This window comes from Gymnogyps californianus, unplaced genomic scaffold (genome assembly GCF_018139145.2).
Source record: "Gymnogyps californianus isolate 813 unplaced genomic scaffold, ASM1813914v2 HiC_scaffold_61, whole genome shotgun sequence".
NCBI lineage: Eukaryota > Metazoa > Chordata > Aves > Accipitriformes > Cathartidae > Gymnogyps > Gymnogyps californianus.
In genome coordinates this window covers 181,667-325,845 of record NW_026114454.1, presented here as the reverse complement: position 1 = coordinate 325,845, position 144,179 = coordinate 181,667, and the positions used below count along the sequence as shown (strand labels likewise).

The 144,179-nt window shown below is 40.6% G+C and overlaps 1 protein-coding gene across 1 annotated transcript; it reads right to left on the bottom strand.

Annotated features, from left to right (window-relative positions):
• Nucleotides 1–24,100: 24,100 nt before the first annotated feature.
• LOC127029014 (potassium/sodium hyperpolarization-activated cyclic nucleotide-gated channel 1-like) lies at nucleotides 24,101–143,204 on the bottom strand. The gene is made up of 7 exons (XM_050914684.1): nucleotides 143,169–143,204; nucleotides 142,462–142,623; nucleotides 91,761–91,979; nucleotides 71,243–71,389; nucleotides 44,555–44,795; nucleotides 26,785–26,949; nucleotides 24,101–24,894 (listed from the first exon to the last, which is right to left on the bottom strand). Exons 1-7 carry the CDS (start codon nucleotides 143,202–143,204, stop codon nucleotides 24,101–24,103), a joined length of 1,764 nt encoding a protein of 587 aa, XP_050770641.1.
• Nucleotides 143,205–144,179: the final 975 nt, after the last annotated feature.

The following is a 144,179-nucleotide window of genomic DNA, read 5'->3' as shown; positions in this document are numbered from 1 at the left end:
CTGTTTTTGGCTGGAACAGAGTTAAATTTCTTCATAGTAGACAGAGAGGACATTTACAAAATACAAACTGTCTAGAAAGAACTGTGGGATGAAGGTTAGATGGAGGGTTTGTTTGGGGTTTTTTTGGGGTTTTTTTAATCATCACATACGTGATGCTCTACAATGTTCTTTCAATAGGATGAGTTAAGGGTAAAATCTTCTAACTAGTAAAGGGATCCAGCAGGAAACAGATCTGATGGGTAAGGAAGATCCCTTTCAACTCCTTCTTAGTATGTGAAAAGATGCAAGTATCTCATCAGCCCTCTTCCCCCTCAAATTTCTGGGGCTGCATAATGCATATCTTTTCTGTGAATTTAAAAAACAAACAAACAAACAAACAAAAAACTAATTCAAGACAGCTGAATATATATCCCTGAAAAGAATCCTGATTAATTTTAAGCTAATTAGCTAATAAAATATTTTCTCAACATAAAGAAATGTCTTATAGAAGCCACAGTGCATGCTTTTGGCACCACTGTAAGCTCCCTAAAGCAGCAGTTACATGTGTTGTGAAAAAGGAGTGAATCTAATACGAATAAAAGAAAATTTGTACCACTTCCTGGAGTTTTCTTGGGTGAGGCAAACTGGAAATTATATCAGAAGATATGTGTTTTAGTCATACAGAGATCTTAATCAACTTCATTCTTCTGTTACTATTTTACAGAGAAAAACATTTACTAAGAACTGAAAAGAAATTGAAGTATCTCATTTCAACTCAGCTCTTTTCAGTTTTAGAAAACCCAAATCTAAATACTGTCTGTCATATCACTAAAGCCAGTGCCCATACTTGCTCCTGTAATGAGACTTTAATGATGTTACAAAAAACTTTGAAGATATGATCCATCTACAATTCACAGAGAGGGTAATTAAGAGAAAGGAAAGCAATCTTTTCTGAGCTAATCACACCCAAATTCTCAGTTTCCATTACACTAACAGGTCTTCATTGATGCCACCTTTTCAACAATGAACTATTCCGTTACCGATATGAACTGTGCCTGATATGTAATTAATTCACTGCTTGACTTCTATTTCACCTAGAATGAACACAACCACTATCACAAACACCGTAAGTTTGTTTTATATCACAATTTTCCTGTCTTCACAAAGCTCTATACAATTCTTACAACAAAGATTTCCAGGCCAGAGAAAAATAAAGTTTGACTCTTTTTTGGAAACACACTATACACATTGATGCCTGTAAATGTGGAATTTTCCACTTACTAGAATTGTTGTGGCTGGACCAAATTGGATTTTTACTGTTTTGGGGAAGTCAGGAAGGCTCTAAGATAAGAGGCTCCTAAAGAATGTCACTAGGACAGTTCGACCTTAGAGAAAACAGTTGCGCGGAACCATAAAGATAAAGAAATTTTAAAACAAGCACCTCAACCAGAACAGACTACCCTTGAAGGACATGATATACATGATCTCATAACTGAGTATGCGCAAAAACAGAGGTCAGCCAGCGGACACAGTGAGGAAGAGTATATCCTTCATCCAGAGACCCCTGACGACCACCCGGAGACATAAACAGACATGCCCAAGAGACATTTGCATATGATAATGAGTTCCCAGAAATCTGGTGAATATGTATTTAGAGCTTGTATATAAGCTATGCAATTAACCTGACCGGACACACACAATAGGAGGAGATATCCCCTGTGTGTCCAGCGCTGCAATAAAGAATACCTACTTAATAGTCCCTAGACTATTGAGTCTTTGATTTCAGCCTTTCACGGCAACATTTCTGGCGACCCAGGTAGGACCTGCTCTGCTCGGCTGCAGGACCCGCTGAGAACAGGACTCCCTAGGGTACCCCCGGGATTTCCCGGAGGGACTCCTCGCCTCAATCAGATCACTGCGGGAGCAGACAAGGACCATCTAACATCTAAAAGAGTAAAGGTATTCTTTAAATCTTTTGGTTTTCTGTTTTGGAATTTGGGACCGGTCATTTGGAAGGTTCTCATAAGTCGTAGGAGACGTCTTACGCTGAGCGCCGTATACCAGGCTACTAGTGCCTGAGGGTATACATTTGGTATTTTGGTACGTTGGTACAGGCACCGGTTAAGCTTTGTACTTTTGCAATAACGTACTTTCGGTATTGGTACACTTATGTAACCCGCATAAGTTTTGTACTTTTGGCAATACGGATTTATTGGTACTGAACTCGGATATTGGCTTGTTGATATTGAATTTGAACATACCCGTCAGGCATTGTAAAAATGGCAATTGAGTATGAATGAGCTGAGTTAACTCTGATGTGACTGGTGAGTGAATGAGTGATTGAGGTACGGTACGGTTGCAAAGTGAGTGTGAAAAACCTGGAGAACTGTGTATTTCACCATGAAAATGAATGTGAATTTTTTCTTGTGAATTGTTTTATTTGTGATCAGAATTTGTGGGTAAAATTTGGATGGGATATTAATTGTGACATTTGTGGAACGTGGTCGGAGTGGGACGAAAAGGAGCAACAGGCTGAGGTTATTAAAATAATCTGTGGGGGAATAACGGAAGTACAGAATCAGTAAGGGAAAATGAGGAGGTGCTGCTCAGCGTGTAGTATTGGACAGAGGTGTTTAAAAGTGAAAGACCCCGGAAGTAAGAAACTTAGAGAAATTGCTTGAGGAGGCATGGAGAGTTTTTAGGAATTGGGAGGATGTGGATAGGGAAAAATTGACAAAAGTAATGGCAACAGCTACGGTGGTAGCTCTGGAACAGAGAGGAATGATACATAAAAGAGGATTTAGAGGATGAGGAAGAGGACTGGGGAATGTAGTGAGAAAAAAATCAATGTGTGTATTGTCGAGAGGAAGGACTTTGGAAGAACGAATGTCCAAAACTTAAAGGAACCTCGCAAACCTTGACAGCTGAAGCAGGGGCTAATTGACGAGGACCTGGGGAATCTACCCTAGCAGATCCACTGGTTAAGATAAGGCTAGGGAGACAGGAGAGAGAAGTAGAATTCTTAGTAGACACGGGAGCCTCTTTCTCTGTTTTGAATCAAGAATTGATACCTGTGAGTAAAGACTTTGTGACTGTAGTGGGAGCTACTGGCCAACAGGAAAAGGCATTCTTTCTAAAACCCCTCAATTTTAAATTAGGAAAACAGGTTGGTATACATCGGTTTTTATACTTACCAAATTCCCCAAAACCACTGTTGGGTAGAGACCTATTGGAACGATTGGAAGCAGAAATAGTTTTTAAACAAGGAATCATGGAATTAAAGGTGAAAGAAAACCAATTGATTGAAATTCTAAGTTTAGCCCTAATGGACCCTGAATGGTCAGCCACATCTACACCAGAAAGGGAAGAGATTACTAATCAGGTATATCCAGGAGTATGGGCTACAGGAATCCCAGGAAGAGCAAAGCATGCCATTCCCATAGTAGTAGAACTTAAAGAAGGGGTAAGCTCAGTGCAACAAAGGCAATATCCCTTGAGGTTAGAAGATCGGAAAGGAATAGAAGGACCAATTAATAACTTTTTACAGCATGGACTATTAGTGGAATGTGAATCAGAATATAATACCCCCATATTACCGGTGAGAAAGCCGGACGGAACTTATCGGGTAGTACAGGATTTAAGAGAAGTCAATAAAATTGTTAAGGACCTACACCCTGTGGTAGCCAATCCTTATACTTTACTTAGTAAATTATGAGATAATCAAGTATGGTTTACGGTATTAGATTTGAAAGATGCATTCCTCTGTTTGCCTTTAGCCAAAAAAAAAAAAGTCAAAATTTATTGGCATTTGAATGGGAAAGTCCTACCACTGGTAGGAAAACCCAGCTTACCTGGACAGTGTTACCCCAAGGTTTTAAGAATAGTCCAACAATCTTTGGAAATCAATTAGCACGAGAACTTGAAACATGGGATCCTCCCTCTGGAGATGGAATCCTTTTACAGTATGTGGATGACTTATTAATAGCAACTGAAACAAAACCTGACTGTATACAGTGGACTATCAGCTTGTTGAACTTTTTGGGACTAAATGGGTATCGAGTCTCTCAACAGAAAGCTCAGATGGTGCGGCAACGGGTAACCTACCTTGGATTCGAACTATCTGGAGGACAAAGAGAATTAGGAACAGAGCGAAAAGAGGCCATCTGCAGGACTCCCCTCCCTCAGACGGTAAAAGAACTCAGGACTTTTCTGGGAATGACAGGTTGGTGCCGGTTATGGATTTATAATTACGGAATAATAGTAAAACCTTTGTATGAGCTTTTGAAAAACAACCCCACTCGATTGATTTGGTCCAAAGAAGCTCAAAATGCATTTGAGACACTTAAGAAAGAACTAATGAAGGCCCCGGCCCTGGGTCTACCTGATGTTACTAAACCCTTCTGGCTGTTCTCCCATGAAAGACAAGGTATAGCTCTGGGAGTCCTAGCTCAACGACTAGGACCCTACAAAAGGGCTGTGGCCTATTTTTCTAAACAGCTCGACGAAGTAAGCAAAGGATGGCCAGGATGTCTGCGAGCTGTGGCGGCTGTGGTCTTGAATATTCAGGCAGCCCGAAAATTTACCTTGGGCCAAAAGATCACAGTGCTGGTTTCACACACAGTATCAGCTGTACTGGAACAGAAAGGGAATCACTGGCTTTCCCCGTCCCGATTTTCTGCAATACCAGGCTATTCTGATTGAACCAAATGAGGTTAATATTGAAGTAACTAATGTTATGAACCCAGCTTCTTTTCTCAGTGGGGAGACTTCTGAACCGTTGACACATGATTGCTTAGAAACCATAGAGACTGTGTACTCCAGCAGACCAGATTTGAAAGAAGAACCCCTGGAAGATGCACAGGACTCCTGGTTCACGGATGGAAGCAGCTTCATCTGACAAGGTATTCGAAAGGCCGGATATGTGGTGACAACAGTAAACAAAGTAATTGAATCTCAATCACTACCTGCTGGAACATCAGCTCAAAAGGCCGAAATTATTGCCCTGACTAGGGCCCTGGAGTTAGCAAAAGGGAAAAAAGATAAATATATGGACGGATTCCAAATATGCCTTTGGAGTTGTCCACGCTCATGGAGCAATTTGGAAGGAATGAGGACTATTAACTGCACAAGGGAGACAGATTAAGTATGCTGAGGAAATCCTTCGCCTATTAGAAGCAGTCTGACTACCAGCCAAAGTTGCCATCATGCACTGCCGAGGACACCTGAAGGGTAACACTGACCAGGAAAAAGGTAATAGGTTGGCCGACTATGAGGCTAAACAGGCAGCGGAGAGAATGCAAAAGATTTTAACCTTAATTCCAGATAATAGAAGTAGGAACCTAGATGACCAAGAAAATATTGAATATTCTAAGGCTGATAAAGAACTGATAGAGAAAATAGGAGGGCAGGTTCCCTCCAGAGGATGGGCCCACTCGAGTGATGGCAGAATTATAATTCCTGCCAAACAAATATGGGGAGTAGTTAAAGAAGAACACAATAGGACACAATGGGGAGCGGACTCCCTGTATAAATTTTAAATCAGAAGTTAATAGGGAAAAATTTGTATACTACAGTCCAGCAGGTGACCCAGCAATGTGAAATATGTTTAAAAAAAAATAACCCCAATACAGGTAACCAGGTACAATTAGGAAGTATTGGGAAAGGAAGTGTACCGGGAGACCATTGGCAAATTGATTTCTCTGAACTTCCAAGAAAAGGAGGGTACAGGTATTTATTGGTATTTACAGACACCTTTTCAGGATGGCCAGAATCGTTTTCTTGTAGAACTAACAAAGCAAGAGAGGTAACTAAGGTATTATTAAATGAAATAATACCTCGATTTGGGGTACCAACAATTATTTCATCAGACAGGGGTACACATTTTTGTGCAGAAGTAGCGCAACAGGTCAGCAAACTATTAGGAATCGATTGGCAATTACATACACCCTGCAGACCACAAGCCAGTGGGCAAGTAGAAAAAACGAACCACATGGTAAAACAACAGATAGCGAAAATATGTCAAGAAGCAATAATACTTGGCCTGAGTTTTGGAAAAGACCAGATGGGGGATACTGTGACTACGACAATTCAAGTTATGAGACTGGATTGAGATTTGACCTACAAATACTAGATAATAACACCCAGATTCTGGTTAGCAATAACAGTTGCCTGTGGAAGGCAAGATCCAACACTTGTTCGTGCCGCCCCCCCACTATACACACAAAAATTGTACCTGCAGGGATGGGTGGAATGATTATTGAATCAATAAAACCACGGTGGAAGTAGGGACCTGGGATTTGATAGGGATAAATGTGACATATATTGATTTTTGTAATAGAACCCAATTAGAAATCTATAGCTCCTCGAACTGGGATTATTTTAGGAATGTATCAACTGGCTGGGTAAACCACGGATCATTTTATGGAGCTAACCTCACGGCCACTGACGGGCCCTGCAAACTACCCGATGGGTATTGGTGGCTATGTGGCGACAGTGTTAGCAGAAAACGACTCCCTGCAGGATGGAAGGGAATGTGTACCATAGGTCATCTAGTTAGTCAGGACCAAATATATAACCAGTCCCAAATACCTAGAGGCATACTGAGAACATCATGGAAACGGGCTAAACGAGAAGATAACCCACTTGTAATTAGAGGAACAAAATTTCATAGCTTTGTCAGATGGTTCTTACCGTGGCTGGGAGTAAGTGAGCTAGAAAAAGCCATAGTAAATATTTCTGCAGTTTTAGAGAAGATGGAAAATCTAACAATAGATATTATTAAAAATTTACAGACAGAAGTGTCATCCCTTAATAAAGTCATGTTACAGAATCGAATGGCATTAGATCTATTGACCGCCAAAGAAGGAGGGGTATGTATGATCATTAATACCAGTTGCTGTGCATATATCAATAAAGATAATCAGATAGAAGCAGATTTGAATACACTCTGGGAGAAAACACAAGTATTCCATGAAATATCTTTGGATGATACTTCTTTGGGGTTTCGAGATTTATGGGATAAATTAACCTCTTGGCTTCCTAATTTAGGATGGTTGAAACAATTATTTGTTGGATTGATTGCTGTAGTGGGTTGATCCTGGCTGGATGCCAGGTGCCCACCAAAGCCGCTCTATCACTCCCCCTCCACAACTGGACGGGGGGAGAAAATAAAACAAAAGGCTCATAGGTCGAGATAAGGGCAGTTTAATAAAGCAGAAGCAAAGGTCACGCGCGAAAGCAAAGGAAAACAAAAGATTTTATTCTCTACTTCCCATCAGCAGGCGATGTTCGGCCACTTCCCAGGAAGCAGGGCTTCAGTACGCGTAGTGGTTGCTCCGGAAGACAAATGTAAACAAACAAATGCCCCCCACTTCCTCCTCCTCCCCCTAGCTTTTATACTGAGCAGACGTCATATGGTATGGAATACCCCTTTGGTCAGTTTGGGTCAGCTGTCCTGGATCTGTCCCCTCCCAAGATCTTGCCCACCCCCAGCCTACTGGTGAGGGGGGTCAATGTTGGAGAGACAGCCTTGATGCTGTGGGAGCACTGCTCAGCAGTAGCCAAAACCCTGGTGTGTTATCAACACTGTTCTAGCTACCAATACAGAGCACAGCACTACGAGGGCTGCTGTGGGGAAAATTAACTCCATCTCAGCTAGACCCAATACAATTGCTCTGATGGTTTTAGGAATACAATTGCTCTGATGGTTTTAGGAATATTTGTTTGTATATCTCTCAAATGTTTTCTTTGGTGTTGCTGGAATTCAGCTGAGACGTACAGTGATTGGAAAAGAAACAAGGTTAGACATCAAGTGGAAACAGGAAAATTTTTCACTCGGACCCTTGAAAAGGATGCGCTATTATAAATTTAGTAAACATGAAATAATTAAGGATACCTTCTCTAGGTCTGAAGAAATTTGAGAGTAATACATGACAATTCAATACTATAACTAACTAATTATTGTAACCTGTTGCATGATACAATATATACCACTTTACAGGCATTTTACCGTGGTTTTGCATGTAAGTGTAATGATCATTAAGACATAACAACAAGATATTGTAGTGAGGATTCATAGCTTCCTAGCTACGAATCCTCAAAAGAAAAGGAGGGATTGATGCCTGTAAATGTGGAATTTTCCACTTACTAGAATTGTTGTGGCTGGACCAAATTGGATTTTTACTATTTTGGGGAAGTCAGGAAAGCTCTAAGACAAGAGGCTCCTAAATAATGTCTCTAGGACAGTTCGACCTTAGAGAAAACAGTTGCGTGGAACCATAAAGATAAAGAAATTTTAAAACAAGCACCTCAACCAGAACAGACTACCCTTGAAGGACATGATATACATGATCTCAGAACTGAGTATGTGCAAAAACAGAGGTCAGCCAGCAGACACAGTGAGGAAGAGTATATCCTTCATCCAGAGACCCCTGACGACCACCCGGAGACATAAACAGACATGCCCAAGAGACATTTGCATATGATAATGAGTTCCCAGAAATCTGGTGAATATGTATAATGAGTTCCCGGAAATCTGATGAATATGTATGTAGAGCTTGTATATAAGCTATGCAATTAACCTGACCGGACACACACAATAGGAGGAGATATCCCCTGTGTGTCCAGCGCTGCGATAAAGAATACCTACTTAATAGTCCCTAGACTATTGAGTCTTTGATTTCAGCCTTTCACGGCAACAACATCTTCAGAGCACAGATTAGCTCAGGAAATATTTTCTGCTAGGAAGTTTGTTTAAATGGTTGACTCTGCAAATTCAAATGGAGTCGCTAAAGTTGCATATACCATTTGTTTCCTGAGCTTGCACTACAGGATTCTGTTGACGCAGCTGCAACAGGGATATATGGAGTCCCTAAGCTGCAGGATCCCTCCTGGACAAAAAATTGATCAGCAAAACTCTACTGTTAGCAGAGTTGTTCATTTCATTCATAGGATGAACACTCCACAGACTGTATAGACTGAAACTGTATCTTTCCCACTTAGAGCACTTATCTGGGAAACCACATTTACATTTCACTACAGACATAGACAGCATGCACTCATATTCATGTTAGAAAAAAAGGGGCATTAGTCATACATTTCCTATTGCCTCTTTCAGTTTTAGGAACTGATGGTGATCTCATAGTCTTACCATAGGAAAACCAAAAAGTTTGTGTCCCTCCATCAGTACCAGTGTAATCCATAGGACCTTCCTTCAGCACATTACATATTACAGAAACTAAAGAAGCAAAAGTTGCAAAGTAGGTCACACAGCACAAATTGCACACTCCTGCACATCATGAGTTAATGCAATTGTCTTTTCTTCTTGAACTTGAGTGTAGACTCTGATTGCCTGCACATGGGCCAATAGAGCTATTAAGATGTCTCTATTTCAGCATCAGGGCTCTGGCAATGTATTTAAGAATCAGTAAACCTGATGAATGAACAAAATTGCCAGATTGACCTGACACTTTAATTAATTACAAGGGCTTGCAAATTATCTTTACAGATGTAAGGCTAGCCTTAAATAAAGTAAATCATTCATTAGCTGTTAAGAAAAAGAGAACTGAATAACCGATAGCACAAGTTTACAACAAAATAAAGCAATTAAAGGCAATTAAAGGGGACATTATTACTAACACAATGGAGAAAGAAATTAATGCAAGGATGACAGACCAGGGGAGCATGGACCCCAGTCAGCAACTCAGCACCACGCAGCCGTTTCCCCCTCCCCCTCCCCCTCCCAGTGGGGTGAGGAGGAGGAAAGCAAAGGAAAAAAAAGTAAAACTCGTGGGTTGAGATAAGAACAGTTTAATAACTAAAGTAAAATATAATACTAACAATAGTAATAATGAAATATAATAATAATAGTAATGAAAAGGAATGCAACAAAAAAAAAAAAAGGAAGGGGGGGGAGGAAAAAAAAAACAGTGATGCACAATGCAATTGCTCACCACCCACTGACCAATGCCCAGTTAGTTCCCGAACTGCGATCTGTGCCTCCCGGCCAACTCCCCCTGTTTATATACTGGGCATGATGTTCCATGGTATGGAATACCCCTTTGGCTAGTTCGGGTCAGCTGCCCCGGCTCTGCTCCCTCCCAGCTTCTTGCACACCTGCTTGCTGGCAGAGCATGGGAAACTGAAAAGTCCTTGGCTTAAGATAAGCACTACTTAGCAACAACTAAAACATCAGAGTGTTATCAACATCATTCTCACACTAAATCCAAAACCCAGCACTGTACCAGCTACTAAAAAGAAAGTTAACTCTGTCCCAGCCGAAACCAGGACAAAATCTTAAATAAGAGAGTAGCAGACATATGTTAGTATTTTAATTTTCAGATTATCTTAATTTTTTTATTTCTCATAATAAAGCAAGCTGACCACTGTGGGTTCTATGAAATGAAGAATTCCTACCAGGGGCTAGAGGGTGTAACACAGAGTTTTGCAATTTTGTATGTATGTCCTATAATATATACAGGTTCCACACAGTCCAAGATGTAACTAACTGGGCAAAACCATCATTCTTGGAAAAGTAGTTCCACTCTCAAAAAGTGGCTGTAAAAACTCAACTGTGTAAGGCTCTGCATCTTATGTGTCTCAATGGCTGTAAATCACATTTGTTCAAAACACAAGTTGTTTTTATTTCTTCCAAAAACATGGCCAGAAGGCTTCCCTTGGGATAAGAAACTTCTGCTCTGTTCCTTTTGGCTTGTGCATCATCCTCAGAAAGATGATTCATTTGAATCCATATTTCTGAGTATGATATGTGAGCCAAAAGGAAAGTAGCAGAAGTTTCTTGTAATACTGACTACTTGCAGAAATCTTTAGATATGGCGCAATGACTCAGAGCTGACTCTGAACAGTAGTTCCTTGAATTGTGTGGCATATACCTAAAAATGACTAAAGCCTCCTTTGATGTAGAGAACCTACCACCAAATTTCAGATACATAATAAAATTGCAGCAGTATGAAGTATACCATTGCTTCATGTTAATAACCAATGAATATTTAATCTCCTAATTAAATGAGATACTACCAAGAGCAATCTGCAATTGCATCAGGCAGCGGTTCCTCTCTGGGGTTCTTTTTAGCCAGCTCAGATGTTAACTACCACATTGTCCTGGTTTCGGCTGGGACAGAGTTAACTTTCTTTTTAGTAGCTGGTACAGTGCTGGGTTTTGGATTTAGTGTGAGAATGATGTTGATATAACACTCTGATGTTTTAGTTGTTGCTAAGTAGCGCTTATCTTCAGCCAAGGACTTTTCAGTTTCCCATGCTCTGCCAGCAAGCAGGTGTGCAAGCAGCTGGGAGGGAGCAGAGCCGGGGCAGCTGACCTGAACTAGCCAAAGGGGTATTCCATACCATGGAACGTCATGCCCAGTATATAAACAGGGGGGAGTTGGCCAGGAGGGGTGGATTGCTGCTCGGGCATCAGTCAGCGGGTGGTGAGCAATTGCATTGTGCATCACTGGTTTGTTTTTTTTTCCTTTTTTTCCCCTCTTCTTTTTTTTTGTTATATTCCTTTTCATTACTATTATTATTATTATTATATTTCATTATTATTATTGTTAGTATTATATTTTACTTTAGTTATTAAACTGTTCTTATCTCAACCCACGAGTTCTGCCTTCTTTCCCAGTTCTCCTCCCCATCCCACTGGGAGTGGGGGGCAGGGGGGGACGGGGAGTGAGGGAGTGGCTGTGTGGTGCTTAGTTGCTGACTGGGGTTAAACCACGACACATGCTTCTGGCTGCAAGATCTGAGGACTGGAAGGAAATGTTTCAAACTGCCATGAGTTGATCCTCTGAAATGAGAAAACAATCTCAGTAACTAAAACTACTAGATTATGTACTGCTCAAATTTCAACCAGAAAGCACCTTTTGTCCTAAAAAATGAAACAAAGTTGATAACCAGCTTTTCTGAAGCCTAATTGAAGAACAATGGCTGTAACACAATCCAGGCATGTCTGGAAGAAGCACGCAACCAGCTGAAGACTTGTGTCCTCAAATAGTAGTGTTTACAGGTATTAGCTCTCCTTCTTACCTTTAATTTTTCAGTATTATTGGGCCACAAACAATCGTTGCACACACAAAATCAATTTGATTTGTAGCTGAACAAAATAGTTAATTCCCTTCAATACAGAGTGAACATGCAGGGCCACATTCCGCTTGTGTGCAAACAGTGACAGTGCATACAAAATAAGTATACCCTGGTTTCTGTATTACAGATAAGGATGCTGGGCTGTAATCCACACAGAAGCATAAGAAAGATGCTTATATCAGCTTTAATTTTGCCTGTTGCACTGCTGCCACGAATGAAGACTGTTTCGGCTATATAACCACAAGTTTGCTGACAGTTTTTGTGCTGGTTTATAGCAGGAGACAGAAGGGAGTGCAGCCCAGCCTGCTGGCACCATAGTGTTAAGTGCGAGAGATAGTAAAGATACTTGTCAGTAGAGTGAATGGAAGAGGCTCAGATGCATGCAGAAATAACACTGCCTGAGGAAAGAATTGGCAGTTTTACTTAAGCATTTTCCAGCATGAAGGACACTGTATTACCTGAGACATTTTATTGCCTTTTCCTTTTCTCCACTCCTTTGCATCCTTCTCTTTATCCCTTTCTTTTATCTAGAGGAGCAATTTCATGAAACTTCACTTCTCCTAAAGCTCCTTGTACAAGGGCTGCTCTACAACCTCTGTGCCAGGGTAAGGCTCTGTATTAACAACAAAGAAGTGATGGCTGCAACTTGTGACATAGGCCATTGGATCCAAGCTTGTTCAGACGAAGTGGCTGGTGCTGGGCCGGCAGGAGGGGTGGCACAGATGGTGACATTGCAATCATACAATCATAGAATAATTTTGGTTGGAAGTGACCTCTGAGGCCCATGCATTACAACACCCTGCTCAAAACAGGTCTGATTACGTCAGGTTGCTCAGGGCCACACCCAACTGAGTCTTGAACACCTTCAAGGATGGAGATCCTACAGCCTCACTGAGCTCCTGTTCCAGTGTTTGTCTACCCTATTAGTAAAAAACATTTTTCCTTTATATCTAATTGGAATTTTGTATGTTCCAACTTATGTTCATCACTTCTTGACCTATTGCTGTGCACCAGCAAGAAGAGTCTGACTCCGCCTCATCTGTATCCTCCGATCAGGTATTCATAGACAGCAATAAGGTCTCCCCAAGCCCCCCCGCACTCCGACTTAAGGCTAAACAAACCCAGCTCTCTCAGCCTCTCCTTGTACCATGCTTGCTCCAGCCCCCTGGATATCTTGCTGATCCTTTGCTGGACTCACTCCAGTTGGTCAATGTCTTCCTTGTATTGGGGGCCCCAAAACTGGACACAATACTCCTGATTCAGTACCACAAGTGCTGAATTGAGGGGAAGGATCACTTCCCTCAGCCTGCTGGCTGCTGCCTTGCTAATACAGCCCGGCATGCTGTTTGCCACCTTTACTGCTAGGGCACAACCCTGGCTCATGTTCACCTTGTAGTTCACAGGACCCCCAGGTCCCCCCAGCTTTTCTGCAAAGCTGTTTCCTACACAGCCATCCCCCAGCCTGTAATGTTGAATAGGGTTATTACATGCCATATCCAAGACTTTACACTTACTTTTGTTGACCTTCATAAGGTCAATGTCAGCCCATATCTCCAGTCTGTTGAGGGCTCATTGAAGACACTTGTCCTCCAGCATATTGATCGCTCCCACTCCCCCACCCTCCCCTGTCAATTGGGGCTGTTGGAAAACTTGCACTCTGTCCCACCATCACCATTGTTAATGAAGACATTAAACGGTATCGGCCTGAGTAGTGATCCCAGAGGGACACTGCTAGTTACTGACTGCTAGCTGGACTTTGCATCAGTCCTACAACCCATGCAATGAGCGTATGCACCATTTAAACAGCCTTAAAAGGCAGGTAATCACTGTAAATGGCCTGTGTTTGTCCTGGAGAGGAGAGTGAAAATTCAAGCTGGACTTGGGAAGACTAGAAAAAAGACTAGTGGATAAACTACTAAATGAATAATCCTGTGCAGAACAGATGCACCAAAGCTAAGGGCTGGTACTGCAGTGAGACTGTGGGAGCAGAGCTGAAGAATTTTTATTCATAGTGCCTGGTAGAGTGTGAGATTTCTTCACTCCGGCCCTTAAAGAAAACCCTCTGTTCAGTTCTATTGGGTCAGGGGGTTTTGTTGCATTTAAACACTATTCTCTAGTGCCAACAGGAAATATAAGATAATAATCAAAACTTACCCATACTGATAGAATTTTAATCTTAGCATATGGTGTAATATTAATATATGGTATAAATGAGGGTTCTAGATACTACTTGCTGAAAAAAATCTAAAATAAAATGTCTAAAGTATTATATTTAATATTTTAATATCTGCTAACAGCTTAAGATTAGCAAATACTTTTGGCTAAAACATTTCCCTGCACCTAAAGTTTGGAAGCAATAGTTTTGATTTCCAACATTCTTCTGCTGGCTGAAAAACTGTCTTGTCAGCCACTGAGAATGGTATTGCATCCACTTAGCAATGGCTGGAGATCACAGATGGTTGTAACAAAGTTAACATCCAACGTGTATTCTTTGCATTCAAGGTGTAGAAGGCTGGGCTGCACTGCTGTCTGCATAAAAGCCCATGCAGGAGTTTTAGATATATGTAGATAACTGAATATGTTTCAGGTTTTTTATATTAATTATCTTTTAGTTTAATTTTTTTCTTTATACATTACTGAATAGCTCTCCATCATTTTGCTATATGGGCATAGCTTCAAAGTGCTAGTGCCAATAAACTTTTAACAAATTTACATGATGCTTATTGGGATAAGATGTTCCATCACAAAATGCAATTTGTATGAGTGTTCTTAGATATTAACGGTTAAATGAGTTACACCTCTTTTCCTCCCAATACTCGTTTGTTCTAGAGTGGTAAGCATAGTCACTAGATATTATATTTATTTATCCTAGACTTGCTTTTACTATCTATAATGAATTCCTCTTCCCCCAACTGTAGTGTTAAAACAAAACTTAATGTACATAGATAGAATTCAATCATATTATGGATATTTTCTTCCAGATGGATTTCAAAATAATGCATGCCTCTGTTTACCCCTAATGTTTGCAGGACATACTATGAAGCAAAGAAGTAACCTTTTCTGATTATAGTCTCTGGCTGCCAAAGACAGGTTTATCATAGTTTTGTGAGGTACTGTAATGATTTGTTGCCTTTCACCACCAGTACAGTGATGTTCTGGCTTCACTCCCAGAAGCAAAAAAAGAAATGGGAGATAAGCTGGCCACAGCAAATAAGAAAGATAGGGAATGTGTGGGAGGGTAAGATTTGGTCTAAGTTAGAACAAATCTTTGGAAGAAACATCTTTGGAAATCTTACATGCTGGTTATGCTGTGTCGCAGCCTCCACCAAGTCCTGATCAGCAGCATTTTTTGTGGTTTCCATCTAAGGTATTTGGACCCACTCAGTCAGCTCACTTCGGCCTACCATGAAGTTTAATTAACTCTGTTGACAAGGTTTGTACATATTTTCCAAGTTCATAAAAGTAATTGTTAGACACAGAGTGCAATGCTATTATAACATGACAAAAAATTTACTACAGCATTTTTCAATATACAACAAGTGCTAAAAGGGTGCATGAGATCAGGGACAAAAAGTTCCCAGAATACCCACCAGTTCTGTGATTTTCCAGACATTCTCTCTTACACCCTTCTAGCAGGCCCAGCTCTGATATCAACAGAAGCAACCAGCAACGTGGGTCTATCTGCTTTCAGTTCTCAAAAGAAATGAAATAAATTACCTAAAAGAAGTCATGTATTTGTGATGGAAACACAAGAGAGATTGATTTCTTCTGCTTCTCCTGCTTTATTGCTACCCTCATGACAAAGCTGCTTGGCAGCCTTAAATAGGACATGACATGTCATCTTTCCTCCTCTATCTCTTTCATGTCCTTCAGGGAATCTCAACGCAAGTGCCTTATTTCAAGGAAATAAATTTTTTCTGCCTCTGGCACTTCTCTCTGCCTTTCTTCTACTCATTGTTATTGTCGCTTTTGCTCTTTTCACTGCTCTTTGGCAATGACATCAGTATGTCCCATTACTATTGAGAAGTCCCCCCCAAACATCTGAGAAAAAAAGAAAAAACCCCAGAGAACAATCATTCCACATAGCACAATGTATTTTATCACCTATCACAGCTGAAATTATGAAAAAGCTGTTCTAGAAGACAGAAGAATTTCTGTATGTTCCAGATATCCAGTATCTCTGTCTTGCACAGGACTGTTAGGGACAGGATAAGAGAGCAAGAAGTGAGCCAGAAGAGTGCAGCAATAAACAATACGTGACCTCATTGACAACCATGGACCTGAAATAGCCAGCGTAACTGGGACCATGACATATGGTGCTCTGTGCTCAGTGCTATCTTCTGTAAAACACTGCCTACACTATAGAAGTTCATCCCAGATACATCAGGTTTTGCCAGCTATTAACAATGCCAACTCTCCTTTTCTTAGCAAGCTGTCCAAAAAATGGCAAAAGACAAATTAAAAACATCTTCTCTTTCACAGAACACTTGACCATCATAGACCTGAGCAAGAAAATAAAGGCTATAAAGTATTCATCTTCTCAAACTCCAAATCTGAGAGATGTCTTATGTGAGACATTTTCATTCAGATTAATTCAGCTCTCATAGAAACCAGAAACACAATTGTAATGCTTGCTTATAGAGGATCAAAACCTAAGGGATTCATAAAGTCACAGATCCTTTTTTTTGTATTTGGATTTGTTATTCTGGGAGATTTAAATGTATACAAATAAAACAGGAGATTAAAAGCCCAAAGACACAGTTTCTCACTTTCTGGCTCAGAGGTTATCTTTGATCTAACCCACACAGTAAATTACAGAGTGTTTAGGGGCACATACCATCTTCAGTCATGTATACAGTGGTGACAAATGAATTTTTTTCCACTGTCTAAAAGCTTGCTTTCTGATGTTATGTGCCAGATGACATAAGATTATCATATGCTCTAGAAAGGAAGTTTACTTCTCTATGTGTTAATCATTAGTTCAGTCAAGAGTTTGACTAAGAGTTCTGAACTGTGTCCACATCTTTTTGTCTTGCAAAGCAGACACGAACAAAAGCAAAAGCCTTGAGCTGTCCCATCTAAAATCTGATTTGTCTGATGGATCTGATGAACAACTTCTTGCTACTGGAGAAAAGAAAGGAGATGTCCAAATCATTCTCTTGGATTTTTCCACAGCATTCACCATTTCTGCCCAGGGCACCATTATCTGTGAGATAATACCAAAGGTCCAAGTGAATCATTAAAATTACTTGAGCCCTTCCTGGAAGAAGACATTAGCATTATACTAGTTGGTAAAATGTGCACAATACACTTCCTTTCTAGGGTTTAAAAAAATATTTCTTAATCTTTTTTGAATATCAACATACAGGTATTAGCTAACTGAAATACAGTTGAGATACAGCACTGCCTCCAAATATCGGTACACGTTTCTGTTGCCAAAATGACTTAGCACAGATTGAAGACAAATTATAGGCAGAAAGGGTATCAACTGGCTGATTAAAAAAAAGCAAAATTTGCAATTACCATATAATCTACTTTCATAAAGGATTCAGATGTGAATTGATCAGTCCAGGTCATATTTAGGAATACTTACAGTTCTTTGTAAGACCACCTCTAATATTGTTGTCCATCTTCTCTCCTTACCTAGAAGATTGTCTGTTGCAGTGGATGGTGACCTGGCATCAGTTATTGCTCACACCGCCTCTTGGCTGGAATAAAGGAACCAATATAATTGGATGTAAATCCTCCAGCACGTAGAAAAAGCTAATTAATATAAAACTCTGCAGGCATCTCCTCAACAATGCAGACTACACCTGTGGTGTAACAAGCACAGCAAACCCATTGTTTATGTTGACTTTGCAGAGAAATAAAAAATCCAATTCAAACAGAGCCTGGTCCAGAACCGCAAAATGCCTAACTGTCTACAACGAAGACTAAAATCTGCAGTTACTGCCCTCTGATACACAGGAGCTTTTCTTACTTCAAAACCAGGTCTCTCTGTTTAAAACCCCTACACTGCAGCGACAAAACAGGACACAGATTGCACACATTTTGCTCCCTAAAGAAAAGCTGAAAGTAAATCCATGAGCAATGGTCATGCTCAGTGTACCACCCAGAGAACGTAACAGATTTTGTTATGTCAAGTTGTCCTGGTTTCGGCTGGGATAGAGTTAATTTTCTTCCTAGTAGCTGGTGTAGTACTGTGTTTTGGATTTAGGATGAGAATAATGTTGATAACACACTGATGTTTTAGTTGTTACTGAACAGTGCTTACACTAAGTCAAGGACTTTTCAGCTTCTCATGCTGCCCTCCCAGCGAGAAGGCTGGAGGGGCACAAGAAGTTGGGAGGGGACACCGCCAGGACAGCTGACCCAAACTGGCCAAAGGGATATTCCATACCATATGACATCATGCCCAGTATATAAACTGGGGGGAAAGCTGGCTGGGGGCCACTGCTCGGGAACTGGCTGGGCATCGGTTGGTGAGTGGTGAGCAATTGCATTGTGCATCACTTGTTTTGTATATTCTAATTCTTTTAGTATTATTATCATTATTATTATCACCATTATTATTATTTTCTTCCTTTTCTGTCCTATTAAACTGTCTTTATCTCAACCCACGAGTTTTACTTTTTTTCTGATTCTCTCCCCCATCCCACTGGGTGGGGGGAGTGAGCAAGCGGCTGTGTGGTGGCTTAGTTGCTGGCTGGGGTTAAACCACGACACAAGTGCAATATGGATCCTATAAAGAGTAGAGTAGTCATTAAATAGAAGACAGATAAGATGCTTTGCTAATGCTATAGGAACTATTGCCTGTGTCTATGTAAACTTTTCAGTAACTGTGGAGTCCAGAAGTAGCTGACATTGAAGATGCATTTTCAGATTGGACCCTGGGTTTGCTGAGACCCATGGTTCAGTATCAGAATCCCTGCAGGTGTCTGCAGACTTTCCAGAGAAATGGGTCAAGTACCTGCTTCCCTTTCATGCACAGGCTAATTTGGACTGGTTGTAGACTTGGCATTTGGCATCTTCCCTTCTCTTTTGGTCTGCGGTTCTACTCGATCCAAATTTGCCACTGACCTTTCAGCAAGAACTAACTCAGCGCTGCAGATTGTCTTCAAAGCAGAGTGTAGGGGGAACCATACTACAAATCTGACATGTAAAACTGGAGAATAGTAAGAAATATGGTATCTTCTGCAAGCAGGTGAAATAACATCACATATCTGGAACAGTTTCAAGGATGGGGCAAAATTTAGTTTCAGTTCAAATGTGTGCTTGAGTCTTTCAATTCATAGGCCAAGGATCACCTTAGCCATGGTGTACATCTTAAATCATCTAATGTAGTTGGTAAATGTGGTTTTCATTCTCACAACATATATCTTTTTTAACTGGGTGCACATACACATAGCAGTATTTTAAAATATATATGGAAGGTACACAAGTAGATTTAAAATCAATTAATTTAGCTGGATACTCTGCTTGTCTACTATCACTGTGTTTCTCTTTCTAAATGTTCCCATATCTTGACCTGAAAAATTCAGTGCTGCCATAAGTTCTTAAGATATTGCATGTTAAGATATTGCATGTGTTCACAGAGGTGAAGGAAATGTAATCATGGACTAGAAATTATGCCATCTGGCTGTATGACCCATCACACCAATCAAGTAGGTGATTCAAATTGCTAAGTATGCAAAGGAGCACTGGGTACTGATTGTTGGTAAAAATGTATAGAATCAAGATTCACAACATGTATTTCTCAGAGGATATGGTCTAGGGCAATTTTAATGCTCTTTCTTACTCTTCTCTGCTCAAAAAAAAAAGATGGGTGGGGAAAGGCCAAATCTGCTAAACAAATAAATTGTGCACACCCAATTCTTATAATGTGTCCTAGAATGTACCAGATAATGCTTGTAGCTCAGACCCATGATTTCTAAACAAACACTTTCTGTTCCTATCTTGTAACATTTTTTGTGTGAACAGAGGACTTTGGAACAGCAGAAATTATTAATGTCACTGTGTATTCTCAGAGCAGTTGAATTGCAGGTTTGTTTAAAAATCCAACATCTTATTTTTAAAACAAAACATTTTTCTTCACTGGACAATGTCACCTATAAAGTAGAAAAGAACTCACATGGATAGACGTACTAAAGTCAGCGTGAGAACTCACATGAGTAAATTTTGAAAATAGAAATATTAAGCTTAAATCTTAATGACATGCATAAAGACATGAAAGTTTGCTGCTTAAAATAAAATTTACTTTGGTTCCAGTTCTGCTGCTGCTTTTTAAATTAAAATTAAGGTAACATAGAAATTAAGCTGAGGTAGAAATAGATATTAGAAACAGACAGACTTTTAAAAATATATACATTGGTCTGTAGGTACATATAGATATCATATATAGTGATGTGAAATATCACTTAAAAACAACCCTTTGTTTCTTTTGGTTCTGTAGACAAATATGTATGAAATAATAAGACTGGACCAAAACAGCAAAGTATACCCTGTGCAATGGTCAAAAGTAGACAGGAGGATGGAATTTTGCTGCTAGACAAGAAGTTTCTAGTACAATGCTGGTCCTTTTGGAAATCATTTCATTGACTACAATTGGACTGGAGTTATATCTTAGTAATGCAAAATAAAAAATTAATTAAATGCCACTTAAAAGAAATCACAATACACTTTAGGATGCAATTTGAAAATACAACTACTCATGCTTGCTTAAAATCACAGTTTATCAATCTAGGATTATATATCCTACTGAAGTTAACGCAAAAAAATCTACTATTGGTTTGAATGGACTACGCTTTTTCATTTACAGTGACCTAAAATGTAATTAATGAACACTACTTCCACACCAATGTTCCCTTGAAATCTAAACTATTATACACAAGTTCAGAGGTACATCATCTGGGATTGGCACACATAGTAAGATAAAGTGAACATGATAGAATATAGTTTTCTTAAGTTACACTAACAACTACTTGGGATTCTCCCCCAGGATATTTAAAATTTTATATATAAGTAAACTTCAGTTTGAAATGTTTGTACTCAAGAAATATTACAGGTTAGTGGTAATGGCTTAAATGAGAGTTTTGTGGGGAAAATGAATTCCTCTAATCTACAGAGGAACTATTGCTTAGGAATTGCTTGAGTAAATCAGGTATCCTCGAATTTCTAAGCCCTCTTTTTCCTACTGTGCACATAATTACTCAGGCTTTTTTTTCCCCACCTACCCATACTTAGTGCATATCATTTCTGGGGCTCAGAACAAAGAAAAGCAAACAGTTCTTCTTTCATGGTAAAGCAAAACTTGCTCACTTATAAAGATATTGGAACCAAAAAATATTCATGGTTTTATTGTTTATATATTTTCTTCAATTTATTAATAATATTTTATATATATTTATTTATGGCTTTGAGCAAAGAGAAAAGAAAAAAATCTAACTCATCCCTGGTCATACAGTTATTATAAGAATCAGATCTATAGTCTTCTCAGCAGCAGTAAGATCCAACCTTTTTCATTAATACATTTCATCCTGTACAGATGTGAGATTTCATACTTATGGGCTTACTTATGTACAGAGAAAACAGGTCACTTCTGAAACTAGCAATGGACCTTTATATTACAGGAATGTGAGTAATTTGTTTCTTAATCTAAGTATATATACATTCATACATACATATATACACGTATATAATTTTATATCCTGTACGATTTTTTTGAATTAACATAAAAATCCTAGATATTGTCCACTCTATTACAAAGTCATTAAAAATTATTATGGTTTCACTGAAAGACCATGTGAATTAATATTTCTTCATAGTGCTTAAAATAAAATAAAAATATATATAAAAATATTTCGCTACTAACCCCATTTCTCCTAGCAAATGTAAACCTTAAACAGTTTGAAAGATCAGTATATGATCTTAATTAACTGACAGAATTTGTTAGTATTAAAATAATATAAGGGGTATTGTACTGATAAATAAATGGTCTTGCAGTGTATCCATAATGTTCCAAAAACTTTTAAACAATCGCTTCTTCGTATACTACTCTGGGCCACTTGGATTAATGGCAGCAGCATGTTAATGGGTTGATTGCATTGATTTTTACTGGTGAGTGGGAGTCAGCAAAAACTGGAAGTTTTTTTTAAATTTTATTTCATGTACCACTTTAGTAAAAGGTGTAACAGGCAGCATGAGTTCAAGCTCTGTTAGCTTTAGAATATTTACTTGGCTCTCAAGTACATCTGGATTCACTGCATTACGTAGTTTGTGATGTTATTTAATTTTTCCATGCATTGTTAAACTCAGCATTAATGGGAAAAGAAGAACTCCTTTGCATTCACTTCCTTCACATGAGTCAGCTGGGTTTTAAGGAACAGAATATATGCTTGTATCATATCCATAATGCCGATTTTTCAATGAGTTAAATTATGACACATTTAGTTTCAATCTCTATTTAATGTGACAAATCAGGCACAAATGATTACGAAATAACTTTTTTTGTGGATAACATAATGTGAAAGTTTGAGCAAACAAAACAAAATGTTCACAGAACAGTATGCTTTAACCCTGCTTTCTGTCACCATTTCCTTTCTGTTTTGAAGACATAAAAAATAATAAACCTCGTACCTATGGGCTATGCTTGGCACTACATGCCTTAGGATATACTAGCCATTTAATTACAATATACACAGAGCAAATCGTGCATTTCCAGACAGACTTGATGCTATATTATATTTATTTTTTTTTAAATTAACACCACAGTCAACTACAAAATTACAGTGAAGACACAGAAAGCACCTGAAAGCTTAAATCAAGCTGTGGTTTACAAATAATCCTTTAAATGAAAAACCTCACTTCTAGACTTAAACCAGAGATTCAAAGTCAGCATTATAGGAATTTTAAGGTAGACACAATTAATGAATGGTTATTATTTTCTAAGATACCGTAAAGCCTTTTCCTAAAATGGCTGACCGAACCTATTTTTATCGTCTTTTTTTTTTTTCAAAGCATGCATGGAATATTTTCAGATGCTATTGAGGGCAAGGAGAAGAAAAGTGATGGTATTGGTGAAGTACAAGTGGTTTGCAGGATCAAACGTACAATTTTGCATAAAACATTGCATGTAAAAGTAACATTGTAGGTTTTAAGCCATTGCATTGCAATTCAACAGTTGTGTTGCACTTAGCTTTAACAAATTTTAAAACTGTAAATTCTGAAGTGAAGAGCTGAACCTAAATTCCTAAACAAAGACCGTGCAATGGTACACCACACAGCAGCTATTTTTGTTTGGGTCTAAAAAGTTATTTATAATGGCAATATTTATAGTCTTTGTAAAAGTCTTTAGCAATGTGAAGATTGAAGTCCACTCATTTTTCTGAAATGACAGAATGGTTGACATGTCGTGAGGTTACAATCTATCCAGAGGAGTGCTAGTGCCAGCCTTTTGACTGCAGGTGTTTGCAATTTATTTGTTTTCCAATCTAATTCTGAATGGAAAGTGCTAAAATATGAAATGCAATGGGAAATAACAACTGAATTCTTCACGAGAAATTAACAAAGTGTATGTAATAAATGAAATAATGAAGGGTTCAGAATATCACTCAGTCAGTGCTGTTTTAGTTACATTGATTTTTATTTTTTTAATATACTTGTTTGAAGTTTGTTATTGTGTTGACAATTTTCCCATGAAAATAGCAAAACTCATAAACAGAGAAATCTGTCAGACCGATTTTAAAGTCGACACGTTAAAAATAAATAATATTACAGCTGAATTTAGACTTCTTTAACAGTTGCAAGAAAGGAAGACATGAATTCAAACAAGCTTTTTTAATTCCTTTTTTTATATATATATATTTTTAATATATATATAATTTTTACATTCGTTATGTAGGGCAAAGCTGTCTAAAGTATTTTTCTCATAGTAGACTGCTGGGGTACATTAGGAAATAGGCTAAAACAGTTCTGGGGATGGTTCTCAGTTCGTTACAAGTCTGTTGCTCACAGTTACCAGGGATCATAAGTTTGATGCGAACCGCAGTTTGTCTCCCTCAGGCTCTGTACTTAAGACTGTGGAAGAATCCCTTTGCAGAGGGGCTGCGGGCGGCGTGGCCCCCCAGTTCGGGGGGATGGCTCCTGAGGACATCTGTCGGAAGAGTGAGACACGCTGGGGGACGGTGGCCCGGCTGGCCGGGGGCATGCTGGGGCCAGGGGTGGGCTGCGGGAGGGAGGCGAGGGACTCCCCCACGGTGGGGTGAGGCCTGGCGATCAGGGAGGACATCTCGTGAGGCAGGGAAGGCTGAGAGGCAGAGAGGGGCCGCACCTCCCGGGTCAGGTTGGTGTTGTAGAGGGCCTGGGTGCTCTTGTGGACCTCGTTCTTCTGCACGGCACCAGGCAGCTGCTGCATGAGGGAGAGCTGCGAGGTGGTCGGCGAGACATACCGGACAGTTCGGCCAGCCAGAGCGCTCTGTACGGGTGGGCTGCAGATGGCGGTGGTGTAGGAGCAGGGCGAGAGGATGATGGCTTGCTGGGGCGTCTGCATGCTGGGCGAGGTGGAGTGCAGGTTTCCGTGAGAAAGGCTGCTCACGGTGTAAACAGGAGGAAACTGCATCCTGACACGCGACGATGAGGTGGCGGTGGAGGTGCTGGAGTTCAGCGTGGGCATCTGCTGCAAGCTCACTGGGGCGATGGCCTGCACCATCTCTCTGTCGTGCTTCACGATCTGCTTCAAGATCTCATTCTCCTGGTTGTTGAAAACCCTGATGTTGAGGTCCTTCTGGAACTTCTGCAGGAGGATCGAGTTCTTCTTCCCTTTACAGAGAGGCAGAAGAGTTAGCAAGCCTGACGTGCAGGGGCAGATCCCCACTCTGACTTTGCATTTCAACCCCCATCACTGAGGGCTATATCGGCATTGTAAAAGCCTGAGCAAACACCAGGCTGAGCACTGGCCACAGCTCGGCAGTGAGCCCACTGTGATAGGCTGAGGCGCACTGATCCCCCCAGGAGCCAGGGACCAAAGAGCTCGTCCCTTGTGGCAGAGCAGTGCTGAGCCTCTCCAGGCACCACTGCAGCAACTCACGCTGGCACGCAGCTCCTGACAGCTGGCCTCCACGCACGCCCAGTTCCCCCTCTTTCTGCACCAGCATGGCAGGTTTTCATAACACCATTGTGCTCAAAGACACCTGAACTTTCTGTGCCTCTTCACTTGTAGTGCATTGCTATTACTACAATTATTCTGAAAATGTAACCATGGCAATTTACTGAAAAACAGGGTGGAAAAAGCCACCAGGCACTGCATGTATAATGTCTTTCTCATTGCAAAATGGTCCTAATTTCCACTAAACTGTTACATAAGCTATAAATATATCTGCCATTTAGCACATTCCCTGGAACTAATTATTAGACATTAGTAACCAGTGACCACTAGCTTGCAAGAAATCATCTTTTTAAATATTTGTGAATTAATATGAACTCATGGCTAATGTGACACCTGCTTACACAATAAAGACTGCTATACACTGTGTCCTGATGTTTGCTTGATGGCTCTCAGTGTCTGCAAGATTATGTGTCATCAGATGCACAGGAACACAATTGCACTCAATTGTTTCTTTTTTTCAATAAAACAGTTCATATTTTATCTTTTGTCCTGTGTAGATTTCATATTGTAAACACAGCACTTCAGACGGGATTACTACTCCAAGAGCAGACTGGACTTTACTACTAATATTATTTAAGCACATATTACTTTGAGATTGACTACATTTCCAGAGAGTCTTGAGAGACAAATGATAAGAGTTTGAAAAATCTTGAAAACATAAATTAATGCACTGAGTGTTCAAAATCTGCAAAATACTAAAACAGGTCTATTAAATATTTGAAACCTGTATACATGTATTTAATTTCTTTACTCTTGCTATATTAAAGAAAACAAGTTTTCTTCCAAATCAGGATAAACAATTTTTTATGCATAGCTGCATTTTAAAACCAGTGTCAATAATGATGATCAGAGTGCACTTCTCCCAACCAAAGACCATATATTTTATCTAGTATATCCTATTAGAGAGGTCCAGAATGTCTGGACTGACAACAGCAGACTTCACACACCCTGTTTTGATAATCTACCATATCATTCTGCCTTTCACTTGGATATCGTTGGCCTGCTTTTCTGATTGCAAGCAGATCTCAGTAATGCCAGCGTGCAGCCATCAATGCTAGCAGTGCCCATGTTGTGAGGAAAACGAGAGCCCTGCTGCAAAGGATTAATTCACTTCAACAGACATGGGTTTTGTGAGTGCTGAGAGACTTCAGCTCTTCCCAGCATTATAGATGTCATCTGTAAACTATTTATGTAGGAAAATGTCATCCACTGCTCATGAAACTGCAATAAACCCTATGAGTGCTGAGGGCAGCAAAAGAAATATACGGGATTAATAAATAATACTAATGATAATTAAAGTATACAAAATAATCCTCAGAGGACTATGAGAGCTTTCTAAAATTCAAAGGTTTTTATTATTTAAAAGTGAGCTTGCAGAATTTCTTGTCTGGACACATTTTATTCATAGATCAACAGAACATTTACTGCAGCATAACAGAAATGAAACTTAAGAAGGATTTAATCTGGGCATTTTATCCTTCAACTCAAGGAAAAGAAAAGGTAGAAAGGTTTTAAGAATTCCAAATATGGAAAAAAAATAATACCTATCCTGTCAAGTCTATCAATTGCCACTGTTTCAAAGGCCCTTCTCATCATGGGGTACTCTTCCAGAACCTCGTTGAAGTTGTCCACCGAGAGGGAATAAAGGCGACAGTACGTGTCTGCTCGTACACTGGCAGTTCGACGGCCCTTGGTTAAAAGGCAAATCTCTGGGGAGAGAAAAATTCAACACACACAGGAAACAAAGAAGTTAGTGAACCATGTGAAACTTAAAAACTAGGAAGTGACTTAGTGCTAACAGTACTCAGCAGCAACTTTTCTTTTGCTGTTTACGCAAGGTTGCAGGGGCAATTCTGAAGGTGTTTGATTCTATTTTTGCTACTCTGAAAAAATAACTAATCTCCTTTAAGATCCCTGTTTATAGGTTTTCTCAGTCTAGACTCTGATTTTATCAGGCCTTTTAAAAAATAAAATCTTTAAGTTGTAAGAAATGATCCATCTGCTGTCAAACACAGCTTGCTGACTCAATTAGCCCAAGTGATTCTATTGATTTTTTTGGAAATATTCAGCTGACATAATCGTTCACCAGATTTACTAAACTAATTTAATACATGATATAATGATATATGAATATAAGAACTGCTCCAAGAAAAAATGCTTCAAGCATGAAAATGCCTTCTGTTTCCTTGGGTTCTATGTCCTAAGTATTTTGGGAGAGTAAACTTATGATTTTAGACTTTTTTTCCTCATTGGGCTAAACAACAGAACCCTTTTAACCTCTGCTTACTCCATTTGATTAGTCTAGTAGACTTTCTCTGCAAGTGCCTCCAACAGGAATTCATCATTCTGCAACAGAGGAGACCAAAGCCATATGCAGAGTCCCAATAAACAGCCCCAATCTTGCAACTGCTGATTCCTGAACCCGCAGGAAGAGGGTTACTAGATAAAGGCCAAAGTCAATGCCCGAGGCCTATAATGTGCTGGTTTTGGCTGGGGTAGAGTTAATTTTCTTCATAGTAGCTAGTATGGGGCTTTGTTTTGGATCTGTGCTGGAAACAGTGTTGATAACACAGGGATGTTTTAGTTATTGCTGAGCAGTGCTTACACAGAGTCAAGGCCTTTTCTGCTTCTCCCTTTTCTGCGAGTAGGCTGGGGGTGCACAAGAAGTTGGGAGGGGACACAGCCGGGACAGCTGACCCCAACTGACCAAAGGGATATTCCATACCATATGACATCATGCTCAGCAATAAAAAGCTGGGGGAAGAAGGAAGGGGGGGATGTTCAGAGTGATAGCGTTTATCTTCCCAAGTAACCGTTACGCGTGATGGAGTCCTGCTTTCCTGGAGATGGCTGAACACCTGCCTGCCGATGGGAGGTGGTGAATGAATTCCTTGTTTTGCTTTGCTTGTGTGCATGGCTTTTGCTTTACTTATTAAACTGTCTTTATCTCAACCCACAAGTTTTTTCACTTTTACTCTTCTGATTCTCTCCCCCATCCCACTGTGGGGGGAGTGAGCGAGCGGCTGTGTGGTGCTTAGTTGCTGGCTGGGGTTAAACAACGACAAAAACATATGGGGTAGAATAAGAGAGGCACATAAATCCATCTTAGGGATGTTTCCCAATAGAAGTCTTCAATATTCAGACATGTTATATAAGTCCTCATATGTTTGTAAAGCTGTCAAACTCACAATATTGCTGATATGTCACTTTTTAAATGCATATATGATAATTCTTTTCCGCACCTTCACCCCTCTTTTCAACGAAGATTTACATTAGAAAAGTTTAAGTGAGGCTTAGTATTACTTAAAATAAAAGAATATTTAACACAGTATTACATAGAGTCAGTTAGAATTATTTTTCATTATATATTCCAGTTAGCTAGAAGTGAAGCTCTTTGCAGGAGACTTCAAAATTAAAAACAATTTGGAAGCTTCTTTCAAATTGTCTATCCATTCTTACCTATCTATCCATATTCCCTAAAAAGGAAAAATAAAATATGGGTTTTTTTAGATCACAACTCGTGTTTTATTAAACATTCAAGTTAATTTATATTAAAATACAAAAAATTAAAAAGTCAGTTGCAAAAAGAAGTGTTTGAGTTGATCCCATTTTCAAGTTTGGGAATAAGAACACACTTAGAAATAGAAACAATTCTTGGGCTCAGGCAGAGTGGGAGATCGTTTCCCTACCCAGTTCTAGCAGTTAAGAGCAGTGAGTTCATATTTGTTCATATTTAAATACTAGCAGTGGGCTAGGAAACTGTCTCCTACCCTGCTTGTATGTTTATCACAAACTATCATTCTCAACGAAGTGTGGAAATACAAATATTCTTCATTAACAAAAATAAAAAATTCTGAAGGCTTTACTACAGATGTATAATGTGCTAGCATAGTTCTTTCTTGTATGTCTTTAACAAAACACATTTTTTTATTAATCTAGAATGTAAAGATGGTTTTCAGTCTCATACTTCTTGTTGAAGAATTTCCACATGCCACCTAACCCTGAAGGCTTAGGGGCTAAGATTCTTAAATAATAGTGGATAAACCTGTGGTGGGTTGATCCTGGCTAGATGCCAGGTGCCCACCAAAGCCGCTCTATCACTCCCCTCCTCAAATGGACAGGGGAGAGAAAATATTACGAAAGGCTCATGGGTCGAGATAAGGACAGGGAGATCACTCAGCAATTACCATCACGGGCAAAACAGACTCGACTTGGGGAAATTAACTTAATTTATTGCCAATCAAATCAGAGCAGGATAATGAGAAATAAAACCAAATCTTAAAACACCTTCCCCCCACCCCTCCCTTCTTCCCAGGCTTAACTTTACTCCTGATTTTCTCTACCTCCTCCCTCCCGAGCAGCACAGGGGGACAGGGAATGGGGGTTGTGGTCAGTTCATCACACGTTGTTTCTGCTGCTCCTTCCTCCTCAGGGGGAGGACTTCTCACACTCTTCCCCTGCTCCAGTGTGGGGTCCCTCCCATGGGAGACAGTCCTCCATGAACTTCTCCAACATGAGTCCTTCCCACAGGCTACAGTTCTTCACAAACTGCTCCAGTGTGGGTCCCTTCCACAGGGTGCAGTCCTTCAGGAACAGACTGCTCCAGCATGGGTCCCCCGTGGGGTCACAAGTCCTGCCAGCAAACCTGCTCCAGCATGGGCTCCTCTCTCTCCATGGGTCCACAGGTCCTGCCAGGAGCCTGCTCCAGCACAGGCTTCCCACGGGGTCACAGCCTCCTTTGGGTGCATCCACCTGCTCTGGTGTGGGGTCCTCCACGAGCTGCAGGTGGATATCTGCTCCACTGTTAACCTCCATGGGCTGCAGGGGGACAGCCTGCCTCACCACGGTCTTCACCAGGGGCTGCAGGGGAATCTCTGCTCCAGCGCCTGGAGCACCTCCTCCCCCTCCTTCTTCCCTGACCTTGGTGTCTGCAGAGTTGTTCCTCTCACATATTCTCATTCCCCTCTCCCCGCTGCTGTTGTTGCACCGGAGGTTTTTTCCCCCCTTCTTAAATATGTTATCACAGAGGCGCTGCCACCGTCGCTGATTGGCTCAGCTTTGGCCAGCAGCAGGTCCATCTTGGAGCCGGCTGGCATTAACTTTATCGGACATAGGGGAAGCTTCTAGCAGCTTCTCACAGAAGCCACCCCTGTAGCCCTTCCGCTAACAAAACCTTGCCACGCAAACCCAATACAAAATCAAAAAGTACATTAACATAGGATCAGTGCTAGTATTGAATGTATTTAAACCCCAACAGCTTTGGGGAGAATTTACAGAAACTAATGGCTATTGTAAGAGTCTTGACCTAATGTCCCTCACAAAACCTGATGCCCATGAAATAATGACAGTTTACTGTAAATAGCCAGCCAGGTCAAACAGAAGTCAATCCTTTCCTCTTCTATCCCCTAGCTCAGCCTGACCCCTTCTCCTCTGATTGAACCCACTGCATTTTGGTTACAAGAGTGAGAAGGACATTTTGCCCAAAGGGAGCAGTTAAATGCAGCAAATGACTGCTCCATTTCCTAAGTAAGTTTTACGATATGTGGTTGAATTTATAGATAACTTAACTAGCTGGAAAATCTGTGTGACTAATGATCACCTCTTGATTTTCAATTTTCTCCACTTAAAATTGCTGCAAACAATACTAAAGACATAAGGAGGTGTCTTCTGCTGTAGTCAACAAATAAATATACTTGAGTCTAAAAACATCACATGCCCAAAACAAACGTTGACTATGGATCCCAAGCATTCTGAAGAGTGTAAAAAATAATGGAGAAAGTACTGTTTTCATCATTATTAATCTAGAACATTGTATTTTAGATTACTTCAATAAGAAGGATAGGAAGAAACCATAAGAAACAATGCTAGATTTCATCGCAGAACAATGGGACCATGGAATTCATGGACATTACTGCAATAAATATCATTACTTTTTCCCCTTCTTTCCTCTTCCATTATTCTTGTCAAGTAAGGAGAATTGAAAGAATCACTGTAAACTATACATCATATTCTGCAAACCCTGTCAGCCCACAACTTATGGTTGAAGAGCATCTTTTTGGAAGGCTCTTAATAACCATGATAGTCTTCTAGTTAGATACGACAATAAAGGATGGGTCAGAAAATATATGAGAAATGTCCCAGAGCCTAGAAACTGATCAGGGAGTGCCACCGTGGAGCCTGACTGCTCAGGAAGCAGGGAAAGCTTCATGTTCTCAGCTCCAGTTGAATGGTCTCATTCAAAAGATGAACTACATCCTTCTGACAGAAAAAGTACCATGTGATGAACACCCATAAAATGCATTTCCAGCAATGTTTCTTGACTGATTAGAGTTGTATTATAGTCACTGATACATCATCTATATTGCTTTGTTATATGTATCAATAGTATCATTTGTACTCTGGCCACAAGACTAATGTGCTTGTTAATTATATGTGTTCTGCATTTAAGTTCATTTCATCTATTAGCTATTTGTTTGGAACAAACTCTCAAGCATAATAAGACATAATAGATGAAATCTCATTTACTTGGACCAGAGAGCAAGAACAGAGAATGCCAAAATGTGTTCCCATCAAACACTTGTGTTCCTTTAAATAAATCAAAGTAATTTTTTTTTTACAAATAAATAAACAATAGATTTCATGAAGAGAACAAAGTAATGAAAATATCCACGATATATTTAAAATGAGTCTTAGTGGCATCAAGTACACCAGGTGCCCTCAACAATTATGCTCTCCTTGACGTTCAATTGATTTAAATGGACTATGAAAAACAATCAATAGCACAGGAGTGTGCAGTGAAACACAAAGGGCACAGACTATTTTCAAACAGCTTGGACAAACAAGGTTCTTTATTAGCATAAAAAGAAAGCAGTGGCAGCATATTACTCACTAATATTCCCATCTGCGGTTGGCATGGTGCACTGTCTTCATGCTGACACTTTCAAAGTGTCAAATGCTTTATCTTTCCTTTCCAAACATAAGAATGTCTTCAGTTCCAATTAATAATTATGTATTAGGCTACAGTGAACCTGTAATTCAACTCTTAATGCAAGTTTTACTTTAATTATTTAATCCCTTTGGACAACTGTTCCCTAGAACATTCTGAAACAAATGTCAATCACTGCACTAATGAAAAATGACTATTTGAAAGCACTAAACAATGCTAAAAACCTTAATTTGTTCTTACAGTCCATATTTAATACAAATGCAATTAATTTATCTGTGAAAATCACAAGTTCTGCTAGCATAAGATCTTTCCCACAGAACAATGCAGCTCTCAAAAGAACATTGAAAAGGGCTCAAATACCCTGTACTTTTTGCTGTCAAGACATTGAACTAAAACCCACAATAATAAAAGTTTGAAGCTAAGCCTGTTCTGAAGGTTATAATTATAATAATCAAAACTGATCAACAATATATCAGTTGCACACATACATGGCAGCATTTCAGTAGGAGCATCAGGTTCAGTTTTTGGAACACCTTGAATTTCTAAAGAAGCTTGCCCATATCTGTATCTTGTAAAACAGGAGACATGTAGATCGTATTTTATTATTGCATTAGTGTGACAAAACACTCTGGATAGGAAATTCTACATACCTGAAAGACAGCACTAAGGAAGACTGATTTTGGGAAAGCCTGAATGAGTGAAGGTGAATGACACAACCCATAGGATGACTCTGAAAGAACTAGGATTAGTAGGCCTTTTGTAAGGGCCACAGTTTTGGTACCAACTGAGATCAGGTTCATAGTTCTTGTGGACTATATTGATATGCCACTGTAGGTGCTAATTTTCCCCCTCCCCTGTTGCTATGTGATTCCTAAACATTTTTTTCCTCAAGAAAATAACTGGGGATGTGGGAGCAGTTCACCTCTAGCACCATTTGTGCATTGCTTTCTTAGTCTTTGCTGGATTGGTACATGGACTGGCTACCCTAGCAATAATTTCCTGTTTCCAATTTATATAGACCTATGAAAAACCTTTTTTCCTCTGGGAAGCAGTACAGCTTAGCTGACAGTGTGGCACCTATCCATTAACTGTCAGTTCATTTTCCATATAAATTATACTCCAGATGTAATTACTCAACTTTCTATGTCACATTAACATTTGACTAGAGATTGAGAAACTTCAAAAATCAAAATAACAATATAAAATTGCCTTGAAGACAAAATGTGTCCACAAACAGATAAGCTGTGCTGATAAAGGAAACAGTTATGAGTCAAATAGCTGGTTTATTAAAAGATATCAAACTGGTCCTGTCTCCATGGAACATATTTCTTAGCTTAGGATGGTATATAGTAATATGTAGAAAATTAATACAATGAATTATTATCGTATGCACAGCTTTGTTTTGCAAGAACACAAAGACCAGAATGAAAGCAAAAGTTCACTTTACTAGGTGCGGGAATTAATTATTTGTAGTAATGAATAAGTTAGTTTTAACTAGTATTTTAGCCATATAGCGCTCTCCATATTAAAATCAAGTAAAAATAACTAGCAATTTCTATGCATTTGTGAACTACAGCAGTTTATTAAGTGCTCTGTCCCCTTCCAAAGCTATAACAGGTTTCCTATCATCTGTCATATTCAACATTACAGGATCTAATGAAGTGTCCTTCCAGCTGAGGATAGCTGACTTTTGCTTTAGTTCCTCAGCAGGAAACTTATTTCATCATGTAGCAGGCGTATACATTGCTGTGCAAGTGGGCAAGCAGCTATTCAGATCATCTGGTTACTTTCAGCAGCAGAAGAAAGATGGAAAATCAAAGCAATTCAAAGGCTTGGGTCAGTTGGTCTAACATATTTGGGAATGTTTTATGAGAACGGGACAGCAGATTAGAATATTGTTTATTTTATAGAGAGCAATGAGTTACTAAACTATTATAGACAGAACGTAGATGTATGACAGCTCTTTGCATCCCCCCATACTTTCGTGCCTTTTTATAGCAAGTCCTGTAAGTCTTCAGAGCACGTTTCCCAAAACTACCAGGTTTAGGTAATTCTCCCTAACTCTTCATAACAGCAACTCTTTGGCACAGTGCTAAGATCAATAGTTCTTGATTTCCTTCAAGCTACTGAAGTTGTCCACTGACCAGAAACTAGCTAACAGGCGCCACCTTGGTGTGCCAGTCACAGGAAGGGACAGTAACCTTCAACCTGGGGCACTCTGCTCCCAGCTTTACAACAGGTAATGTGAGTGATATTTTTTCTTTAGCAAAGGACTATATAAACTTCAAGCAATTAAAAAAAAATCAATAAGCTTCTTGAGAAATGGAGAATCCTTCAGAAATTGAGTGATTTCCCAGTTCTGTGTTGACGTAACCATCTCTAATACAGAAAACGGAGAGAAGCTGTTTCATATGATAAAAATGTGATTGCTTTAACATATACTTTTGTATGTCTGTCTCCTTTTTCTTTATTAAACTCTGGAAAGCATCAAATACATCTATCTTTATTTTTTCTAAGTTTTTAACATATTCTTTTTATCTTTCAATATATTATCATTAGTGCACAAAATGGAAAACCCAGGGATATGCTGCTTTTTGTTATAAACACTAAAATGACTAACACCAAGTCTTATGATTAGTCAGAATGTAACTTACACAAATTAAATGAGTTTCAGTAATTTATTTTCTCCACAATAATAATTAAATGCTATGCCAGATAGCTATGTGGATTTTGTTTTGCAAAACAGTATTTACATTCACAATAGTCAAGACTTTGGAGGAAAAAAAAAAGCAATTCATATCCCCCAAATCCATATCTATGGAGTGGATGGAAATGAAAAGGCTCAGGTAACACTTAGCTCTGAATTCAGTCTTATATTTACAAAACTTTAAAATATAGTCACTGCTCAACAAGAACATTACCGCAGCAAAGGAGTGAATTTAAGGAGGAAGGAAAATGGAGACAATTACTGCCTTTTACAGCCAGGTTTGTAATCTGGACTGTCCAAAAGAAAGGTATGCAAAACCTACATCTTTTCCCACCTTATTTATACTAAATATGGAACTGCAGACAAGACAGTTTGAGTTTGTCAGAGTGAGCAATAGCAGACAGTGCCTGCATGACCTCTTCATTTAAAACCTGCCAACAACAATTGTCTGTAAAGTTGCTTTCAGATATCCGGGCTCATCAACTGGAGAGAGGGTTCATGAAGGAGGCCTGGATACACTGCTGAGTAGTTACTATTTTGAAGAGGGACTGAAAATGGCCAATTACAATTAAGGGTCCAAAACAACTTCCTTAAAGCCTCAGTTTCAGTTTCCTGTCACTTTTTGAACTCTTTACCTAAACCTAATTTAAATTTAACTATTTGTGATAGTTGTTGTCCTTATATAGTCATCCTATTTAAAAAAAAAAAAAAAAAAAGAAACCAGGTCAGTTTCTTTCATATTTTTATTGCCTGTTTCCAGTCATTTGATATTTCTGGCTCTGAAGACCCTGACACATGAGTTCTCAGCATGTTCATTGTTTATTTTTTTAAAATTTCATTTAATTTAACAGGGCAAATAAAAGAAATAGAAAATGTGCCCTAACCAGCAAGATTGAAATTGTCAACTTTTTAAACAGATAAAGATTAGAAAAAGGTGAATTACGTCCCTATTAACATAGCAATTAAAAATGCAAAAGTTTATCTCATTCAGTAAGCTAGAGACTCATGCTTACTGACTTGTGTCATTGCAAGTTAGGAACACGATTCTTGTTTGCAAATACCTGTCCCTCCTTGCCAGCACCCTTACTGGCTGAGATAATTTCTCCATCATGAAGATATGTCATATATCTGAAGATAGGAAGAGAATGAAATGGGGACTATTTTCTCTTGTTAACTCAAATTCTCCTGAGAAAGCTGACAGAAGAGAACAGATAGAAGAGAAGCTTAGAATCATTATATAAAATAGAAATGCAAGTCCTTATTTTATCTTCAATGCTGTTTATAACAGAGCATCCATATATTTTTGTTCTACTTTAATGAAGTGTCTTTCTACCAAGAGAGACTAAGATAGTCTATTTATTATCTTTTAAAAACTCATAATTTGGATGATATTAATTTAATTTTCATATTAAAAAATTAAGCTTAGATTCTAAGACAATGTGCCTAAGTACAGATTCAGCTTTTATACTGGCTGAGTCAAAGTCCAAAAGTGACTTTTTTCCATTCATTTATGCCTACTTTTGTTCAGATGGATGCCTGTTCCCTTTTGAAAAAAGCCACTTAGTTCCTTATGTGTTATGCTCTTGTCATCTTGAGTTTGGCAAACAATAACAGTTACAAATTAGACTATTCAACTTGAATTTAAGTAAGTGGACTGTAAAAATATTGCACTTCATTTTTTCCATTAATTTATTAAACAAATGATCTCTCTGATCAGAACTGTCACTTCTGAATTAAATATTTAGATTAAATATTTAATCTAAACTCAAATATTTAGTTTAAATTCTACTGTGTAAAAGTGAAGGTAATTGCAAAATCAGCTTCTGGTTTATCTGTGTTGGTCACTTCAAATTTCCAAGCTACACTGATGTGACATTTTGCTTGTGTCTAGTATAGACACTCTTAGGTATAAAGATTAAATTAAAAATTATTTATATTATTCATTAATTCACAGAATTAGAATTATAATTTGGTTTGATGACTATGTTCTTTAGATACCAGGAATTATTATTAGCATTATTATTATTAACATTGTTAAATATACATTTTAGTTTTTGCTAATTAATAAAACTCCTAAAACCAAATCCACTTCTACCTTTTAGCATCACAGAGTAAGTTATTTTCTAACTTCTTTAAAAGTCTCTTAGACTTTTAAAAAGAATAAATAGCAAGAAGTTCTTCTGACTGCATAGTATTTTCTATATAAAATATGGTGTCAAAAGAACAACATAATGCAGAACAAGGAATTATGCTATACCATGAGGAAATTGTATCCTCAAAATGGCAGACTAGTCTGTGCCAAAAAGACATTTCATTTTTAGGACCTCTTGCAGACAATACTTTTAGAAAAATGGTTTATACTGTTCACCTGAAAAGTATTTTATAAATGAGTTGGTAAGGAGACCTGGAGATCCTGCTCCCTTAAAGCGTTTAATTGTGTACTTGCCATTAAGAATGTGAATAATCACACCTCAGGGAGGCTACTTATAATTAATTATGTATTTCAGTGTGGTGCTGGATTGGAGTATGAATACTGAGAGACTTAATTCACCGCTACCTTGAATAAGAAGTAGCCATATGCAGTGTTTTTGCAAAATGTAAAACTGTATCATATCATATTGTCCAGGTATAAATCACAAGGTGTAAAGCAGTGAGCAGACAGGCATTTTAACAGCATTTCCTCTATTTATAATCAATATTATACTGCAAATCCTTAAAAGTAGACCATCAAAAGGAAGTACCTAGAGTGTACCCAGAAAAAAAAAAGTGGCAAAATATAATCTAAAGTGACTCAACATTTCCCATGGTATTATTTTCCAATGCACTGGTCTAAAATATACTGACAGTTGCTGTTCAGAAATGGGGAAAAGCTCCATCAATAATAGGTAGGTCAAAGTAGTTCTGTCTAACTGGCCTTCTACAAGCTGAAGCAAATGCAAGATACAATTTATTAGAATTTTAAGTGTGTAAGGATAACTGTTAAAACAGTATTAAATAATTTAGGCAAAATAAAATATTTTAAAATCTAAAGTATTCCATGAACTACATGTTATAAAAAATAAAGGGAGGAAAAGGCCTTTCCAGAAGGGAAGGAGAACTTGCAGAGCCAGAGCTCATTATGATGACTAAAGGAGCCCTAAGAGCCACACGTGGAACCAATTGAGTAAGAGGAAGGAAATTGCTGGAAAGGAGTTCTTTTACTAAAACCAACTTCTCTTTAGTTTATTACACTCCTGCGTGTTTGTTGTTGTTATTAATCATGAGACATTTTGAATCACCAACATATATAATATTATTATGGAGTGATTCTGATATCATTTACTCCAGCAAAAATCAGAATTGCCTTGTATCAGTGGTATTACACCAGTTTATACCAATGTATATTGGTATAATGTAAATTAGATTAGTATTAGGTTCATTTGATATATTATTATTTCTGCTCTGTAAAGCCTCAGTAAATGATGAACTATGCTTCTCTATAAGCAAAAGACTCATATTCTTTTGCTTCATCTGTAAAGACTTCAAAATCTCTGCTTTTTACCAATTTTATGTGTCTAGTGAGGAAGAAATATGCAATCTGTTCAGTAATTCCTCCTATCACAAAATGTCTTTGAGTAATTTCTAATACAATCATCTGGTACTCAGAGGAAAAGGTTCAGTAGGACTGAAACCTGGCAATTTCCTCCTTACCATTTACTACTGGAATTATAGCATAAATGAGTTTGAAATACTGAGGTATTAAAGAAGAGAAACACAAGTATGTACTTAGACAGACAAAAAAAATGGGGAGGTCTCATTCTCCACTGCTGCGTACTTAACAAAGACTTTACATTTTCAGTATTGTAAACTGCAAATACTCAAAACCATGGACCAGATGACCAAAAAAAAAAAAAATTAGCCATCACAACATCCTCAAAATACAATTGCTTACGTTTTTCACCTGCCTCCCTGTATTGGGTTTGCGTGGCAAGGTTTTGGTAGCGGGGGGGCTACAGGGGTGGCTTCTGTGAGAAGCTGCTCGAAGCTTCCCCTATGTCCGATAAAGTTAATGTCAGCGGGTTCCAAGACGGACCCGCCGCTGGCCAAGGCCGAGCCCATCAGCAACAGTGGTAGCGCCTCTGTGGTAACATATTTAAGAAAGGGAAAAGAAGTTACAGGGGAGTTGCAGTTGCAGCCAGAGAGAGCGGAGTGAGAAGATGTGAGAGCAACAACTCCGCAGACACCAAGGTCAGTGAAGAAGGAGGGGGAGGAGGTGCTCCAGGCACCGGAGCAGAGATTCCCCTGCAGCCCCTGGTGAAGACCATGGTGAGGCAGGCTGTCCCCCTGCAGCCCATGGACATCCATGGTGGAGCAGATATCCACCTGCAGCCCGTGGAGGACCCCACGCCGGAGCAGGACTTGTGACCCCGCGGGGGACCCATGCTGGAGAAGTCTGTTCCTGAAGGACTGCACCCCATGGAAGGGACCCATGCTGGAGCAGTTCGTGAAGAACTGTAGCCTGTGGGAAGGACTCACGTTGGAGAAGTTTGTGGAGGACTGTCTCCTGTGGGAGGGACCCCACGCTGGAGCAGGGGAAGAGTGTGAGTCCTCCTCCCCCTGAGGAGGAAGGAGCAGCAGAAACAACATGTGATGAACTGACCCAAACCCCCATTCCCTGTCCCCCTGCGCCGCTCAGGGTGGGAGGAGGTAGAGAAAATCAGGAGTAAAGTTAAGCCCAGGAAGAAGGGAGGGGTGGGGGGAAGGTGTTTTAAGATCTGGTTTTATTTCTCATTATCCTGCTCTAATTTGACTAGTAATAAATTAAACTAATTTTTCCCCAAGTCGAGTCTGTTTTGCCTGTGACGGTAATTGGTGAGTGATCTCCCTGTCCTTATCTCGACCCATGAGCCTTTCATTTTATTTTTTCTCCCCTGTCCAGCTGAGGAGGGGGAGTGATAGAGCGGCTTTGGTGGGCACCTGGCATCTAGCCAGGGTCACTCCCGATTCTTCCTCTCTGTCCCAGGAAGGCTGAATTCAAGTGTGTTCATATCAAGCTTACAATTCAACTTAGCTGCACACATGCAGTCAGGTTTCCCTACTTGCTGTTCAAAAGGGTTAGGTGTAAGCACCTTCCTGCTCCCTTTCCAGCTTCTGAAGGTTGCTTTAGGCTTGTTCACACATTCTCTTGCCACTTGCATTTTCTTCCCTTTCCCATTAATCTCATGCCCACAACGTTCCCCTGCACTCACAGTTCCTCTGTCTCATATTTCTTTGCACCACTCACAACCTGACTCCTACCCACACAGTCCTCTCTCTGTTGACCTCCATCTAGCTCTCCACACTCTTCTGACCTCCCCTATGGTTTTGTCCTATGTGTTAACATAGTCTACCTTCTCCTGACCATCCACTCACTCCTGACATTCTTCATTCACATTTTACTCTCCCTGCCCATCCTACAGACACAGCTAGAAGGAGAAGGTTATAATTTTCATTGAGGGCACCCTTGTTTCCCCTTGTATGAAAACTGTGTCAGTCTCAGTGGGAGAAGTTCCATTTTCTTTTATTTGTAAAGAGAAAAGACATATTTACTGTTTTGCTGAAAGTAGCAGCAATCCCATTCCTAATAATGGGGAAGTGGAAGATATTTTAGAAAACAGGATAAAAAGTGAAGGAAGGCATAAAAAATCCATAGATGTTTAGGAAAAATGAGTATTGTGGTATTTCCTCAAAAATAACAAGATATGGTCCTGAAGAATCCTATGAAAGCAGCTATAGAGTATTAAAATCCTGGAATTCTCCACTGGTAACTGTGGCTTACATCATTTCACTGATGTAGAAATGAATATATAACTGAGCAATATAGTGAAAATTAGCATCATGTACTATTCATTGCCTAATTCCTTTCCCTTCTATAAAAACTCACACAAGCACATCATGTAAGGACAGGGGTTCTAAGTTAAGGTAATAAAAAGTTACTGTTTTCTTTAAATGTCAGTAAAAAGAAAAGGAAAATGGATTGTCCTGAATCTTTATGAAACAATCCTTCCACTGATCCATGTCTGTTCAAGAAATAATTTATGTCACTCTTTAAAACATTTCCTCTGTGGTCATTACTGAAAGGTTTGAAAGAACATAGTCAACCTCAAATCACACTTTTTTTTCTGAACATATTTATATATCTATTTTGTTATTCCAATAATTGGGGGACATCATTGGTTTTTGGTACGTTGACTGCAGATCTGAGGGAGTGTAGGCTGGTCAGTATTTCTCACTTGCTCCCTTACATGTTTTGTGTATTCTGTCGAAGAGGAAGTGGGGGTGAGGGTAGGGAGGTACATGGCCTAGGGAAAAGGATAATACCAGAAATTACTTTCAAATTCATACTAGTACTTGGAGTAGATATGTAGGATGATAATATCCTTCAATTAGGATATTGAAGGACAAAAAACTTGTTGGGATCAAAATTAGCATCCTACATGCTGCTGGGCTAAGTAATGCTCCTGCACACAAAGTTCAAGAAAATTAGATTTATGAACACACATGAAGGTTAAGAGATAAGATGCTCTTCCCACAGGAATACCAACGAACAAACCACAGTGTCTCTGTGGCTACTGTCTTGTACTTACTCCTTCCCTCCAGAAAGGAGAAACCAGTGAGCACAGATGAGGAAAGAGGCAGACAGTAATCAAGCCCAGATCTATGGAGGGCTCTCTAGAGTTACCACTCTGCACCTCCCTCAAAAATCAATGTAAAGCAGAGGTGAAATGTAGCCTGATTAATCAATTCCATTGATGGTTATTCAAGCACATTATTTTTGAGAATTTCTAAGCAATTGTAAGGTTTATCTAGTTTCATGTGTGACTTATAACACCCAGATCCATAGGGAAGCCTGTTTTTTAATTAAGAACAAAGATCAGGCAAGAGAATGTAAATGTTCAGCAGCATCTCAGTCTTCAAACCTCCAGCTATTTCCTCTCTTTATTACTGCAACTTTCGTTTTTTCAGGCTCTCACTCTCCCAACAGTCTCCATTCAAGCCTCTCCCAAATACTGGTGACACTGCTTTGGCTCTTGTTAAATCATGGCTTTCACATTAACCTCCAGTTCTCCAACAATTACAGGGTGTCAGAAGTTTTCTATTAATACATTGTTGTCAATACTCAAACATTTTAAATATTGTAAGTTTGATAAACGTTTTCCAAATCCAAGGTGGGATGTCAGTGAAACCCTCCATGAGTTCTCAAGGCAAGCCTGCATCTCCAGGGACGACTCCTGAATCTCCCCAGAGCCAGGGCCCCTGGGAAACACAAACTCTGGGACATACCTGACATCCAACAGTTAGTACCTCTGAGCTGGGACTGTGAACTTCCAATTCATAAGACATTTGAAAATTGAAAAAAGATCTGTTTAGGTATGGCACATCCCTCCCACCTGTGTGTCCTTCCCTTGCTTGTGAGAGCACAAGTGTTGATATTGATTTATTGAGTCACAACTGGGAGCTATACAGTTGAAGTTGAAGTTATAAGCTGCAGCTTCTTAAACAGTATCTCAGCCTCAGATTTTGCATGTCTCCATTAGGCAAAAAAAGGGGGTTATTGGTCTTAGGATTTGAACACAGGCATATTCTTCCAGCTTGTTATTATTCCACTGTGCAGCATTTCTTGTGTCTGCTTTGGCCAGGAAGCTTTACTCAGATTCTGATACACGTTTCAGGGAAAGAACATCTTCTCCAGAGATAAGAGAATATTAGAAATTTTTTTTCTGCTTTGACAAACCAAACCTTTTCAATTCACAGTTATCTGATGTGCAGCTTGTTTCCTCTCTTTTCAGCTGCAGTCAAATAGGTATTTCTTCTCCAGGGTCTGAAACACACTTCTGGGAATTCACAATGCTATATGGTATTCTGTTAAAACAGATCTGAATCACAACACTTTGGATCTCAGGGCACTTCCTTTCTCAGGTTCTTTCTCCCTGTGTCCTCTCCTCTCCTCTCCTCGTTACATCAAGCAGCAGCTATCATCTCCCATTTGCCCCAGCAGCTGTTAGGGTTTGGATGGATTTGCCCCCGTTTTTGCCCCCCTTGTCTCATCCCAACTGCAGTTTGGATGAACAAAACTGCTTTGGTATGCAGTGTAATAAGTTCTTGTGATGTCTGGATATTGGAAATAGCTTATTTTTTGTCTGCATTCCTGCTAAGAAGGGCAGTGGATGAACAGGATGAGCTAAGTAGTTGTTTGCATTGCAACAGGCTAACAGTTATGTAAAATACTTTCATGTGCAATCTCCTCTGATCCTCTGCTGGTTCAGAGGAGTATTATGGCCAGATTCAGCACACAGGCTCTTGCAAACTCATTTTCATAAACTAGGGCACTGCTAAGCATAGAGAAGACCAAGACCAAGGTTGCTCTGTTTCTTCATCCTCAGCATTTACCTTTTCTTTCTCCTTAATCTCCTGTCTTCAGCATCTACAGTTTAAGCCCATGGGATAAGCACAAGACCTCTTTACTGAAGTGCTTCTACAAATACTGGTACAAATCACCTTGCAGAGGCTACTGCAGAGTGACAAGGCCTGCTGGCCAGATCGGTAGGAGTTGCTTTAGCGTATTATTCTAAAACGGGATTAGTTAAGTAACTCTATAGCCCAATTCAAACACTGAGCCCAATTCAGTTTTCTAAGCTTCCCACTTCTGTATACCAGCTAAATGCCACTGATTAGGCTTTCAATTGAACATTTTCTGAAAGGCTTTTGACTCAGTTCTGGAATAATTAATGAGATTCAACAGAAAATTAATACAATAACCAACTAACTGTAACCATCATGGGCAGCAGTGGTACACGCAAATGTTCAATCAGCTTCTGGAAACCAGCCTTGCTGCTACTCACAGAAGCAGACACCTATTCTATTGCACAAAGATAATTTACAGTCACAAGGAACATTTTCATACCAGTCAACTATTATATGTAAAAAAAATATTATTTTAATCCAAATATAAAAATTCAGATGCCTTCATCTAAATAAAAACCTATTTTTCATTAGGATTACCAGATGAATTTAATTTGGATTAAAATTAATGTCTGTTTTTTATTAATATACATCTGTTAGAGAGCTATCTAGTCAAATAGGGAGTCCAGTTTCTCATAGTATATACTGGAAGGATAAACATTGCTGTGTGCTAAAATTCAGTAAAAAAAGCACTAATAACAGCCTGAAATATTCTTGAAGAATACCAAAATATCCCATATAAATAATGGTCTTTTATCCACTGTCTAATTTTGTAATTCTTACAGTGATTTTTACCTTTTAGAAGTACTTTACATTTATGACTCAAAATTTGTATCCCTTTTAAAGATGAATCCTGCTTATTTTACCTTTAAATAGCTATAAAATTACTATGCAAATTATTATATTTTTATTGAAATACTGTCTGTTAAATAACAGTGCTCAATTCAAAATAACTTGAAAATTCAGGAAGATCATTCTGTATCTTCAATAGCTATCCTTGCAACAGTAAGCAGACTCTGAATGTCTTATTCAGAAATATTTTGTGCACTCTTCACTGCAATTGGAATTGTCTAGGCAAAAGACAGTAGACTTATTCTGATGTCTCTATATGTCTGATATCTGAACATGTTTTATTCTAGTGCATTCACTCCAATGTTATAATTAATTTTTTCCTACTCACCCCCAAAGTAAGAGCCATCTGTCAGCTTCAGCTCCTTGTTGGATTTGGTGATGACGCCAGCAACACCGTGCTGAATGAAATACATCTTTTTACCCACAGCCCCTTCTCGGATAATATAATCACCAGGTTGGAACACCTCAAATCGCAGTTTGCTTAGCATGGCAGTCACAAAATTTGGGTCTGCATTAGCAAAAAGAGGCATTGTAGCAACCAGCTTCCGACAATTGAAGTTGACAATCTCCTAAATGGGAAGGAAACACAATGATAATAATGGTCAGCAAATACATACATTATGATGGGCATTGAGAAAAGACTTTCTGCTTTCTTCACAAATAAGTTCTTTATGCTCTTATTGGACTTTTCTGTGTTTCTTTCTGTGCCTAATTTTTTAATCTTTTCATTACATTTTCATCTGTTTCTACTTAAGTGATTGAAACAAGAGTGCAATACTGATTTGTATTACTGAGGTCAAAGGTTGTCTTCTTCAGGTGATTTTCACATTATTTATTATTTCCCTTGGCTTTTAAGGGAAAAAAGATGACAGAAAGATAAAAATTAAATAGGAATTACACTGGCTGACAACAAGATTAGCTGCTGCAATAAGTGTATTAAGTGATAAAAGTTATGCAAGCAGAAAGTTTATCCCTGTGTTTTCAAATATTACACCAGTAACATCTTTCTGATTGGAACAACTGCAGTGGTAATATAAATGCACATTATAGTTAGCTGCAGGGCTAGCTGAAATCAACAGGAAAATTTCCTTCCCAGAATTTAATTCATCTTATAAACACTGAGGCATACATTCCTGCCCTTCAAAGAAATGCATATACAGTAGACCCTTATATGCAGAAAGTACTATTTTCCTAAGACTGCTACAGGCCTTAAGGGCGTCTCCCATCAAGAATATTTATATTTACAGAGCCAACTATGAGCACATCTACATGAAAGTATTAGTACCAAAAAACTATAAATATCCTACTTGCTTTAAATAAAAAAAATGAACAATTCCTGAAAGAATTTCAAATTGTTTCAAGCTAATTCTTGCAGACCTTACTTTGTCTTAGGAAAATGAACATGGTCAGTTGTCATACAGATTTAACAGTGTATTGAAGAACTGGGACTAATCAGTATTAGACATGAAGAGGGGCTCAGGCAGGCAACATCTACTGAGTTAGTAACCCAAACATGACAGGAAGAGCATATATGATCATCTGTGTATAAATGCACAGAGAAGAAATAAAAAAAAATACAACCAGCAGTCACCTAACTGCTTTGGAAAGCTAAATATTATTTCAGTGTCAGAGGAGCATCCCTAGCATTTCTTACACCAAGACAACCCTTCATGATTGATGTAAAGGAGACATCCCACCTACCAGTGCTCTCACCTCCTTGACTGAGGCCCCTTGCACTCCTGCTGGATGTTGCTCTTTCAACCTTCCATGCATCTGCTGTCTCATACTTACATATCTTGTATATCCCATGCAGCTTGCTCTCTGGACAGCAAGTTCAGATATGCTTGTCCACAGTTCAGACAAATTCCTTCCTTCTCCTCCCACCCCCACCATCTGATATCCTGCTTGCAGACATGATGGGAAAGTTTAGCTAATTCCACAGTATAAGCATCAAAACCATAAAGGGCTCTTCAAACCAGTCCCCTTGCATCTGGGAAGGAGGTGGGAATCTCCCTTTGAAGGGAAGCCATTAGCTACTGAGGCAATTAAGAGGCATGGGCATGATCTAAGAGTGAAGAAACAACCGCCTTTCCCAGAGAAATTACATCCTTTCAAAATAAATCCAGTGGAACTTGGAAAAATAATGTGAAGCAAAATGTCTCACCAGGCACCTGGGAAGCAGTAAGCTGTTATCTCCAGCAATGTCTTATTTTCTATTAAAAAAAAAACCAACCCAAAACAAAACAAAAACCAGGGCAAAATTACTTCCTTGTGCTACTCCTAGGATAGACTTATGATATCTTCTGACAATCCCACAAGAAAGTGTCATTATATAATGGCAAGGTGGAAACAGAAGTGTCTGTAAGCAGAAATGAACATTGACTCTTAACAAAGAGCATTACAGTGATTCTCTTTAACCTTGGTCTCAATAGCATCACATCTCTATACTTAGATAAGTATAATATCTTTTTTCCTCTGGAATGAACCAAGGAGATACAAAAAATATATAATTTCATATAATTATAATTTAATGCAGATTTAATTTCAGAATTATTGGGTTAAAGATAGAGTGAATGAAGAGTAAGATGCTACATCTTTGAAGTCAATCACTAAACTCCAATTGAATTCAGTGGGGATATGATTCCACCAAGAACATTTTATCTGAGAATTATTTATAAGCAATGGAGATAGAACAACACTCCCCTTCCATCACTTTTCACTGTACTGCCTCACTCTCCCTCACCCTCTCTGATTGCCATATTTCCCCTTCTTATGAGCATTTTAGCATGCCTGAAACACTGCACCATGTATGGACTCCATGGCTAAGCATAAATGGGCTGGATTAAGACAGGAGGAGACCAATCTGAGATCAAGAGCAGACTTCTTCATGATTGCATGAAACTTGAAATGTACAGGAATACATGGCAGGAATGGAAACCAGAAAAGATGGGAGGAAAAGAGCACAGAGATTTGTAATGACTGGGAGACTCCTACTTATAGAAAGGAGGAGTGATCTGGCTATGACTCCCACCCAGTGCAGGCAAAGACATGGGTGCTACTGGTGCAATACTATGGGACAATACTATCTCCTCACATGACATCAGAATCAGAGCTTAAAAACTCCCCACAAACTAGTCTTGCTTGTAAAAACACATGGAAAATTTGATGCAAGACGTGGTGCTGTTTGCCTGAATCCAAAAATTATCTCAAGCAACAGCATTGCAAAGTGTGAACTACCAGATAAGTGTCATTGGCATTCAAGATCAACGAATCTTGCTGTCCTGGTTTCGGCTGGGACAGAGTTAACTTTCTTTTTAGTAGCTGGTACAGTGCTGGGTTTTGGATTTAGTGTGAGAATGATGTTGATAACGCTCCGATGTTTTAGCTGTTGCTAAGTAGCGCTTATCTTAAGCCAAGGACTTTTCAGTTTCCCATGCTCTGCCAGCAAGCAGGTGTGCAAGAAGCTGGGAGGGAGCATAGCCGGGGCAGCTGACCTGAACTAGCCAAAGGGGTATTCCATACCATGGAACATCACGCCCAGTATATAAACAGGGGGGAGCTGCCTGGAAGGCACGGATCGCGGTTCGGGAACTAACTGAGCATTGGTCAGCGGGTGGTGAGCAATTGCATTGTGCATCACTGGTTTTTTTTTTTCTTCCCCCCCCTTCCTTTTTTTGTTGCATTCCTTTTCATTACTATTATTATTATATTTCATTATTACTATTTTTAGTATTATATTTTACTTTAGTTATTAAACTGTTCTTATCTCAACCCACGAGTTTTACTTTTTTTTCCCTTTGCTTTCCTCCTCCTCACCCCACTGGGAGGGGGAGGGGGAAACGGCTGCATGGTGCTGAGTTGCTGACTGGGGTTAAACCACGACACCTGCTGAGTCATTAAGTCAAGAGGAGTAATCCCAGGCTACCCTGGTACATTCTGTATGAGAGAATAAATATTAAAAAAGAGATTCCAGCTGACTGTCTTGCTAAAGGATGAGGAAAAGCCTGTTTTCCTTCTCATCTAAATAGGTAACAAGGAACTTAATTTCTCAGTAAAGCTTCAGCCACCGCTTCCCTTCCAAAGGAAAGTTATTCTCTGCTCCCACTGCTTGCAGTATGGTGGCATCACGCGAGGAGTCCCAGACTACATTCTCAGCTCCGTATGAGACTGCGTTACTGCAGTCTCGGCTGATGCTGGAAAGCTGGCAACAACTATTACTTGTCTTGCCTTGCTCAGGGACTTTTCAGCAGACTTGCTGCTTGTTTTCTGTTTCTGAAAGTGAATAACTCTGTCTTGCATGTCCAGAAGGCAGAGAAAGGAAATTACTAAAGAAAGCAAAAATTGACTGGAAATTATATAGACGCTGGTGGGGAAGCAAAGAAAAGGCTGGGAGAGTGAAAAGTTCAACTCCAGTCATGATCAGGAAGAAAGAGAAAAATAGACCTAGGTGGAGTATTAAGAAAGAGAATAGGAGGAAAACAAAAAGAAGAAACACAAAGGAACTAGAAGAAAGGGAAAAAAGGAGGCAGGAAGGCTGACTTTCAAAAACAGATCGAGAAACTGAAATTCCTGAAAAAGTGAGAGCACAGGAGCACAGAACCTGGAGAAAAAGTGTCTGGAGTGAAAGCTGAGAAGTGGGGCAAATGAAGCAAACAAAAAGGAAATTGGAAAAAAAAGACAAGTGATCAATAACATATCTTAATAGCTTCATAGGCGAGCATGATATAGACAGAGGGGAGAATTCAGGCCTGCATGACTCCTCTGCACAGAGCCAGCCCAGCCCAACTGGAAAGGAATTCATCTTGTCTTGGGAAAGCCAACAAATCACACCCTTGTTGCAGGATTTTCACCCTTGGAACCTCATGTCCTCTTATGGGTCCATCTTCTGCCCGCCTTTCTCTCTCAATATATAATCTATATCTGGATATACCCATGTATACACACACCTTACCTACTCAGCCTGAGTTACCTAATGAAGGTACCAACATAGCTACAAAACCATCCTGCTGTGGTGTGGTGACCCTGGCTGGATGCCAGGTGCCCACCAAAGCCGCTCTATCACTCCCCCTCCTCAAATGGACAGGGGAGAGAAAATATAATGAAAGGCTTCTGGGTCGAGATAAGGACAGGGAGATCACTCAGCAATTACCGTCACAGGCAAAACAGACTCGACTTGGGGAAATTAGCTTAATTTATTGCCAATTAACACCAGAGTAGGATAATGAGAAATAAAACCAAATCTTAAAACACCTTCCCCCCACCCCTCCCTTCTTCCTGGGCTCAACTTCACTCCCGATTTCTCTACCTCCTCCCCCCGAGTGGCACAGGGGGACAGGGAATGGGGGTTGTGGTCAGTTCATTACATGTTGTCTCTGCCACTCCTTCCTCCTCACACTCTTCCCCTGCTCCAGTGTGGGGTCCCTCCCACAGGAGACAGTCCTCCATGAACTTCTCCAACATGAGTCCTTCCCATGGGCTGCAGTTCTTCATGAACTGCTCCAGCATGGGTCCTTCCCACGGGCTGCAGTTCTTCATGAACTGCTCCAGCATGGGTCCCATCCACGGGGTGCAGTCCTTCAGGAACAGACTGCTCCAGCATGGGTCCCCCGTGGGGTCACAGGTCCTGCCAGGAGTCTGCTCCAGCACAGGCTTCCCACGGGGTCACAGCCTCCTTTGGGCACATACACCTGCTCCGGCATGGGGTCCTCCATGGGCTGCAGGTGGATATCTGCTCCACCATTAACCTCCATGGGCTGCAGGGGGACAGCCTGCTTCACCATGGTCTTCACCATGGTCTTCACCACAGTCTGCAGGGGAATCTCTGGTTGGGTGCCTGGAGCACCTCCTCCCCCTCCTTCTTCACTGACCTTGGTGTCTGCAGAGTTGTTTCTCTCACATCTTCTCACTCCTCTCTTCCAGCTGCTGTTCTGCAGCAGTTTTTTCCCGTTCTTAAATATCACAGAGGCGCTACCACCATCACTGATTGGCTCAGCTTTGGCCAGCGGTGGGTCCGTCTTGGAGCCAGTGCCAGCTGGCTCCATCAGACATAGGGGAAGCTTCTGGCATCTTCTCACAGAAGCCACCCCTATAGCCCCTCCGCTCCCAATACCTTGCCACGTAAACCCAATACATGTGGTAATTTCAGCTGTTATATCCTAGTAATGCATTCATTTTGTTGATTAGTTTTCTGTGAAAGTTTATGCTAAAGTACAAATTTTCCTTATTTAAGACGTTAGAAGGTGGAAAATTACTGAGGGAGAAAGAAATGTGCTTTGTTTTTCTTTAAAGTGTTCTTTTATTTAAATATGAGATCATTCAGAGGAATAAAATACATTTCCCTGAGTCTTAATCACAGGCAGTGCTGCAATTTCAGATTCTTGTGTATTAATTTAAATATCATCTTGAGGAGAAAGAAACAGTAAAGATTATGAATGTATTTCATGTTGTTTTATGTAACTCAGAAAGTACTAGGAGAAATAGTTCTGTATTTTAAAACAAAGGTAACAAAAGAACAAACTGACAAATTAAAAGTTGACGTTCACTCATATTTTCGAGTTAATTCTTTGGAGCCAGACTGGAACCAGATTATGCTGCCTAATATAATATCTTAATTAGAAGAAATAATAATGATTTTGTGTCACCTCTACACCAAGAAAATACCAAGTGAAGCCTTAGGAAAGGATTAGGAGTGTATTATATAGCTGAAGTACTTAAAGGGCATGAGTGATTCTGACCTACATGGAGCAATTGTTGATCTAGTTCAAGTGTTGGTCTCTGTTACACAAGAACTAAGTCAGAGGTGCAATGGTCTACTTTATGTAAGAGATTGGTTAGGTAATTACACTGGCTCCTGCTCCTTTATATTGTACCGGTTTTATCACTCATCTTGGCCTTCCTGGCTATTTTTTCAAACTGATATTAAATCATCAGGTATTATAATTTTGCATGGGTTCAGTATTTCTGGATGACTGCTCCGATGCATCTCAAGATGTCACATTTACAGAGGCAGCTGCAAGTATTTAGACTGACTGGAAAAAGCTGTTGCTAGAAAAAAGCAGACAAAGTTCTTGAAAGATCTGTTTGCTTTTTCCCGTTAATCCAATTGAGCTAATAAAAGGTACTACTTCCATCTACAAATTGTGTCCTTCTTATGTGTAGGCCACCAAAGTCTGTTTATGGCTACATCAAAGAATTGCTTAGTTTCATTAGGTCACTTCTACATACTATTGTAAAAATCTAGTGCATAACTTTAACAATGCAATTTTTTTTTCTGAGTGTCCCTCCTTTACACTCTGCTTTCAAAGGATGAGAAACTAAATCAGTCTTAATTTCCTAGCTATTGAAAGGAAGAAATCACCTTATTAAGTGTCCTGGTTTCAGCTGGGATAGAGTTAATTTTCTTCCTAGTAGCTGGTATAGCGCTGTGTTTTGGATTTAGTAGGAAAATAATGTTGATAACACACTGATGGTTTCAGTTGTTGCTAAGTAGTGTTTATACTAAGTCAAGGATTTTTCAGCTTCTCATGCTCAGCCAGCAAGAAGGCTGGAGGGGCACAAGAAGCTGGGAGGGGACACAGCCAGGACAGCTGACCCAAACTGGCCAAAGAGCTATTCCATACCATATGACATCATGCCCAGTATATAAACTGGGGGGAGTTGGCTAGGAGGGGCAGATTGCTGCTTGGGAACTAACTGGGCATCAGTCGGCGAGTTGTGAGCAATTGCATTGTGCATCACTTGTTTTGTATAGTCTAATTCTTTTAGTATTATTATTGTCATATTATTATTATTATCATTATCATTATTTTTCCTTCCTTTCTGCTCTATTAAACTGTCTTTATCTCAACCCACGAGTTTTGGGGTTTTTTTTTCGATTCTCTCCCCCATCCCACTGGGTGGGGGGAGTGAGTGAGTGGCTGCATGGTGCTTAGTTGCCGGCTGGGGTTAAACCACAACATTAAGAAAGCTATTTTTTCTCTTAGAAATAACTCACAAAAGGAAAATTACTGAGCAGGTGATTAAGAGAGAACTACAGGAAAAAGCATGGTATTTAGGGATTTGGGGTTATATGAGCAGGTTAAATATATTTAAGCTGGGTTTTAAGGAGTCATATTCTGTATGTGTTCATGATATTCTGTAATTTTTTAACCCATTGGTCAATTATAGTTAACTTTGGCAGAAAGGAGGCATCTCACAGATATTGAGTTCTCCCAGGTTTTATGACAGCAGGCAATCTGGAGGACTAGGATTAGTACTCCACTGAGGGAATGACTACATCATTAGCTCACAACTTGTTTAGTATCAGAAAATCTACATGCGGCAATGGGATGCAATATTCTTTATTTCTGGTGCACCTGAAATTGTTCAAATTGCTTCGACACATTGTGTTTAATCATCTATACAGAGTGTATCACTTACTTAAAAATAAATTTTGCTCAGAGGCTTTCATATAAGTAATAATGACTATGTACATTTTTCTCTTTGAATGGGATTTCCATGATTTTTCCATTTTTCAATTACATATTGATCGCTTTTAACACAGAGACCCTGCTTAAATTTTACTTACAAATAGGGTAACTCTTGGATACCATCATTTATGTCTAGAGCTACACTGGGAAACACAATTCTCTTTTCATCAGAACTTTGATATTTTGCCATTCTGTTAACATAGCTGGATATTGCGGGTGTGTGGGCTTTAGAAAACCTAGCTCTCTGGCCCTTGTGGCTATATATTATAAAGCTCAAGAATGCTGAGGTAACCTACATGTTTGACTTACAGACAAAGCACAAAACCTGAAAAAACTTTGATCTCTAGGGCAAAGACAGTCCACATGATCTTAGTTGCCTTGAAAACCAATGGATAGCCTGTGGATTTACACTTTCAAAGCCCTCAGGTCCCCAAGACCTCCAGTGTAATTGCATAGAGGTTGCCCAGATGCAGAAAATTTTCCAGCCAGCTGTGAGATGAGACAGGCAAAAGGAGGTAGGCAAAAGGAAGGGGGGAATAAATATGCTTTCCAGCCAAATGTTGAATGAAATCCCCTGCTTGGATTCTGCCAGAACTGAGTGGAAGCAGGTTCTTTTTTTTTTTTTTCTGTCTTGTTCTGTTCACCTCATTTTAAGACAAGTCAATCTTAAAGAGTGCATATGCTAGCTAATATTGCTGCCTCCTAAGAGAAAGTAATCTTTTTTATGCATTTGCAAGCAGAAGGGATATAGATTTGACTAATTATGTTTTCTTGGCTTCGTTGATTAAATGTTGGCCTTCTGCATACTTTTCTATCATTCCCTAGTTGGTTAGAATTTTCTATTCAACTCCTTATATGCATTTTTTAGGCTTAAGAATTATTATTGCATTAAATTCAAATGCAGACAGGATAATCCTTTTAAGAATATATGGTTCAACCAAACCTCCAATAAAGTCAGTCTGATGAAGGATATCCATCTTTTCCCAGCTTGTTAATTGATTTAATTGAGCTTAATGGAGAGCAGTTCTGTGCCTCTCATGCTTCTCTTCTCTGGATCTTCCATTATATTTAGAAGATTAAACAAGAGCAAAAGAAAGAAGGAAAGAAAGAAAACAGACACTATCTATTCACCCTTTCATTCACCCAACTGTCCATCCATGCCTAAACTGGGCTATTTTTTTAAGGGAATTTAGCTTTAATCTTCTTTAATGTTCTGAAATGTTCTACGCCTCTTAATTTTGGTTTCCAGCTGGGAAAGGGATGAGAAGCATCAAAATGAGAACAGAGATACAGGCAATGTTTTAAGGCAGTCTGTAATTGTGAGATAGCCAGTCTAACCTGAAAAGCCTGAGAAGTCCTGATAACTCAGATAAGTACTTAAAGTTTGGGCCAGTTGACCAACCTCTATTTCTTGTAGGTTTTCCCTTCTGAACTGTACTGCTGAAGAAATTTCCTGAATGCTCTTAGGAAAAATGCACTCACAGTTTATTACAGAAGGTAATATGGAATTAGTGCTGTACAATACAGCAGTTGCTATAGAGACTGTTCCCTTTTATTAACTGAATAAATAAACTGCAATTTGCAAATGTATTTAACAATCACTATTTCAGTTTTCTGTCCCTGAGTAACCAAATATCTTTATTCCCATTTGTGTGTGTGTGTGTTATACTCACTAATACTAGCGTATTATAGAGGGTAGATTTAGATTAGATATTAGGAAGAAATTCTTTACTGTGAGGGTGGTGAGGCACTGGAACAGGTTGCCCAGAGAGATTGTGGATGCCCCCTCCCTGGAAGTGTTCAAGGCCAGGTTGGATGGGGCTTTGAGCAACCTGATCTAGTGGAAGGTATCCCTGCCCATGGCAGGGGGGTTGGAACTAGATGATCTTTAAGGTCCCCTCCAACCCAAACCATTCTATGATTCTACGATTCTACAATTCTACGATTCTATGATTCTATTTACTAAATACTATCTTGGGCAGGTGGCACTTAAGACTGAAGTCTTGGTTTAGTAAGGCATTTTAAATATTGAAGTTGACCCATTATGCCAATGAGACTACAGATTTAAACACATGTATTGTCAAATTGTGGCAGAAAGGTGAATCCTAAGAGATGTGAAGTTTACAAAATCCTATTGGTATCTATATCAGAAACTTGTGTTAGTACATGGAAGAGTGGCATAAATTAGTCATCATGTTTGTTGTACAAATGAATGAAGCACAACTCATGTTTTTCTAAAACAGTGATTAAGGAACAGGAGAAAGTTGGTTTTGCTAATAATTACAAAACTTTGTCTAGTCTGCTTGCTCACAGGTTAATATCTACTGTAGCATTGCTTTTCCACTGTCTTTGGAGCTTCCAGTCACCTCCTCTATCTGGTAATCTGATGATTCTGGAAACTATATTCATCCTTGTGCATTTGTACTGAAACTCCAGTGATACCACTTGCTAACACCAATTAATCTGTGGTTGACCTTGTATGTGATCTGTGTGGCAGCTACTATTTTTTTCTACTATATCCTTAAAAAAAACCCCAAACCTCAAATGCTACTTATAGCTCTTCTGAATGAAGAGTACTTCTTATATTCACCAAAGTCAGTGAGATTTCACTTGATTGCCAGAAAAAAATGGTTTTGTTTTAGAATAGTACAGGAAAGAGTGCTGGTGTTCTCAGGACAGTGCTTGATTCACCTGATTGCAATGAAGAGTAGTTGTGTATGAGAGAAAGCAAGCCACAAAGAAAAAGAGGAAGAGAGTGGAGTTTCACAAAGGCAGCTTGAGTTACTGTGACTTATTAGGTAAAATATATCAATTTGGGTGCTTTGTTGTGTAAAATATGTCAGTCAGAATGCAGAACAGCATGTGATGCCTGAACAATACAGTTTGTCTCACTGAAAAAAGGGAAGGCTATAACTTGTGGATGAAGGCAGGGAGGAAAAATCTGTGTTTGAAGCTAGCAGGGGACTGACTGGGGGCTAAAACAAAGTACTGAAGCAAAGAACTAGGTGGCAGGAAAAAATCAACATGCTTTAGGAGAAATAGAAAGCTATGGCTTGGATATAAATTTTTGTGTTGACTTATTTCTGATTTGCACCTGTTTGATCAAGAGCAGAACTTGAAGCTAGGAATACTTCCACGGAGAGTTTATTATAAGCTCTGCAACAGGAAAGAAATTCCTTCTGCCATCTTATCCCTCCCTCTTTGTCCCCTCCTCCCTTCTCCAGTCCCCTGTGTACTGCAACCCAAATGGCCAAAACAACTGAGTCAGCAAGGAGGTAGTTCTCAAGAGAATGTGTTTTATCTACACCCTATGTATATGGTTTAGCTGATACAGTAACAACAACAATCAGGAAAACAGTTATTTAAAAATCAGTGATGATTTGTTCACTGAGTTATTTTAAAGTTCTCCAAGAACTCTGGATCAGAAATACTGTTATCTTGTTAATTGCTAGGTTAACACTTACTTCTTATTATGAATTAAAAGCCCATTGGTTCAAAGCCTCTCTCTATAAAATTAAATGACTTCTTAAATTAAATCTTACTGATTATACTGGATATATAGTTATAGTTATATAACTATATATCTATATAAGCCCAGTTAGCTGAGCTTGAAATATCCACACTGAAGTTATGTTTAGAGTTTTTAATTACATTTCTGTTTGCATCTAATTTGATTTGTAACTATTCTTAGACAAATGTGTGACAGAACCCTGAATGCCTCTGTGTGTGTGTATTAGAATATTTACAATGACGTCAGCTATATATGTACACATTATATATAACAGAAGGATATAAAAAGAAAGATAAGGAGGATGCACAATCCCTTTCTAATTCTTAATCAGCCTTCGTCACTGCTTTACTATGTGACTGGGACAAGCTAATTATGAAACCGTTTGAATTTGCCTTCTAAATGAAACTACTGAAAAGGGTGCTGGAGTAGGATCAGGCGCAAGGGCTCAGTGATGTTATGTTGTGAGTAGCAACTTGCGACACGAGTGTAAGGAACTCATGTCCCACATTCAGGCCACTGCGCTGGAGCGCAAGCATGTAGACGTAGAAAAATACTGAAAGTACAGATTCTGGAGCCCAGTTTTACAGTGAAACATGAGGATGCTGCTCAGTTACAAATGAAAGGGTGAGACATGGAGAGCTGGCTCCAGAAGAGATATCATCAGATGGTGAAAATGAAGATGAAGTCTCTGGAAATAACTTAGTAGAGTGATAGACAGACAGCCCCAAAGATAGAATTTGCTTGAGTGCCACTTTGACTAAAATTGGTAGCTGCAGGGGAAAGAGATGCGTAAATGGCATGGGAGGTGTAAAGAGTGTAAGAAAGTCTGAGGAGTGCAAGTAGGCATGGTGACAGCAAGAACAGCCTCGATAGCAGATCATGTGGAGGAAAAAGAAGGCAAACTGGCAGGAGTAGACTAAGCCTATGTGGATTAGTAATAACAGCTAGAGTAAAAGTAATGCATCAGACTCTTTAAACATCCAGTAGGCAGACACACTTAATAATGGCAGATCTTGGGATGGCAAATTGGCCCTGAAAAAAAGATATTTAATTTGGGGATATCATCAGCTGTAGAACAGGTACCATAGTGAAAGAACAGGTACCATAGTGAAATAAATACCCTAAATGAGAAGTTAAAAAAATAAGGCCTTTAGGGAATACAACTTGAAGGAATTTTAGGCCAGTATTTGAGCCATTAATGTATAATGTAAACAAGATAAAAGGGAGTGCATGGTATCAGAGTAACAAAGAAAGAGTCACATTACAACTAGGAGCCAAATCATGGTCAAGACTTGACAGATCAAGGATGCATGGGACATCCTCAGCATTTGTAGATCCTGAAAATTTTTGTTCTAGGGAGCATGGAAAGGAAGTGGTTATGTAAATAATACATCCAAGAAGCCAGGGGAGATACCTGTAGCTTTCTATCATCTACATTTAGTAATTATGCTGTGCTTGCTCTCTGCATGCAATCACTAAGGCCTTAAATATTTGTGCCTGTGCTTTCTTTCCAGGACTAGACGTGCTAAAAACAAGGGGTCTGATGATAGCAGGGCTCTCAGAAACGCCATTAGCATCTGTGTATGAGACTCAGCAGCCACAGGATGCAGGTGCATATGCAGTGCCACATTCTTTACATCAGTTAAATATTCTTTTTCAAAACAATTTCAGTTCATCTGCTTGCCCAAAGTTTTACATTTATTTAACCATTAATAGCATTTAAGTACATTACTCACTTTATGAATTAAATATAGGCTGAGGATTATTTCCATAAGAAATACATTCCTATAATTTATTCAGAAAGATTTTCAAATGATCTTAAGACTATATTAATCTCTACTTTTATGAATAAATTTATCTATATTGATTTTATATCATAGGAGAGCCCTTAAAACCCTTGTCATTACAGTTCATTGTAAGGTAATATATTACAAACATAGACTGGTGGCATAGGAAATATGTGTTGAGATATACTGTAACAGTGAGAAACATAAAGACCATATTGGAGTACATAATGCAATGTATGTACTTACACAGTACTATGCAAAGGTATCGACAGAGTATTATACAGTATTTTTCTCATACACACATCTTGGACACGTGTTTGCATGTATGTGCCTGAAAGTCCGTTTATATGTGTATATATATGCATATATATGCAGTCCCACACATATATTTATATGTGTACAGGGACATACCTATATGTGTACAAATGTACATATTTGTACATTTAATGTAAAAAAAAATCAAAGTTTAATTAATGTGCCCCATTATAACTATATTTCAAATTAATTTCAGTTAAATATTTAGAGGTTAATATAACTCATGTAAGAGTGTGTGCTTGTATAACTGAAGTTATAATCTACAAGCAAAAAGGTGAGAGGAAAGAAGATTCTGCTCCCAGTCCCAATTATGTTCTTTGGAAATGAAATGTCCTGATGTTCTATATTCTGCAAGGACACATGATTTGTATCTATTTTCAGCAAACATCTTCTCACATGGTGGCCTAAAAATAGGCCAGCCATGAACTTTAAATAATGGCTCAGGAAGGGTATTAACCTCTTTCTCACATTCTAGGATGAGATTTACAGGAAAGGGACGTGGGCACATCCATACCATGCATCCCTGTCTTGTCTGCACTGGTGTTTCTACTGGGATCAGGACTGCATCCTGCCTTCTGCTTCTCCTCTTCCCCTTCCCACGCTCCCCTTATGCAAGTGCCATGACTTTTTACTGCAGAAGCCCACGAGTGGAAAACGGAGAACCTTGACAGGTACCAGAGTGCTTTCCTGTAGCCAGATCCTGCTTGAATTAAAACAGACCATGTAGTTTCCAACTCTGCATCAAGAATTTTCATTTATTTATTTTTCATTTATCTTCAATTATTCTCTACAGGGTTCAGAGGAACATGTGTTAACTTTTGCTGTTTTAATGTAAAGGACTCATAATTCAGGGATAAGGGCAAAAGATCATTTGGTTTTAGCTGAGTAAACCAAAACTTTCCAAATCCTACTAGAAAGAACACTAGCCAAACCAAAGCAAGCACAATGTTAAAAGAATGTGTTTACATAAGGAAAACTAACTCAGAAATAATCTGAAGTAATTTGTTATTATTTTTAACCTCCTAAAAATCAGCAACTCCATTTATAATTGCAATAGCATATTCAGACCTAATAGGAATGAACATGCTGTGGTAAGCAGTGTCTAATACGTAGTAACTTTTCTTGGCTTTCAGCAGAAGCTACATGAAAAAAAAGTAAAAAATGCCTGCCTCCTTCACTTCATTAAAAATTGAGACATGATAGACACTTGGAAGCATGGTCTGAATGGACTGAATGAGGCAAAGGTGTGAAATTCTCCTCTGTGGGACAGCACTCCTGTTGCATTAGCTGCTATTCTCTCAATGCACCGGACCTGGTGCCCAAGAAAACCTATCTGATTCTGCTCTTCAGATGCTTGAATAGCAGTTCAGACAGGAGCAGGCACAGACTGGACTTACTCTTCTATAACGGGCTTTGACATCTCTCACAGCATTTAGTTTGCACCTAAATAGTCTGGTACTTTTCTCAAACAACTTACCGTTTTATGAAAGAAAACTACTGCACTAAGATTTGGGGATTTGATTTGGATTAGTATACTTGAAGGGCTCATGAAAGAACTGTCATGTCTGAAATATTTATTAAACAATTATGACAAAGGAATCTTGTAGGTGCAAGACTGTTCAAAATCATAATTACTAAGAACTGCTGGTGTATTATTATCTGTATTATTGGAAGCAGTTAGATCTTGGACTTGCCAAAGTATGTCTCAGCTCAGGATGGATTTGCTAACAAAGCATGTCAAACACAGAAGGGATTGTGATAAAAGTTTCTGGAATATGTGCAACAGCGATGAAAGTGGTCGGCAATTCAAAAGCTGTGTCTCAAAAATTGAGGAGCAAACACACTCCCCATAGTTCAGGAAATTAAACTACATTGTCTTAGGTCCCTGGGAAACAGAATTGAGTGTGCACAGTTTGTTACCATGTCACACAGCCGGTGGGGTTGAGCATCTTAAAACACAATAATCCAATCACCTGGTGATTGTCTGCCCATTTCCAACATTAAAATGTCCCATTTATTGCTATTTTTAATTTTAAAAACTTAATTATAGTCCTTTCTAAGAGGTTTTCAGGGCTTTGCTTAAGCCTTGTATACTTAGACTATTATTTGGACATACCTTACACAGATCTGAAAAATAGCAATACTTTTTTTTTAGCATTTGTCAAATAAATAATGCTGTGGTATATCAGCATTTATTCTCCAAGACTGATGTGCTGCATAATTCATTCATGACTTCAGTACTCCAGAGTATGAACTAAAGTTATGTTTTATCTGTGTCTGTGTGAAAAAACCCTTTAATGCACTAGCTAAAGAGGTATTCACTCTGTCCATATAGCTATATAAAGAGATACTTAAATGAATTCCTGTATGACTACATCTATAATTCTGATGCATTTTCCTAGTTCCACTCTTTAAGCTTCATACCAAGGTTCACTGCATATAAAAATGCACAGTGGATTATAATGAAACAATTACCTCCCAGTCTTTTATGAACCTAAATTTATGGACATAAGTTGTTATGGAAGCAAAATATTTGGAATCTCCAATAATTTAATATTGACTCTGATACTTTATTGCTTTTTAATAACAACTCATTTGATTTTCTACTATAATTTTAATGTTTGATGGCCTATATCCAAAAATCATGACGACTACACTATTAAAAAGGATTGAAGCTTACTATGCTCTAATCACACCACATTTTGGCCTCATACTATTAACTCTGGAGATGTTTCATCCTTTGCTCATAGGATTATAGCATAGTCTAAATGAGAATCTAATGTTTTGTGATTTCTAAAGATAAATATGAAAAAGAAGGAAAGATATTACAAAAGGAAGTAAGTTTTAATGGGGAAAAGGAGAAAGTTAACAACTGGGAACTATAGTGAAGTTACCAAATTGATAATTTTTAAAACTGATTTTGAAAGGACCAAATACTTTCTCTAAAAATATACTCAATTTGTCTACGTGTACCAAACTGATCTGGTTTTAGTCCTGTTTTTACTTAGATACAATTACTATTATCAAATTATAAATCCAGTAACAGAAACTTTCCATTATTTTGTTTGAGAGTACCTCCCTTACAAGAACTGTCACAAAATGCGACTCAATGCAACACTAAGCACTGTGCAGGATCTTTTTCAGAATCTTACACCTGACTCATTAGGCTGTAATAGGTATGGGAACAACAAAGGCCAAGAACTTCACACAGTTCTGCTCAATTTCAGAAATGGCACTGTGTAAAGATGAAGCAGCTTGTTAAAAAGAAACTAAAAGGGACTTTTTATGGGCTGGTTGGAAATTACTGATGGAGAGCAATCTTAAGTGATACACATAGGCAAATACAAATAAAGTAATGTATCCATTACCTCTTAGGAGTTGGCTCTTACAGTTATAATAAAAACAAAAAAGTAAGCTCAGTGGTTGGCAGTAATTAAAAAAGCAAATTAATGTTAGGAATTATTAGGAAAGAAATTATTCATATTATTATAACATCAGTATGCTGGGTGCAGATCTAGTGCTCTCATCTCTAAAAGGCTATAATAGAGTCAGGAAAAAATTGAGAATGGCAAGAAGGATTATCATGGGGGTGAGCTGGCTTCCATGCAAGAAAGAATTAAGTAGAATAGGTCTCTTTACCCTCAAAAAATACAATTTAAGAATGTTATCATAGAAGTCTATAAAACCATAACCAGCATGCAAAGGGTGGGTAGGAATTGACTGTACTATCACTTTTGCTACAAGAATTAATGGCCATCAAAACCAAAAAACAGTGGGAGCCAGGTTCGGGCCCAAGACAAGGAGGTGGTTTCTCATGCAGCAGGGTACAGGTCTGTGCTCCTTGCCAAAGGATGTTGTGGTTGCAGAGAGATTATGTGGATTCAAGAGGAGTGTAAATAAGTAATTGGAAGAGATATGTATTAAGGATTACTCAATAGACAAATCACATCAGTCTCAGAGAATCCCTTGAACTGAAAGTAGTTTTTGTGTCATGACAGTTACAAAGACCACTTTTGGGACTAGGGCCTTCTGATGCCAGATGATGTTCAAGCATGTAGGTGGCAAGAACTTTGAATTAAAAAATGTAAACTCTAGAAAACTTCACAAGAATCTCTGTCTGCTGAAGAACCAGAGATGATATTTATGTAAGGGAAACACGTTAATTGCTACCAATTGCTAATTACTACCTCAAGAAATGAGGGAGAGAGATAGTTAATTGCAAATGTTATTAAAGGCAGAATTTATCTCACATGTAAACTGCTGTTTGAAGATGTAGCCTTTTTTCTAAGCTAGTCAGCTAGGTTTTCTTTACAGTGAGAGAGTGCGTGTGGGGGGGTTGTGCTGGTTTTGGCTGGGATAGAGTTAATTTTCTTCATAGCATGGGGCTATGTTTTGGATTTGTGCTGGAAACAGTGTTGATAATACAGGGATGTTTTAATTGTTGCTGAGCATTGCTTACACAGAGTCAAGGCCTTTTCTGCTTCTCACACTGGTTGGTGGTGAGAAATTGTTTTCATTTGCATCACTTGTCTGTCTTGGGTTTTATTTTTCTCTCTGTTATTCCCCCCCCCCCCTTCCTTACAATTTATTTATTTATTTATTTTTAAAATTATTAAACTGTTTTTATCTCAACCCATGAGTTTTCTCACTTTTACCCTTCCGATTCTCTCCCCCATCCCACTGGGCGGGGGGTGTGTGTGTGTGTGTGTGAGTGAGCGGCTGTGTGGTGCTTAGTTGCTGGATGGGGTTAAACCACAACAGTACTTTTTGGCGCCTAACATGGAACCCAAAGGGTTTGAGATAACATCATATTTAACCAGAGCATATTAGAAGGATAGGTCTTCCTCACCCATACCAACCAAGGTCTCAGCTATTAAGAGTCAGCCTTTTTCTGTTCAAGGGAGAGAGTACTGGTGGTGCACACCATGTGCCACCCTGTGGTTCTATCTGTGTGACTGGGGGAGGACATGAAGTGGGATGGTGAACCTACCTGGAGACTAGAAGCTCGGGTACAGGAACTACAAAGAAAAACAACAGCCAAAAGGCATCCATCCAGGAAAATTACTGCTCCAGTGTCTGTTGGGCAGAGCAGAAGGGCTGAGTGTACTTTTGACCCTGATGAAGGGACTTCTGTTTTGCAGGTACAAAAATCAAGTAATGAAGACTCCGACCAGGAATAGCTGGACCCTGCCTTCAGCCAGGTGGAAGAAAGGGACAACTGGGTTTACTGGACTGTGTGGATTTGATGGCCTGGCACATCAGCCCCATGGGAGTATAAAGCTGTGGTGGACCACTGGTGCACAGTGTACTCTAATACCATCAGATTACAAAGGGGCAGAATTCATCTGTATTTCTGGAGTGACGGGAGGATCCCAAGAACTGTCTGTGTTGGAAGCTGAGGTAAGCCTAACTGGGAATGAGTAGCAAAAGCATCTTATTGTGACTGGTTTGGAGGCCCCATGCATCCTTGGCATAGACTACCTCAGGAGAGGGTACTTCAAGGACCCAAAAGGGTACTGGTGGGCCTTTGGTATAGCTGCCTTGAGTATGGAGAAGATTAAAAAGCTGTCTAGCTTGCCTGGTCTCTCTGAGGATCCATCTGTTGTGGGGTTGCTGCAGGTTAAAGAACAGCAGGTGCCAATCGCTACCACAAGGGTGCACTGGCAGCAATATCGCACCAACCGAGACTCCCTGATTCCCATCCATACGCTGATTCGTCGACTGGAGAGCCAAGGAGTAATCAGCAGGACTCGCTCACCCTTTAACAGCCCCATATGGCCAGTGCGAAAGTCTAATGGAGAATGGAGACTAACAGTAGACTATCGTGGCCTGAATGAAGTCACACCACCGCTGAGTGCTGTCATACCAGACATGCTAGAACTCTAATATGAACTGGAGTCAAAGGCCACCAAATGGTATGCAACAATGGATATCGCTAATGCATTTTTCTCAATCCCTTTAGCAGCAGAATGCAGGCCACAGTTTGCTTTCACCTGGAATCGACTGCCCCAGGGGTGGAAACACAGTCCTACCATTTGTCATGGATTGATACAGATTGCACTGGAACAAGGTGAAGCTCCAGAACACCTGCAGTACATTGATGACATCATTGTGTGGGGCAACACAGCGGAGGAAGTGTTTGAGAAGGGGAGAAGACTAATCCAGATTCTTTTGAAAGCTGGTTTTGCTATAAAACAAAGTAAGGTCAAAGGACCTGCACAGGAAATCCAGTTTTTAGGAATAAAATGGCAACACGGGCATCATCATATCCCAATGGATGTGATCAACAAAATATGGATCCTGTCATATTGTGGGAAAACATCAGAGGTGGAAGGTGGCTGTATGGAGTCCTATATGACAAGTTGCAGCAACTGCAGAAGGAGAGGGTGAATCGAGTCAGTTTGCAGAGGTGAAAGCCATCCAGCTGGCTTTAGACATTGCTGAACGAGAAAAATGGCCAGTGCTCTATCTCTATACTGACTCATGGATGGTGGCAAATGCTCTGTGGGGGTGGTTGCAGCAATGGAAGCGAACCAACTGGCAACACAGAGGTAAATCCATCTGGGTTGCTGAATTGTGGCAAGATATTGCTGCTTGGGTGGAGAACCTGGTTGTGAAAGTACGTCACGTAGATGTTCACATACCCAAGAGTCGGGCCACTGAAGAACATCGAAACAACGAGCAGGTGGATCAGGCTGCTAGGATTGAAGTGGCTCAGGTGGATCTGGACTGGCAACATAAGGGTGAATTATTTATGGCTTGGTGGGCCCATGACACATCAGGACATCTAGGAAGGGATGCAACATACAAATGGGCTTGTGATTGAGGGATGGACCTGACCATTGATGCCATTGCACAGGTTATCCATGAATGTAAAACGTGCACCATAATCAAACAAGCCAAGCGGCTAAAGCCTTTTTAGTATAGAGGACGACGGCTGAAATATAAATATGGGGAAGCCTGGCAGATTGATTATATCACACTCCCACAAACCAGCCATGGCAAGCACCATGTGCTTACAATGGTGGAAGCGACTATGGGATGGTTGGAAACATACCCTGTGACCCATGCCACTGCCCGGAATACTTTCTTGGGCCTTGAAAAGCAAGTCTTATGGCGACATGGCACCCCAGAAAGAATTGAGTCAGACAACGGGACTCATTTCCGGAATAATTGCATAGACACCTGGGCCAAAGAGCACGGCATTGAGTGGGTGTATCACATCCCCTATCATGCACCAGCCTCCGGGAAAGTTGAACGATACAATGGACTGTTAAAAACTACAGTGAGAGCAATGGGTGCTGGGACATTCAAGCATTGGGATACACATTTAGCAAAAGCCACTTGGCTAGTTAACACTAGAGGATCTGCCAGTTGACCTGGCCCTGCCCAATCAAAACCCCTGCGCACTGTGGAAGGAGATAAGGTCCCTGTAGTACTTATAAGGAACCGGCTGGGAAAAACAGTTTGGGCTATTCCTTCCTCAGGAAAGGGCAAACCTATTCGTGGGATTGTTTTTGCTCAAGGACCTGGGTGCACTTGGTGGGTAATGCAGAAGGATGGGTACCTCAAGGTGATTTAATCCTGGGTGAAAATAATCCATTATTTGAGATGTATGATGGCAGTATTACATGATGCTGTATGTCACCACTGCTGTGGCTGCCATATGTCAAAGGTATTATAGCAGGAACCTCTTGCTGCTAGCCAAGCTAGAGGCAAGAGGAGGAATTCATTGCAATGTTAAAACTTATGGCCTAGTCCAAAGGGACCAGGGGTGGAGAATGTAATGGATATACCTTTAAATTGTTGTAATCCATGATTTGAGTTGCATGTTATAGGAACCACCCGAACCAATGGAGGACAAGCCTTACAAGAAGCAATGCAAGTGCAGCAGTGACCGGATCTGAGCTGGCTTTGGTGCCCAATAACTCCATGCAACACACCACCTCTCCTCTCCTGAGTGACCACCATAACAGATGGAGCCCAAAGTCATAGACCAAATGAACTCAATGAACATTTTATGGATATTTATGGATATTTCACAAACATTTTATGGGGGAAGGGGTGATTAATGAGGATGTATTGGATAGTGTGGGACCTGAGCATGACGTAAATGGTATGGAATAAGGGGTGGAGAATGTGCTGGTTTTGGCTGGGATAGAGTTCATTTTCTTCATAGTAGCTAGTATGGGGCTATGTTTTGGATTTGTGCTGGAAACAGTGTTGATAATACAGGGATGTTTTAATTGTTGCTGAGCATTGCTTACACAGAGTCAAGGCCTTTTCTGCTTCTCACATCGCCCCGCCAGCAAGTAGGTTGGAGGTGCACAAAGAGTTGGGAGGGGACACAGTTGGGACAGCTGACTCCAACTGACCAAAGGGACATTCCATACCATATGACATCATGCTCAGCAATAAAACTAGGGGGGAGGTTGGCAGGGGGGCCGCTCGGGTACTGGCTGGGCATCGGTTGGTTGGTGGTGAGAAATTGTTTTCATTTGCATCACTTGTCTTTCTTGGGTTTTATTTTTCTCTCTTTGTTATCACCATGTTCCAGTATTTAAAGGGTGGCTACAAAGAAGATGGAGACTCCCTTTTTACAAGGAGTCACATGGAAAAGATGATGGCTAATGGGTACAAGTTATTCCTGGGGAGATTCCGATTGGACACAAGAGGAAAATTTTTCACAATGAGAACAATCAGCCATTGGAATAATCTCCCCAGGGAAGTGGTGGATTCCCCAACATTAGACACTTAAGATTCAGCTGGACAGGGTGCTGGGCCCTCTTGTCTAGACCGTGCTTTTGCCAAGAAAGGTTGGACCAGATGATCCTTGAGGTTCCTTCCAACCTGATATTCTATGATTCTATGATTTTTTCCCCCCTCTTTTCCTTACAATTTTTTGGTTTTTTGTTTTTTAATTATTAAAATGTTTTTATCTCAACCCACAAGTTTTCTCACTTTTACTCTTCTGATTCTCTCCCCCATCCCACTGGGTGGGGGGAGTGAGCGAGTGGCTGTGTGGTGCTTAGTTGCCAGCTGGGGTTAAACCACGACAGGGGTGTGTGCAGAGGGAGCCTGATGATTAGCTCAGATTTGATGCAGAACTTGTATGGAGCTACAGATAGGTTAGATGAATCCAACCCTGCATGGCCTGGCAGAAGCAATTTAAAATCTTCCATCTCTACAGAAAATGTAACTGCCAGGAGTCTCCTGACTATCTGATTCTCAAGAAGGCTGGACAGTTATTATCAGATAAGTCTATCTGTGAAAAAGGGGATATGCTTTTCAGTAAGAGTGAAATTTCTGTATTTAATTAAAAGAAACGTTTAATTCCTAACTTTCATCAGAGAGGACATTTCCTTACAAGCAGGTAGTAGCACATCACATATGGTAACGCATGGTTAATTCAGTTTGAGTGTGTAGAGCTGAGGATACCCAATTAACTACATTACCATGGAACTAATATACCCAAATTGTGCAACTAACTTAACCAGGGAGAAGACGAGGTTTTTAAGTCCCATTTTCTAATAAGTGTCTACCTTAGTTCCCAGTCATTGAAGGGAATCTCTTTATTAATACAAGCTTATCCTTAAATGATACAGGTCAGCTACCACTTGGTTTACCAGTTGCTTTACTCAGCTATGAAGCACCTAGAGAGCCTTGTAAAATTTAGAAATGTTCAGCATCCTTTTTTCCTTTTTAGTATGAAGCCCTAGTTAATTCCCCACAATAAATATGACTATTTTCTGTTACCCAATAAAGTTAGCCACTCACACATACACATCAAACCTTTTCTTAGCTTTTCATTATTTTCCTCATCCAATCTACTATGAATATTCCATATAAAATTTTCAGAAGCTAAGTTAAATGAACATCCATCCTCTTTTACCAAAAATGTTTTACCTCTACTATAAGCATATACAGCTTTATTAGTATTTATCATGTAAGAATTTTACATCAGATTTCTACTCCTAATACTATGCCCTTTAGCTTCTTTTAATGGTTGAATGGCCATATGTATATCATGCATAATTACTTTTCTGCTAAAAAAAGTGTGAACCAAATTTTTAAAACATGGACCAAAAAAAGGTCATCACTCCTAAAGAGAGTCTAGCTGTGGAAAACTTCAGCCCATACAGTAAACTTGAATGGCTGAGAACAAGGAGAACTGAAAACACTGCAACTTTTTTTATAGCATTTGATTATATTCATGCTATAATTATGCAGTAGTTTGTGTGGTTTCTTTTGTTCTGTTTACTGTAAGTGAGGAAATAATGGTTTCAGTTGAATGTCTTCATCAGAAGCTACTTTCATCAAGCTAAGTATGCCCTGTGGAGACTCTGAATGTTTAATTCTTACCCTACACCAAACTCAAGGTATAATAAAATGCAGGATTCATTAAAAAGAAATGCAGTAAATATTTATTCTTGAATGATGCAGCTAGGGTATCTATGCTATCACCTGGACGTTATAGCCTTGTGCAGTTATTGGCACATAAAATGGTATATCCCATCCAATATAAGAACAATTGTGTTCTGCCTTTAAAACAGTCTAATTTACTATCCATTAGTAACACCAAACAGCCACTACCTGCACTACCAAACTGCGCATACTGAAGCAGTAGCTAAAATAGAATTTAAAACTGCTAAACTAAACAAACATCCAAGTCGTGTTTTCAGGGCACAATGCATGAGCTGCAGCCAGAATTTGGACAGATTCATTGGGAAACTTGTTCTGGCATTGCCACTGTCCAGTTCTTACTTTTTTTTTTTTTAAAAAAAACTTTTTCTGGAACAACTACTATGTTGTCATCAGGGCAGTGTGCAAGCTGATTGTAGCTCCTAAGGAATGTACTCTACTTAGTAAATAATTTTTTTTATATAATACAGAGAACAAAGAAAACATGCTAAGTACAGCATGATCATAGCAAAACCAGAAGCCACTCCTTCAGTGAAATTCTATTCTTACTCCATGTTTTAGTGGCTCATTAATTTTTTAAATTTTCCATGCTTGATCTCTCCCCAGAAGTGCTTTTTGGTTTTTATGCTTGACCAAATTTGCCTTGCTGCTCTTAAGCAATGAGGAAAAAAGGAAGGGAGGGGAGGGGAGGGGAGGGAGGAAGGAAATAAGAAGGGAGGAGGGAGGAAAAGACAGATTTTATTTTTTTTTTTTTTCCAGTGGAAGGGTATTAGGCTTCATTTATGGAGAAATGCTTTCCTTAAAAGCAGAAATAGATGAAACTGTTTCTGATGTCTGTGACTGATGAGTCTGTACATGCACCTGTTTTTTTAACAAAACAAAAGCTCCATACTGGCCAAGATTCATGTTTTGACTGTCACTGTACTCTAGGGATAATTTCCACACTTTTCCTGTCCTATATGATAGATTTTTATAATGCATTCTCCTCTTGACATTTCAAAAGATACCAAGGGGAGCTGCAGGGTAAACTGACAGAGGCAGTGCAGAAGCCAGAGCCCTCCACCTGCCCTCCAAAACACTTACAAATCCACAATATAATGAAAGGACTCAGGCTACATCTATGTTAGGGTATTAAATGGGTCCAGGCATTGGAATTCAGTCATCTGTACTGTTAAATTGTTAGAACAATCATGGTTTGGCCTGATTTTGACTTGAACCATCTAGCAATGACCAAGCGATTTTGGGCACCATTCACCATTCCCAGTTTTGTAAGGAGGGAGGCCACTTTCAGACTATAACAACACAGACATGGCCTCAGAGCCCATGAACAGGCATGGCATTGTTTCTTATAACTTGAATATGCCAACTATTTTAAATATGGAACTTGACTGATTTTGGAAATGGATTGTATGACATGTTTTTCCTTCACAACAAAGAGCTGGATTCAATGATACAGACAATTCATCACAGACCTATGTTCTTCTTATGCCACAAAACTTGTTAAAAAAAAATAAACTCTCACATATCTTTTCAAAAGTACAGATGTCATCCTGTGCTCTGTTGGGAGTTATATATACATGTATTCAGCACCACTCCTCCCATAGCAGAGGATACTAAAAGGCACTACTTGGTATCACTGAAAATTACACAGGTTTCATCACACATCAGACCACTCCTCCTTTATTGTCCTCTTTTCTTGTTTCTTTTCTCTTTTCCCTGTTTATGCTTTCTTCTCTCTGAATTTTTCAACTTCCTTCTCTGTTTTTTTCTCCTCCTTTCTGTAGAAGATACCAGCCAACTGATAACAAAAACGTCCTTGAGTAGATCAAACATGAGCATCACCCAACAGAAGATAGTCAGATTTATATTCCGATTAAGCAGCTACCTCTGTTACAGCAAGATGAATGCTGCCTTCCTCCCACACAAGCACCTTGCCAAAGAAAATTCCAACTGCTTCCACACAAAACATAACATAACATTTAAAAAAAACAAAACTGGAATACAAACTAGAGTTTTAACAAAAGAGATTTTTTAATGGCTTGTATGTCATATTCCAGCTTCCTCACCTCAAGTAAAGACCATCTTAACCAAGGATGCTACTTCAAAGAATGAAATAGAGGAGCTCTCCCTTCACTGGTGGCTTTCAGTGGTTTCATCTGCACAGATACCTGGTTAGCAAGTAGGGAGAGCAGAAAAAACCTTTCACCCAGGACCATTCTAGTCTAGCCACTCTATTTTAAAGAATGAGTTTCTCTCAACACTTAAGGACAGGATTTTACTCTTTGACATCCTCGTGTGACAGTGACTCTGACAGACTGGTTCAGAATAGTGTAAACTTGCTTATTTCTTTGTATTGATCTAATACAAAATTCATTCTCCTGGTCATTCATTGACTAGGTAGATGGTCAAATGAGATTAAATGTTACAGAATAGAATCAGAAAGAGCATTTCAACACAGAAAGAGCAAAGACATTAAAGTTTTCCATACCACGAAGAAACACTTGAATGCTTACCTCCCTAAGGGGATCATTGAGCTCATTGAGAATGTTTTCTTCATCAAAGATCTTGCCTTGGTAGCGGTGCTCATAGTAATCATGGATCTTCTGGCGCATTTCAGCAGGTAACTTGTGGAATGACATGTACTGTTCCACTTGTTTGTACTGTCAGGAGAATAAAAGGAAGAATCAGAAAAAAAACCACCCACTTTTTTACTATCTAAAGGCACCTACAAAATGAAAATTCATTCATGTATCCACTTAAGCTTTATATATTTTATAAAGATAACATTTTATACATATGGCAGAGGACCCTCACAGAAATATTAGTTAATTTAGTATTACTGTTGCTCACGTGACAGCACAACAACTGAAAATTATGGAAACTGCCAGTTAGTGGTGATGCTAATATCCACATTAATTTATAAGTTTTAGAAGCCAAACCCTCACACTTGTCATGTGTTCCCTAAATTCCCAGCTATATAGAAGTTGTGAAACTACACCAACACCATTTTTAGCTCATTCCATGCAGCAGACAGGGAAACTGTACACAGTGTATATCTACTTCTCTAGTGCTGCATTCAGAGAGAGTTTAAGGTGTGAAATTTCAGAAACTGGATATGCTGTATTAATATGCAACATATTAATGTTGTGTACACTTATAAGGCGACTGAAGAACAAAGTTAAAATCTGTGGAGATAATGAAGTAGAAAGCATTCCACAGGAGGAATAAAGAGAAGAGAGAAGTGAACTGGAAAAATAGGCACGGCATGAGGAAACAGATGCCAGGACCCAGGAGACTCAGAGGACCTCACTCAATTTACCTTGTGCATTTGGTTTCCTTGTTTCTACTAGTCCTCTGCCCTGTCTTCTGCTTTGTTTGCTTCCCTTCTTCAGAAGCCATTTTGGATAGCATAATTTTCAGAAAAGAACATCCAGAACTAATATACTCAGAGTTGTACTGTACTAAACTGTATGATACATCTGAGACCCACAAAATGGAGAAGTTGCCTAAACCAAAAATGGACAAGTACCACCTGACCAAGACTTTTGCCTCTCCGACCCCCCATCTGTGTCTCAGTTGAAGAGGATAAGGCACTGAGACAAAGAAGGAGAAAACCCCTCCCAGGCTTATAGGTGAGTTAAAACTTGGCAGAAACTTGGTTTCCTTATGTAAAGAGTCTTCATTTAATTTTTTCTTCATTTTTTCATGCTGAATTAGGCAATTTTAACTGTTTTCAATCAAAAAAGCCAATGAAGTCTTAATTAGGATCAGCATCTCTGTAGAGCAATTATTAAATGAATTTATAATGTACATGCACTCCTTATGAACCGTAGCACATATCCTTTAACTTGTATAATTGAAGGCTGCTCCATCCTCTGGAACTGAAATTAGTTTTTGCTTTGCAAAGTGGCAAAAGATTAGATGAGTCCACGTGTACAACATGCATTCCCTAAATAAGAAGAAAGTAATTTTGCATGGGACTATTTAACAATGTATGATGAATATGTAAGTCTGATTTAACCTCTGTACAGCTATTTTGCACCTCTGAAGCAAGAATTCATCACCCCCATCCTTTAGAAGTGAGATTTAAATTTGCATGCTCATCATTGGTTTCTGCTCGGAGAAGAAATTTATCCATATATTCTGGGTATGAATCAGAGTTCTGGGTCACTAGAAGACAGACATGCTCTAGCATAAACAAGGTATTGCTTCTAAAATTACCCTACTAATCAGTTGCAGCTAATCTAGGCATGGATTTACTTGGAGGGAAGGGATATGAGATCACCCAGTGCTCTATATATCTCACCAAGGTGGTCACACAGTCCCAGCTGCTGTGCAGTGCTCCAGCTTTTCTGCAGCAAAGCCAAAGAGAAGATGCTGCACTATGCAATGTCCCCTTTGTGTTTGTGTCCAGCCCTCCATTGCTGTGGTCTCATGTAAGAAGGACATGTAACGTGTCATGTGTCATAGCACACATGGACAGGGAAAGGACTTCACTATGCTCCTTAGCACAGGGGCTGCACCCCTCTATCCAATCTTATTTGCATACAAATGTGCTTGAGCAACACTAATAAAGAATAATCCTTGCTAATCAAAAATACATATTAATTTGAGATATGTAGGGTATAATGCAAGAGAGTTGCAAAGGACTTGTATACCAGAAAAACCTTGAAGAAGAGAACATTTATGCTAAAAGCAATTTGTTTTGCCAGCAATTTACACTGCTCCCTTTCATTAATGCTGTTATTTGAATAGGTGCTTTCTCCCACACAAGCTAGTTCTTTTCTCTACCAGGGATTATGCTTACACATTAGAATCTTAGAGAAACAGAAAAATAAAACTAGTATTAATCTAGTGCTTATCACTGGTGTGTCTCAAAATGTTTCCAAATTAATAACACATAGAATAATAGGGACAGCTGCATATTAGCGACATTTATTTTTTTTAAATCAACAACTAGGAAATTAAAGCCTCCCACAATTCCCAGAAATATTTAACCATCTTAAATACTATCAAGGTCTCTTTCCATATCAAAATATCTGACCTTGTGAGTGTACAGTATACTATCACTCTGTAATAAACCTTTTCCTAATCTTTCTCAGTGTGATTTTGACTTATATTCCGTGTCATTCATGATACTACTACTCCCTTCTTGACATTCTGTCATAACATTCATGTGAAGTGATCCCTCAAAATTTTTAACTTATTTTCTTCAGCAACTGATATCTTTCACTAACTCAATCCAAGTCATGATTGCTTTTTTATTTCTATAATATTGTTCCAGCTCAGAAAAGCATGTTTGTTTTTTTTCAGCCTGCTATATGTTACTGGCAATATTGAGGGTTTGCCAGATTAGTTGTCACTGTAGTGTGTCACATGCCAGTTGCAAAAAAGTGTGCTAAAATGAATATACAAACAGAGAGAAAAATTAATATGGTCTTGTTAATTTTGTGTAATAAACCACTAATTTGTTCAAGTTAATTTTGAAGAAAAGCTTTTCTTTTGGTACCACATTTATTAATAACGGTTAGAAATGGAGGCATTTTTTACTTTTAAATAATATACTGGGTTTTGTTATGGTTTTGTTTCCTCATGAAAACAATGCAAATCACTTAAAGAGAACTGAATTACTTTCTGGGAAAAAATTACATGTCAAAAAGGTTTAAAAATTCTCATTAGCACTGTGAATCCCTTGAATAAATATGAAAATTCTATAGCTTCCCCTGGTTTTTCTAAGTGTGATTTTACATCTGAAGTTGATAAAAATGTCAGTGAAGTTAAATTTTGTCAAAACATTGTATTTGAATTGTATTTAGAAGATCTGTAACTGATCCTGAGTCATCCATCAGACTTGACACTTGAACCTGCATCTTCATATGTGAGTGGAATAATTTGTGTCTAATGACTCTTCTCATCACACTGTATCTTTTTCCTTCTAGATTTAAAATTTTGGTTTACTTGGAGTTTTTTTTGCTTCTTTGCTTTGGTTTATTCAGAAAAAAGATGTCTTAATTCCACATTCACAAAAGCACCTCAGGTGCTTTTATTACATCTGTGTGAAATAAATTTCCAAGCCACCGCAAGTTCCCTCAAAACTGACTTTAATTATTATTTTTTTTCCTTTGGCTTTTCTTATGTCACATGAGAAACACCAGACTACATTCAAAATATAAATGACTGGGTTAAAACTCTTTTTTAATCTCAAATTGCCTTTCCATCCTTGCTCCTGCCTGACACCAAGGAGCACTAGGTTTTCCAGGGAGGACTATTTAGTAAGGGACTCCACGTGTGCATATCTAAAGGGATGTCAGAGACCTCAAAAGGCAACAGCAAACTACCTCCGATTCCAGGGTACTGAGGAGAGAAAGAAGAGGCATCCAGGCTCTTCAGCAGAGGACAAAATTCTGTGTAAAGACTGGATTATGAAAATACATTACTTCCATTTAAAGACACTATTTTGAATGGAAACATTGTATATATTAAAGCATCCACTTTGCTAAAACACTTCATAAGCTGTTTCAGTTAAATTCTATATGTTCTATTATGCATTGCTATTAAGATGGTATGTACAAACTACACGCCCCCCACGATGTGTAATTTCATATGGCACATTTCCCCCTTTTTATGATAGCTATCTCCCTATCATAGGAAATAATAAATTAATTTGCTTTTTTCACTCAATCATTTGAGAAATTAGATAATAGATTGTTTACAAGCTTTTAAAATTATCTCTTAACCCAGTATTCATAGCTGAGCTGCATGGTTGTGTGTCTAAATATCACATGATATTGCTTCTGTTTGCTGAATGAATAATCTAATCTGTATAAATAAAAATAATGTCTGGAAAAATCCCTGAGGCTTGATTCTCCTAGGAAAAATTTGAATAACATGAGATAATCATAGACAGCAGGCTACACTTTTTTTTCCTTTTGCAAGAACTTCTAGTCTAACTTCATAAGTGGGTTCTATGTTAAAATAATAATAAAAGACATTAAGTTACAGATTAATGGGAAAGGAATGAGAAGAATTGTATAGCTTATATTTATTAATGACTATTTAACAGATTTTTGATTCAATTTTCTCGTCACATTTATTCCGAGAACCTGGTATTCTTCTCTCCTTTAACTCCTTAACGTGTCACCAACTGCAAGCATTACTCCTGACACACAGTGGTGTAAATGAGGTAAAAACAGTATTCCTGCTCACAAAAGACTGAGAACCCCTATTTTTGATTGTGAGAGTCTGGGCAGGGCATGTAGATGCTGCAGAATACTCTTACATGCATCTTTTCCATCTCAGACTGCAAACAGTGCTATTTAATGAACCTGTTGGTTGGGTGATATAAGGTCTCCAAAGTTATTATCTCCTCTCTGCAATCCTTGTCAGTCATACAATCCATTCATCAACTGTTTGTATGCCTCAATTCACAGTTACAGAATCAAACAATAATATACTGGGTGTGCTGCACTGTATTAGCTGTGCTGATGCCTCCAGCCTGGAGCTTCAGCTACCAGCAGCTAGAATAAAGTGGAGAACATGATCACCGATCAGCTCTCTTCTACAGTAAGGGAATCCTACATTGCTAACGAGTATTCCTTGTTACTGCAAGGCCCTCATGTTATGCAAACACAACATAGGTGTAAGCATTTACCTACTACCCTTGGTTGAGCACCTGAATGGTTTTTAGATTACCGGAGGACAGAAAGGAGAGAAAGGTCAAAAACATCTTCCCAAGCTATAAAGAATTTTGGATAAAAATTCCTAAAGTGTTTAAGCTCAACTTCTATTCAGTCTCGCCCAACATTTAAAAGCATTATCTTCAGTAGTTTCTACTACATATTTGCTATTTGCAATGCTCATTCTCTTCCATATGACAACAGTTTTTTCGTCTGTATAGGAGCGGACTCATTGATTCTGTCCTAATGTTAAAAATAATCTCTTTAGACTCCTGTTTAATATTCATTACAGGGCTGCAGCTGGCTTCCATGCACTTGGCCAAAGGGGACTCTCATCCTCCACTGGAAATTCAACCAGGAATCAAGAAACATTGCTGTGCCCCTTGCAAGGGTTACTGTAGGTCTGGTATTTGTACAGTTCATCCTTTTAAAATCCTTTTCATCCTAACCTTGACTGGGATTATTAGGAAAAGAAAGAAAGGTTTTGAATGTTGAAATACCTCCATGTTTCAAATGGGGACAAGACTCAAATCCCTGTCCCTCTCTTGTATGACTTCCCCCAACTGCATTTGAAAAAGGAACGACTTCCATTTTATGAACACCTCTCATTTATGCGTAGTCCTCTGGACTACGATAGCAGGTTATTTCATGAGCCAGCTGAAGTTTAGATCTGGCTGTCAAGGCACCAAAGGACAGTCTCTAACCGAATACTTGGTCAAACTTGAAGTTAGCACTAACCTTAACATTTACTCATAGGATGATTACCTGTGATGATAACTGTACATATCAAAAATGAGTAACCACAAATGGTTATCAAATGACCAGAGATCTGGTTGTGTTCAGAAAAGGTAACAGATAGTGAATCTGCCAATCATCCATTTGGTTATCTTCTTTTGATATTAGCAAAGTAATAAGCTCACCTGTCCATCCCACAGTCACTGAATGGCTGAATTCACTACAAATCCAGAGATATTTCTACAATCTGCTTTCTTCACTGCTTCTCTGCTTAGCTTACAGATATTTTCACAGAAAAAATCCAACAGTTTATAATCAACCACAGGTCAATATAAAAAGTCAGTTTCCTGCTGAATAGGTTCACTTTTATAGTTCTTTATCATTGATAAAGTTTAGTTTAGCCTAAGTGATTTGTTTAGCCTAAAAGCTATCATTTGTTTACTATCTATTTTTCACTAATTACCCCCCAAAGAGCACTGTTGTTTGCAAGAATGCTTTAAGCTGTCATTTTACTTACACATAGTAATTAAACATTTCCTTTCAATTGCCACAAAATACACAATCTCTTATTATTGTTCTTTACAATTAGTGTAATTGAGAAATTAAGTTATATGGAATTTTCTGAATAGGATTTGTTTTCTTAGCCTGTTCTTTATATTGCACAAATTTGCTTTTTACTGTTTTAAAAAGGGGAGGGGAGGAAAGGAGCATGAAAAGCAAGCTCAGTTCCTCTCTTCGCAGAGGCAATGACAGAACTCTGATTTAATGAAACAACTATCAAAGCCTCGAGGAATGAAAAGCATCTCTTCTCTGTGCTACTACAGGTGAAACTGTATCAAGTCTAAAGCAGGATGATTTTCTTTTTTAATGAGAAAAATACTGTACAGATGACAGCTTATTTAAAAATATCAGATATGCTGTAATGGTCTCCTTAAAGTTGCCAGTTTCAAAGTGAAATTTAATACCTATCCAGTCATCTTGTACAATTTTCCATATCTTTTGAATGTTTTGGATTTTTTTTTCCTTTTCAATTTCCCTGTGCCAGTAAAAAAAGAATATACATTAAAAAAAATGCCTGGAGTGAAGGGAGAGGAGGCAGAAGGAATTCCCCCCACACACACACATGCACTCTGGGAGAAGTGCAGGGGTGAGGTAGCTCGTCTCTGCTTGGTCACTCCTTCAGTTCAGTTCTGGGCACAAGCAGCAGTTTGTGCCAGCTGAAGGACCTGTAATGGGGGCATCTGTCTCTAGGCACTGAACACATGCTGCAGCTACCTTTGACGCTGACTCTGAACACAGGGTGACAAGTGTCAATCACCTATTTTCATTTGAATGAAATTTTTTTTTAGAAATGCATGTTGGGTCTGCCTATCAGGAGCAGTGGTTTCCTGTGGCATTGGCTTCACCTCACCCCATTGATCCTGCAATACAGAAACATTGCATAATTGCAGTGCTTAATTGTTAGCACCTCTCCCACAGGAAATCCAGTTATTTCAAGAAGCAATTTGAAGTAGTAATTTAGAAAAGGAATATAGAAAAAGGAATAATTAGGTTGAAATTATGTAACTTTATATCTATTGCTTAATAGTTGTAATGAAAAGAAAAAATGTTTTATTAGCACCATAATTGTTACATCTGCTTGGTGTTGTGCCAACATCTATGCTACTAGCAGCACCATCACGAGTAAGATAGAAACACTGGTATGATACAGCTGCTGATCCTGGAAATTCTGGCTCTGATAAAACCTAATTATGGCTTGATTTTTTTTAATTAATTAATTAGTGGAAAATGCCAATTCACCAAAAAGAACTTGCTTTTTAAATTGATCCATTTCAAAGAAACTTGCATGGCAATAAGTTTATCATGCACGGGAAGGTCTGTCCAAAGCCAAAGGGAGAGACAAAGATTCTTCAGTAAACAAATATGGTCTAGTTGCTCAGTTATCGGATATGTTGCTTTTCTTGACTTCTGATCAGAGACCTGAAACTGTCCTTCCCTCATTTCACAGCAGTGTCCTAATGATGAGGAAATGGTTGTTCTAGGCTGGGCATTTCTCAGTGTCTTTTCTGCTTTGCATAAGCACGTATCAAGCTAGAGAGAGAGAGAAAAAAAGTTTTGTTCTTCATAGGGATAGAAATAGCGATGTAGATGATCACATTTCACCTTGCTTTTCCAATAAAGTATAATCACTTACACAGAATCGAGGTGGTGGGAAACACTGACAAAGACTCATCCCATGCAGATGCTACTGGTGGGAAAGAAGGGTCTGCACAGGGCCATTGGCTGCAATTAATCCATCTTATCGCAGGCATTTAACATGTAAACACCTGAGTCAGACAGCTGCAGTACTAAGATTTTTTTTTTTTTTTTTTTTAAAGAACTGCAGGAGCTTAGAGATCAGAAAACCTCTGCTCTGAGCAGGTAACCTCATTAATACTAACTATTATTACTTTATGATCTACTGCTTAACATATACAGTCTGAAACCTTGCATGTTATTTGAACATATAGCTTGTCACTGCACGATGCAAAGAGCCCTTTCACTTATAAAGGTGACTTGGAAATTATAATTAATTTTTTAAAATAATCTAAAATTGTTTGTCAGACTGTTCAAGTCTCCAGCTTCACCTGAATCACTGAGGTTAACACACAATATCACCTGGCATTCACAATTCTGAGCCTTCTGCACCAACAACTGCAACAGCCTCCAACAGTCTGACAAACTGCTCCTCTTCATGTTCCCAGGCATTTTGTTTCATTCATTCTTACAAAATATCTATAATCTTCCTATCTTCTTTTTCTCCTTACCTTGTCTTTATCTAGTCTTGAAGTATAAACACTTCAGAGACATCCTTAGGGAAATGAATTTATGGCACCTGGAGGCTTCCCTGATAAACAACAGCCCTAGAGTCATGGCAGTAAAGTAATACTCCAAGCAACCTTTTGTACTCCAATGAAAAGCAGTTATTATAGACCTGACGGTTCCAGAGGAATGCCTATGAGTGACAGGATGTTTCCCCTTGTATTCCAGAATTATGGAACTTATTCACCTGGTACAGAAAAAAATTAATAAGTTTTAATAAGACTTAAAGATAATTCTTTAATTAGAATAAAAATGAGAATTAGGAAAGCTAGAGAGCCTAGCAGAGATAGAAAAGCCAATAGGGTGCATCCTGCAAAGAACATATTTTAAGGCAATTTATAGCTTTCTTCAAACAAATAAACTAACAATCCTTGTTTTATTTCTGGTTGTGAAGAAATAGTTCAATGCATCAACCAGAGTAAATCTTATTTTCAAGTCTCCAAAAAGACAAAGAAAAAGTTCTTAGTAATAGTGGATTACTTCCCACATCTCTATGGAGATTTAACTCTCAAACAAACGATGACACTATGTTTCTGTGCTGATCATTTTAGCAGAAACACTCAGGGAAAGTGTTTTATTCAATATAGATGGGTTCATCCAAAGGTAAAGTCACAAAGCTGTAACTGCTAAAGAGAAATAATGGAACTTCTGTCAAATAATACCTTTATTTTCTTTTTTTCCTTCTTCCATAACATGAAGAAGAAATATAGAGAGCTTTGGAGAAGTGGGCAAAACATCTGTAAGAGGGTATGAAAAAATGTGAAAGTAGTGAAAGGCTAGCAAAGGGTTCCTAAAAAAAAAAAATCTACAAACAATTCTAAATTAAAAAGACCTAAGGATTATTTACATTTTCTTTGACTTTACAGAAATCAGATTTATAAAATGCATATCTCTTTCTTCCTATCTTATGTATTTTTAGGAGAACTCTGTTCAGCATCTGAAATTTTAGCAAAATTTACCTTAGTTTTAGAGTAGAATAAAGGAGCCTTTGTTTCCATGGCAAGAGAAGCAATTTGCACTATAGTACCACTGGCTGTAAGTATGATAGCCTCCAATGGCTATTGTTTCACATGTGCAATTGATAATCTAAGTAAGTCCACTTTTATTTTAAACTAGTGTGGTGGGTTGACCCTGGCTGGATGCCAGGTGCCCACCAAAGCCGCTCTATCACTCCCCCTCCTCAACTGGACAGGGGAGAGAAAATGAAAGGCTCATGGGTCGAGATAAGGACAGGGAGAGATCACTCACCAATTACTGTCACAGGCAAAACAGACTCAACTTGGGGAAATTAATTGAATTTATTACCAATCAAATCAGAGTAGGGTAATGAGAAATAAAACCAAATCTTAAAAAACACCTTCCCCCCACCCCTCCCTTCTTCCCAGGCTTAACTTTACTCCTGATTTTCTCTACCTCCTCCTTCCCAGTGGTGCAGGGGGACGGGGAATGGGGGTTTGGGTCAGTTCATCACATGTTGTTTCTGCTGCTCCTTCCTCCTCAGGGGGAGGAGGACTCACACTCTTCCCCTGCTCCAGTGTGGGGTCCCTCCTACAGGAGACAGTCCTCCATGAACTTCTCCAACGTGAGTCCTTCTCACAGGCTGCAGTTCTTCACAAACTGCTCCAGTGTGGGTCCCTTCTGCAGGGTGCAGTCCTTCAGGAACAGACTGCTCCAGCGTGTGTCCCCCATGGGGTCACAAGTCTTGCCAGCAAACCTGCTCCAGCATGGGCTCCTCTCTCCATGGGTCCTGCCAGGAGCCTGCTCCAGCACGGGCTTCCCACGGGGTCACAGCCTCCTTCGGGCATCCACCTGCTCTGGCGTGGGGTCCTCCACGGGCTGCAGGTGGATATCTGCTCCACCGTGGATGTCCATGGGCTGCAGGGGGACAGCCTGCCTCACCATGGTCTTCACCAGGGGCTGCAGGGGAATCTCTCTGCTCCGGTGCCTGGAGCACCTCCTCCCCCTCCTTCTTCACTGACCTTGGTGTCTGCAGAGTTGTTCCTCTCACATCTTCTCACTCCTCTCTCTCTCGCTGCAACTGCTACTCCCCTGTAACTTCTTTTCCCTTTCTTCAATATGTTATCACAGAGGCGCTACCACCATCGCTGATTGGCTCAGCTTTGGCCAGCAGCGGGTCCGTCTTGGAGCTGGCTGGCATTGGCTCTATCAGACATAGGGGAAGCTTCTAGCAGCTTCTCACAGAAGCCACCCCTGTAGCCCCCCTGCTACTAAAGCCTTGCCACGCAAACCCAATACAACTAGTACTCTAAACACCATTACCAGCACTGACAATGGCATCCTATCGAAAGGCTCCAGTGTGGGAACCCTGGTGAAGCCAACCTGGAACCTGCACAGCCCTGCTGAGGAGGGTCCTTCCAGGTGGGCAATGCAAAAAGTGGTTGTTTTTGTTTAAAAGAACTTTTTTCTTGTTGTTTTGAAGGGGGCTTGATTTTAAGGATGCAATAGATAAATAATAGATCACCAGGCCATTTTTCAGTCTTCAAGAGATATGTGGTCTAGACACAGCAAATCATTTCTGAATTTCTTCTAAATGAGGTCATGTACTGCCCAATCAGAGGCTCTTCTCAGCAGATGAATTCAAGGGCCATCAACAAATCCTCCATTATAAGCTCCTATATCTATCACAGTTCTTCTATTTAAAAGAAGCTGACAGCCTCTCCCCCCAGTGCAGTCCCTGTTCTTTCCCCTCTTCATTCCTCCCTACCTCCCACTTCACATATCCTTTGGCTCCTGCTACTTCCAGCTGCTTTTTTCCTTGCAGGCATACCATAGGAAAAAGTCACAGGTGCCTTCCTCTGTTACACTGATCAATCATCCCTTTGGGCTCTCTGCCTCAATTTTCCTTTGCGTTAGCCTTTTGGGCTGCCTCTGGTGTCAGTGGTACTCCTAGCTGAGATGAGGCCCATGTCCATCTTCTGATGCTGCCCTGACACTGCCCAAACAAGGGCTGAAAAACTCCTGATGCTGTGCAGGTGTGAAGCAGCAACAAAGAGAGCTAGACTCTTCTACCAGGTGATCACCCTCTCCTCTTACTTGCTTAAATTCTCTACAAAGTCAGGAGAAAAGAAAGACCTGTGCCAGAAAAAATAATGTTGAAAAATGAAAAAGGATAGGGAGGTATCTTAATTAGGGGAATTAACTCCATTAAACTCAGGTTACCAGCTCCAATCAAATGTATAATAAGAAACACCCAAAGACTTGCCTTCACTTTTCATTTAAGAATTGCTCAACGTTTTCTTCAAAACTTTATAAAATTATTTTTACATTTACATCAAATTCTGCAATAAAGAAATATGTTCAGCCAGCTCTACCTGAATATATATAGGCATCCGGTGCTGCCCGTAATAAAAAGCAGCTGATGAACAAATATTTTTTCTAGAAGGTGATTGTATAGATGCTTATGTGAAAATGACATTTTCCTAACCCCAAACTGTACAATGCTAACTCATAGCATTGTGCATTTTTATGAAAAGATCTGCTTTCATTATGCTTTTAGTAAATATTTAGTGTTTAGAAAAATGTGTTCTAAAGGATTTTTTTTATTTTTTGTTTTGCACAGTTTGGCACAGGTATGATGCAGCTGGGTGGATAGCACTTGGCTTGCACAGTACCTGCTACTGGGAGGAACCAATCACCCTTTTAGAGATACAAGGCAAAAATAACCAGCCCGATTACCCCAGCAAGACTGACTGTAACAAGAAGCTGAAATACAATAATGAAGTACCAGAACAAAACAGGAGAGCAGTCTAGTGAGAACATTCTGACTGATTTATATTCCTCTCCTTCAAACTTAGGGTCTTACCCTCAAACTGAGCGTATGTACTGGGTCCGGCTGGGATGGAGTTAACTTTCCCCATAGCAGCCCTCATAGTGCTGTGCTTTGTATTTGTAGCTAGAAAGGTGTTGATAACACACCAGGGTTTTGGCTACTGCTGAGCAGCACAGCATCAAGACATAGCCAGGACAGCTGACCCAAACTGACCAAAGGGATATTCCATACCATATGACCTTGTGCTCAGCAATAAAAGCTAAGAGAAAGGAGGAGAGGAGGGGGGTATTCGTTATTAAGGCGTTTGTCTTCTGAAGCAACCACTACATGTACTGAAGCCCTACTTCCCAGGAAGTGGCTGGACATTGCCTGCTGATGGGAAGTAGAGAATTTTTTTTTTTTTTTTGCTTCTGCACATGGCCTTTGCTTTTCTTTATTAAACTGCCTTTATTTCGACCCACGAGTTTTTCATCTTATTTTCTCCCCCTGTCTTGCTGAGGAGGGGAAGTGATAGAGCGGCTTGGTGGGCACCTGGCAGCCAGCCAAGGTCAACCCACCACAGCGTACTATTCAGTTCCACTTGAAAAGAAACACATTTATTTTGTTATCACTGTATTGTTAAAGGTAAGTAACTTCTGATTTTTGTTTAGAGGGAGAGGGGGAATAGTTTTTGTCCTTACTTGTTTCAATAATATCTATTGTTCTTTCCCATTTCAAAACCTGGGAAGATCAAGGTCAAATTAAATATCACAACTATATATGCAGCAAAAATTCAGATAATTATAATAAATGAAAATTGATAAGATGAGCTGACAGAAAGAGAAAGCAAGTGATGCTAATAAAGGCCCTATCCTGACACAACAAACATTTTCACATTCATTGAATAAGTCTCTGTGCAGTCCACACTGGCTCTAGTGGCTGTATTTACATATTCAGTTATATGTCAGAGGGTTGAGTTCACAATGGTCTTTATTATGCATCAAAATATTTAAAGAATATTTAAGAATAAATAAAAGAATTAGCATATCTACAAGTGCAAGCATGTTCTTTTAAATAACAGTATGCACCCTTTGAAACAGAATACCTGAAAAGTTTTTTCTGAGCTGCAGCTATGTGTTTTTCCCTTTCAGAATATTTTGTAATTCAGCTATACCAAATATCTTTTAATAACTTGTTTTATTCTAAGAAATCTCAGCACTTTCTACAAGGATCAATAAGGCTCACAGAAGACAGGAATACTACATCTATCCATTTAGCAGCCTGTCATCTGATGGTTGCCAGAACAGCATAAGATGATATAATGATTCAGAAATAATCCAAAAGTCAGGACTTCCAGACCCTTTCTAACTAGAAGACCCCATGGACTTCTAAATAAAATCACAAACCCAAGAATTATAACTACCAGAAACAATCCATAGATACTGGCTCAGGCACTGACTCTCAGTTATTCCTAAATATTTAGGGAATAATGAATTTTCTACTTCTCAGTGCTATGATGACTATAATGTTTTTGGCACAGTTAATACTCGGTCCCGAAGGTTTGAGACTGTACAAAAATTTAGCAACTCTTGTACCTGATCACTCATAACACACTTCAGAAATTGTTTACTATTTAAAATACTGCACTGTGGCAAAGCTAAATAGGATATAAATCTGTGCAAGCTGATGAGATTTTTTATAAAAACTTGCAAAACTACAGGCTGATATTCAGTGACCAGATTTTGCTTTATTTCCCTTTTTTTTTTCTTGTGAGTAGATATAACCACAGGATAAAGTAAACCATTCCTCATTCTCCAAAATAAGTAATTCCTTTGGGGTGGCATGTATACTGTAGCACAACTGCACAGAAAAGACAAGATTTATCTGCAAAATGGCTCACCTGCTCCAGCAATCTGAACATGACATGACCTATTATTAAAATTATGCTGTATAAGTGAAAACGGGCTATTGTTAAGTAAAGAGAAGGAGTTGAGACCAATCACAGAACATTTTTGTGTTACACTATTCTCAGGCTTTCTAAAAACCACTAGCAGCATCAGAAAAGCAGGAGCTCCATTTAAAAAAAAAAAAAAAAGTGAACACTATGAAAAGCTACTGAACTTGCAAATCAGTATTTCATGAGAAACTTTGCTGATCAGATCAGATCCAGGAATTACATGCTAAAACTCCATGTTGCAAGTTCAGCTGGGTGTGTAAAATTCAAGTTCTGCTCTTTCTATTCTGTACATCTGTCCAGTTTAAGCAAAAAAAAAAGCCAGAGCAACTAGAAATGCAAAGATTTTTATGAATGGTATATAATATGTAGGCATCAGAAACTCTGCTTTATCTGTTTCATTCTATCTCATCTGACTGGTCTCCAGCAAGGGCAAGCTGATCAAAAATTATATTTACATTTACATATATATGTATATTTATATTTAGTTTAATAAAAAATATACCAAAAGCTGGTACAAGCCTAGTTAAATAGTGATGTGGTCCTGAGTTTGCTGTAGCTCTTCCTTTTCTACGCATTTGCATCATGACCAGAATTGCCATTTCCTAGACTCCTGTGGAAATCTGCAAGTCCCTGATACTTACAGATGAGATACTTACAGATGTCTAAGATTTTCCAGAAAAGTCTGCTAGGCACCAAAGCTCTACTAATGAGCATATTGAGAACTGGGTGTCTGCCTTGTTCCACCTTGAGTTTAACCACAAAGTGCTTAAAACTTAGGAAAACATGGAAGAGCTGCCTTCTATTGCTCATTAAAAAATTCAGAGGCATCACTAGCTGAATGAGTGGTTACCAAGTCTTGATTTACTCTATGGCAGAGCCTCTCCACTGCACCCTAAAATAACTGCTCAGAGAAAGAAGCGCGACTTTCCACCCCAGCATTTAAGACACTCGTCTGAGAAAAGGTTTTGTCCCTGCTGCCAGCACCTCTTGCGAGTTTTCTGGGAACCAGTTATAAATGCCCCTGGGGAGAGGTGGGGGAGCAGAGTGTGTTGTCCCCCAGGGAGTCATGGTCATTCACCTTAACCCTCTTGGGCACAGCGCATTTTCCATTCCTCTCAGCAAAGTAATGTGGTTTGAGCTGCTGAGGTGAGGAGTCTCCTTTCCACTTTCCATCTGCTTCATCTCGCACCAGCACAAGGAGCCCAGAGTGAGCGGCAGGGACATACTCCTGCTTCAGGTGCAGGTTGGCTCCGAACCTGCCTCTGCCATTTCCAGGACTGTCCTCTACCCCAGGTGCATCTTGGGCAGGGGAGGCATTTCCACCTGCTCTTCTGGCCGCCTCCAAAGAGAAAGGTGGTCCCTCTTCCCTGTTTTCAAAGGAAGGAGCTCAGATGTCTCACTGCACAACGTGCTCGAGTATGTGCCACAGCTTCGTGGAGGGGAAGGGAAATGGAAACACACTTCAGCCACTGCTGCCCCAAAGCACCCTGAGAGCTTGCTGCCTCTTGCGAGTGCATGTTGAGTGTCTCCCCATGCACTACACAGACAATTTAGATATCCAAACTGGAGCTGTGAGAGGCAGACTTGAAAAGCCAGTGCAAGGCCTCGTGCTGCAAAATCTAAAGCCATCTTCCTGCCCTAACCCTGTTATTTATTTGTAAACATTTCTTTGGATGCTTAAGAAAATGAAAAATGAGCAATCTGTGCTTCAAATCACAATGCTGTCTATGTAAAAATACCCAACACCAATTAGTAAGTTGCTTTTAAATAATCTGTATATGCAATTATTGCTTTTTATCTGTAGAAAAGTACTTTTAGATCCTTTTCTCCCTTTGAACTAGACTGATTTAACTGAAAATGTGCTAAAAGACTATAAATTAAGAGATAAGATAAAAGCAGAGTATAGGGCTAGGAGGAGATGTCCTTTGGGACATTTGAAGTCAATGTCAAGCCCAGAATTCTTTCATATCTTTAATAATGATTTAACATATCTTCCCAAGACTAGGACAGCATCCACTATATAGAGATAGTTGTAATTTTTTCCATTTCCTATGATATGTATATGGTTGAATTGAATATGTTTTATGCCTCTCTAATACTTGCAACTGGTAAAAATGCTTTGTCTGTTTTTTCTATTTTTGAAACCTTGCACGGTTGTTTGAGTTGCTTACCAATAGAGAAAAATCAAAATATACAAAATGATAGCATAATGAAAATGGGTCTAATAGCTGTCATTTTATCAAACCAATTTTAAAATCTTTATGAACATGAGATAATCTGTATGCTATCACAAATCTTGCCTCTATTAGCTTGTTGTGACTTTGTTCTTGGATATTTTATGCCCACAACAGACTGGAACAGAGGAAATATTAACAAGTCTTCAATCAAGATTATTCAATGATATCCAGAGCATTAGGTGAACATCTTCCTATTAAAAACTGACAACATCTAAAAGAAGAAGTATTTTACTAATGATCTTTAGCTCCTTGTCAAGTGACTGTTCATTTGGCTGCTTTGTTTCACACTAGTTTATTAACAAATTCTGCATATGAATTTCTGGTTGTTTCAAATAAATGACACTCTGAAGTGTTCCTCAAAGTGACCAGAATGTACCAATGCGTCCTTTTTTGTAGCAATTCTTGGTATGTGATTTTATTGTCCACCTTCTACATTTGGCAGCTAATAATCACTGTTAATTTCCTCTGATAAATTATGTCTTTGGCCCATAACAGTAAACTCGTGGAACAATATTTTCTTTCTTACCATACTTTGATTTCTCTCAGCATGCAATGCTTGGCACAGGTCAAGTTCTTAGATGGTGTTTGATGTATTTGGCTTAATGAAAACTCTCTCTTGTCTTCCTGTGTTTATTTCTTCCATTTTGAATTATGCCTGTTCTAGTTTTGCATACCCTGAGCTTTGGAAGGATCTGAATGAGGAAGATATGGTGATTTCAGCAAATATGTCACTTCTAGCTGCTTTCAGTGTGAGAAGGACCAGAACTCTCCTTCCATTAGTTGCATTCCACAGATACATTTATGAAAAATCATTTTAGCTACAGCAGAAAAACCAGTCGGAAAACAAGGAGGATAAGATTTTGGCATGATGTTACTCAGAGAAGAACCTAAGAACAACATCTTTCTTCATCTCCGCTATCATTCTATGTTGCCTAGCAATTCATGTTAATTCCATTATTTTCTGTATCTCTTATAAAGAAAACAATGGAGCCAAGAACTACACAATCCTATATACATAAGACTAAAAAAAAAGAAGTTGATCCTAGCATTTAAGCCCAAAAAATCTAAACAAGTCACAGTCTCCTGATTTTTCCAATTTTTGAATTCCAGGAGAAAAAAAAAAAAGCAATGCACTAGACAAAAATAGATATTGCAGTATATATATTAAAACTCTGAAACCTGTGGCTGAAGATTTGATTTACTTTTTTCTCAAGTCTCAGTTAAGTGAAATAATATAAGCTATTTTTATCTGTCAATAATTTAGAAAATATGCTGACAAAATGGATAGCACAAACTGGTCTTTGAAATACCCATTTATCTAGTTTGCAGAGTAAAGAAAAATATACAATATTCATTAGCAGTATATAGTAATGGTTTATAATTCTTAGGCTATAATCAAAGATTTATTTCAAAATATATGATTAAACTATGATAAAGCAATGGACAAGAATATACAAACATGTCAGTATAGTTGTTATAGCTGATACATATGATTTCAGGGTCTCAGAAATCAGTAGAAAAAATTCTTTAATTAAGACATCCTTTAGCTCTAGCCCATAATAACTGGCATACAAATGGCTGACAGAAAGACAGAGAAACATGCCATTTCTGGCTCATTTCTTTCATTCCTGATTGTCAATGCCATGTTATGCTTTTGCCTCTGATGTCAGGAAACAAATAAGAAGTAAAAACAAAAAGAAGAATGAAAATGTTCAGAACTGCAGGAAGTGAAAAATGCCAGACATTTCTATACTAATGTTTAATAAAGTGTGTGCATAAAAAACAGGGGGAAAAAAAAGAAAAGCTTTGTTTGCTGTTATGTGAAAACATGAGAAATGCAATACCACTTGACTGCTGCCAGGTTTTAATTTACACCAAAATTGCAAATGAAACTGGCTTTACTTAACACAGTTTAAAACATATGAATATTTTTACACATGCACTATATTTCTGATGCTCAAAACATTGTGATATCATGCTGCAGTTATACTAGGTTTAGGGTTTCCTTCTCTATGCCTTCCTTTATGTCTATGGTTAAGATGTTTCTGCCCCACAGCTCCCTACAAGTATCCCATTTTGATAAAATTAATTCCCTTTCAGCTGGCAGAACAGACCCAACAAGCCAGTTAGTTTGGGTTAAATCACCTACCAGGATTAGCCCCGTGACTTTATACTGAGATGGATTAGGTGGTTTCACATAGTCACTGACAGAACTCAAATTTTCAGAGGTTTTAATGCTCACTCATCCTCTCCTTCTAAATCTCTCATCCTCACTTATGTTTTAAGATAACATTGTGTGGGCTTTCTTGCTTGCAAACTTCTGTTTTAAACAGCTGTGAGATTAATGTGTCAGCCACTGGCTAATTTTTCTGTTGCTGGACTTATAGCTCATCCCTTACCTCTCCCTGTCTCTTATATATTGACTCCATGGTCTTGTTGCAACTTGAGCTTAACAAAACTGAATGTAAACTCTTTTTCTCCTACACACTCTTGTCTTCCTCTCTCTTTGCCTGCCTGCAAAGAAAATGCTCCAATCCATCCTACTCAGATCTTTTTTTGGACTTTTCCCTTTTTCTTGCCCAGCAAACTCAGGCCATTCCTTTTCATCTTCAGCACATGCCAGGGTCACCCTCTCCTCTACTTACTCTCTTCCAGGTTTCTCCCCCAGGCTTGTGTTCCATCACACCGGGATTTCTGCCCAATTTGCCTTTCTGGACTTTCTTATGGACATATGCCAAATACTATTGCTCAGGCCGTGTTTTTTATTTGCTGATTTGAACTCTCTGATTTCACTACCTTGCTCAGCTGACCTCTCTCCTGGCATGGCCTCTTCAGTTCCCCATTTACTATAATAACCAATTTTGGTTTCTTTTAAGCACCTCAATAACTCTGCATATCATTATTGTCCCTTGCTGAGGTTCATTCTGATCCTTTCTTCCTTACGCCACCATTCCTTGCCTCATCACCTGGTTTCATAGCTTCACCCATACTTGCCTCTGCCTTTTATTACACAACTAACAGTGTTAATTAGTGCATCTTTGTGCTCATTTCAGAAAGTTCCCACCCTGTACCTATTTATGCCTTTTTAATTCCAACCATACCTACAAGGAATCTAATAAGGAATCGAATGAACTTTTTCTTTCTGTTTCATAAAGAACTCTCTTTCTTCCACTAAATTCTCTCTATGTTTCTATCCTTTGGTCACCGTTCCTTTTGTCCTTGGAGAGGACCTAACAGGTCATGGAGGATAGTGTAAACAATACCATTATAAAGCAAAGACCTCTTCTGAGCACTTCTCTGAGGTAGTTCCAAACAAAACTAATTGATTGGGTCTGGTCCTCATTTAAAGGCCATTCTTTTTACATGTTCAAGTTTTTCCCTAAATTGCGATCCAAAGGAATAACAGGAAATTGTATAGACATACCCAAGGTACTGAGCTCAAGGCCCTCATTCAAGCTACCTAGATCAAGTACCTACAGAGCATAGCACAGGGGTATAAAGCACAGTCTGAACCAGGGGATGGAGTTTTCACAGAAGATTTTACAGAGTTTAAAGCAAGTTTCACATTCAAGATTTCATTCAATGCATGTGACACACAGAACTGTGTGCACCCTAAGGAATGTGGGTTTATGCAGGAATATATTTAGCCCATGGCATGTTCTGAATTCAATGAAATTTGCTGCAGGATTCAGATGCTACTAGATTATTTCATGTAAACTTGTAAGGCCTTTTCCACATTTAAAACAACTCATTAATCTATTTCAAAACTTAAGAAGTTACATTAAAATGAGTTACCTTTTCTTGATATTGTCGCCGTGAGGAATCCAGAGACTGAATGAGGGCAGTGGCATGACCAACAAACATGGCATAACAAGTAGCCCCCACAATCATACTCAACATGGTTATCCAGAGGTCGGACATGCTGACAGGGGCGCGGGCTCCATAACCAATGCAGAGCATATGGCTCATGGCTTTGAAGAGTGCATATGAGTACTGCTTTCCCCAGGAATCATTCTGCAAGAAAAGAGACAAATGACTGAGCCAGCAAGCAACTGAAGGGAAAAATACATTTGTACCTGTATAGTGGGATCATAGATTACTGGCTCTGAAAGAGCAGTCTGGTAATGTATCCTCTGTGCATGAGAAGAGATATTCCTTCTAAATTAATTATTAGATAAAGCATCAGAGATTCTGCCAGATAGTACTTAGCACAGTGAGATGAAATAAAATTGACTATTTTTAATACATAATTGTATTCTTAAACGTGGGTGTTAACCTAATTACAAGGAGACTAAAAGTCAATTTTATTTTACAGTCCATGACAGATGGATTAGAAAGAGATGAGCATGCAGATTTATCAAGCGCAAGAAGGTAGTATTTTGTTTTAATATGCACGAACATACTCCTATGGCCTGTCCTGGTTTCAGCTGGGATAGAGTTAATTTTCTTCTTAGTAGCTGGTACAGTGCTGTGTTTTGGATTTAGTGTGAGAATAATGTTGATAACACTCTGATGTTTTAGTTGTTGCTAAGTAGCGCTTATCTTCAGCCAAGGACTTTTCAGTTTCCCATGCTCTGCCAGCAAGCAGGTGTGCAAGAAGCTGGGAGGGAGCAGAGCCGGGGCAGCTGACCTGAACTAGCCAAAGGGGTATTCCATACCATGGAACGTCATGCCCAGTATATAAACAGGGGGGAGTTGGCTGGGTGGTGTGGATCGTGGCTCGGGAACTAACTGGGCATTGGTCAGCAGGTGGTGAGCAATTGCATTGTGCATCACTGGTGGGTTTTTTTTTTTGGTGTTTGTTTGTTTGTTTGTTTTTTCCCTTCCTCCCCCTCCTTTTTTGTTATATTCCTTTTTATTACTATTATTATTATATTATATTTCATTATTACTATTGTTAGTATTATATTTTACTTTAGTTATTAAACTGTTCTTATCTCAACCCACGAGTTTTACTTTTTTTTTTTTCCCCCTCTTTCCTCCTCCTCACCCCACTGGGAGGGGGAAGGAGGAAGCGGCTGCGTGGTGCTTAGTTGCTGGCTGGGGTTAAACCACGACAGGCCCCATTTCTTTCTTTTCAGAGTTGTCTATTTTAACACACAACCACATTTCATCTTACCAGCTGTTTCACTTCCGAAGGAGAGAAAAAGTGTTATTTGTTGTAATGTATGCTTATCCTGTTTTTCTTGTAATATTGTTTATACCAGAAGCATCTCAATTCAAAAGAAGTCTGTTTATTCTGCAATTATAGCAAACCCATGTTCATAGCCATGATCTGTGAAACACAGCTCAAAATAAAAGGCGAATACCTGGGTCCTGCATTTCTGATATGTAGCTACCCCTTCCCATTCTCTCTGGGAGATTAGAAGGACCCGACAGCTCACTCACAAGCTTTTAAAATTGCAAAGGTGTTGTCAGCATCCTCCCTTTAGCTTTATATAGAGACAGTCAAAGGGGTTGTTCCCAGAGAAAAGCAGACACTTTAACACATTCCAAAAAGCCCTGGGAGTCCTTGTCAGATTTTTCTATTTTCCTTGTGAAAGGAATGAAACGAGAACAGTTTTATAGCTGTTGATCATCCAGTGCCCAGGAAAACAAATTGTGCTTCGAGGCACGCAGCGTACATGAGAAAACACAGTATTTACCACAAGGAACTGAGAATAATTTCAGAAATTAAGTGAAGAAGGAAGAACTGGGATGACATTAGTAAGATTAAGCAGTTATCCAGTATAGTGTCTAATATACAGGACCAAAAATAATAATCCTGTTAACATAAATCTCCAAATCGGCATTAGCATTTATATATAAAATTTACATATGAAATATCAATATTTGTGTCTCTCTCCCACCCATACAAGCTTTGCTCAAATGCTCTTTTTTCTCAAAAAGCTTCAGGCTTGCTCTCTTGCCATTTAAATGCCAGGGTTACAAACTACTCCTGTGTTTTTCGTCTATTCAAATGCTTTTTCTAGACCCTATCAGCTAAAATAACTGGTAACAGAAAATAAGCTAACAATTCTTGGATTGCAGATGACAAAGTTACTATTTATTCACTAATATAATTTACAAATTAATGGTTCCTCTGTATTTACACTTGTTTCACTTTCTAAGTTAAAGCTTTTCAGATTTGTGAGCTGTTTCTGTCTTTACAAATGAAACTTTTGTGTTGTAGATACTGCTAAGGAATAGGTTTTCAATGTCTGTACTAAAAAAAAAAAGAATTATCTTAGATTAAAATTACACTGCTGGTAATCAGGTGAGTTTCATGGAGTAACAAGGAAATAAGCTTCCTTTTGTTTTGGGGCTTTAAAAAAATACTCAGAAAATGAAAGAAATGAAGAAGCTTCCCTCAAAAATCTCCAGTTCAGGATTCAAATACCCAGCTGGAGCACAGAAACTCCTTGCCATCTGGGTCAGTGCAGGTATTTTAATCCAAGTTCCCTGTGTCTCAGGAAAGCAACTTACATCAATCAAGGTTCAGTGTATTTTGAAGGACTTTCCTTCCAGCTGGTATCAATCTCCTTTGGGTGCAAATAATTAATAAGGGAATTGTTAGAGAACCATACCAAATTCTTTGGCAGTTGTAGCTTTATATAGACTACTGCCCTGTTTTTGGCTGGGACAGAGTTAACTCTCTTCTTAGTAGCTGGTACAGTGCTGGGTTTTGGATTTAGTGTGAGAATAATGTTGATAACACTCTGATGGTTTAGTTGTTGCTAAGTAGTGCTTATCTTAAGCCAAGGACTTTTCAGTTTCCCATGCTCTGCCAGCAAGCAGGTGTGCAAGAAGCTGGGAGGGAGCATAGCTGGGGCAGCTGACCTGAACTAGCCAAAGGGGTATTCCATACCATGGAACATCATGCCCAGTATATAAACAGGGGGGAGTTGGCCAGGAGGGGTGGATTGCGGCTCTGGCATTGGTCAGTGGGTAATTGCATTGTGCATCACTGGGTTTTTTTCTTTTTTTTCCCTCTTCTTTTTTTTTTGTTATATTCCTTTTCATTACTATTATTATTATTCCTTTTCATTACTATTATTATTATTATATTTTTTATTATTATTATTGTTAGTATTATCTTTTACTTGAGTTATTAAACTGTTCTTATCTCAACCCACAAGTTTTACCTTCTTTCCCCGATTCTCCTCCCCATTCCACTGGGAGCAGGGGGGGAGTGAGGGAGCAGCTGCATGGTGCTTAGCTGCTGGCTGGGGTTAAACCATGACAACTACATTGGGGAAAACAATAAACTACTTGCTGGAAAAAAAATAAATCTGAACTTTAAGGCTACAAGTAGCATTACTAAAGTCATAGTATTCAAGAGGTTGTAAGATCAAAACCTCAGTTCTTGTGGGACTCCATACAGTGGATCTCACTCCTAAACTGTACTTTTTAACATAACTATTATAAATATTAAATAAAAGCTGATCTTGATCTTGTCTATGAACCTTTTCTATCATATCCTTGGTGTGATAAATCTCAATTAAAATTATTTCAATAAAATGATATTTTTACATCAAAGTCTTTGAGTTAATCCAAAAGCTGGTTGATTTTATTTCTCAACTGAGATCCTTTCCAAGTCTGTGAATTACAATTTTAAGTAAAATACCATTGTCTTTAAGAATGAATAAGAAAACGAAAGCAAGGAGAAGCAAGAAGAAACAAAATACAAGGAGGGCTTTCTACTAAATATGTAACAGAGTGAAAACTAAATTAAATACTACTTGAGAAGTAGTACCATGAGGGAATAAGTGAGCTGTAATGACAGAAGAGAAATAACTAAAAATGTATAAAATAAACAAATATATATTTAACCATATATCTACCTATATATATGCCAAAGTAGGATCCAACACCTCAAACAGTCATGATTGCATCTGAATCCAGATTGGAAGTCAAGGCCATCTCAAATCGCTATTTTGTTACATAAGCGGCATTAGATATTACTATTTAGCTTGTCATAGACCTTGTTATAGGCTAGGCACATTTCAGACATTTGTGAATGGATGGTCCTGAGGAGCTGGTCCTCAGATGGGTAGAAAGGGTTTAGCAGAAGGAGAAAAAGACCTGGTGAAAAGGCCTGACAAATTCAACTTGGATTTGTCTGAGGATTTTGTTGCTGAAAATACTTGCCAATGCTTTTTTTTTTTTCTCCTTAATAATCAAACAATTCTTGTAGAATCAGTTGCAAACATTGGTCTTTTTAGTTTCTATGGGGATTTTTTTTAAGATGATGCTGAACAAATACCATTGTGGAGGGTACAAATTTCAGTACAGTTGCTTGTGTTGTTCACTGATTTATCCCAAATGTAGAAACCACTTAAAAAGAACATTGGTTCTAATGTCAAATTCTATAAATCATGTATGCTACTACCAACATTACTATATGAAATAATAATAATAATAATAATTTAATTATTTTTCTACTTGTGTTGTATAACCTAAGAGTTTGGCAGGAGCAACCCTAACTTTGTTTCAACGTGAGAGTTTGGAATTTTCCACAACCCGATTCCGATGTGCTGCTCTTTGCTTTACAAAAGTGAGGAGTGGCCATTCCTCTGCTACTAGCCTACAGAGATTTTTTTTTTATTAAGAAGCATTTTTGCACTTTCATCATAAGGCAATTTTTACATAATGCATTCACAGATAATATTCCTGAGTTAATAAAAGCCCATCCTATGAAATAGTCCTGTGTTTACATAGTCAGCTTTTCTTTAATATAATTGTTAAATATTAATATTTCTATAAATAAATGTTAAATGTTTCCCTAAATGGTCATATTCTGTTTTTAATGTATAAATTTAAAAAAACTCCAAACCTCTATGAGCTGAAAAAATCTCCTACCAATCAGTAAAAAAGGGTATTTAATTTCTTAGTTGACAATGGGTTGATCACTGGTTCCAGATTAGCAGTAATCGGTTTAAAATGTTTTAAATGAAATGACATTAATTTGGAAAAGCTATTAAAGACTGTAATCGTGAGAAATACCAAAGCTGTTTATCCAAGGACTGATTACATAATCTAGCTTGATGACATTAGGAAATCCTCACATTTGTGAAAGCAATGATCACTGATCATTTGCAATTAGTTTTGTAAGTATATACATTAACTTAGCAGTTATCCTAAAGAATACATTCATCACAGGGCACTTCTGATTTTTAAAGGTCTGTTTCCAAGCCTCTTCCTTCACTGCAGGATGCTATCCTTTGTCTCATAATTTCACACAAAATTGCTACAAATATCTTTTTGTAATATTAACTTTTCAGTTCATAAGAAATAAATCACAGAAAGGTCACATGGCACCTTCTAAGGGACAACAATAAAAGGCAAATTATTTTTCTCAGTGGATTAAGAAAGGGTTTCTATTTTACTGGAATCTATGGAGGTTTTTGCCAGGAAATTTTATTGTCATCAGACAAATCAATTCCACTTCCATATTGTAGTCATTCCCTCAGGCACAGCTTATCTTCCCTCAGCCATACCCTTGCACTGAAGTATAAATTGATTTAGAAATCTCGTAACAAGCAGACTATTGCACAGACAGTAGTGGTTTCCACATTTTTGACTCGGTCCCTTTTTCCTTTCACATCACGGTCGCTGCATGTGTCACAGAAATGGTCCTCTCAGTTTGCAAGGGCATGCTTTACAATCATGGAGCAAAGATTGACTTAGGAATTAAGTGAAATGGTTTCTACAAGGATCTTGAACTCACACTCCTGATTCTCCCTTTCAAAACTGCAGTAGGAGTGGGGGAGTAGCCTGCCCCTACCCTGAAAAGCTTGCCTTGTAATCAATCACACACATCCATTCATGCCCACCATAGACTTTGGATTCTCCTGAAAGGAAGTGATATCTGAAGGAGGGAAGATGGATACAAATCTTGACAGGATATAGATGGTCCGTGTCTATACTAGTAAATTTAAAAGTATCAGAAAGCATTTCCAAGCTCTGGAACTTGGTTCACATGGGTATACTGTTAGAAACGCCCCTGGTGTTGCACTGGCCATGTAGCACTCTCCCAGCAATACCAGTTCTACTTGGGAGCTGGCGTGGGTGTGGAACCATTCCTTCTAGGCTGCCGTCATGAGCCTGTCCTGTGCTGAAACCCAAATGTATTGGGTTTGCGTGGCAAGGTTTTGGTAGCGGGGGGGGCTATAGGGGTGGCTTCTGTGAGAAGCTGCTAGAAGCTTCCCCTATGTCCGATAAAGTTAATGCCAGTGGGTTCCAAGACGGACCCGCCGCTGGCCAAGGCCGAGCCAATCAGCAACAGTGGTAGCGCCTCTGTGGTAACATATTTAAGAAAGGGAAAAGAAGTTACAGGGGAGTAGCAGTTGCAGCCAGAGAGAGCGGAGTGAGAAGATGTGAGAGGAACAACTCCGCAGACACCAAGGTCAGGGAAGAAGGAGGGGGAGGAGGTGCTCCAGGCGCCAGAGCAGAGAGAGATTCCCCTGCAGCCTGTGGTGAAGACCATGGTGAGGCAGGCTGTCCCCCTGCAGCCCATGGAGGTCCACGGTGGAGCAGATATCCACCTGCAGCCCGTGGAGGACCCCACGCTGGAGCAGGTGGATGCCTGAAGGACGCTGTGACCCCATGGGAAGCCCGTGCTGGAGCAGGCTCCTGGCAGGACCTACGGACCCGTGGCCCTGTGGAGAGAGGAGCCCATGCTGAAGCAGGTTTGCTGGCAGGGCTTGTGACCCCACGGGGGACCCATGCTGGAGCAGTCTGTTCCTGAAGGACTGCACCCCCTGGATGGGACCCATGCTGGAGCAGTTCGTGAAGAACTGTAGCCCGTGGGAAGGACTCACATTGGAGAAGTTCGTGAAGGACTGTCTCCCGTGGGAGGGACCCCACGCTGGAGCAGGGGAAGAGTGTGAGTCCTCCTCCCCCTGAGGAGGAAGGAGTGGCAGAGACAACATGTGATGAACTGACCGAAACCCCCATTCCCCGTCCCCCTGTGCCGCTCGGGGTGGGAGGAGGTAGAGAAAATCAGGAGTAAAGTTAAGCCTGGGAAGAAGGGAGGGGTGGAGGGAAGGTGTTTTAAGATTTGGTTTTATTTCTCATTATCCTGCTCCATTTTTGACTAGTAATAAATTAAACTAGTTTTTCCCCAAGTGGAGTCTGTTTTGCCTGTGACGGTAATTGGTGAGTGATCTCTCCCTGTCCTTATCTCGACCCACGAGCCTTTCATTTTATTTTCTCCCCCTGTCCAGCTGAGGAGGGGGAGTGATAGAGCGGCTTTGGTGGGCACCTGGCATCTAGCCAGGGTTAACCCACCACACCAAACAAGATTAATACTATGGACACGCTAGGTAGCTCATATCCCAGTCCTTCCCCAGTGCCCATTAAAATTGGGCACTTTTAATTTATGAGCGTGGAGGCAGCTAGACAGTCCATAAGCCCTCTGGTTTTAGCATTGTCACAGAAAGTTATTGCACAAAACAAATGTAAAGTTCAGGGTGGGGGTTCACAGGTGGAAGAAAGCACAAAGCATCCTTGCTAGCTTGGTAACACATAGTGTAATGCAGTGGTGGCCCCAAGGAAATATCTGCCTAAAATCTGGAGGACATGAGCCACTGCTGGTCAAAGTTACTGTAAAAATTACAGTCTTTTCCAAGGGAAATTTGATTAAACTGTATTTGTGTCTTATATAGCCATAATATGAGTTATTTGTATATATTTATCTGCAAGCCATATTTAAAATATAATTTAACTAATCAAAAAGGTATGCTAATAAAAGACTATATTGCATGTTTATGACACTTCTAATAGATATGTCAAACAGAACTAGAAAAAAGGACACGTTTCTTACCAAATCCTGCGTCATCTAAGTTCAATAGCCAAATCTTCCCAACTGTTACACTTAAATTTCCATAAAGGTTTTATTGACATCAAAAGTTTCTCATGCTCTGGATTTGGCATCTACACATCTTCAAATTCTGGCTCTGCTTTCATATTTCAGAATACAAATTATATCCATTAGCAGTAATTTCCCTGTGTCAACTAAGTTATATGCATATAACACTGACATCAGACTAGAATTGGGCCCCTATAAGAAATCTATCATTTCAACAGTAATCCATATATACATTTTGACATGGATATACAGCTTACATACTTGTCCATCAGTCAGTTGCATAATTTACTGCCTCTGGCTTCATACAGTTCCTTAGAACGACACATTAGTTAAAATCTCAGACAGCAAATTACAGCAAAATACTATCTCGGCACTTCAACTTTAAAAAATGTTGCTTGAATACCACAGTGAATAACCAAGTTGGCCAATGGGAAAGTAGTGCAAAGTTTATTGTTTCAAAACTCATGCAACGGTGAATGTACTATCATGCAAAACCTCTACTTCTTATCACAGCTATTATTACTAAGAATCTCTTGTTGTTTTCTAAAACTAGTAAACAAAGGCAAGGTGAGATCAGACTTGGAAGACTAAAAATTCTGCTGTTATTTAAAAAATCTTAAGAAGCACAAGGAAGAAGAGTATATTTTAGGAAGTGTGTAAGTACATATGATTTAAGGAAAAAAACCTGAATCAGTAAGCTCAGTGGAATAAGCAGATATCTTCAGAATCTTCTCAACATTTCTCTCTGTTGATATGTACACAGATAACAGATGGTGCAAATGATTCAGCATATACTTTCGAGACCAATATGGGCAGAAAAATTTTAGAAAGTGTTAGGCATAGCATTTGACAGGAAAAAAGGTTTGACTGGAGGAGCAATGACTAAATATTATATATTTACTTTGTTCAGAGTCGTGCAGTGACTTTGTGTCGTGGTTTAACCCCAGCCGGCAACTAAGCACCACGCAGCCGCTCGCTCACTGCCCCCCACCCAGTGGGATGGCGGAGAGAATCGAAAAAAAAACCTCGTGGGTTGAGATAAAGACAGTTTAATAGGACAGAAAGGAAGGAAAAACAATGATAATGATAATAATAATATGACAATAATAATACTAAAAGAATTAGACTATACAAAACAAGTGGTGCACAATGCAATTGCTCACCACTCATTGACTGATGCCCAGTTAGTTCCCGAGCCATGATCTGCCCCTCCCAGCCAACTCCCCCCAGTTTATATACTGGGCATGATGTCATATGGTATGGAATAGCCCTTTGGCCAGTTTGGGTCAGCTGTCCTGATGGTGTCCCCTCCCAGCTTCTTGTGCCCCTCCAGCCTTCTTGCTGGCTGGCCATGAGAAGCTGAAAAATCCTTGACTTAGTATAAACACTACTTAGCAACAACTAAAAACATAAGAGTGTTATCAACATTATTCTCATACTAAATCCAAAACACAGCACTATACCAGCTACTAGGAAGAAAATTAACTCTATCCTAGCCGAAACCAGGACACTTTGCTGTCATTACAATTTATTCATGTTTTGGTGCTATGTCTTTGGCACTAGACATCAAACAAAAACACAGTAGTGTAACAGATCTTTCTTTTGATTATTTTTCCTGATGCAGAGGAAATTGAATATTCCCCTATTAAAAACAAGCATCAAGAATAACTCCCTGTGATCACCTTTTTGTAGTAAGGATGAATAATTTTCTTTGTGGAATCAGTGTGGCAATTCATAAACAGCAACAGAAGTGGAAATATTTGGCTTATGCACACAGCCTGGTCTTTCACATATATCTGAGTTATGTTCACATGAATAGGCCCATTGCATTCAAAAGGATGATTCACATAAGAAGGTATGCTCAGAATCTCATAGGGGAGGCTTCCCTGTACACTGCTCAGTACTGCTCTTTGTTCTGTGTATCTGTACCTAATCAGAGATACAATCATAAATTCCTACAGTTGTATATACAAAGTCACAAAATAACAAATTAAAGCTTATGGGAAAAATACTTTTTCTGTTCTTTTGCCTATGAATCAGCCCGCTCTGACTCACCCTTTTATCTGGTCACTGTGCTCCCTTAACTGAACCCAGAACACTAAAGAAAGTATGTAATGCATGAATCCCATACAAAATAATATTCCATTCCAAAGGATTATTTTAAATAATAATTTTTAAGGAATTACAGCTTACAAAGCTGTTACAAAGCTTTTATAAAGTTTAGAATAAAATTTTGAAAGCACGGACTATGTCTATTTTCCCCATGTGAAAATTTAACAGTGCTAGGAAACATTCTCCCACCGTGGAATTTGATTGTCTGTACTTGTAATTTTTCAGAACATGGTGGTTTTGGCTAGGGCCACTTAATACTCCCCAAAACAACTCCTGAACATAGCCTCAGAGTTAGCACAGGTCACGGATGACTCCTGTCTAGCAGTTCACCTGAGGCCACCTTGCCTTGATAACTAACTCCAGTTGTATGGAAGCAGGCTGAGGAGGCAATTGACTTCCAGGAAAGAAAACAGACCTGAGCAAGTTTAATCTACCAGTATTAATACTGGACTGTTGTGGTTTAACCCCAGCCAGCAACTAAGCACCATGCAGCCGCTTGCTTACTCCTCCTCCCTCCCAGTGGGATGGGGAGGAGAATCAAAAAAAAACAAAAGGTAAAACTCGTGGGTTGAGATAACAACAGTTTAATAACTAAAGTAAAATAAAATATAATACTAAATATAATAAAAATAAAATAATAATAATAATAATAATAATAATAATAATAGTAATGAAAAGGAAAAAAGGTTTTTCTTAAAAGGAAAAAAACCCCAAACAGCGATGCACAATGCAATTGCTCAGCACCCGCTGACCGATGCCCCAGCAGCGATCTGCCCCTCCTGGCCAACTCCCCCCTGTTTATATACTGAGCATGACGTTCTATGGTATGGAATACCCCTTTGGCTAGTTCAGGTCAGCTGCCCCGGCTCTGCTCCCTCCCAGCTCCTTGCCCACCTGCTTGCTGGCAGAGCATGGGAAACTGAAAAGTCCTTGGCTTAAGATAAGCACTACTTAGCAACAACTAAAACCTCAGAGTGTTATCAACATCATTCTCACACTAAATCCAAAACACAGCACTGTACCAGCTACTAAAAAGAAAGTTAACTCTGTCCCAGCCAAAACCAGGACAATATCCACCCCTTATTCTATACCATTTACGTTATGCCCAGATCCCACACTTTCCGATACATTTCCAAGTAATAACCACCACTTTTCCTGTCTTTTAATATATACACACAGATATCATTCCCACAGTCTATGGGCCATCTCTATCAAATGTCTGTTGTGTTCATTCAGTCCATGAACTATCTCCTGTTTAATCTGTTCAAAGGCTTGTTGTTGCTCAGGGCCCCATTTAAAATCGTTCTTCTTCCAGGTCACTTGACAGAGAGGGCTTACAATCAGACTCTAATTTGGAATATGCATTCTCCAAAAACCCACAACACCTAAGAAAGCTTGTGTTTCCTGTTTACTAGTTGGTGGAGACATAGCTGCTATTTTGTTGATCACATCCATTGGGATGTGACGACGTCCATCTTGCCATTTTATTCCTAAAAACTGAATCTCCTGTGCGGGTCCCTTCACCTTACTCTGTTTTATGGCAAAACCGGCTTTCAGAAGAATTTGGATTATTTTCTCCCCTTTCTCAAAAACTTCTTCTGCTGTGTTGCCCCATACGATGATGTCATCAATGTATTGCAGGTGTTCTGGAGCTTCACCCTGTTCCAGTGCACTCTGGATCAGTCCATGGCAAATGGTGGGGCTGTGTTTCCACCCCTGGGGCAGTTGATTCCAGGTGTACTGGACGCCCCTCCAAGTGAAAGCAAACTGTGGCCGGCACTCTGCTGCCAAAGGGATTGAGAAAAATGCATTAGCGATATCACTTGTGGCGTACCACTTGGCTGCCTTTGACTCCAGTTCATATTGAAGTTCTAGCATGTCTGGCACGGCAGCACTCAGCGGTGGCGTGACTTCATTCAGGCCACGATAGTCTACTGTTAGTCTCCATTCTCCGTTAGACTTTCACACTGGCCATGTGGGGCTGTTAAAGGGTGAGCGAGTCCTGTTGATCACTCCTTGGCTCTCCAGTCGACGAATCAACTTATGGATGGGAATCAGGGAGTCTCGGTTGGTGCGATATTGCTGCCAGTGCACCCTTGTGGTAGCAATTGGCACCTGTTGTTCTTCAACCCTCAGCAACCCCACAACCGAAGGGTCCTCTGAGAGTCCGGGCAAGGTGGACAGCTGTTCAATTCCCTCTGTCTCCAAGGCAGCTATACCAAAGGCCCACCAATACCCTTTTGGGTCCTTGAAATACCCTCTCCTGAGACAGTCTATGCCAAGGATGCATGGGGCCTCTGGGCCAGTCACAATGGGGTGTTTTTGCCACTCATTCCCAGTTAGGCTCACTTCAGCCTCCAATACAGTTAGCTGTTGGGATCCCCCTGTCACCCCAGAAATACAGATGGGTCCTGCCCCTTTATAGCTTGATGGCATTAGGGTACACTGTGCACCGGTGTCCACTAGAGCTTTATACTCCTGTGGGTCTGATGTGCCAGGCCATCGCATCCACACAGTCCAGTAAACCCAGTTGTCCCTCTCCTCCGCCTGGCTGGAGGCAGGGCCCCTCTAGTGCTGGTCATAGGATTCTCCACTCAGTTTTTTTGTAAAGATGGATTAGAATTCCTTCTCACAGGATCAGGAGTAAGATCAGCCCTTCCACTCTGTCTGGCACACCGCTCACACTGCACACTGGAGGCTGAAGCAGCAATTTTCCTGGAAGAATCCTCATTTGTGATTGTTTTTCCTTGCAATTCCCGTACCCGTGCATCTAGGACTGAGGTAGGTTTTCCATCCCACTTCCTCATATCCTCTCCGTGGTCACGCAGGTATAACCACAGGGTACCCCATGGTGTGTACCTTCTCTCTCCTCTCTCTTGAGCAGAGGGACGCTTATTCCTAATAGCTGAGATATTGGTCCATACAGGTGGGAGGCAGTGCTTATCCTCAAATCGCTGGAACTCTCGGGACCATTTCTCGGCTAGTATGTCTGGCAGTTTCTCCACAGCTGCGACAAGGGAGGAAGAGAGACTTCGTATTGCTGAAGTCAGCGAGTCAATTCATCCACTGTTGGTCCCTCTTCGTCTTTCCACTGCATTACTGCCAATGCATTGGCATACAATGATGGTGTGCCCCGTACAAACTTCTGCCACATGGATCATGTGCATTGGACTTCATCTGGATCTGTGGGTAACTGCCCATCGTCTGGGTCATAATAAACCATCTCCCACACAGCTAATTCCCTCAGGTACTGGATACCTCTCTCCATGGTGGTCCACTTGCCTGGGTGACATACAACATCTTCCTTGAAGGGATACCTTGCCCTCACACCTGACAGAAGTCACCTCCAGAGGCTGAGGGCTTGTGGCTTTTTCCCAATCGCCTTGTCAATGCCCCCTTCCCTAGAAAGTGATCCCAACTGTTTGGCTTCCCTACCCTCTAATTCCAAGCTACTGGCCCCATTATCCCAGCATCTGAGCAGCCAGGTGATAATGTGCTCGCCTGGACGACGGCTGAAGTCTTTTCGCATATCTCGCAGCTCACTCGGGGATAGGGATCGGGTGATTATCTCTGGTTCTGCCTCTTCCTCCTGTTCTCGTGATGACCCTTGTTCACCTTCATCCTTTGCTAAGCGAGCTGTCTTTTTTGAGTATTTCTTCTTCTGTACAGGGTCAACTGATACCGGCATGGGTTGGTTCTCTGGTTCAGCTGCAGTGCCTGTCATGGGGGTCGGAGTAACCGTAGCGCCTGTTGCGGGGGTTGAAGTGTCTGCAGTGCCTGTCATTTTGTTGTCAGATCCAGAGACCTTCTCTTCCCCTTGAGGGTACTGAACAGTGTTGAACAGGGCTCGGTAGGCATGGGCCAGGCCCCAGCACATTGCAGTGATTTGTGTCTCCCTGGAATTGTCGGGGTGACAGCATACTTTTTCCAAATGTTCTACTAGGTTTTCAGGATTCTGCACTTGTTCAAGGGTGAAGTTCCAAAACACTGGAGGTGACCACCGTCCTAGGCATTTGCCCATGCCACCCCACACACCCTGCCACTCATAACTCTCCAGCCTCGGGGCAGATCTCTGGGTGATCCTCTTCTTAAATAGTTGTTTAACCCTGAACAAGACCTGAACCACATTCAGGAACATGCGAGTTCCTAGCTATAGGACCATGTTAGTTTCAACATTCCAAAGATATTCAAAATTTTCAAAATTCTCAAACACTGCTGTAATTAGCCTGGAGGAGGAGGGGAAGGTGAAGGAAGGTGTCTCCCCCATAGATTGGCTCTCCGAGGAGAAAAGGTAAAGGGTGTAATTATTACTAGTTTCTGCTAGATAGCTCCCGAAGTACGGAGATAATGGCAATGCTGAGTACAAATACCGGATTAGTCCCACAACCGATAATTTTATCGTACCATAAACCAGTGTTACATAGTAAAGCAAAGCAAAAACCTTAATCCACCTCACCTTATGGGTGATAAGCAGCAGCACAGGGACTATATACGGCAAGTGAGGTGATACATAACACAACTCTAAGAACGAGTGCCACAACTCTAAGAGCCAATAAACCAACATTGTGACCAGTGACTATTAAACCAATATAATGAATGCTTATAATTTGTTTTAACATGCTCTGGTCAGATCTGTCATTATCTCAACCCTTCGTGCCCCACGTTGGGCACCAAAAAGGACTGTCATGGTTTAACCCCAGCCAGCAACTAAGCACCACGCAGCCGCTCCCTCACTCCTCCCCCCTCCTAGTGGAATGGGGAGGAGAATCGAAAAAAAGTAAAACTCGTGGGTTAAGAACAGTTTAATAACTAAAGTTAAAAAAAAATTATAATACTGCTACTACTAATAATAAAATATAATAATAATAATAATAATGAAAAGGAATATAACAAAAAAAAGGAAAAGAAAAAAAAGAAATAAAACCCAAGAAAAAAACCAGTGATACACAATGAAATTGCTCACCACCCGCTGACCAATGCCAGAGCAGCGATCTGCGCCGCGCCTCCTGGCCAACTCCCCCCTGTTTATATACTGAGCATGATGTCATATGGTATGGAATATCCCTTTGGCTAGTTCGGGTCAGCTGCCCCGGCTCTGCTCCCTCCCAGCTTCTTGTACACCTGCTTGCTGGCAGAGCATGGGAAACTGAAAAGTCCTTAACTTAGGATAAGCGCTACTTAGCAACAACTAAAACATCAGAGTGTTATCAACATTATTCTCACACTAAATCCAAAACACAGCACTGTACCAGCTACTAAGAAGAAAATTAACTCTGTCCCAGCCAAAAACAGGATAGGAACTCAGGAAAAGGAACTGCATCTCTGTATTCTGTGAACAACTCAGACTAGAGAGGAAATTATGTGAAGCATCTGATCCCAAATAGAATGACAAATGAAAATGAAATGTTTTTGGCAGTGGACATTTAGCTTTCTGAGTGCTATCACCATTCTCTTTGAATCAAAGTGACTTCACATGGCCACTCTGTTGGAACTGCGTTCCCATGTGAATGAACTCTCAACAGCTGAATCATTAACTTGAATGCAGCCATACAGGTATATCTACATTGCATTCAGGGCTCAATTTAGCATATCTGCAAAGTGCTGTGCTGTATGAACTTTACAGCAAACATGCCATAAATTTCCACCAGGATTTTGGTATCTCTGGAGAGAGACAAGTTCATATCAAGTATGAGTACACTTCCTTAGTCCTGGGATGCAAAGGAAAAAGGGGATTTATTTTGTCTTCTGCTTATTCTCTTTTCTCTGCCCATCTTCTTACCTCTTCCCCAAAACCTCTTGTACTCTTCACCTGAAAGTGAGGTGCACTAAAACCATCGATGCATAATTCTAATTTCATGTTCAGTCTTTTGTATAGCCTGTTTCATTGCATTATTTTTACCTGATTAGTGAACATGTGGGTTATAACTTCCTTTACTATCACCTGTAGTTTTCAAAAAAATTAATTCTTTGTTGCTGATCAGAGAAACAACAGTTAAAAAACATTAATTCTTTGTTCTAAATTATCTACCTCCACTAAGATTTTTATAATCTAAAGAGGGAAAAAACATACTTTGAATAAGTCAAATTTGGAAAGACTTATGGCCAAATCATAAATAGGCTTCATTGTTCTATACTTTGTTTCCACAGATTAGTGAATACAGAAAAGGACTAAATCATAAATTACAAACTTCTCATGGGTCTAACTTTTCTTTAGCCAGCTTGCCTTCTCACAACTTTATAATAAGTATTCATGAGACTGCTGTTCCATTCACATAGCAATGGTAATGCCATTTAACTGTACAGAAATGCTTGGAAAGCATATGGGATACCTTCATAGCCATAACATAAAAAGGAAGAAAACCTCTATCTGCACTTAAGAATTAAACTGTACACTTTGAGTACAGGAAGATCCACAAAATTATCCTGCAGAGCAATTATAACATTCACCTGCTGAGTAGAATCATAGAATCATAGACTTCTTAGAATCATAGAATCACAGAATCATAGAATAGTTTGGGTTGGAAGGGACCTTTAAAGGTCATCTAGTCCAATCCCCCCTGCAATGAGCAGGGACGTCTTCAACTAGATCAGGTTGCTCAGAGCTCCGTCCACCCTGACCTTGAATGTTTCCAGGGATGGGGCATCTACCACCTCTCTGGGCAACCTGTTCCAGTGTTTCACCACCCTCATTGTAAAAAATGTCTTCCTTATATCTAGTCTGAATCTACCCTCTTTTAGTTTAAAACCATTACCCCTTGTCCTATCGCTACAGGCCCTACTAAAAAGTCTGTCCCCATCTTTCTTAGAAGCCCCCTTTAAGCACTGAAAGGCTGCAATAAGGTCTCCCCAGAGCCTTCTCTTCTCCAGGCTAAACAACCCCAACTCTTTCAGCCTTTCCTCATAGGAGAGGTGTTCCATCCCTCTGATCATCTTCGTGGCCCTCCTCTGGACCCACTCCAACAGGTCCATGTCTTTGCTGTACTGAGGACTCCAGAGCTGGACACAGTACTCCAGGTGGGGTCTCACCAGAGCAGAGTAGAGGGGCAGAATCACCTCCCTCGACCTGCTGGCCACACTTCTTTTGATGCAGCCCAGGATATGGTTGGCTTTCTGGGCTGCGAGTGCACATTGCTGGCTCATGTCCAGCTGTTCATCCACCAGTACCCCCAAGTCCTTCTCCACAGGGCTGCTCTCAATCCCTTCATCCCCCAGCCTGTATTGATACTGGGGGTTGCCCTGACCCAGGTGCAGGACCTTGCACTTGGCCTTGTTGAACCTCATGAGGTTCACATGGGCCCACTTCTCGAGCTTGTCCAGGTCCCTCTGGATGGCATCCCTGTCCCTCAGGCGTGTCAACCACACCACTCAGCTTGGTGTCATTTGCAAACTTGCTGAGGGTGCACTCGATCCCACTATGTCATTGATGAAGATATTAAACAGTACTGGTCCCAATACAGACCCCTGAGGGACATCACTTGTCACTGATCTCCATCCGGACATTGAGCCATTGACTACTACCCTCTGGATGTGACCATCCAGCCAATTCCTTATCCACCGAACAGTCCACCCATCAAATCCATATCTCTCCAATTTAGAGAGAAGGATGTTGTGAGGGACCGTGTCAAAGGCCTTACAGGAGTCCAGATAGATGACATCCGTAGCTCTTCCCTTGTCCACTGATGTAGTCACTCCATCGTAGAAGGCCACTAGGTTGGTCAGGCAAGACTTGCCCTTGGTGAAGCCATGCTGGCTGTCTCGAATCACCTCCCTGTCCTCCATGTGCCTTAGCATAGCTTCTAGGAGGATCTGTTCCATGATCTTCCCAGGCACAGAGGTGAGGCTGACAGGTCGGTAGTTCCCAGGGTCCTCCTTTCTACCCTTTTTAAAAATGGGTGCAATGTTTCCCTTCTTCCAGTCACCGGGGACTTTACCTGACTGCCATGACTTTTCGAATATCATGGAGAGTGGCTTGGCAACTCCTCCCCCTCTACTCTGCTCTCCTGAGACCCCACCTGGAGTACTGTGTCCAGCTGTGGGGCCCCCAACATAAGAAGGACATGGACCTGTTGGAGCAGGTCCAGAGGAGGGCCACAAAGATGATCAGAGGGTTGGAGCACCTCTCCTATGAGGACAGGCTGAGAGAGTTGGGGTTGTTCAGCCTGGAGAAGAGAAGGCTCCAGGGAGACCTTATAGCAGCCTTCCAGTACCTAAAGGGGGCCTACAGGAAAGCAGGAGAGGGACTTTTGACAAGGGCATGTAGTGATAGGACAAGGGGTAATGGCTTTAAACTGAAAGAGGGTAGATTTAGATTAGATGTAAGGAAGAAGTTCTTCACTGTGAGGGTGGTGAGGCACTGGAACAGGTTGCCCAGAGAGGTTGTGGATGCCCCCTCCCTGGAAGTGTTCAAGGCCAGGTTGGATGGGGCTTTGAGCAACCTGATCTAGTGGAAGGTATCCCTGTCCATGGCAGGGGGGTTGGAACTAGATGATCTTTAAGGTCCCTTCCAACCCAAACCATTCTATGATTCTATGATTCTATGATCAGCTAATTCCCTCAGGACTCTGGGATGCATCTCGGCGGGTCCCATAGACTTCTGTATGTTCAGGTTCCTCAGGGGGTCACGAACCTGATCTTCTCTTACAGCGAGAGGGACTTTGCTCCCCCAGTCCCTGCCTTGAGGTCCATCCACTCAAGAGGTGTGGGAAGAGAGGTTGCCAGTGAAGACTGAGGCAAAAAAGTTGTTGAGTACCTTGGCCTTCTCCTCGTCCGTTGTTACCAGTTTGCCAGTCGTGTTCATCAGTGATGGTACACTTTCTTTGACCTTCTTTTTCTGGATGACATACCTATAGAAGCCCTTCTTATTATTCTTTGCGTCCCTTGCCAAGTTCAGCTCCAGCCGCGCCTTGGCCTTCCTGACCCCATCCCTACGCAACCAGGCAGCGTCCCTATACTCTTCCCAGGATACCTGTCCCTGCTTCCTCTGCCTGTGCGTTTCCTTCTTGCCCTTTAGTTTGACCAGCAGGTCTCGACTCCTCCATGCCCGTCTCTTGCCTTCCTTTCCTGATTTCTTACGCCTGGGGATCGAGAGCTCTTGCGCTCTATGGAAAGCGTCCTTAAAGATCTGCCAGCTCTGTTCTGCTCCCTTGTCCCTGAGGGCAGTTTCCCAGGGGGTCCTATTGACTAACTCCTTGAACAGCTGGAAGCTTGCTTTCCTAAAATTCAGGGTCCTGACTTTACTCTTCGCCTGTCCCATATCCCTCAGGACTGCAAACTCCACCAGTGCACAATCACTGCAGCCTAGGCCGCCTCCAATCTTGACGTCACTGATTAGCTCACTTGTGTTGGTGACCATCAGGTCCAGTATCGCATCCCCTCTGGGTAGGGCTGTCTATTACCTGGCTTAAGAAGTTATCCTCAATGCACTCCAGGAGTCTCCTGGATTGCCTACAGCTCGCCATGCTACTTTTCCAGCAGATGTCGGGGTGGTTGAAGTCCCCCAGCAGGACGAGAGCCTGCGAGCGCGATGCCTCCTGTAGCTGGAGTAAGAAGGTTTTATCTGTCCTGGTTTCGGCTGGGACAGAGTTAACTTTCTTTTTAGTAGCTGGTACAGTGCTGTGTTTTGGATTTAGTGTGAGAATGATGTTGATAACACTCTGATGTTTTAGTTGTTGCTAAGTAGCGCTTATCTTAAGCCAAGGACTTTTCAGCTTCCTGTGCTCTGCCAGCAAGCAGGTGGGCAAGGAGCTGGGAGGGAGCAGAGCCGGGGCAGCTGACCTGAACTAGCCAAAGAGGTATTCCATACCATGGAACGTCATGCCCAGTATATAAACAGGGGGGAGCTGGCCGGGAGGCGTGGATCGCGGTTCGGGAACTAACTGAGCATCGGTCAGCGGGTGGTGAGCAATTGCATTGTGCATCACTGTTTTTTTCTTCCCCCCCCCTTCTTTTGTTGCATTCCTTTTCATTACTATTATTATTATATTTCATTATTACTATTGTTAGTATTACATTTTACTTTAGTTATTAAACTGTTCTTATCTCAACCCACGAGTTTTACTTTTTTTCCTTTGCTTTCCTCCTCCTCACCCCACTGGGAGGGGGAGGGGGAAGCGGCTGCGTGGTGCTTAGTTGCTGACTGGGGTTAAACCACGACAGCCTTTTTTGGCGCCCAACGTGGGGCACGAAGGGTTGAGATAACGATGGATCTGATCAGAGTGTGTTAAACCAAACTTGTTATAAGTATTCATTGTATTGGTTTGATAGTTACTGGTTACAATGTGGGTTCTTTTGCTCTCAAAGTTGGTGGTGTGGTTCTTGAAATTGCGTTATGTAATGCCCTACTTGCAGTATATGCTCCCTGTTGTGCTGTTTATCATCTGTGGGAACCGGGCTAGAGTTATCACGTTGTTGTTGTTTGTAACACTGGCTTATGATATGATAGAAGTGCAGGCCGTGAAACTAATTGGGTGTTTGTACTCGGCATTGTTGTCACCTCTGTACTTCGGGAGCTGCCTATGGGAGACTATTAATAATTGTACCTTTTACCTTTTCTCCTCTGGGAACCAATCTGTGGAGGAGAGATCTCCGTACTTCGGGTGCTATCTCCTAGAGAATATTAATAACTGCACTTTCTACCTTTTCTCCTCGGGGAGCCAACCTATTGGGGAGACATCTTCCCACATCTTCCTTTTCTTTGCCAGGTTAATTGCAATAGCATTGGAGGAGTTTGTAAATTTTGAATATCCTTGGGATGTTGAACTTAGTATGGTCGTACTGCTAGGAATCAGCCTGTTCCTGAATGTGATTCAGATCTTGCCTAGGGTTAAACAACTATTTAAAAATACCACCCAGAGATCAGCTCCCATGACTGCAGCTACTCCAACTCTGGTGACAGGCACTACGGCTACTCAAACTCTGGCGACAGCTACTGCAGCTACTCTAATCCCTATGACAAGCACTGTGGCTACTCAAACCCCAGCAACAGGCACTGTGGCTACTCAAACTCTGGCGACAGCTACTGCAGCTACTCTAATCCCTATGACAAGCACTGTGGCTACTCAAACCCCAGCAACAGCTACTGCAGCTACTCTAATCCCTATGACAAGCGCTGTGGCTACTCAAACCCCAGCAACAGGCACTGTGGCTACTCAAACTCTGGCGACAGCTACTGCAGCTACTCTAATCCCTATGACAAGCGCTGTGGCTACTCAAACCCCAGCAACAGGCACTGTGGCAACTCAAACCTTGGCGATGGATGATGCAGCTGAACTAGAGGATCAACCGGTGCCAATATCAATCGCCCCTATACAGAAGAGGAAATATACAAAAAAATCAGCTCGCTTAGCGAAGGATGAAGGTGAAGCAGGGCCATCACGAGAACAGGAGGAAGAGGCAGAACCAGAGATAATCACCCGATCCCTATCCCCGAGTGAGCTGCGAGATATGCGAAAAGACTTCAGCCGTCATCCAGGCGAGCACATTATCACCTGGCTGCTCCGATGCTGGGATAATGGGGCAAGTAGCTTGGAATTAGAGGGTAAGGAAGCCAAGCAATTGGGATCCCTTTCTAGGGAAGGGGGCATTGACAAGGCAATTGGGAAAAAGACACAAGCCCTCAGCCTCTGGAGGCGACTTCTATCGGGCGTGAGGGAAAGGTACCCCTTCAAGGAAGATGTTGTATGTCACCCAGGCAAGTGGACCACCATGGAGAGAGGTATCCAGTACCTGAGGGAATTAGCAGTGCGGGAGATGGTTTATTATGACCCAGATGATGGGCAGTTACCCACAGATCCAGATGAAGTCCAATGTGCACGACCCATGTGGCGGAAGTTTGTACGAAGTACACCATCATCGTATGCCAGTGCATTGGCAGTAGTGGACTGGAAAGATGAGGAGGGACCAACAGTAGATGAATTGGCTCGCCGACTTCGGCAATACGAAGAAAGTCTCTCTTCCTCCCTTGTCGCAGCTGTGGAGAAACTGCCAGACATACTAGCCGAGAAATGGTCCCAAGAGTTCCAGCGATTTGAGGATAAGTTCTGCCTCCCACCTGCACGGACCACTACCTCAGCTATTAGGAGAAGGTATTCTTCTGGGCAAGAGAGAGGAGAGAGAAGGTATATACCATGGGGTACCCTGTGGTTTTACCTGCTTGACCATGGAGAGGATATGAGAAAGTGGGATGGAAAACCTACCTCAGTCCTAGATGCACGGGTACGGGAATTGCGAGGAAAAACAATCACAAATGAGGGTTCTTCCAGGAAAATGGTTGCTTCAGCCTCCAGTGAGCACTGCGAGCGGTGTGGCAGACAGAGTGGAAGGGCTGATCTTACTCCTGATTCTATGAAAAGGAATTCTAATCCGTTTTTACAAGTGAGTGGAGAATCCTATGACCAGGACTAGAGGGGCCCTGCCTCCAGCCAGGCGGAGGAGAGGGACAACCGGGTTTACTGGACTGTGTGGATTCGATGGCCTGGCACATCAGATCCACAGGAGTATAAAGCTCTAGTAGACACCGGTGCACAGTGTACTTTAATGCCATCAAGCTATAAAGGGGTAGAAGCTATTTGTATTTCTGGGGTGACAGGGGGATCTCAACAGTTAACTGTATTGGAGGCTGAAATAAGCCTAACTGGGAATGAGTGGCAGAAACACCCCATTGTGACTGGTCCGGAGGCTCCATGCATTCTTGGCATAGATTATCTCAGGAGGGGGTATTTCAAGGACCCAAAGGGGTATCGGTGGGCCTTTGGTATAGCTTCCTTGGAGACAGAGGGAATTGAACAGCTGTCCACCTTGCCCGGACTCTCTGAGGACCCTTTGGTTGTGGGGTTGCTGAGGGTCGAAGAACAACAGGTGCCAATCGCTACCACAAGGGTCCACCGGCGGCAATATCGCACCAACCGAGACTCCCTGATTCCCATCCATACGCTGATTCGTCAACTGGAGAGCCAAGGAGTAATCAGCAGGACTCACTCACCCTTTAACAGCCCCATTTGGCCACTGCGAAAGTCTAATGGAGAATGGAGACTAACAGTGGACTATCGTGGCCTGAATGAAGTCACACCACCGCTGAGTGCTGCCCTGCCAGACATGCTAGAACTTCAATATGAACTGGAGTCAAAAGCAGCCAAGTGGTACGCCACAAGTGATATTGCCAATGCATTTTTCTCAATCCCTTTGGCAGCAGAGTGCCGGCCACAGTTTGCTTTCACTTGGAGGGGCGTCCAGTGCACCTGGAATCGACTGCCCCAGGGGTGGTAACACAGCCCCACCATTTCCCATGGAGTAATCCAAAATGCACTGGAAAAAAGTGGAGCTCCAGAACACCTGCAGTACATTGATGACATCATCGTATGGGGCAACACAGCAGAAGAAGTTTTTGAGAAAGGGGAGAAAATAATCCAAATTCTTCTGAAAGCTGGTTTTGCCATAAAACAAAGTAAGGTGAAGGGACCTGCACAGGAGATTCAATTTTTAGGAATAAAATGGCAAGATGGACGTCGTCACATCCCAATGGATGTGATCAACAAAATAGCAGCTATGTCTCCACTGACTAGTAAACAGGAAACGCAAGCTTTCTTAGGTGTTGTAGGTTTTTGGAGAATGCATATTCCAAATTAGAGTGTGATTGTAAGCCCTCTCTATCAAGTGACCCAGAAGAAGAACGATTTTAAATGGGGCCCTGAACAACAACAAGCCTTTGAACAGATTAAACGGGAGATAGTTCATGCAGTAGCCCTTGGGCCGGTCCGGGCAGGACCAGATGTTAAAAATGTGCTCTACACCGCAGCCAGGGAGAATGGCCCTACCTGGAGCCTCTGGCAGAAAGCACCTGGGGAGACCCGAGGTCGACCCCTAGGGTTTTGGAGTCGGGGATATCGAGGATCTGAGGCCCGCTATACTCCAACTGAAAAGGAGATATTAGCAGCATATGAAGGAGTTCGAGCTGCTTCAGAAGTGGTTGGTACTGAAACACAGCTCCTCTTAGCACCCCGACTGCCGGTGCTAGGCTGGATGTTCAAAGGGAAGGTCCCTTGTACACATCATGCAACTGATGCTACATGGAGTAAGTGGATTGCACTGATCACACAATGAAGTCGAGTAGGAAACCCCAGTCGCCCAGGAATTCTGGAAGTGATCACAGACTGGCCAGAAGGCAAAGATTTTGGAATATCACCAGAGGAGGAGGTGACGCGTGCTGAAGAGGCCCCACTGTATAATAAACTGCCAGAACATGAGAGGCAATATGCCCTGTTCACTGATGGGTCCTGTCGCATTGTAGGAAAGCATCGGAGGTGGAAGGCGGCTGTATGGAGTCCTATACGACAAGTTGCAGAAACTGCAGAAGGAGAAGGTGAATCGAGTCAGTTTGCAGAGGTGAAAGCCTTCCAGCTGGCTTTAGACATTGCTGAACAAGAAAAATGGCCAGTGCTCTATCTCTATACTGACTCATGGATGGTGGCCAATGCTCTGTGGGGGTGGTTTCAGCAATGGAAGCAGAGTAATTGGCAACGCAGAGGTAAACCCATCTGGGCTGCCCCATTGTGGCAAGATATTGTGTCCCGGCTAGAGAACCTGGTTGTGAAAGTACGTCATGTAGATGCTCATGTACCTAAGAGTCGGGCCACTGAAGAACATCAAAACAATCAACAGGTAGACAAGGCTGCTAGGATTGAAGTAGCTCAGGTAGATCTGGATTGGCAGCATAAGGGTGAATTATTCATGGCTCGGTGGGCCCACGACACCTCAGGCCATCAGGGAAGAGATGCAACATATAGATGGACTCGCGATCGAGGGGTGGACCTGACCATGGACACTATTGCACAGGTCATCCATGAATGTGAAACATGCGCTGCAATTAAGCAAGCCAAGCGGTTAAAGCCTCTTTGGTATGGAGGACGATGGCTGAAATACAAATATGGGGAGGCCTGGCAGATTGACTACATCACACTCCCACAAACCCGCCAAGGCAAGCGCTATGTGCTTACAATGGTGGAAGCAACCACCAGCTGGCTGGAAACATATCCCGTGCCCCATGCCACCGCCCGGAACACTATCCTGGGCCTCGAGAAGCAAATCTTATGGCGACACGGTACCCCAGAAAGAATTGAGTCAGACAACGGGACTCATTTCCGGAACAATCTTATAGACACCTGGGCCAAAGAGCACGGCATTGAGTGGGTGTATCACATCCCCTATCATGCACCAGCCTCTGGGAAAATCGAGCAATATAATGGACTGTTAAAGACTACATTGAGAGCAATGGGTGGTGGGACCTTCAAACATTGGGATACACATCTGGCAAAGGCCACCTGGTTAGTCAACACTAGAGGATCTGTCAATCGAGCTGGCCCTGCCCAATCAGAACTTTTACGTACTGTAGAAGGGGATAAAGTCCCTGTAGTGCACATAAAAAATATGCTAGGAAAAACAGTTTGGGTTACTCCTGCCTCAGGCAAAGGCAAACCCATTCGTGGGATTGCTTTTGCTCAAGGGCCTGGGTGCACTTGGTGGGTGATGCGGAAGGATGGGGAAGTCCGATGTGTGCCTCAAGGGGATTTGATTTTAGGTGAGAACAGCCAATAGATTAAATTGTATGCTATTAATTGCTATATAATCCTGCCACTGTATGTCATCATTATTATAATTATTATGTGCTATATTAATGGTATTACAGTAAGAATTACTTAGATTAATGAAGAATGAACTTTGACAAAACTGAGTGAAGTGCAGTAGTGATGGAACCAGGACTGACTTCAGCATGCAACAATCCGACACCACACACCATCCTCCTGCTGCGCCCAATGTCACTTGCCTGCCACATCACACCGAAGCCCAATCCTGTTTTACCGACTGAGCGGACTTTGCATCATCCCTCCTGCCCAGACAGACTGTTACGATAGATGGAGCTCAAAGTCATGGACTGAATGAACTCAACACACATTTGATAGAGATGGCCCACAGACTGTGGGAATGATATCTATACATATATATTAAAAGACAGGAAAGGTGATGGTGATTAATTGGAAATGTATTGGAAAGTGTGGGATCTGGGCATAACGTAAATGGTATAGAATAAGGGGTGGATATTGTCCTGGTTTTGGCTGGGACAGAGTTAACTTTCTTTTTAGTAGCTGGTACAGTGCTGTGTTTTGGATTTAGTGTGAGAATGATGTTGATAACACTCTGAGGTTTTAGTTGTTGCTAAGTAGCGCTTATCTTAAGCCAAGGACTTTTCAGCTTCCTGTGCTCTGCCAGCAAGCAGGTGGGCAAGGAGCTGGGAGGGAGCAGAGCCGGGGCAGCTGACCTGAACTAGCCAAAGAGGTATTCCATACCATGGAACGTCATGCCCAGTATATAAACAGGGGGGAGCTGCCTGGAAGGCACGGATCGCGGTTCGGGAACTAACTGAGCATCGGTCAGCGGGTGGTGAGCAATTGCATTGTGCATCACTGGTTTTTTTCTTCCCCCCCCCCCTTCTTTTGTTGCATTCCTTTTCATTACTATTATTATTATATTTCATTATTATTATTTTTAATTTTATATTTTACTTTAGTTATTAAACTGTTCTTATCTCAACCCACGAGTTTTACTTTTTTTCCTTGCTTTCCTCCTCCTCACCCCACTGGGAGGGGGAGGGGGAAGCGGCTGCGTGGTGCTTAGTTGCTGACTGGGGTTAAACCACGACACTTTGTCAATAGGCTCCCCTTGATCAGGGCGCCCTGTAGTAGACACCAACCACAAGGTTCCCTTTGTTGCCTCGGTCTCTAATTCTTACCCATAAGCTTTCAACCTGCTCGTGGCTATTCTTCAGAGACAGCTCTTCACAATCTATCCATTTCTTGACGTAGAGGGTAACCTCTCTGCCCCTCCTTCCTCGCCTGTCCCTTCTGAACAGCCTGTAGCCATCGATAGCCGCACTCCAGTCATGGGATTCATCCCACCAAGTTTCAGTAATGGCAACTAGGTCATAGCTTTCTAGCAGCACAGTGGCTTCTGCCCCTCCTTCCTCGCCTGTCCCTTCTGAACAGCCTGTAGCCATCGATAGCCGCACTCCAGTCATGGGATTCATCCCACCAAGTTTCAGTAATGGCAACTAGGTCATAGCTTTCTAGCAGCACAGTGGCTTCCAGCTCCTCCTGTTTGTTGCCCATGCTGCGTGCATTGCTGTGGAGGCACTTCAGCTGGGCTGTTGGCCATGTCACCTTTTTAGAGGAACACCCCTTAATTCCTTTGAGGTATTTCACCTGTTGGCTCCTATTACCTCAGGAGCCCCTCTCTGTAAGACTTCAAGCATGCTCCCATGTACTCAGCAAGTCTCAGAGCAACAGGCTGAGGGCCCTCGCTAGCACCCCATCCCTCAAACCTTGGCGTGTCGTCCCTTGGCTTGCCACGGGTGAGCCTGATATTATCCCCCTCTCCCTTCAAGTCTAGTTTAAAGCTCTGTCAATGATGAGCCCTGCTAGCTCGTGAGCGGAGACCCTCTTCCCCCTTTGAGAAAGGTGAATCCCTTCCAATGCCAGCAGGCCTGGCACCATGTAGACCATTCCATTATCGAAAACCCCAAAATTTTTATTAATAACTTATTTTTATTGCAATCATGTTTTGCATCCTCCAAGCACATAGGTACAGACAAGTTTTAGCTGACTTTCAAACAGAAACAGTTTCGTAATTCCCACCAAAAAGTTACAAAGACTGAAGTTCTCATTTCATTGAAATTAGGTTTAAAATGATCGTGAATTGAATCTAGTTTCATATCACATGGCTATTTCCTCTTTCTGAAGTTTACATTAAAAATCCCTTTCTATTTTTTTTTAAGAGGATAGGCTTTATTTAGCTTCTTTATAATTAAAGGTAGGAATAGGTGCATTAGTGATTGCAGTGCTGGAAAAAAACAGCTACTGAGTTTCAACACAGCCTTTTTGTGAATTTCCTGAAGCTAACACACAGGTCTTCCTTAGCAACGCAAACACCAGCTGGGACCACCCAAATATAAAGAACACAATTCTTGATAATAAAAAAGAAAATATATTATTAAAATATATTATATATTAAAGTATTTTTCAGATCCGACCTTTAGAATCAAGCCTGTGAAAAGGAACAAAATCACTCCATGCAAGGAAGTTCATCAGAGGAAGTATATCAAAGGGGCGTTCATTCTTCAAAATAGCAAAATGCCATGTTTTTCCACTATCTTTTAAAATAAAATTGAGAGTCATTACTGAATAGAAACACAGGTTATATTGTATTTGGGTGAGTTTTTCATTGATACCATACATATTTAGTTGTTCAATCAGATAATGCATTCAATGTCACCACTGTGAATCATTTAAATAGTATTTTTTCTGTCTTGAAGTCTGAAAGATTTTAGAAGCGAAGCTGTAAAACCAACAAGCTTTGTTAAACCCCAGAAATCCTTCAGCTTTTATTTGATTGTACACATGCCAACTTTATATTTCCTCAAATCATGTTGAGATGGATGAGTGCACTGGCTCATAGTTTTTTTTTAAAAAGAGACTTCCACTTCAGATGTTATATTTCTATTAAAACTGAGATGCTGGGATGGAGGGCTACAGGCTGTTCAGGACGGATAGGCAACACAGGCAAGGTGGAGGACTTTCACTGTATGTAAGTGTCCTGGTTTCGGCTGGGACAGAGTTGACTCTCTTCTTAGTGGCTGGTACAGTGCTGTGTTTTGGATTTGGTGTGAGAATAATGTTGATAACACTCTGATGTTTTAGTTGTTGCTAAGTAGCGCTTATCTTAAGCCAAGGACATTTCAGTTTCCCATGCTCTGCCAGCAAGCAGGTGGGCAAGAAGCTGGGAGGGAGCATAGCCAAGGCAGCTGACCTGAACTAGCCAAAGGGGTATTCCATACCATGGAACATCATGCCCAGTATATAAACAGGGGGGAGTTGGCGGGAGGAGTGGATCGTGGCTCGGGAACTAACTGGGCATCGGTCAGTGGGTGGTGAGCAATTGCATTGTGCATCACTGTTTTTTTTTCTTCCCCCCCCTTCCTTTTTTGTTATATTCCTTTTCATTACTATTATTATTATTATATTTCATTATTACTATTGTTCGCATTATATTTTACTTTAGTTATTAAACTGTTCTTAACCCACGAGTTTTACTTTTTTTTTCCCTTTCCTCCTCCTCACCCCACTGGGAGGGGGAGGGGGAAGCGGCTGCGTGGTGCTTAGTTGCTGACTGGGGTTAAACCACGACAGTAAGGGAGAGGTTTGACTGCACAGCCCTTACAGTTAGCGATGATGTGGTTGAGAGCCTCTGGGTGAGGATTAGGGGGATGGAAAACAAAGGAGATGTTGTAGTGGGTGTCTACTATTGATCACTCAGCCAGGATGATAGCACTGATGAGTTATTCTATAGGCAATTAGGAGAAATCTCTGGATCAATAGTCCTTGTCCTTATGGGAGATTTCAACTTCCCAGGCATCAACTGGGAATACCATACTGCTGTGATGAGCAAGTCTGGGAAATTCCTGAAGCTTGTGGAAGATAATTTCTTCTCACAAGTACTCAGTGAGCCAACTAGGAAAGATGCCCTCCTAGACTTGTTGTTTGTGAATAGAGACGTGATGGTAGGTGGCTGTCTTGGCCACAGTGATCATGAAATGGTTGAGTTTAAAATCTTCAGTGTAATGAGGAAAAAAGGTCAGCAGAGTTGCTACCCTGGATTTCAAGAGAGCAAACTTTAAGCTGTTCAGGGAGCTACTTAGCAGAGTACCCTGGGAATCTGCTTTTGAGGCCTTAGGGGTCCATGAGTGCTGGTCAGTTTTTAAAAACCACCTTTTAAAAGCACAGGAGCAGGCAATCCCATTGTGTCGTAAGTCAAGCAAGCGGGGCAGAAGACCAGCTTGGCTGAACGGGGAACTCCTCGTGGAGCTCAAGAGGAAAAAGAAATTGTACAATCTCTGGAAGCAAGGTCAGACTTTGCAGGAAGATTACAGAGCTGTGGTTTGTCCATGCAGGGAGAAGACACGAAAGGCCAAAACTCAACTAGAGTTGAAACTGGCCAGTGTTGTGTCAGGCAACAAGAAAGGCTTTTTTTAAGTATGTTAATAGCAAGAGGAGGTCTAAAGAAAACATTGGACTGATACTTGTTGAAGATGGTCACCTGACAAATAGGGATGAAGAAAAAGCAGAGGCATTCAATGCTTTTTTTTTTTTTTTTTTTTTTGCCTCAGTCTTTAATAATACTGATAGACCTTGGGCTGCACGGTCCTCTGAGTTGGAGGAGCGCGACTGTGGGAGCAGTGACTTTCCCTTTGTGGACACTGAAATTGTAAGGGATCAGCTGAATGTTCATAAGTCCATGGGGCCTGATGGGATTCATCCCAGAGTACAGAAGGAGCTAGCAGATGTTATGGCAGGACCCCTCTCGATCATCTACTAAAGGTCTTGGGAGTCTGGGGAGGTCCCTGCTGACTGGAAGCTAGCCAACGTTATTCCAATTTACAAGAAGAGCTGGTTCATTTCAATATTTTTATCAATGATCTGGATGCAGGAGTTGAATGCACCATTAGCAAGTTTGCTGACGATACCAAACTGGGAGGTGCTGTTGACTCTCTTGATGGACAAGAGGCCTTGCAGAGGGATCTAGATAGATCGGAGCATTGGGCAATCGTCAATGGCATGAAATTTAACAAGAACAAGTGCAGGATTCTGCACCTGGGACGGAGTAATGCCGGACACAAGTATAGATTGGGAGAGGAGTGGCTGGAGAGCAGCCCTGCAGAGAGGGATCTGGGGGTGCTGGTTGACAGCAGGCTCAATATGAGTCAGCAGTGTGCCCTGGCAGCCAAGAGGGCAAACAACATTCTGCGGTTCATTAAACACAGTATAACCAGCTGGTCAAAGGAGGTGATTATCCTGCTGTCTTTAGCATTGGTGCGGCCTCACCTTGAGTACTGTGTGCAGTTCTGGACCCCACAATTTAAGAAGGCTGTTAAGGTCCTTGAATGCGTCCAGAGGAGGGCAACAAAGCTGGTGAAAGGGCTGGAAGGCATGTCCTATGAGGAGCGGCTGAGGACTTTGGGTTTTTCTAGTTTGGAGAAAAGGAGGCTGAGGGGCAACCTCATTGCTCTCTACAGCTTCCTGAGAGGAGGGGAGGTGGAGAGGGAGGTGCTGATCTCTTCTCCCTGGTATCCAGTGACAGGACGCGTGGGAATGGTTCAAAGCTGCGTCAGGGGAGGTTCAGACTTGACATTAGGAAGCATTTCTTTACCGAGAGGGTGGTCAAACACTGGAAGAGGCTTCCTAGAGAGGTGGTCGATGCCCCAAGCCTGTCAGTGTTTAAGAGGCATTTGGACAATGCCCTTAATAACATGCTTTAACTTTTGGTCAGCCCTGAAGTGGTCAGGCAGTTGGACTAGATGATCATTGTAGGTCCCTTCCAAATGAAAATATTCTATTCTATATGTATTCTGTGTTGCATCTGCGTTTCATATACAGAGATGAGGGTAAGGGATAGACACCCTTTATGTGAATGGTATGGGTTATGAGAGCTTAGAGAGAGATGTTTGAATAGGTCCAAAAATTCTAGAGCCAAATCTGCCCTCACCTACTGGAAACTGAGCATGCCTGCCCATTGCCTTTGAGTGTACCTTTCCAGGGTGAGCTCTTGCATCTTCACATGAATCCGAGTTAAATTTATATTTTGTACCCACCGAAGGTTTCTATTATGCACCATAAACTTTATTTCTGAACATCTAGAAAAAGCTATTCAAAATTAATAGAAAAATCCCACAAATATTCTTCTGTCAACATTGTTCTAGCAACATTTAACTGAGTTTAGATTTGGCAGAACTTTTCTAGTTGTATCTAAGAGATAAACTTAAAAGGTTTTTTACTATTAAGAATAAGCATAGGGATATTAGGTATTATTGCAGAGAGTGACAAATGATTGGTGCTATGTCTTTATTCCTGACCACTACTCAATTACTCTCCGTAAAACTGAACTAGCAGTCTGAGTAGACTATGCTTGAAAATGCCCCTTCTAAGTAGAAAGGTGTTCAAAATCAGTCATGTAAATCCCTCCCTATCTATATCAATCTAGATAATCCTTTTTTGATTATATGTACTATTGTCAAAGTTCTACGCTACCCTCAAATGCAAGCTAACTTCATCCCCTTCCAAAAACAGAAGATCAAACACAGTGACTACACTCTAATGTATTTTTGCCTAAAAAATACTGAAAAAGGACAAAAATATTTTATGGAAATCTAAGAGAAATCACATTCTCTCATTTTATTACAGATTAAGGCATCTTGGACTGACTAAAATGATACATGAGATGGAAAAAGTACATGAGTGTCATGGTTTAGGCCCAGCCGGCAACAAAGCACCACGCAGCCGCTCGCTCACTCCTCCCCCCTGGCGGGATGGGGAGGACAAAATACAACAAAAAGGCTCGTGGGTCGAGACAAGGACAGGGAGGGATCACTCACGGATTATGGTCACAGGCAAAAAACAGACCCGACTTGGGGAAAAAAAGGAAACCAATTTAATTTGTTACCAATCAAATCAGAGTAAGATAATGAGAAATAGAACCATATCTTAAAAACACACCTTCCCCCCACCCCTACCTTTCTTCCCAGGCTCAGCTGTGCTCTCGATTCCTCTACCTCCTCCCCCGCCAGCGGCGCATGGGGGCAGGAGTGGGGGTTGCAGTCAGTTCATCACAGGCTGTTTCTGCCGCTCCTTCCTCCTCAGGGGGAGGACTCCTCACACTCTTCCCCTGCTCCAGCGTGGTGTCCCTCTCACGGGGGTCAGCCCTCCATGAGTTTCTCCAACTCAAGTCCTTTCCACGCACTGCAGTCCTCTGTAAACTGCTCCAGCATGGGCTTTCCCACAGAGTCACAGCCTTCTCTGGGCCCAGCCACCTGCTCTGGCGTGGGGTCCTCTACAGCCTGCAGGGGAATCTCTGCTCCACCGTTAACCCTCCATGGGCTGCAGGGGGACAGCCTGCCATCTCACCACGGGCTGCAGGGGAATCTCTGCTCTGGCGCACCTCCTCCCTCTCCTCCTTCACTGACCTCGGTGTCTGCACAGTTGTTTCTCTCACATCCCACTCCTCTCTTCGCTGTAGCTCTTCTTCTCTTCTTCCTCCTTCCTCAGCAGTCTTTTCCCCTTCTTAAATATGCTATCACAGAGGCGCTACCACCATTGCTGATTGGCTCGACCTTGGCCAGAGGCAGGTCCGAGTTGAAGCCAGGGAAGCTTCTAGCAGCTTCTCACAGGAGCCACCCCTGTAGCCCCTCCCCCACTACACAAACCCAAAACAATGAGTCATCTGTGAAGAATACGGGAATTATTTTCTTCTCTCATTCAAATACCAAAGAATATTTAAGCTTGGTGATTTTCAAAGTGGATTGGGTCTAGCTGAGATGGAGTTAATTTTCCCCACAGCAGCCCTCATAGTGCTGTGCTCTGTATTGGTAGCTAGAACGGTGTTGATAACACACCAGGGTTTTGGCTACTGCTGAGCAGTGCTCCCACAGCATCAAGGCTGCCTCTCCAACATTGCCGGCCTTGCTGTGCTGGGGGAGCTACTTTGTGGGAAGGATGAAGGAACTTGGGAACTTGCTGGTACAAACAATGGCTATATGTGCTCTGTCCTGGCATTGATGGCCTTGCTGTGCTGCGGGAGCTATCTTGTGGAGAAGATGAGGGAATACATCTCCCTGTCCCTACCCGGGATTGAAGTGGATGGTTTTATTATGCAAGCTCCTGAGGTCCTTGTTCACCCTTATGATGTGAGCTGTTTAATACTATTAATTAATACTATTGGCATATTATGGGTTTTGTGGAATCTGGTCTCGTCCTGGTGTAAGAGAAGACAACTTTTGGGTGAGGCAATACTGAAATGTGCCCTGAGGCGGCCGGTCCCTGGGTGGCAGGGTGTGTGGAAGGATTTGGGCAGGTGCCTAGGGCAGTTATCACCTCCCATAGCCTGGGACTTTACACCTGAACAGGCAAGCAACCCTGGCAAACTGACGTGGCACCTGATAGAGGGGTGCCTTGCCTATCCCAATGAAAACCAACAGCTTCTAGCACTGTACTGGGGCCTCGCCTGTGCCTATCGAGCCACAGTTCAGTATTCTCAGAGGATTACGGTTGAGGCAGGGACCCAAACTGCATCTGAGAACACCACGGTTGAGATAGATAGGCACCCAAACAACAACAACTACAGTAATTGCCCCAGTAGTGAAAAAGAAACAGTGGACAAGGAGAACAACGGGTCCATACCCTCGATTAGTAAGGGAGGAGACGGAAGAGGAAAGGTTTGATCAAGAAGCCGGTCCTTCGACAAAGAAATGGGAGGAAGGAATGAGAGAACTCAGACAGGAAGCAGAAACTACCTGGTCCCTGACCTCATCAGAGCTTCAAGACATGCAGAAAGATTACAGCCACCAGCCAGGTGAGCGGATTGCTGCCTGGCTGCTCCGATGCTGGGATAGCGGGGCCGACAGTCAGCAATTGGAAGGCAAGGAAGCCCAACAGCTGGCATCTCTTGCTAGCAACCGGGGGATTGAGAGAGGAATTGGAAAAGAGGCAGCAATTTGCAGTCTCTGGAGACGACTCCTCTCAAGTGTGAGGGCAAGATATCCATTCAAGGAAGATCTTGTCAGCTCCCCAGGAAAGTGGACTACTGCAGATGAAGGCATCCAGTACCTGAGAGAATTAGCAGTGCTGGAAGTCATCTACAGTCATCTAGATGATGATGAGGTCTCCAAAGATCCAGAGGATGTCCTGTGCACATGGGCCATGGGGAGGAAGGTGATTCAAAGTGCCCCAGCGTCATATTCTAACAGCTTGGCAGCAATGTATTGCCCAGATATGGATACACCAACTGTGGAGAAAGTGTCTTCCTGACTCTGAAACTTTGAAGAAACTCTCTGTCCCTCCTCATCCCTACAGAACAGCACCTTGGCTGTTAGGGGCGCCCCAAGAAGTCAGTCCCCTCCTGCCCCGGTCAGAGGGAAAGGGAGCCCCAGGCGCATGCCGCATGGTGCACTCTGGTTCTTCCTGCGTGACCAGGGGGAGGACATGAGGAAGTGGGATGGTGAACCCACCTTTAAGCTGGAAGCCCGTGTACGTGAACTGAGAGGAAAGACAGCCGTTAAGAAGGGGTCACCCAAGAAGGCTGTCAGCGTAGTTGCTGTAGAGACACAAGAAGGCAATCAGCGATCTCCCAGACATAGAAGAACTGAAATCGCCTCCCTTGATTCTGGTGAGGGGACTTCTGGTCTGGCACTGCAAGGGTCAGACAGCGAATACTCTGACCAGGAACAGGAATAGAGGGTCCCTGCCTTCGGCCAGGAGGAGGAAAGGGATGACCGGGTATACTGGACTGTGTGGATTCGATGGCCTGGCACATCAGACCCACAGAAGTATAAGGCTTTGGTAGACACTGGTGCACAGTGTATGCTGGTGCCATCAGGGTATAGGGGCACAGAACCCATCTGGATCTCTGGAGTGACAGGGGATGCCAAGAATTGTCTGTATTGGAGGCTGAGGTGAGCTTAACAGGGGACAAGTGGGAAAAGCACCCCATTGTGACTGGCCCAGAGGCCCCTTGTATCCTTGGCATAGACTACCTCAGGAGAGGGTACTTCAAGGACCCAAAGGGGTACCCATGGGCTTTTGGTGTAGCTACTGTGAACACAGAGAAGATCAAACAACTATCTACCCACCCCGCCTGGCCTCTCGGAAGATCCCTTTGTTGTGGGATTGCTGCGAGTTGAAGAACAGCAGGTGCCAATTGCTACCAGGACGGTACACCGGTGGCAATATCGCACAAACCGAGACTCCCTGGCTCCCATCCATGAGCTGATTCATCAACTGGAGAGCCAGGGAGTCATCAGCAAGACTCACTCACCTTTCAATAGTCCCATATGGCCAGTGCAAAAGTCTGACAGAGGGTGGAGGTTAACAGTAGACTATCGTGGCCTGAACAAAGTGACACCACCACTGAGTGCTGCTGTACCAGACATGTTAGAGCTCCAGTATGAACTGCAGTCAAAGGCAGCCAAGTGGTATGCTACAATTGACATCATTGCCAATGCATTTTTCTCAATTCCTTTGGCAGCAGAGTGCAGGCCACAGTTTGCTTTCACTTGGAGGGGTGTCCAATACACCTGGAATCGACTGCCCCAGGGGTGGAAGCACAGCCCTACCATTTGCCATGGACTAATCCAAACTGCACTGGAACAGGGTGATGCCCCTGAACATCTACAATACATCGATGACATCATCGTGTGGGGCAACAAGGCAGAAGAAGTGTTTGAGAAGGGAAAAAGAGTGATTCAGATTCTTCTGAAAGCTGGTTTTGCCATAAAGAAAAGCAAGGTCAAGGGACCTGCACAGGAGATCCAGTTCTTGGGAATAAAATGGCAGGATGGACGCCGTCATGTGCCCATGGATGTGGTCAACAAGATAGCAACTATGTCTCCACCAGCTAACAAGAAGGAAACACAAGCTTTCCTAGGCCTTGTGGGGGGTTCTGGAGAATACATATTCCAGGTTATAGTCAGCTTGTGAGCCCTCTCTATCCAGTAACCCGAAAGAAGAACTATTTTGAGTGGGGCCTTGAGCAACAGCAAGCCTTTGAGCATATCAAACAGGAGATAGCTCATGCAGTAGCTCTTGGGCCTGTCCAGACAGGACCAGCTGTGCAAAATGTACTCTACACTGCAGCTGGGGAGCATGGTCTCACCTGGAGGGAGCCTCTGGCAGAAAACACCAGGAGAAACCCGAGGTCGACCATTAGGGTTTTGGAGCCGGGGGTATCGAGGATCAGAAGCCCGCTACACCCCAACTGAAAAAAGAGATACTAGCAGCATATGAGGGGGTTCGAGCTGCTTCAGAAGTTGTTGGTACAGAAGCATATCTCCTCTTGGCACCACGATTGCCCGTGCTACACTGGATGTTCAAAGGAAACATCCCCTCTACACATCACGCAACCAGCACTACATGGAGTAAGTGGGTAGCGTTGATCACGCAACAAGCTCGACTGGGGAAACCCAACCACCCAGGAATCCTGGAAGAGATCATGGACTGGCCAGAAGGCAGAGATTTTGGAGCATTGCCTGAGGAGGTGGCTCGTGCACAAGAGGCACCACCACCATATAATGAGATATCAGAAGATGAAAGGCTTTATGCTTTGTTTACTGATGGATCCTGTCGTTTGGTAGGAAACCATCGGAAATGGAAAGCTGCTGTGTGGAGTCCCACACGACAAGTTGTTGAGGCCGCTGAAGGAGAAGGTGAGTCAAGTCAGTTTGCAGAAGTGAAAGCCATCCAACTAGCCCTAGAGATTGCTCAATGAGAAAAGCGGCCAGTACTCTATCTCTCTACTGACTCCTGGATGGTGGCTAATGCCCTATGGGGGTGGCTGCAGCAGTGGAAGAAGACCACTTGGCAGCACAGGGGTAAACCCATCTGGGCTGCTGCATTGTGGCAGGACATTGCTGCCCGGGTAGAAAACATGGCTCTAAAGGTACCTCATGTAGATGCTCACATGCCCAAAAGCCGCGCCACTGAAGAACATCGAAACAATGAACAGGTAGACAAGGCTGCCAAAATCGAAGTAGCTCAGGTGGACCTGGACTGGGAGCGTAAGGGTGAGCTATTTGTAGCTCGATATGGGCCCACGAAACATCGGGACATCTAGGGAGAGATGCAACATACAGATGGGCTCGTGATCGAGGGGTGGACCTGACCATGGAGGCCATCACACAGGTCACTCATGAATGTGAAACATGTGCTGCAATCAAGCGAGCCAGAAGAGTAAAATGTCCCTGGAACAGAGGGCGGTGGCTGGGTTTTCAATATGGCGAGGCCTGGCAAATTGACTATATTGGACCACTGCCACGAACACGCCAAGGCAAGCGCTACATACTCACCATGGTGGAAGCAACCACTGGCTGGCTAGAAACATACCCTGTAAACCATGCCACTGCCCGAAACACCATCTTAGGCCTCGAAAGGCAAATTTTGTGGCGACATGGTACCCCAGAAAGAATGGAATCAGACAATGGGACTCATTTCCGGAATAACCTCATAAACTCCTGGGCCAAGAAACACGGCATTGAGTGGGTGTATCACATCCCCTATCACCCACAAGCCTCTGGAAAGACTGAGAGATATAATGGACTGTTAAAGACTATGTTGAGAGCATTGGGCAATGGGGCATGGAAGCACTGGGATACAAATTTAGCAGAAGCCACTTGGCTAGTTAACACCAGGGGATCTGCTAACTGTCCTGGTCCTGCCCAAACAAAACCCTTACATGCTGTGGGAGGAGATAAGGTCCCTGTAGTGCACATGGGGAAGTGGCTGGGGAAGGTGGTATGGATTGCTCCTCCCATGGGAAAAGGCAAACCCATTTGTGGGATTGTCTTTGCTCAAGGACCTGGGTGTACTTGGTGGGTAATGCAGAAGGATGGGGAGACCCGGTGTGTGCCTCAAGGAGATTTAACCTTGGGGGAAAAATAATCTGTGATGTGAGTTGCATGTTGTAGGAAGTAATGCAGCAGGAATGACCTGAACCGACAAAGAGTGAGTTTCACAAGGAATAAGACGAGTGCAACGATGACTGAAACCAAGCCGGTGTTGGTGCCCAACAATCGAACATGCTGCTTCTCCTGTCCTGAACACCCATCTTGACAGACGGGGCCCAAGTCATAGCCTGTTTGTGAACATCTGGAGGAGTGCAAGAAGCCCATGGAATGGGAGAGTAATATCTCTCTGTTAAAGGACAGGGGATAGTAGTTAATGAGAATGTGTAAATCTGTATGTTGGGTATAAAGATGGTTTAAGTATGTAGTTTAAGAAGTCGTAAGTGTTGGTAAGAAGGGATTTCAGTAATGAGAATTAAATACGATGGAATGGTTAAAAGATATACATATGTGTGTGTGTATTAAATTATGTGGGACCTGAGCATGATGCAAATGGTATGGAATAAGGGGTGGAGATTGTATTGGTTCTAGCTGAGATGGAGTTAATTTTCCCCACAGCAGCCCTCATAGTGCTGTGCTCTGTATTGGTAGCTAGAACGGTGTTGATAACACACCAGTGTTTTGTCTACTGCTGAGCAGTGCTCCCACAGCATCAAGGCTGTCTCTCCAACATTGCCCCCCCTCACCAGTAGGCTGGGGGTGGGCAAGATCTTGGGAGGGGACATAGCCAGGACAGCTGACCCAAACTGACCAAAGGGATATTCCATACCATATGACGTCTGCTCAGCAATAACAGCTAGGAGAAGGAGGAGGAAGGGGGGGCATTTGTTTGTTTACATTTGTCTTCTGGAGCAACCACTACGCGTACTGAAACCCTGCTTCCCGGGAAGTGGCCGAACATCGCCTGCTGATGGGAAGTAGAGAATAAAATCTTTTGTTTTCCTTTGCTTTTGCGTGTGACCTTTGCTTCTGCTTTATTAAACTGTCCTTATCTCGACCTATGAGCCTTTCGTAATATTTTCTCCCCCTGTCCAGTTGAGGAGGGGGAGTGATAGAGCGGCTTTGGTGGGCACCTGGCATCCGGCCAGGGTCAACCCACCACACAAAGAGATTGCTTAAAAGCATCTCTCTCACTGTATTAGCAGTAGTGCAAAACCTACGTAAAATTGTGTTATTGCACTAGACCTAATTGTGTACATCTTTCTCTTCTCCAATCCTATTCACATGAGATTGTCATGAACTTTTTGTAATAAAACCCAGCCATTCAAAACAAACAGAAAAAAAAATTAAGGTAATTTCAATAATATTTTTTTTAAATTTAGGGAAAAGTGTTGTTTGTTTTTTTTTTTAACAGCTAGATTAAATAGATTTGTAACTGTTTTATAAACAGTTTTTAAAAATAGATGCTCAGCAATTTTTTAATGCTGATTGCTATTCCTCCCACATGAGTAAAAAACACTGCAAATTATTACAAGTGGTATACGGTCCAGAGAAGGTCCCACCACAGGGCTGTGTTATTTTCCTTATGTTATCAAAAGTATCGGCTAAGCAGTAAATGAAACGGACATAAAAATCCAGAAAGAAAGCAAAGTATATTTAAGAGGCATTTAATGCTTAAAGTTTGCAAGAAATTGATACAAGGAAGTGCTCACTGCTTGCTCATACAGATAATACGTAGACATCTGTACACAGACTATCTAGAAGATATTCTTCAAAATTTACTCATGAATAATAATGTTAAATAAGATGCTGCACATTTCAGATAATGTAAAATTTGTGGAATATTACTGTATTTCTCCAATAGAAAATCCTCTCCATCATTTCTATTAAATTACATTATTTTCTGAAAGTTTTATAAATCTAGTTGAATTACTTCAGGCTGAGTCTGCCCAAATGAGAGTATGTGCATAAAGTAGATTTATTGGAGAGCAGGAAAAGGAAGGGCGCAATGTTAAAGGAAATAACCCCACTCTTAGGGACATTAAAGAAAATCAGTAGATTAAAATAAATGAAAGAAAATAATAGTGCCATATATTTCCTCCTTTTCTCATGTTTTGGTAACCAGAACTGGATGCAAATTGAGAATTCCTGTTCTACAGGGAATTCTCCTTGTTTAGCTTTTAGCTTCATTATGAATTAAAGTGAAAAGGACCTGCGAGGTGTTGGTCGACAGCTGGATGAATATGAGCCAGCAGTGTGCCCAGGTGGCCAAGAAGGCCAATAGCATCCTGGCTTGTACCAGAAATAGTGTGGCCAGCAGGACTAGGGAAGTGATTGTCCCCCTGTACTCAGCACTGGTGAGGCTGCACCTCGAATACTGTGTTCAGTTTTGGGCCCCTCACTACAAGAAAGACATTGAGGTGCTGGAGCACGTCCAAAGAAGAGTGCATCCAACGAAGCTGGTGAAGGGTCTAGAGAACAAGTCTTATGAGGAGCGGCTGAGGGAACTGGGGTTGTTTAGCCTGGAGAAAAGGAGGCTGAGGGGAGACCTTATTGCTCTCTACAACTACCTGAAAGGAGGTTGTAGCGAGGTGGGTGTCGGTCTCTTTTCCCTAGTAACAAGTGATAGGACAAGAGGAAACGGCCTCAAGTTGTGCCAGGGGAGATTTAGATTGGATATTAGGAAAAATGTCTTCACTGAAAGGGTTATCAAGCATTGGAACAGGCTGCCCAGGGAAGTGGTTGAGTCACCATCCCTGGAGGTATTTAAAAGACGTGTAGACGGGGGAGTGCTTAGGGACATGGTTTAGTGGTGGACTTGGTAGTGTTAGGTTAATGGTTGGACTCGATGATCTTAAGGGTCTTTTCCAACCTAAATGATTCTGTGATTCTATTCTATGAAAATATAAAATATTAAAATCTCCATGGAAGGAGAAGTTCAGAAATAACTAGATTAAAAAACATTGGTATTATACCCTCTTGCCTCCCTCTGGGATTTTGGGAATCCAGATTACAGACCCTATAGACTACTGATGTAGGTCTGGTGGACACAGGTCAATGGAAACAAAAATATCTCAAGTGTCTGATGTATGAAAGTGCCTCGGTTCAGAATGACATGACCTAGAACAAGTATCTTGCTTTGATTTTTTCTAATGTGAAATGTAAGCATTCTAAATGCCACAATTTCAGGTGGTCAATTGCATCTCAATAGAGACTTCTCTCCAGATGTACTTTAGATATTAGAATGAGTCAGGTGCTGAATAGCCATGTATAGAAAGTTCAAATTTGATATGGCAAAAACCCTCAGTTAAAAGCAGTAAAATCAGTGCTCTTGAGAAAACCTGATTGTGAGATGACTGATAATGACCCCTTGGAAATAATACACAGCTTATGCAAAGCCAATTACCTTTATACAGTCTCAAAGCATACACATCAAGAAGTTATACTGTGCATATTAATATCAGTTTGCAATGAAAATGAGAAAGATTTGCTGAAGAGCAGCTATATATGAATGGTATTCATCTGGATTTATCTACACCTGGATTTATTCTGGGAAATCTACTCTGGCATAAATATTCCAAGGGTTCAGTGTTTGGATATTCCAATTACAGGAGAAAAGGCCACCCATGGAAAGCTACTTCAGAATAATTGTTCCACACCAATATCCCAGTTCAACCTGGAATACCACAACATGCAGATAAACACTTAGTGTAAAATTTATAGAGACAGAGCAAAGTAGCCTGATTCAGCTCCCACGAAACAAAGAGAACGCTCTCTTTTACAACAGAGAAGCTGCATTTGGCCATGAGGTGCATATAACTCTCCCCCTGAATATTCATTTGTATTGAGTCTAGCTGAGATGGAGTTAATTTTCCCCACAGCAGCCCTCATAGTGCTGTGCTCTGTATTGGTAGCTAGAAAGGTGTTGATAACACACCAGGGTTTTGGCTACTGCTGAGCAGTGCTCCCACAGCATCAAGGCTGTCTCTCCAACATTGCCCCCCCTCACCAGTAGGCTGGGGGTGGGCAAGATCTTGGGAGGGGACAGAGCCAGGACAGCTGACCCCAACTGACCAAAGGGATATTCCATACCATATGACGTCTGCTCAGCAATAAAAGCTAGGAGAAGGAGGAGGAAGGGGGGGCATTCATTATTTACGACATTTGTCTTCCGGAGCAACCACTACGCGTACTGAAGCCCTGCTTCCCGGGAAGTGGCCGGACATCGCCTGCTGATGGGAAGTAGAGAATAAAATCTTTTGTTTTCCTTTGCTTTTGCGTGTGACCTTTGCTTTTGCTTTATTAAACTGCCCTTATCTCGACCTACGAGCCTTTTGTTATATTTTCTCCCCCTGTCCAGTTGAGGAGGGGGAGTGATAGAGCGGCTTTGGTGGGCACCTGGCATCCAGCCAGGGTCAACCCACCACATCGTTCTAAGGCAAATGGGGGATACAAGGTTCTAAAATATGACAGGTCCAACTTATGTTTCTGCTTTTTTTAACTTTTTTTATTAAAGAAATGGCTTAAGGCATGCATTATGATGCTTATTATTTTTCCCTAGAATGTCTATCAAATACAACATTAGACTTAACCATATTACATGCAGTTACTTGTATTCTTTCAAGTTTAAGGCTTACATAAAATATTTTGTAATTTACAGTTTTCCAGAAATCCTTTCACAATATACTGCAGTATAAAAATTTATGAGTTGGGTTGATTGGGGGGGGGAATGGAAATTAAATTTTGATGATAAATGGGCAAATCCCTCCTTGCATCCACATCTTGATAATTTCCTACTAGCTCTTATGATAATGAAGAAAAAGTGTGGAAATAAGTTAGTATCTATTAGGTACATCAGTTTGCTTTTGCATGCTTCCTCCAACTAATTGTTTCATTATTCTTATCCCATATAAGGAAAACCAGCTTTCTATCTGAGAGAGAAGCCTGCAAGGCAGTCAACTAATTCATTACAGAAGTCATCCTCTTTAGCACCTATTATCACATCAGTAACACAGTGCTACAATCAACACTTACAAACACGGGTGTCCTAATTTAGATCCTTTGTCTGCAGGACTGAGCACCAATACCTACTGAGATAACTATCACCATCAGCATTAAATAATTATATCAATACTGCTACATTGAGTTTAAAGTATTTTAGTGAGAGTAAAGTAAGGTAGCAGGGCTTATGACAATACTTGAGTTCATAATGCTAAACAAATTCCAAGGTTGGTGGAGTTGTGGGATTACAACTGGGATTATCTCCTTTGAAGGACTGTTTTCAGTTTTGTCTCAGTTGTAATCCAAATATTCATGGATAACATGAATACTTTCACTAATGTTAAACTTTTAGGAAGTTTTAAACCTCTCTGTAAATTATTTTGCACCTTTATTTTTCAACTTTGAAGGTTCTACGTCTCAATTAGCTCACGGTATTGGCACAATGAGATCAAAATGATAACCTGAGAACACATCAATTTTAATAAGTCATGAAGATGAATAAATTTATCATCATTTTAGGTTAGTGAACCAGTGAGGCCATACTTTCACAGAATCTAAACCAGTTTCTGCTATATTTCAGATTATTAGAAGAAAAAAAGAAAAAGCACTGCCCTGCACCAGTTATCATGGCTTGAAAGAGAAAGATAATACAATCTCAACCAGAAGACATAAAAGAAACAAGAAAGTAGTTTGGAACAAATAAATACAATCTTTAGGACAAGAAACAGCAGCCATGATGGAAATAACTTTTAAAGCATACTGTATAGATGCTGGGTTGGATCACAGGAACTTGCTTATTATTTGGAAACAATTTCCTGTTGGCAGAAATCAATACACAGAAAAAAATATAAATAATGAAATATCTTCAATAAATATGAGGCACAGGAAATCTAATAACTGCTTTTATGTAAGCACATCAGAAATCTACTGTCTAAAATACACAGTCCAAAAGTACAGGAGACATCAGCAAAATTATATACAATATTATACCAAAAGCAAGAAGGTAAGAAGGAAAAGTTATTATTACTTCCTTTTCTATGGGTGTTCTAGCCCTGCAAAAGCAGATGACCTGCTAACCTGTCAGAGAACAGAAAAAAGCATAAGCCAAAATCTATGTGGTCTTCCTAAAGCTTCAGCAATTGTTGTAAAAATGAGAACTTGATTTATTTTCCTCTTCATTGATCATGACACATTGAGTTAAATCAACAGTGTCCTCAGCTACCCCATTTCTCTGGTCTTCGCTAGCTTGGCATAAAACTTTGGTATTGCAGTTAACACAAATCCTCAGTCTACATTAAGCATACCTTGTCATTTAGCACTGCATGTCTACAAAATTTTCCTCTGTAGTTTCTTATAGTGTCAAAACACATGAACTAATATATTTTTAGGCCTAACACTTGATCCCAACCCACTGAAAGAGGTCATTACTTCATCATCTTGATGCAGCAGGAAATGGACTGACCTCAGTGGCTGGGTCAGTGCTGTGTGCAAGAGAGTGCAACAACTGAATTCTGAACAACTGCACATACTAGAAGGGATATTATTATTCAGTGTAGATTCCCAAAATATGGGTACCTTAGACCTAAGAATGTCAATTACATATTGTCGTTATTGGTATTACCATATTTCCAAATTGTGTTGTAAATAGAGCACTTTTATCTGAATTGGGCAATTCCCACTTAACTAATATTTTGATCACAGTTCATCTCTGACAGGTAATTTCAATCTTTCATCTGTTCCTAGAAGCATTTGCTATAACTAAATAGACATACATAAATATAAATATGAGTATAAAATATGTTAGAGTAGTAGTATACCTCATGAGATCCTCAGTGCCTCTAGTAATCAGATCATTCCCATATGTTCCATATTTTCTAAGCAAGCGCCCAATTTAAGATTGTGGGATTTGATTTACATAATCATTTATTGCTTGGCATTGCAAACAAAGTCAGAGGAATCTATGCTTTGAACATGGGTCTACAATATCTTGCTATATAATAAAAAGGTACTCGAAAACATTTCTGAAGTATTAAATGATGATTATCACATAATGATCAAATGCAGAAAAATCTCATGAAAAAATTAGCTGCCCTAATGGCCAACTATAGGGAAGAAGGTGCTAAGCCAATGCATTATCAAAAAGGAGAAAATCCAATGCTGAATAACACATCAAATTACTATAATGCATTCCTTGATCTCCACTGAGTAAAGCAGAGATCTACATGTGATTCTATATTTGAAAATGGTGTTCATTACTAAGAAATGTTGAGAATTAAAATTAGTTGTGTGTTACTACTAAATAGTTTTTGTGCATATTATATATATGTTAGCATAATTCTTAGAGCATTATAAATCCTCACCATCTCCTGCATTTCTGAATTTCCCTATCAAGTATTCAAGCCATTCATTTTATAATGGGAAGGACTTTCAGACTCTACAGCAGAAATTCCAAATTCTTTTCAATAGTGATACTGTCAGAGATGAGGATCTGAAGTGTAACATCTGATTTCCTTTGCCCCTGAGCAAATGATGTGACACAAAGGGGAGTTAATATAATGCAAAATCCCCCTTCACCAAATCCAAAACATAAAAAACCCCAGGAGTTGGAAACAATCCAACTGCAAGGACAGTAAGGAAAAGCCAAAACAAAGAAACCAGAGTACCTGAAGGGTTCTTGCTGAGCAAACATCGACTGACTGCCATGAGAAATGCCAGCAAAGCACCCCTTTCCAAAATCTTTACAATCCCTTTTGGCTTTTAAAAACCTCATCATTCAAGTTAAATTCTATACTTCTCTGCTAGATTTTTATCTCCCTAAGGGAACACTGTATATGAAAAATATGGAAATTTCAGGTAAATACCTTGATTAAAGGACCGTTTCCTAACCATCCAACAAATTATTGCATACATAGACAAGAAAATAGAGGCTGGGGCTCTTCAGATACTGTTACTTCAAGGATTAACATGCCTTTGACACTTTGCCATAGGTGATATGAAAAGCAAGAGCAAACTTCGAATACAACAAAAAATAATCTACTGCAAGGGATGCTTTATTGCAGGCAGTCATGCTTAGATGGCCAGATGGCATCAGTAGCAAAAATGTCATCTCTCATCTCTACTTGCCTAGAAACTCTGTCCCATATAAGATCTGGCTATAACTGTTCATCAGTTGGGACTTACTGTGTTTTTGTAATTCACTGCAGCTGAAACCGAATGCAAAATGCAGAATCTCGGTTTGCACAGACTGACTATAGGAGAGGATCACTGTGTTTTTCTGTTCTTGTGCCTCCCCTGGTTTCAGCTGAAAGTTTTACTCCTAATTTTCTAAAGAACTATTGGCTCAAACTCTGAGGTATGATAAAGGTGTTGTTTGGTGTATGAGTCATTATGGAAATACACTAGTCTGAAGCAATGGAGATCAGACAGCTGAGGATAAATCATACAAGGAGCTGTGGATAATAGGCTTTCTGAGCCAAGGAGAAATTAGGCAGTATCATTAGGAGAGTCTGTGAAACTTCTTCAGAAAAGACCTTTTTTAGGAATGAAACTCACAATCCTAGTGTTAAAAAACCCTAGGAACAGCATCAGAGAGCCATATACCCTCGCAGAAGTAATTGACCGTTATTTTGTCTGTAATGGATTGGTTGGAACATGACTTAAAGTGAGCAGAAAAAAAACCAGCTGCTGCTTACTTTCATATTGTATTTACTGGTTTTCTTATTTTGAATAAGTGCACTGATATTCTGGAAGAGCACAAGATCCTGCTTGTCAATAGTAACTCAGCATTAATAAAGTCAGTGCAATCAAATGGCAGTAAAGATATAAAAGTGGGCAAGTGGGATCACATTTAGAAAAATTAAAGGAAGATACCAGCTCTGGCTTTCATTTCATAGCAACATGAAGGCCAATGTTAGGAACTAGCCAAGAAGGCCAATCTGAGAGTACAAATACAATCTGGGTGTAACATTAATATTAATATTATTAATATCCCAATGTGATCTGAACATTTTTGTTGAACTACTTAGGCTGTAGGTTGGTGCAGTATTGGCCAATGGTGATCTTATTCCCTTTTACACAGGAGGCTTTCCATTTCATTTCATAGTCTACTTCATGATCCACTGTGACATTTTTATTATCCTTTCAAAGACGAAAATCCAATCAATTTGTTTTGCTTTAATTGCATTCAGTCTCATTGTTGAGAGGCAGTAAGCAAACTGCAGCTTGGTTTCATTATCCTATTGCTTTGTGACATCAAATTTAACCTATGTTATTTTTCTTAACCATGAGCGTGCTTGTGGAATTTGAGTACTTTCACATATCAGATCGTACAGAAGAAACAGCTTTCAGGAGAAGGCTTCTAGAAGAAGTTCTTGCACTCTGCAGCCTGAAGCAACTAATGTGCAAGACAGAAGACAACTATGGGCTGGAAGAGTATGCTGGGCTGTGTTGATTGAGGAGACAGCGTGTCATCCTCATGGCATCCTTACTTCCTTTAGTATCAAGTTATCAGCAGATGCTCTGGCTTGCAACTGACCACTGGCTGTGCTGCATATTGGAAAACTAACTTTTTCTGGCTGAGCATACATTGGCTTGAATAAATCTTCAAGGCAATGGTCAACATGAATAAGTGTTAAAATTTTACTTCAAAGCAAAGTTGGTGTATTAGCCTGAGGTTAGCCCTTGTAACAATGTCATTTTGAGGAACGTACATTGGACCCACAGTGTGAATCTCAGGAAATGCTCACACAAACCCTCCCCTACTCAAAAAAAGATTGAAATTCAAAGAGGGGCAATTTTGCCTTTCTTTGAGCAGTTGTATTTCAGAATTCTTTGACTCAGAAATTTGAACAAAACTCCAAATGTATGCAGGTGCAAGGAGCTACCTTTACCTACTAATCTACTAAAATCTCTGACTAAAATCTGAGTAGAAGGGAATACTTTGACAGAAAGGTGCATTAGCTGGGGTTAGGGAAAGACCTCCTCTTCCTGACAATACTGGCCTTTCGCCATGGCCATTGCTACCAGTTCACAGATAAAGAACTTAAGGCCAGAAAAAATAATAAGATTCTTATCTGACTTTCTGTCTCAACAGCATTTGAGTCTAAATCCCAGTATTAGGTGCAGTCATTTCAGTAACAAGTGTTTCAATTCAGAGCAGATTAAATTGTTATATGCTACAGTATACTAGGGGGAGTAAGGTACCCCTCTTCCTGAAGCTCTTGTAGTATCAGGAACCTGATACCTTTCCAAATTCCAAAGTTAGCAGTTGGTTAGACTCTGAATACACCAGCAAAGCATATAACCATCATCATCATCCTTCTATTCCCTCTACCATTTCAGAGGACTGATGTTCTGTGATGAGTTCTCTGTCTGTATTTAGTGCTGAAGAATTCACTTCCAGAGCCTGGAAAACAATCAGGAAATGTCTCATAACATCATGACGGGGTCAGAAGAAAGGTCTAGTTGTTTCCCCCAACAGTGGCCTTAGATATGCTCCTGATTCCAGGCTGTCAGTCCACAACTCTTTCTCTTGCTGTAGGACTAAAAGATTGCCTATGCTGTGAACATAATCTTGCTCAATTTTCAAATTTCCCCACAATGTTCATTAATAGCAACAGATTCAGTTGCCAGAGAAAAAAAAAAAAAGTGCAACTTTCAAAAAGGATCTTTCCAAGAGTATGTGGCTTGTAAGGACAGAGTATTGTTTCCATAAAAAAAAAGAATGTGGGCAGGCAGAAAGAAGGGTCTCCCTGAGCATGTGCACAGTGTGCACAGCCTTCTTAGATTAAATGTAGCTCTTATGGAAGAGAATTTAATAGTTCAGTGTTCTTTAAAAGTTAAATACTTTTACACTAAAAGTGTAATCCAAGGCTTCCTTTCACTCTCTAGCATGGTTTTCATCCAGATCTTTAACAAGCTGGTAGAAAATGTACCCTTTCTAAATGTGAATGAAAGATGTTACAAAACAGAACCCAGAATGCAGCAGAATGCAAAGATGTGCCAGTCAGCATCTTGGTGACCTACTTTTATTGTAGCAATCCCATTTTTGAAGATATGTCACTATTTTTTTTTTAGGAAAGCTGCACAATGAGGTGTCAGCAAACATGCTGCTTATCATTAAAGATGTTGCTTGATGACTGCAAATACTTGTCTGTATGACTGACAATCTTAGTCAACGAGCTCCCACAGTAATGTGCAGTATCACATTCCTAAAGGAACAAATACTGTTATGTTTCTACAATAGAAATACGTGGGACTGAGCAAGTTGCCCATCTACAGTAAAGGTGTTGTTTTATGGATTCTAAAATTGTAAAAACTGGAGAGACACATGTTTTCAGATGGCCAATCAGACAGTTGCTTGGGGCTTTTTCTTTTTGGTATAGGCATATTTCAATAACTTTTTCAGTGTATTTCCTATGAAAATGTTCTATGTATTACCTCATTATCTGACTTCTTAAAAACTATTTAATTCTTCACAGCCATTAATTTTAAGGCACGTGTCAAGCAAGCAGAACATCATTACCCTTCCTTATAAATAAGGCACAGCCAAATTCTGCCCTTGAACTGTCTGTTCACACACACAAAAGTATCACAGAAGTAAATCTGTATTTCCCATATTTTACTTAGAAAAAACTCACGTTGACAGTTAAGTTGGGAACAACTCGGTAAAGGGCTTCATGAGATGACCCAGAAGTTATTTACAAAACAAACTGAGGACAGCATTAGGTGAATCAAACACAAATAATATACCTTCAGGAGCATTCTGAAACTAGAGTCTACATTGAAAGCACTGGTGAACTGAGTGTTTCCAAATTTCTTTTGGTGGCTTTTTTGAGGGAATGAGGATTAATAAATTAAAATGACCTTAAAACTGAAAATATTTTCTGGCTCATTTACTGACAATGAGTCAATATAATGTTATCGGTGATGAAGGCTACAAAACAAAATTTCGTTCTTTAGCAAGCCAACCAACAAAAACCAAAAGTAACCTTGAATAAATTGCAGGGCAGTGTATTACTAGGCATGTATTTTTACACTTAAGTCTGAAGCTAACTGTTTAGAAAAATAATGTTTAGAAAGCACAATGAAAAATGAACAATACTTACAACCATACCGTTTAGGGACACCCAGCAATCTGGTGGGAAATCCTGGAGTAATGGTACTAAAAACTGCAGACAACCATCCCAGTGGCACAGCAGCAGCATCATTCCGATCAGATTAAAGATTCTCACCACAGCACTGGCCAGATCGTACGTCATGTGGAAAATCTGTAGGCAAAAATTACACATGATGTATGTGATGCAAATCAAAAATGCAAATCATTTACTTCTCATCAGGCAGGTTAAAGACAAAGAAGTATCATCCTGAACTTCTAAGAAAGCTGAGAGTTCTCAGCAAGGCCCATTAATTTGGGCAGAGAGCTGTGCTGACACACCTGACTCTTGGCTGCACCCCAGTGTTATATAAGCTGCTGAAAATGGCTTATTTTGGATCTGAAGTCACCAACTGAAGTATTTTCTTAAAGCCTACAACTTTTTTCAATTGAAGCAAGTCTCACAAATAAAAAAAAAAAAGTTGAGAAGCTTGGTAAAGCTAGTGAGACCATTACTTGTCTGTGAACTTGGTGTCTAAATACTCACAAAGTTGTGAGAGATGATACAAATTCAATGACCTGTTCTGAAAAGATTCACTTTCACATTTCTTACCTTCTTAAAAGCACCAAAATCTGAGTGAAGAAACAATATAAATAATTTTACATATTTTTGGACTTCTGTTTCTACACTGTGTATTTATTAATCCAATTTGCACATACCAGTCCACCAAGAAAAAGGACACTGAAGTATTTCATTGCTCTTAATCATTGGCAGTTTTCCTAAAATACTGAGAATCCTGAAACACCTGTAGTAGCTAAGTTTATGTCAAACTAATATAATCATTTGGATTTCAATATATTGCTCCATTCTTAGACAAAAAATGTTTACATTTGAAAAGTCTTACAGCAACACATATATATACTCTTAAAAACAACATAGACATTTTCAAGTTTGTCATGGGCAAGATTGTTGGACAGAATTAGCATGAACAGCAGCAGTCAGTTGCCAAATAGTATGGAGAAAAACATTATATTTAGCACTTTTCTTCTATATTGTTTTTAAAGCACTTCCAAGCTACAAATACAGCCATATTCTTTACTTATTACACAATTCAGTCAACTCAAGGTAAATATGCTGTATTTTAATACACATAATTATCACTATCCAGGAGCTCAGTTTAGAAGATGAAGAATGTCCAGTTGATATTTCATGGAATTTTAAGTAGAAAATATTATTTAATTGTACAGATAGACATAGAAATCAGAGGCTTTAGTGCTGAAAACATCAGATTGCTAGAGATATACAGCCATATTGGCACATGCCATTTTGCATCTGTAAATAAAAGAATTCACACATAAAAGAGGGAATGTTTGTATCCTGACTTTTACATATCTAAACTGAAAGTGGAGATTAAGTACCCACACTGTAAATAAGTGCAAGTGCAAATATGGAGAGCGTGTTAAGGTGCCTTTCAACATCATTTTCTGTTAGTGGGAGTTTGTCCTTGTTTGAAAATGATGGCATATGTTTTGAGTCCCAAAATGCAAAACCTACATAGTAGAAACATACCTCAGACATTAACTTTATGTGCAAAACATTTTTTCAAGCTAGGGCATTTTAAGAGAATATATTCCAAATCCCAGTTTGATAAACATTGGAAACAGATGCTTGTAACATTATTGAAAATGTCATGTCTTATCCAAATACCATCTAGCTCCTGTCAAAATTGA

Excerpts from the sequence above, each read along its gene's own strand:
- LOC127029014 (XM_050914684.1), bottom strand. The coding sequence starts at position 143,204 with ATGAAATACTTCAGTGTCCTTTTTCTTGGTGGACTG. Across the intron at positions 142,624-143,168 it reads TCCTTTTTCTTGGTGGACTG|ATTTTCCACATGACGTACGA; the intron begins GTATGTGCAAAT and ends TTTTGCCTACAG. Across the intron at positions 26,950-44,554 it reads AGATGGCTCTTACTTTGGGG|AGATTTGCCTTTTAACCAAG; the intron begins GTGAGTAGGAAA and ends TTCTCTCCCCAG.